This window comes from Bubalus bubalis, chromosome 3 (genome assembly GCF_019923935.1).
Source record: "Bubalus bubalis isolate 160015118507 breed Murrah chromosome 3, NDDB_SH_1, whole genome shotgun sequence".
Lineage (NCBI taxonomy): Eukaryota > Metazoa > Chordata > Mammalia > Artiodactyla > Bovidae > Bubalus > Bubalus bubalis.
In genome coordinates this window covers 166750010-166894188 of record NC_059159.1, presented here as the reverse complement: position 1 = coordinate 166894188, position 144179 = coordinate 166750010, and the positions used below count along the sequence as shown (strand labels likewise).

Sequence of the window (144179 nt, the reverse complement as noted above, 5' to 3'; positions counted from 1 at the left end):
ACTTCGGTTTTCAGGAGGCGAGAGTCCAATAAGTGGGGTGGGAAGAATGCTGACTTTAATATGAGCTGCAATTCCCTCTTTGTTAGCCATTTTTGTATTTCAAATTTTCAAGAAACTTTGGAGCACAAGGTTAACAAGGGTTACACAAGGGACTTGATTCTGATTTCAATGATAACCACCCTGAATCTCGCTAGTCTGTTTCTTTCTTTATTACTTCATTCACTCAACAAATATAATAGAAGTAGGAACAGAGGATATTATGGGAAGCACAGTACTCGCTGTAACGGAATTAGCAGAATTATTGGAATTATCAAGGTGGACTGCGTCAGGGATGGAGCATGATCAGAATGAAGGATCAGCACATGCTTAGTTACAAGGTCAAGGGGAAATTTTGCCGTTTAATAGAAGCAGAAGAAACTTATTCTGAGAAGTAAATAAAGTATATTTAAAAAGTGGCAAGTGGGTGAGGCTGGAGGGGAAAACAGGACTGAAATGTAAAAGATTTGTTTTACATTTAAAGGGGCTACGCCGCTGAGGAGTTCAGGTACGGGTTAGATAAGTACCGTTTTTGCTTTTAAGAAATATCCCACATGCTTCATTGTGGAAGATGAACTTCAGAATATTTACTTTCCATGAGAGAGGAAAGTGCCTTGGACACGGGCACTGTTGTCAAGATAGAAAGAAGAAAGCAGATATTTATAAAATTTCTACTGAGGGAAAGAGCCATTGTTTTGATAAGAAAAACTGAGGCCAGTGGAGAAAAGTTGTCTTGTCACACATAGACCTCATAAGAAGGATGTCATATGAAACCTCAGTACAGAGCAGAGGGTTTGGAGACAGATAAGAATTCAATCTCAGCTCAGCCATTTGCTAGATGTGTGACCTTGAATGAGTTACTGCAACTCTGTGTGCCCCCAGTTCCCTTAGGTGTAAAATTAAGATAATAATGTAGCAATTGATGTTTCATAGTGCTTCAAGAATTCAAAAGAACAAAGCATTTAAACCAGTAACTGGTGCATAGTAGGCACTCAGTAAATCATCACTATATCATCACCCTATCTCTTCCTTCTCTCAAACTCCCTTGGCCTCAGACGCGAGGGAGTCCATTGCTGACCTAAGTGGATGGGCTATTTTGAATACACTGTGTGATCCTTCTAGCCCACTGCTCCTGCCTCTTCCAGTGAGAAGCCTGGAGGTGCCAAGTTCTGCATGCAGGTAGGGCTCCCCTTGGGGTTTCCAGTGACTCTTTGCTTGCGTACCGATGGGGACAGAGTCTGGTGTTGCCTCCTTATGGTTTGCCTGGGCAAGATGACAGACACATCCGTTTCTCTTCGAAGCTGGTTTTAGCTTTGCCTTTAGACAGAGTGAAGACAGTACCCAAGATGGGGGTGGTGTCACCATCACCAAGGTGAAACATGTATCACTCTTCTAGGGAATGACCTTGGATGAAATGGAACTGTGCTGAGGCAAGGCGGGCGCATGGAAGCGGGGCTCTTCCACCCCGTGCCTTGTAGCCTAGCCCCCACGACACCGTGAGGTTTATTTAAGGATCATCCCTGACTTTCTGCCCTTGCAGTGCCTTGTGATAGAGGAAAAGAATGGATTTGGAGAATTTTAAGCCAGGGAAGACTCTAAGGCAGGGGTCCCCAAGCTCGGGAATCTAATGCCTGATGATCTGAGGTGGAGCTGATGTAATAATAATAGAAATAAAGTGCACATTAAATGTAATGCGTTTGAATCATCCTGAAATCATCCCCTACCACCCAGGGCCATGGAAAAACTTTTCTTCTGTGAAAATGGTCCCTGGCCAAAAAGGTGGGGAACTGCTGCTCTAAGGGACATGTCATTCAATGAGCCTCTTCTATTTTTAGAGGTGGGACCCAGCCCCAACAAAAGGAGCTCACTCAAACCCTTACATCAATTTCATGATAATAAAAATGAAATGAAGTGCCTTCTTGTTGAATAAATACAATTAACAGTAGCTGCTATACAGCAGCTTCTCAGAGCAATTCACCTGACTTTCCATTGTAGTGTGTTTCTTTCCTGCCTGGGTGTATATATATATGCACACATTTTTCACACCAGTAGCCTGGTGAGAAGGGCACAGCAACCCACTCCAGTATTCCTGCCTGGAGTATCCCATGGACAGAGGAGCCTGGCCAGCTACAGTCCATAGGGTCATAGAGCCGCACACAACTGAAGCAACTTAGCACACACACAGCCTGATGAATCTGTGGGAGGTGAGATTCACCCTTTCTCACAACTGGACTATACACAGTGCTAAACACAATTTGGCAAATTCTCAATAATTGGTTATTGATTGTTAATAATGGAAAATAGTTGCATCAATTAGAATGCTAGCTCTTGGGTCACACAAAGTCCACCTTAGATGAAAGTGTACTTGAGACTCTGCCTCTCAAACAGAACCACATTCATCACATTCATCACTTGATTCACATTATTTTATTTAAACTCCTTTGGGAGTTTAGAGAGTCTCCCAAGGTCTTACTTTGTGTAACCAAGTTACACAAAGGATTAGGCAGATAGAGAGGAAAACGTAGCCTTCATTACTGAAACAGCTGTTTAAGAAGGGGCAGTGGCATTCTTTCAGAATTAGACAGAGGTGTCCACCTGGTCAGAGAGGCCCTGGACATCCCCAGGCCTCTTGGGCATGAGCAGGGCCATAACAGCCTGGTTTATTGCATGACAGAAGGCAAACCAGATCATTGGTTCTCAGAAGACAGGAAGATTCCAAAGAGGAAAGGGACATTGCTGAGCTATGACTTCCTAGTTCTTCATCCCAGTTGGACAAGTGAGCGGTGGTGAGAACCCACAAGTGTTTGCTTATGGACCTCCTTCCATACGGAAACACACACCCTTCCTCCTAACAACATTCCCATCTATCAGAGGTAATTGCTATTGTTGTTGTTTTGGTCACTAAGTTGCGTCTGACTCTTTGCGACCCTTTGGACTGTAACCTGTCAGGTTCCTCTGTCCACGGGATTCTCCAGACAAGAATACTGGAGTGGATTTCCATGACCTTCTCCAGGGATCTTCTCAACCCAGGGATTGAACCCGTATCTTCTGCATTGACAGGCAGATTCTTAACCATCTGAGCCACCAGGGAAGCCTGAGGAAATAGGTGTGATTAATTTTCCCTTTTTACAAATGCGAAATCTGAGAGTCAGGGAGTAAGGGACTTACTCTAGGTCACACAGCAAGTAAACAAGCGGGCCAGGTTTGAAAACAGGACTATCAGCATGTCCCAAAGGTGTAGACGATACGCTATATTACATCACTGCCTATTTCTCAAAGGCAGTCATTCCAATTCCCTGTGTCAATTAAAAGAAGAAGCATTCTAAAGGATGCTGACTTATTAACTCACTACCTTGATCCATGAGGCTGTTTGGCTGGCATCTGAATGGAGACTGATGAGGGCAGGGTATTAGCAGGGCTCTGTTGCTTGAGGTACTGAGGGGTTTATCTTTGTAGCTGAAGAGAGGATGTATGCCTGTGTGCTAAGTTGCTTCAGTCATGTCTGACTCTGGAGGGCCATGTGGACTGTAGCCCGCCAGGCTCCTCTGTCCATGGGATTCTCCAGGCAAGAATACTGGAGTCAGTTGCCATGCCCTTCTCTATCGTATCTTCCTGACACAGGGATCAAACCTGCTTCACATGTGTCTCCTGCATTGGCAGGCGGGTCCTTTACCACTAGGGTCACCTGAGAAGCCTAGAGAACATAAATTGTGAGAGCAAGGAGCATGGCTGACAAGACTCCGCTGGAGAGGGTATGCTCTTACTGGGCTTTGCTGAACCAGATGATCCAGGTGAAGACTCCTCCATTTGGCTTCTCCCACTGGCCACTGACTCATGTGAAGAGTAAGATTCGTGCTTTGTGCAGAAGAAATAAGTAGAAAGCAATACCTTTTTGATTGCTTAAGAGTCAGGAGTTGCAACTAAACCAATCTGCCTGACTTTTTCAATACTTTTCTGAAAATATTCTCTGCCCAGCTGAAGGCAGGAACATAAGAATCTTTGTTCTCAGCTCATGTCAACCAGTGTTATATCTGATAGAGCACAACAGGATAGAGTTTTAGCCAGAAGGGGCACCTTCTGAACCTATGGCACCTCGTATCAAGAGACTCGTGGGGCCCTAAGGGACAGCATTTCGCTTTTCAGAGCCTCTTTTCCCTCTTGATTCTTACCTTAACCACTCACATCACAAACCATGTTTCCGAAAGAGAAGGTTGAAGTCTGGAGCTGAGTAGCACTACAAGCACAAATCTTGGAGGTTAGTAGACTTCCTGGCCATACCATTTACTGCTGGTTTGACCTTGGGTGGCCACCCAGCCTCTTGGAACCTCAGATTCGCAATATGGAAAACGTGGGTGATAATACTTGCCTTCTGCCTTCTTTTGGGGATAGATGAAAACAGTGCAAATAAAAACACTTTGCACATTGATTGACACATAAGAAATGCTTGCTCAGTGACGGCTGATTTCATTATTATGGTAACATTAGACACTATTATCACCATCTGATCCCAAGTAAATATGCGTTTATGGAGTAGTGTAAACAGAGATTTTACAAGAAGGAGGACCATAAAACTAATTTTTAAAAGTACTTTAGAGATATTGAAGATGACACCTCCCATTATATTATATATGATTTCTTCAGCGACAACCCGGAAAGGAACTGATTTCAGCCTTAAAACCAGCAAATAACTGTTTTCTCTTGAGAAGTGGTATTGAATCTTACGACAGATTGCACTTCTGTTTTCAGTGGTAGGAAGCTCATATTTAAAGTAGGACAATAAATTACCATTTATGTAAATATCCTTTCATTCAAGGGCTCATTATACCAAGGAGAACATTGTGGCCCCAAATGATTTATTTTATGTACTTGACACAATTGATCTTTTCCTCAAATTTGGGACTCTTTTGTTTCTTGAAAAACTACTCTTTTGAAAATCTGTTCCCTTTCTTCTCTTCTGGCTTATTGCACTTTGATGCCTCCCATATCCCACATTTTCAATGTGCTTTGTCTGTATCATCATATTTAAATCTCCAAGAAATGTTCTGAAGCATGATTTACTCTTATCTTCACTTTATAGAGAAGGAAACAAGTTTAGAGTGATTTGCCTTTACCTGATACACTAGTCACTCTCCCTTTCCTCCACATATGATGTACTTATATGACCATATTCATGACATTCTGCAGTCCATGGGGTCCCAAAGAGTTGGACATGAATTAGTGACTGGGCAAAAATAATATACACTTATATGTCAACAATAATTAATATCAACTGTCAACATTAACAAATTTGTTCCTATAGCTCTGAACTCTCTTTTGAAAACCAAAATATTACTTCCAAATGACTGTTCGATAACTCTACAAACCCTCTAAGTTCAATTAGTTGAGATAAAAACTTAGTACTCCTCATCGGGAAACCATTCCTTTTCCCAGAGACTCATGTTTGCCTATAAGAATTAAATAAATAAATAAACAAAATAAAAAATTTGAGCATCCACCACATCCCTGGCCCTATGCTGTGTGTTTTATCTTTTTTTGTTTTTTTAAGGCTTTTTTTGATGAGGACTGTTTTTAAAGTCTTTACAGAACATGTTATAATATTGCTCCTGTTTTATGTTTTGGTTTTTTGGATCCAAGGCATGTGGGATCTTAGTTCCCCAGCCAGGGATCAAACCTGAACCCCCTCCATTGAAAAGCAAAGTCTTAACTATTGGACAGCCAGGGAAGACCCCATGCTATGCATTTTAAAAGCATCATCTCATTTAATCTCCACAATAGTTTCATAAAGTAAGTTCACCATTCTCTATAGCTGAGGAGTGCGTCATTTGCTCAAGGCCACTCATCAAGCACCAGTTGTAGCCAGTCTGATTCTTAGACAAGACATTTAAACAACAGCCTTTCTTTAAGTCATGTGGGCTGGAAAACCTTATCTTTCAGTTTTCCTTCTTATTTCCTGACCATATCCAATTAGTCATACATTCCTGTAATTTGTAAACCAATGGTTCTCCAACTTGGGTACACACTGAAATCATCCAGGGAGCTTTATAACCTATTGTAAATCCCAGAAATTCTGATTCAATTGATTTGAGCTGTGTCTGGGTGTTTAATCACCCCAGGTGATATAGTAAACTGTTGATTTTAACACTCTAAGTATGTGTACCCAAATCATCATCATCTATCATTCCCACTGGAGAAGGAAATGACAACCCTCTCCAGTAGTCTTACCTAGAGAATCCTGTGGACAGAGGAGCCTGGAGGGCTGCTGTCCATAGGGTCGCACAGAGTCGGACATGACTGAAGCGACTTAGCATGCATGCATGTATTGGAGAAGGAAATGGCAACCCACTCCAGTATTCTTGGAGAACCCCAGGATGGAGGAGCCTGGTGGGCTGCTGTCCATGGGGTTGCACAGAGTCGGACACGACTAAAGCGACTTAGCAGCAGCCGCAGCATCATTCCCACTTCTCCTGCTCCAGCGTTGGTTTCATTGTGTCTTCCCATATTTTGCTAGGCCCCTTAGACTAGCATCCTGTCCCTATTTTTTTTTTTTTTCTTGTTCCAGATATTCTTCATGAGGCGTGTCACAGGGATCTCAACAAAGAACAGATCTGACAAGACCACTTTCCAGATTAAATCTGCCCATAGTTTCCTATTGCCCTAGGGAAAAGTCCCAGATCCACCTTCTCTTTGTTGTACCTGCTAAACTCTTTCCCAAATGGTTTGCCAGGTGGCTCAGTGGTAAATAACCGGCCTGCCAATGCAGGAGACATGGGCTAGATCCTTGGGTCAGGAAGATCCCCTGGAGGAGGAAATGTCAACCCACTTCAGTATTCCTGCCTGGGAAATCCCACGGACAGAGGAGCCTGGTGGTCCACAGTCCATGCGGTCATGAGAGAGTTGGACACAACTTAGGGACTCAAGAAAATGACAACAACAACAAGCTCTTTCCCACACTGACATTACTTTGCACCTGATGCAGCCCTGCTTGGAATACAAAGTCCTCCATATCCTGTAGGATTAAGTTTAGATGTCCTCTTTCTCTGAGGTCTTCATTGCTTGATTCCATCCTCATCAAATCAATTGCTCCCTCCCCTGTGCTTCTAAGGCACAAAGCACTTTTATTTTTGTGTCAGTGTCAGCTCTCCTAGATTGTAATCTCACCGAGGGCAGAAAATACTCTGTTCATCCTTCTCCCCTAAAGACACAGCGTAGTATAATAGAGTTGTTATAAGAATTAAATCATAGTAGCTATTGAAAAATAAACAAATACATTAATATAAGAACTTTTTTATTTTTTTAAATTTTCTTTCATTTCTTTTTCCCTTCCTTTAAATAGGATAGCCTCATCCCCAAGACAGATTTATAAAATTGTATCTCATGGTCAGGAACCAGAGAGAAGAACAACTGACTTCAGGGTGTCTATAAAAATTGTTATAGTGACCTTGAGAAAGTGAATTAGCCTTTTGACACTACAGTGTTCTATTCTGTAAAATGGAAACAATAATATAACAATTCTCAGGGTTGTAGGATAATTTAATGATAATGGATATAAGATATCAACTTAGTACTTGGCACATAGTAAGAACTCAGAGAAGCTTTTTTCCTTCTCCATGAAACCTTCCTTGCCCATGCTAAATCTCACTGATGCCTTCCTTTTCCTTACTCACTTGAATCTATTTACTTAATAAATATTAATTGAAGGTCCAGTATATTATACACACTTCTCTAAAGTGCTTCTTATATAACAGTGGAAAACCAGCAGAAAGCCGTGCCATCAAGGGACTTAGTTTCTAGTGTGGAGAGAGAGAAAGAGAAGAAAACAACAAAGCGAAATATATGGAATAAAAGATTATGATAAGCACCAACAAGGGAGGGGACATAAAATGCTGCTGGGGCAGGGTTATAATTTTCAGTAGAGTGGTCAACTACATCCTTTTTGAAAAAGCTACCTTGAGGTGAAGATCTGAAGAAGGTGGGGAAATCAGCCACACAGATGTCTGGGGGACAGAATTCCAGGGAAGCCAATGAGATCACAGGAGAGTAAGTGGGGGTGGGGGGTGGTGAGTAGGTGCTGAGTTCAGGGCGGGAACATGAGACCAGATGGAGGTGGACCCTGTCAATTATTTCAAGAACTTTGGATTTTCCTCTGAGTGAGATGAGAAGACTTTGGAGAGTCACAGACGGACAATTGATACATTTTTCGGGATCAACTTGGAAACCAAATGGAGACCAACCTTTCAGGGTAAAGGGAATGGGGAAGGAGACCACATAACCTCAGCAAGAGGAGGCTTGCATCAGACTGGTGACCATGGAGATGGTGAGGAGTAGCTGGATCCAGGATGTATTTTGAAGGTAACTAGGTATCCTGTAAGATTGGGTGCATGATATGAGTGAAATAGAAGGGTGTTTTGTTCTGAGCAATGGGAAAGAGGGAGTTGCCAGAGCTGAGACTGGGGAGTCCATCCCAGGACTGGGTTTGTTGGGGAAAGGAAAGGAGTTTAATTTTCAAAATAAGTCTGAGAGATGCAAGGAGATAAATCAAATACTCATTGTATTACCAATATGAAGAAACGATCCAGAATAAAAGGAAAAAAGAGCTGTCAGTATGCAGATTATATTGGAAGCAATGAGAGAGAATGAGATCACCCAAGGAGTGAATGGAGACAGCGTAAGGTGGTAGTCCGAGGACTGAGTTTTGAGAAACTCTAACATCAGGACATCAATCTAATGAGAAGATGTCAGCTGATAGTAAGAGATCTGTCAGTGAGGAGCCAGGAAAACCAGGACAGTGTGTGTGATGGCTTGTAAGTCAAGTGAAGGAAGCGTTTCTAGGAGGTTGTTGCTGCTGCTGCTAAGTCACTTCAGTCATGTCCGACTCTGTGTGACCCCACAGATGGCAGCCTATCAGCCTCCGCCGTCCATGGGATTCTCCAGGCAAGAACACTGGAGTGGGTTGCCATTTCCTTCTCCAGTTTGTAGGAGGAGGGGATGATAAAATATATGTTACTAATAGGTGATGAAGCTCAAAATGAGGGCTGATAACTGACTCTTTGGTATAGCCCTGTGGATGTCCATGATAACCTTGAGAAGAGCAATTTTGATGGAGAGGTAGAGATGAAAGCTTGATTAGAGGTGATGGGGGAAAATGGGTGGTGAGCCTACTCACTAGCTGTCAGGAGTTGTACAAATTACAGAGCTTCAAATTCTTCATCCCTCCCTGTCTTCTTCCCTTACTCCCCTCTTTGCTTCTTCCCTCTCCCTCCCTTTCTTTCTTTCTCCTTCCCTGCCTGCCTTCTTTCTTTCCTTGATCTATAAAGTCTATAAAGGGATCTGTATCTATAAAGGGATAATAATATCTATTTCATGAACATTTTATGATGTCTGGTATGTAAAGCGTGGTAAGGCGTGGCATGTCCTTCCTAAAAATAGTCCCTTCCTGCCCTTGTAGGATCCTATGTCTTGTTCCCTCAGTGTCTGGAACAAGAGCTGCACAAACAGGTGCCCATTAAATGCTCACTGATGGAGATGAGTTAGGTCTACAGGTCTCCTTCTGGCCCAAGAGCCTGGCTATTTCTTTGGATCAAACAGGAAAGCTTTCTTGTTAAAGGTGAGGATGGAATGCTGGAGTCCATCATTGGCTTTTCAGGAAAGGAGGCTTTTGGCTCGGAAGCCTATGGAGCTTCTGACTGTAAATAAGAATTGCAATTCTGCTTGGAAATGGGGATAGAAGGTCTGAGAATAAGTGCACTCCATCCAGGGCAGCCTCCTGCGGAAATGATTTCCGGAGCAGAGTGCCAAAGTGCTTTCGTAAATGACTCTGGCTCACCCCTTTCCCTATCTCCTGCCCTTGTGTATGCAACATTTATAAAAATAAACATTTGCAGGAGGCATTTGGGAGGACGCCAAGGTGGAGCACCCAGCAAAAGAAACAGATACACGAGAGAACTTAGAACTCCCAAGAAGAATGTTGGTTTTCAGAGGAAGGAACAGAAGGACCAAGGAGGGTGGGGGTAGGGGGGAGGAATGTGTCCAACTCTTCTCTCAGCTTCTCCTCTCTTTTACTACCTCATACCTTGCCCTCTTTTCCACTAGAATGCATGATTCTTGATGGAAATAGCCACATTTTACTCATTTTTGGTCTTGGCTTAGTAATCCAGAAAGGCACGTTTATCAAGCAACCACTGGATTCCAGGAACCCTGTTCCTACAATCATGTCTGCATTACATGTCCCGTAATTAAATAAGTATGCTTTCATCCTTATATGTTAGTACTGCATTTTTTTTCCACACAGGTTACCCAAAATGTCACCTCCTTATAGAAGTCCCTGCTTCTTCCTACATGCAGTATTTCTCTTCAGATACCCGTCACATAGCACTCTGTAATAGAAGCTCCCTGAAGGCAGGATCTCACTGCCGAGAACAGGGTCTGGTGTATAATAAATATTCAGTTAATATGAACATCTGATCAACACTCATTTCATGTCTGTCTCCATTGCTAGGCTGAATTTCCTGATGGAAGAGATAGTGTCATTTTCTACTTAATTTCTCCACTTTCTGGTAGTTAGAAAATACTTAGTAAATGCTAGGACTCCCCTGGTGGTGCAGTGGATAAAAATCCACCTGCCAATGCAGCAGACCCTGGTTCGATTCCTGGTCCAGGAAGATTCTACATGCTGTGAAGCAGCTAAGCCTGTATATCACAACGACGGAGCCTGCATGCTGCAACTGTTCAAGCCCGAGTGCCTGGAGTCTGTGCTCCACAACCAAAAAAAACAGCCATGACAATGAGAAGCCCACACACCGCAGTGAAGAGCAGCCCCACTCACTTCAGCTAGAGAAAGTCTGTGCAAAAGCATCAAAGACCCAGTGCAACCAAAAATAAATTTTAAAGAAACTGTAATAAAATAATAGGAACTTGAAAAGATTTTTTAAAAAGATTATACTCAGTAAATGTTAATGTGATAAACATATGACCAAAACTCTCATTTTTTCTTTTAAATTATTTTCTACTTTATTAAATAAAATATGTAATTTTATTAAATAAATGCATATTATATAAAATATGGGATAATGCTGAAAACAAATGATAAGTGTTTTCATCTTAAAATAATGGAGGTATGACCATCTTGCTCATTATTAGCAAAAATGCTTGCTGTTATATTCACTCATTCCAAGTGTTTATTAAGCACCTCCTGTGTGTTGACATCATGCAAATCGCTGTACAAAAGCTGGAGATCAAGCATATAGTCTTTATACTCAAATAAATCAAAGGCTAGTGCCAAGATAAGGGTACTAATGGGACTCATGGAAGAACATAGTCGAAGCCAGACTGGTGTCATCAGAGAAAAACCCCCAGAGGAAGGACCAGTAAAGCTAAAGAATAAGTTGAAATGCATCATGTATTCAAGGGATGAGTGGCCTGGGTTTGGGCAAAGGAGAGAGAATGAGGTGAGGAAGGTAGGGATAAGCTTGCCCAGGCAGAAGGAACAGTATCACAGCACATAAGGAATAGAGTGAAAGGACTCAGAAAAGTGATGGAAGATCAAAATAGTAAGAAAAAAAGTAGATGGCCAGTGGGCAGGGGCAGCTGGAGGAGAGAGAGAGCACACGGCTGAGGCAGGCATGACGAGGAGGGTCTTGTATTTAGGAATAGTTGAGGCTTCCTTTTGTGAGTGCCGAATCCTGCATTTTCTCACTGCTGGCTGTCATAAACACACAGAGGCATGCAGAAGAGAAGTAATCCACCGGAAAGCCCAGCTGGCTGACGTCTACAGAGTCTGCCCGAAGATCTGGACCTAAATCCCAAATCTGCACAAATCGCTCAAATCCAAATCACTGCACTAGGAATGGATATGAGATAACCTCTCTCACACTGATTATAATGAGCTGGTAATGGAGGCCTGGGGTCAGTGTTTTAGAAGGATCCTGTGTTTCCATCTGCCTCTATAGGAAAGGGAGCTGGGCTAGATTCAAGCTCTCTGCCTTGTGGGGGTGGCGGGGGTGAGAGGAGAACTCAATCCCACCTGTCATGTATCTGGCATTTCCTGTAACCACATTGTGCAACTCCTCACTTACACCACGGAGACCTCTATTTCTTGGTGAATTCTTTCTAAATGATTATGATTCTTCATTTACCCTTTTCCTTGTTTGAACGTTTCCTTACCATGACACATACCAGAGATTTTCCTAGAAGTCCAGAAAACTGCTAGCCAGGGTCAGTCTGACTGATGATTGTGAAATTCTCCAAATTCAAAAATGGTTCACGTGAGTCAGGCAAACCAGGAGGAACTCTTACTACGGCTCTCTTCTAATCCCCAGGTTTGTACACTGAAGGGAATCAGGAGGGTCCAAACACAGTATTTTAACAGTGATTACTATGTCCACAGGATTGCTTGTTCATCGCCATGGGAAATATTTTCATTAACAAAGCTTTAAATATGACGAAATAAATGGGATCCGTCAACCCTCCCATAGTAGGCTATTGGGTCTTCCGTGTAATGTACTCTTTGTATATTTCCTCATTTGTCATTTTGACAGCACATTTCATTTCATAGGTATTCAGTAACTATGTTTTGAGATGTGAAGGGATGAACTCATTGATGAAATAAATAGGTAATAAATGAAGGCATAAATAAATGACTCTTATCTAGTTCTAATTAAGCCTTTTGAGAAAAGGACTCAAGCATTTTTGTCTTCAAGCTTGTGTGGAGCTTATCATAGCATCTGACACATAATGGTTTCTCAGGAAATGTATGTATTATGGACTATATTTCATAAGTACAGAATACACATATGTATGTATACACACAAACACACACATACCTTATAGAGGCCACTGTAGCCCCTGTCACTCAGTAAGAATAGACAGAACAATGCATGTCCAATGCATGTTTTATATCATCATTTTCAGGACAAGTTTCTCCACAAGGGGCTCATGAACCATTTGCATCAGAATATATAAATTAAGTAGGAATAATTTTGGTCCCCAATCCAAGGTCAATCTTGGGCATGTTTCACAAGTTCTTAAGTGGTTCTGATGTACCCACATTAGAAACTTACCTTCTAAACCAAGGGATACTTGAGAGCAGGAACTAGGTTAATGCATCTTTGATTCTCTCAAATGCAATGCAACTTAAGGCCCAGGACAGACTAGGCTTTACTTTGGAAGGAGATTTCAGGGGCAAGTTCTAACTGGATGTCTTGACTGTCAAACTGGTGATGTTTTGCACCAAGCCAATAAAAAAACAGATGATCTTACAAGGGTCAAGTTGTGTATCATAGTTGCTTTCTCCAGCATGCTTCTGGAAGTTAAGAGGAGTGTCTCAGGCTTGTAGAACCATGGGTTCCATTATGCCCTACTATATGAGACTGGGTTTAAGGAGTATGCTAATGCTGTTGTGTGACTCAGTGGTAAAGAATCAAGCCACTGATGCAAGACAGATGCAGGACAAGTGGGTTCCATCCCTGGGTCGGGAAGACCCCCTGTAGTAGGGCATGTCAACCCACTCCCATGGAAATCCCATGGACAGAGGATCCTGGTGGGCTGCAGTCCATGGGGTCCCTAAGAGTTGGACGTGACTGAATGACTGGGCATGCAATACAACAGCTGTTGCTACTGCAAGTCTCTGAACTGAACAGCACCAACTAATGAACTGACTCTAATCCAACTCCTCAGACCCAGACTCTGGCAGAGGTTTCTATGTCCAGAAGTTTATTAGAAAGTGCTTTTGGAGATAAATCTATGGAGAGTGAAGGTGTTAGAACTGAACAGAACGAGGGACTGGGCTGTGATGTAGTTAAAGGCCTCAGTTGACCCCACCAGGGAACTCTGGAGCTAGGATGACCCTTCTGAGTCACTCCACTTGAGGCAAGTGGGCCAGGCCTTTGAACTCCACATGAAAGAATCACTGGATGTGGGCTCACCCTGCAACCTTGGAGGCTCCCTTCCATGCAGGACCACTGGTGGCTGGACAGCTGACAATGACTAGCAACCTCAACACCTGGGCACGTGAGTCCTTTAATTTTAATGGAGAATATCTGTCTGGCACACTACCACTTGCAACACACTAATTGTCTGTGACTAATGGCACCCCACTCCAGTACTCTTGCCTGGAGAATCCCATGGACGGAGGAGCCTGGTGGGCTGCAGTCCGTGGGGTCGCTAAGAGTCGGGCACAACTGAGCGACCTCACTTTCCCTTTTCACTTTCATGCATTGGAGAAGGAAATGGCAACCCACTCCAGTGTTCTTGCCTGGAGAATCCCAGGGATGGGGGAGCCTGGTGGGCTGCCGTCTATGGGGTTGCACAGAGTCGGACACGACTGAAGCGACTCAGCAGCAGCAGCACCTCTAGAGAATTCGTAGTTTGAAGATGGTGCAGTGTGTTGCTAGTTAGCCATAGGCTTTGGGGTCAGGGGTAACAAACCCGATGTCTCCTCTTTTTACTAGCTGTATGACCTGTGTAACAAGCTTAATTTTTCCAAACTTCAGGTTTTTCCTTGCAAAATGGTACATGACAATGCCTGGCTCCCAGTAAGTTATATGTACAAAGAAGCTCCTCTGCTTCCACTCTTTCTCCTTAAAAATTATTTGACATCAGTTTAACATTTATTTACTCCTCAAACGTGTTGTGTGATTTGACTCAGTATGTGTCTGTAAAATGTAAATGACTTGGGGGAAGGCACAATCGCATCCCCTGAGCCTGTTCTGAAAATCAATGACTTAAAAAAAAAAAGTTCATTTTAAAAGCATAATAAAAACTGCCTTATAGATATAATAAAAACATAATGGTTTCACATAATAATGGAAAGTAATTGAAGGAAACAATATAAAGTAAATTATTTCTTTGACAAATATCTGAGTGCCTACAGCCTGTGCCAAGCCTATCTTGTATGTATGGGATTCATTGATGAACAAAGTAGATGAAACTCTTCTCTTTCAGAGTATATCTTCTAAAAGGCAGTTATATATGTTTACATATATACTCAAATAAACAGATACACAAATGCCTTTATTTATTTACATACAGACAGGTAGTAGGTAGGTAGATTATTGTTGTTCAGTTGTTAGGTTGTGTCTGACTCTTGCGACCCCATGAGCTGTTCATGGATTTTCCAGGCAAGAATATTGGAGTGGGTTGCCCTTTCCTTCTAAGCCATAGTCTCTGGACTCCTGGCAAAACACTCTCTATCTCCACAAGATGAAACAGAAAGAACACAGGGAATTTGGGAATTTTTCCTATGTTCTGAGTGCAGCATTTTATTCTGGCTTGAGAACTGGGGAAAAATCATTCTTTCAGTCAAAGGGCTCATGAAATAGCTAGACAGATAGATACATGACAGATATGTTAGAAAGTTGTAAGTTCTATGAGGAAAACCAATAAAATTTTGAGGAAGAACGAAAGATTCATTTTAAAAAAAGATGGTCCGTGTGAGCTTCATTACGTCAACGAAAATGACCTTTCCATGAGAGTTGAAGGAGGTGTGGGAGCCACCCTAAGGGAAAGTTGTTTTAAATACAGACAGTAGCCAGTGCAAAGGTCCTGAGGTAGACACATGCCTGTTGTATGAGGTGCTGCAAGGAGTCAGATTGTGTGACACCTAGAGAAAATAATCACGGGGTGGCACCTTGACTGTCCTAGCCTACCTGACCCACAATGCAAGGCCTCCCCTACCAACCTGCCTCTGACTGCCTCTGCTCAGATGGAGGATCCCCATGCTATTGCACATCCCTCTTCACTTTCTTGCCCTCCACAAAGATCAGCAAATGACACACTTGCTGTGCCTCGTTGCTCAGTCATGTCTGACTCTTTGCGACCACATGAACTGTAGTCTGCCAGGCTGCTGTGTCTGGGGGATTCTCCAGGTAAGAATACTGGAGTGGGTTGCCATGCCCTCCTCCAGGGGATCTTCCCAACCCAGGGATTGAACCAGGTCTTCATATTGCGGGTGGATTCTTTACTGTCTGAGCCACTAGGGAAGCCCAATAATACTGAAGTGGGTAGCCTATCCCTTCTCCAGGGGATCTTCCTGACCCAGGAATTGAACCAGGGCCTCCTGCATTGCAGGTGGATTCTTTACCAGCTGAGCTGCCAGGGAGGCTGGCATTTTATTCTCTTTCTCTATAGAAATCACAATTAGTGGAATCAGCCTGGAAAAAATCACCAAGATAAAATAAAACACACACACACACACACACACACACACACACACACGCAATACAGACAAGCCTGGGACTGACATCCCAAATGAGCTTCTGGAAAAAATCACCAAGATAGAATAAACTCTCTCTCTCTCTCTCTCTCTCTGTCTGTCTAGGGTACAAACAAGTCTGGAACTGACACCCCAAATGAGTTCCACAAGAAAGCTCAGGACTAGACTAGGTCTTCAGCCTAGGTCCTGCCTCAGCCTAGCGATAGTAGTCATTGATAAGAGAAACTGATCTCTTATATTTCCATAACTTTAATGTTTCATCCTGGAATGGAATTTATAAAATAGAGAGACAAATACTACTTTATGGTACAAATATCACTGCCCCTCAGACTTCTTCCCCTGTGATCTTCACCCTACTTGGGTTGAAAATGTTAGTAGACGGACTCAAACACAGTGGTTTCTGCTCTTTGAATTCATACTCAAAATCCAACTTTAACATCATGAAAAGCTTTAGTGATGGATCTCAGAATCTTGTGGAGAAAACTGCTCAAGATTACAATCTTAACTCTCATATCTTCTGGGATCTCATTTCTGAGTATTTATGAGGAGGGGAAATTCTTCATCCTTTCCCTACATCCAGGAGGAGCTACATAATATCAGCCTTTGCACCAGAGTATCATCATCTAGACCTTTGATGATGTTTGGTACCTATAACCACATTCAGTTCTCTTGAAAGGTCTGGATGGTGTAAACATTCCTGATGAACTACTCAAGGCAGTGCTTTGCTCTGTCTGATTTTACCCAGTATCTCTAATAGCTTTGCCTCTGACACCAAATGACTGAAAAATTGGTCAAGACACACTTAAAAATCTCTCAAACTCTTTTCTTACTTGCAAAACAAGAGAGTCTTGTACCCATGACATGAAGACAAAGATTTAGTTCCTGGCTTTGCCTATTGTTTTTAACTTTAAAATATTCTTCCATTTTTATTGAGACATAATTGACATAGAGCACTGTATAAGGTGAAATATGTAGCATAAGGATTTGACTTGTAACTGGACTTTTATACCTTTGAGAATGATGCTGTTTTTTAAAATTTATTTTTAATTGGAAGATAATTGATTGATTACGTTGTGTTGATTTCTGCTGTACAACAACATGGATCAGCTATAAGTACACATGTATCTCCTCCCTCTTGAGCCTCCCTCTCACCCCTACCCCTGTCCCACTCCTCTAGATTACCACAGAGCACTGAGCTGGGCACCCTGTGCTATACAGCAGATCCCCACTAGCTATCTATTTTACATGTGGGAGTGTGCATATGTCAATTTGTCGTTGTGTACTCGCTGAAGTATGTCCAACACTTTTGTAACCCCATGAACTGCAGCCTGCCAGGATCCTCTATCTATGGGATTTGCCAGGCAAGAATACTGGAGTAAGTTGCCATTTCCTTCTCCAGGGGATCTTTCTGACCCAGGGATTGAACCTGCATCTCCTGCATTGGCAGGCGGATTCTTAACCACTGAGCAATCAGGGAAGCCTGTGTATGTCCATGCTACTTATTAATTCCATGACTTGAAGCAAGGCATTTGAACTTTCTATGCTGAAAGCTCCCCGTCTGAGTGAGCTACCTCACAAAATACCATGGCATTAAAGGAGTTTTGCAGAATAACTATGGAGTGATACAGAAATTAAAGAGGCATTAATATCTGTTGCCAGGGATCACTGAGGTATACTGTCTGCTGTGGAGTTCTAGGACATCTGGAGAGGTCACCTGCATCTTCCTAACTCATTAAGAAAAAGATAATTCAAAGGCACTCACACACACATTTTCTTATTCTGCTAATAGGATGGATGTTTTCTTTCATAGGATTAGCTCCTCTGAGGCCCAACTTTATGATCTTATGGCTATGAATGATCATCCCCCTTTTCACTAAGACAATCATTTTATGTTAATAATTGAGAACTCGGCCTCTGGGCCAAAAAGTTTCCAGACTTGTTCGCTCACTAGCTGCAAACTTGGGCAAATTTCTTCGCTTTTCTAAACCTAGATACTGTAGATTTATGTAACAGTAGGAATAATAAAGTACTTTTTAATAAATGTTGATTACATTTAATAAAATAATGCATATACTTGTTTTAGTTTGGTATCTGGCACATAGAAAGTGGTTAAGACTGATTATTACTAGTGTTGTTAATATTGCTTTATAACTATATACATCTGTGTTTCCCAGGTGGCAGAGTGGTAAAGAATCCACCCGCAAATGTAGGAGACACAAGAGATTCAGGTTCAATCCCTGGGTTGGGAAGATCCCCTGGAAAAGGAAATGGCAACACACTCCAGTATTCTTGGCTGGGAGACCCCATGGACAGAGGAGTCTGGAGGGCTACAGTCCATGGGCTTGCAAAGAGTCAGACATGACTGGGTGACCACACACACACACACACACACACACATACACAATCTATATATAAACATATGTATGTATGTGTATGTGTATATGTGTGTGTGTGTGTGTGTGTGTATATATATATATATATATATATATATATAAAACAATATTTTTAAAGTTAGGTGCTTGGAATCAGGCTGACAAGGAAAACGACTCCTTGGTAATTAAGGTTGTAACTTCAACATGACCATGACAGTGTCCATATTCATCTATACAGCCCATGGAATTCTCCAGGCCAGAAAACTGGAGTGGGTAGCTGTTCCCTTCTCCAGGGGATCTTCCCAAACCATGGATTGAACCCAGGTCTCCCACATTGCAGGTGGATTCTTTACCAGCTGAGTCACAAGGGAAGCCCTCTTTTCTTTTAGAGAAAGTCATTTCAATGCATTATTCTGCTCTGTGTGTTGAAAAGAGGATGGGGGTAAAGGATGACAGAGAACTGACCTAAAAGGTTTAACCGAGAGTCCACTGTAATTAAAGTACTGGGCTATGAATAGAATGGAGGTATTTGGACTCTAATACATACATAAAAGAGAGAGGACATTCACTTGGATGCTAAAAGAATTCTCTGCCAGCAACAGTATGCACATTGCTCCCTCCAATACTGCTAACAAAATGCATAGGTAGAAACCACCAGAAGCCTCTGGATCCACCTTGCTTTTTCTTGCTACTCCTAGTTCTCCATGCCCTAATTTCTGCCTTACGCTTTCCCCACCAAAGTTTAAGGCGGAAGAAAAAGAGCTTGAGATTTACACAGGTACTTGGTGGTGACTCAGAACCTCATGGAATTTATAGTCTTGCTGGCTTCTGTTTGAAACCCAGCTCTGTCATTTACATTAGCTGTGTGACCTTGAGAAGATTCTTAACATCTCAACATTGTTTTCCTCCAATCTGCTGTGGTGATTACAGGAGACCCCTGGAATTACTGTGTTTTGATTACTTACCAGACACCAGCTGAGATGAGAGGTATGGAGACATTTATACATGGAATCTAAACTGAGGAAATATCGTGGAGGTAAGAGCTATCTCTGTGAATCAACAGCAACACAAAGATCCCAAGCATTAAACACAGGACTGCAGAGCAGGACAGACAATTCAGAGCCCACCAGAAAGTCTGGTCTCCACCACTGCATCATCACTTTGCCTCCATCTGCCTTGGTTTCTAGACCCATAAAAGGTGGTGCTGGTTTACTCACAAAGTCATGTCCAACTCTTGCAATCCCGTGGACTGTAGCCTGCCAGGCTCCTTTGCTCATGGGATTCTCCAGGCAAGAATACTGGAATGGGTTGCCATTTCCTTCTCCAGGGCATCTTCCTGACCCAGGAATCGAACCCGGGTCTTCTGTATTGCAGGCAGATGATTTACCAACTGAGCTATGAGGGGAGGAATTAGAACATATCCACAGAAGAGGTGTGAGGAATAAATGAGATATGGATGTAAATCACACTGCGTTGGCTTTCCCATATGATTCATAAGTGCGAGTGTCTGTTGTTACTATAGCAGCAGTAGGAACAGCAGCATGGTCACGGTTGGTTGTTACCGAAGCCAGTGGGGCAGGACAAGGTGCACAGGTTTTCTAGACAATGAGAGCAATCTGAGCAAGTGTGTTTGGGCTGGAACTCCAAATGTGATGCAGGGAGTGGGCATTGAATGCACACTGACAGCATGTTATAAATGGGAGAGTCAGAAAGTAAATCCTGAGACTGGAGCCCCCCTCTGGGGTCCACCTGATACCCCTCCGCTGCACCAATAAGGACAAACCAAAGATAGAAGGTGCAGACTCTGATCCGCCTCAAGGAGACCCTTTTCCCTCCATCCCTGTAGTTAGGACTGCAGACGAATTCTCTCTCTGGAGTAGAAGTTCTAGCAAGCAGAAAAAGATGTGGGAAAACAAAGTTCAAAGAAAGCATCCTTGAATGCCCCGAGGAAGTTTCCACAGGTTTCCTCGTCCTGTGGTATGGGAGCTGATGGGGTGTAAGGTACAGTCTTCCTTTAAAACAACAGGGTGCGGTGGAATAGGATGCCAGGACACCAAAACAGAGCTCAGTAAGTTTCCTCAGTTCCTCCTTTAGTCTACATTTGGGGAAACTTGGGCTCAGGAAGGGGGCAATGTGGCTGACGTCTTAGCTCCAGAAGGCGGTAAGGACTAGAGCAGATGAGAATCCAGGGTGAGTGGCTCCAACCTGGAAGCTGTGTTCACCTATCACACTGTTGTTCCCCTGGTCCACGGAGCACAATACTGGAGGCTTACAGGAGAAGAATTAAAGGATGCCTTAGAAACTCAAGTCTCCCCAGTGTATAGACAGGGCTTCTGAGCCCCATAGAGAAAAGCCAGCCTGTCTCAGGTAACCACGGATGGATGGCTGAAGTAGAATTATAACTCTAGTCCCTGCACTCAGACAGTGCGCCTTCTTGTGTCCACTCTCACTTCTGCAGAAAGCCCAGAGGCTGGAGGGTCTTAGAAGAGGTCCCTGCTCCTCAGGGTTTTCTGCATGTAGACCAGGAGTCAGCCCATGAAGGTTTTAAGCTCCCTGTTTGTGGCTGGCCAGGCCCCAGGTTGGCTCCGTGTACCTCTCAAGTAGCAATTCCCATGAAATATCTCACAAAAAACTTAGTGGAAAGGAATGAGGTCTCTTACTCGATCTGTTTTAGGATTGTTGCTGGCCGTCCTATCTTGGCGGGTTCAACATCTCCCCCGGTCTCTTGGCTCTCATGCATCAGGTACAAGTGCAGAGCTTGGAGACCTGAAGGGCTCCAGAACACGGACCCCAGGGTGGACAATCATCCACAGGTTTTTTTTTTTTTCCCACCAAGAGCATATATCACCTGACTGCTCCTGGCCAGAGCTGCTGAGACAGACAAGCCATTCAGCTCCTTGGCCAGGTAGTAATGCAAGAACCACAACACAGCAGCATCTGGAAACATGTAATCAGAATTGGCACAATTGCAGGGTAAATGCAATGAAGTATATTAAATTATTTCTGCAACCGCAGCTCTGTCTTTAAAAGGGAAAAAAACATCACACGCAATGTTTCATATTTCAATTTTAAAAGAGGGAGGCTCGACTTATAGAGTCAAATACATAGTTCAGGGCAAAGCATGTAGTTTGGTTTGTAGTTTATTTTCATATGCTTATTTATTTATTTATGGTTAGCTGAGTTCCAAAAAGGAATTGAAGCAAAAGATTTGTAATTTTTTTTTTTCTTTTCCAAGTTAGGTCAGGCCAAAAGTTTTCTTTGAGAGGCTTATCACTATGTTGGAAATAGGGGAGACAGATAAAAGAAAGAGTGTGATCCTTATCCTCAAGGTCTCAGTCACATGAAATAAAGATGGAATAATCAAAATAATAATGTACAATGCTATGGTTTATCAAAATATTATCACATGCTGTAATTTAATAAAATCTTTCCAAACGAGACTGTGATTAAACAATTTTTCCTAGCCTATTTATAATTAAATTGATACTCAGAGGGGAAAGATGGTCAAATCAGGTTCACCTGGCTGGTAGCTGGTAGAGCCAAACTTGGTATTGAATCTGAAATCAAGTGTGGTCACTAAGAAAGAAGAGAGGAAGAAAAGCTGAACTGGTTTGGGAAGGCTTTCTGAAAGAAATGATATACAGACTGGGTATGAATACAAGTAAGAAGAGTTTGATATTAGTAGAACAGAGAAAGACACAGCAATTAATGAAGGAATTCCTAACCCTTCATAAAATGCATAACCCAGTTTATGCTGTATTCCATATCTACGCGGCTCTGAACGCCTCCTGAAATTGAGCCAGTTGCTTGCTTCCACACGCAGTGGCCCTGCTGAGGGCTCATAATATCCTTATGGTTACAAAGTCATTTTATCACCTCTCTCCAGGTGAGAGTCTGGTTTTGGCCATGATTTCCATTGGGTCCACCATATTTAGAGCCACGGGAGCTTAAGCTATGATAGGCCCCACAAAGCCTCTGTTTCCACAGACAGGCTGGGTAGTCCAACCCAGAGGTAATGGCCACAGGAAGGACTTTTCTCAGTGGAAGACAGCAGGTTGCCAGTGGATAAATGCCTTTTTCCCTTTTCCTTTTGACAGACTACTTTGCAATGTTCTGGTTTCCTGTAGAACCTCTCTGGAGACGTCCTAAGTGACCAAGCGGTTAGCTGCACTTCCTTGAGAAGCTGTGACCAACTTGTTAATATAATACCCTGTGACAACTTCCTCTTGAAATACCAACTTTGCTTATTTCTGAAATATCAAACTCTCCTGATGTTATTAATGCTCACATCTTCTCAGTCTCCTTTTCTAGGTTCTCCTTATTAGAATTTCTGAACATTGAAATGTCCAGCTTTTAGTCTTTGGAAATTTTCTCATCCAGACTCAATTAGTATTTTTTGGTGGCAGGGGGTTGGGGGGCAGTTATTTCTATTGCTGATGAGTCACAAACATATTTCTCCAATTCAGACCTGCTTTTAGACTTCAGACTTGTGTGTTCAGCCAACTGCCTGATCACTGTCTCCACGTGGATGCCCAATCAGTATCACACACTTAACGTGACTAAAACCAAACTGTCTTCTGTATATAAGCTCTGCAAGCAATCTCTCCTGCACTTTCCCCATCTCAGAAAATAACCGTTCCAGTCTGCTGACACTGGAGCCAGCTTTGACACCTTTTTTCTCCTGCAGCTCCCCTCCTTCCCTCCCCATCCATCCCCATGCCCATCCACTCCATGCATAGATACTGCATTATCCGTAGATAATGCAGTATCTCTGTGCGTCTTTTCCTTCTGCGGCTTTTATTCTGTAGAGTGATCCACCGTGCCATTTTCTCCTGCTAAATCACAGAAGCTTCCTAACCAGTCTCTCTGCTGCCACTTGGTCTCCCTATTTTCAACTCAGTGGATGAAGTGGTTCTTTTAGGATATAAATCATATGACATCTCTCCTTAGCTTAAAAAACATCTTAAATTTTCCATCCTACGCAGAGCAGAAGCCAGTCCTCAAAATGACCTACAAAGCTCTCTTTGATCAGCCTCCCCCAGACTTCCATATCTTTTTATTTTCTCTCTCTACGACAGTTCCCTTGGCCTCCTTGACTGTCCTCAAATTTGCCCCCCACTTGCTTTCATCTCAGGGTCTCTGCACTTGTCATTCCTCAACTAGAGGGAACATATCCTAGATATATGCTGGTTCACTTTCCCCCCTCCTCAGGGGTCTGCTCAAAAGACCTCTTCTCAACAAGGTCCATCGTGACCATCCCATTGAACATTGCCATAGAATCCTTTTATGCTTTCCCAGCTTTGTTCTTCTGTATAACACTTCTCCCATCCAACACGCTATATACTTTACTTAATTATGTGGTTTATTATCTGTTGTTGTTCAGTCACTACATTGTATCTGACTCTTTGCGACCTGCCAGGGACTATATTCACTCACTATATCCATCGACAGTAAGCATCATGAGTCCAGAGTCCACCCTGACCCTCATATTCCTAGCCATGTAACAGGAAGGTGCTTGATAGACGTTCGTGGGATAAGTGAGCACTTATTTACCCTGTGTGCTCTGTGATAACCCTCCCTTTGGGATCAGTGTTTCCCACGTGCTGAGGTCATGAAAAGGGTGTAGAAAACTGCCTTTGTGGTCATCATCTGTGGCTGAAAGCCTGGGCAGAAACTATGTCTCTTGTGTGTAGGAAAAGACAGCACATCCTCTGTAGTATGAGCACAACTCTCACCAAGGAGGGAACAAGACCATTACCAGGGGCATAGCCTGCAGACTCACTAGCGTAGGCCAGGCCTTCCCAAGTAGCTGCCATGGTGTGCTGGCTGCCATGGATTACAGAGTGCCACGTGTGCATGCAAAGCAAAGGAGCTACTGCTGCTGCTAAGTCATGTCAGTTGTGTCTGACTCTGTGCGACCCCATAGACGGCAGCCCACCAGGCTCCCCCGTCCCTGGGATTCTCCAGGCAAGAACACTGGAGTGAGTTGCCATTTCCTTCTCCAATGCATGAAAGTGAAAAGTGAAAGTGAAGTCGCCCAGTCGTGTCCAACTCTTCGCGACCCCATGGACTGCAGCCCACCAAGCTCCTCCGTCCATGGGAGTTTCCAGGCGAGAGCACTGGAGTGGGGTGCCAGTGCCTTCTCTGAAGGAAAGGAGCAGTAGGTGTGAAAGGCATTAAGTTTTCACTTGAGCCAAGTCTTCATGTGGCATTTCAATAAGCAACGATGGGATGGAAAGGAGGGTCATTCCACGTGAAAAAAAAATTAATGACGGGATTATTACCCTGAGAAGAGGGGACCTGGGAGGGATGGAGCCGGGAGGCTGTGGCTGAGCAGCGAGTTTCTCTTCAGGTTCTGAGGGCAGCGCTACGTGTGGGCTCCGGGATGGGCAAGGGGCTCATAGAGCTGAGGACTGGGCAATAGTCCCTGGGAAGATCACAATCCAAAATGAAGCACCTATGGCTCCTGTCAGCATCCCAGAGGCCTCTCTTCACTATGAGAAACACAGAAACAAAAAGAAATACACACACACACACACACACACACACATTTGGGGAAACATGTTTGAGAGAAGCAAACAATAAGGCTTATACACATGTGCTGTTTAGGTAAGAAGGGAAAAAACAAACTTTATTATTATCATTATTACTAATATTGAAATGACCATTCTTGGCTGTGTTGAGCAAGGGATTCTTATATAAATGGCCTTCAATAATTGATGATGCACATCTGAGCTTTCCTGCATCATATTAGTTTATAGAGACTTTCACTTATAATTCACTAATCACAACTCTCATCCCCTCACCCTTTAAAGGCTGGAAAAGTTAAGACAGTTTCCATAGGACAATTTACACCATAGAAGACACTGTGTGGCTCTGTTAGTGAATTGATGCATCAGCAGAAGCAAAGGACACAATAATTCATCAAAACACAGCCTCTGCCCTCAGCAGACAAAAGGACCTAGAACTAGAAGATCTGGATTTTGCACCTTAGCCCCGGTGATTTTTAGCTGTGTGAACTTAGGCACCCTGCGTGTGTACTGAGTCGCTTTAGTCGTGTCCTATTCTTTGCGACCCTATGGACTGTATCCCACCAGGCTTCTCTGTTGTGGGATTTTCCAGGTAAGAATACTGCAGTGGGTTGCCATGCCCCACTCCAGGGGATCTTTCTGACACAGGGATCAAACCTGTGTCTCTTAGGTCTCCTGCATTGGCAGGCAGGTTCTTTACCACTAGCACCACCTGGGAAGCCCTGCTAGTTGCTCAGTCATGTTTGCCTCTGTGATCCAGTGGACTGTAGCCCACCAGTTTCCTCTGCCCATGGAATTCTCCAGGCAAGGATATTGGAGTGGGTAGATATTCTCTTCCCCAGGGTATCTTCCCAACCCAGGGGTCAAACCCAGGCAGATTTCTTTACCATCTGAGCCACCAAGGGAAGCCCTTTGCTGCTGCTGCTGCTAAGTCGCTTCAGTCATGTCCAACTCTGTGCGACCCCATAGACAGCAGCCCACCAGGCTCCCCCGTCCCTGGGATTCTCCAGGCAAGAACACTGGAGTGGGTTGCCATTTCCTTCTCCAATGCATGAAAGTGAAAAGTGAAAGTGAAGTTGCTCAGTCGTGTCCGACTCTTAGCGACCCCATGGATGCAGCCTACCAGGCTCCTCTGCCCATGGAATTTTCCAGGCAAGAGTACTGGAGTGGGGTGCCATTGCCTTCTCCAAGGGAAGCCCTTTAGGGGACAATAAATGTTTCCATGGGCTTGATACAGCTGTCTTTAAAAAATAATTAATTATAAAAATTTCATACAGAAACAGACAAGAGAGTTATATCTATAACATAGAAAAAAAACTTGAAAAATCAATAAATCAGTTAAGATTGGCAAAGGTTATGATTAGCCAATTCACAGAAACGGAAATCTTAATAACCAATAATGGCCTAAAAATTAGGGAAGTATGCTCTACCTCACCAGTAATCAGGGCAAAATAAAACAAAAACAGAAACAAACATCTATAACAACATCAAAACCGACCACTTTACATTCATCAGCTCATCAAAAATTAAAAAGCTGGACATATTCTTTTGATAATTCAATAGATTCTAATCATTCTGAGTCCTGTGTATTTTAGTCACTTTAAAAAAACCTCAGAATCTTTTGTGGTAAAAGAGGTCAGGGGGCACTGTGATTTTGTTTACTTAAAGTTTTCCATTTATTTGCAAAGTCTTGCCCTTTACTTTGTAAATTATTCACTCCACAGCCAGCTCTGAGCACAGTCAAATTAAAAACTTTGCTTATCCCATGTTTGTTTACCGAGAAGGAGAAGGCTTCTTCTTTTTCCACCCTCCACCCCATCGATCACTCTGGATATTTGTAGGCTAATAAAAGCTAACTAGCATGTTTCCAGGTGCCTAGACCATGCATTGAGATAAAAATGAAACCTTTCATTAATAAACGACTGATTCTGTTCCTGTCTCTTCAATTTTCCATGTTTTAAGGTACCTTTAAAAGGACCATTTCCCCTGCATTATGAGGGACATTAGGCTCGGCGACCTTTTAGATTCTGTGCAATTTTATGACCCTATGACTCCACAGCTTTCCAAAGTCTGTTTTATTATTTTCAACATCGTATTTCATGAGAAGTTAGAGGACAAGGGTGCAGGGAGTGTTGGTAGACAGGGAGAGAAGGGTGGAGAAAGAAGAGGAGGTCAAGGGGTCCCAACTATGAGTTGGAACTCTGGAAAAGCAGGCTTGAGTCCCAGATGAAACCTACAGAGGGCTCAAATAGCAGCATGTCCTCTGCCAGAACACACATCTCAGTCTTTACACTAGCCTTGCAGCTTTGGGAGGTGGACCCATGTCACAGCCCTCAGATGCACATATAGCCTTTCTTCCAGAGCCCCCTGGGAATCTGTGTTAGAGGTCTCAACTCTCGTGTCCCAGAATGGAACATCCCCTGAAAGCCCTATCTTCCCAGTGTTGGAATTCATACCACCTGCATAGCCATTTCAGATTCTAGTGGGAAATAGGGGATGTGCAGCTAAAGCCAGAGTTTAATGAAATGGCTCTTCACATTTCTGGTTCATAATAATAGCTCAATAAATGGTAGTGATTTAAAAATACTGAGTGGTAGGTACGTCTATGAGGGCAAGACTTGTGTCTTACATTATCCTTCTCACTGTTATAAATTCTTAATATCTATTTATTGAATGGTTAAATGAATAAACAAAAGAATATGAATTATGGACTTGTCTCTGCCAATGAAGTCAACATGAAACTTAGAGACTAACTCTATCTGGGACTCCATTTAGAGAGATTTCCTCCTCCCTATAATAAAGGACATTACTGATCTCATGACTCCAGACCACAGTCCCATCACAGTGACCCCTTCTCCAGTAGTCCAAAGAATTCAGGCCTGATGTCTTAGTCTCATGGACAGAACCTTCTACAGGTCCTTCTGTTATATTTTCAATATGATTTCTCATTAACCTTCTATAAGACCAACCCATCTAATCACATCCTTCTTAATTTTCAATGTGTTTCTTGCAACAGTACTTCCCTTAAGGACTTTCTTCTCTTTTTTTCACCCAGCTGACTTTCTCCTTTTATTGAAGTTCCAGCATCAGTAACTTTGTTCAGGGAAAATTATTTACCATCCTCTCTCACCCTGCACATCTAAGGTAGGGGAGAAACTCCTCTACTGTGTTGGCAAAGATCCCTGAGCTTTCTGAGCATATACCCACAGAAAGCCATAAATCAAAAAGATACAAGCACCCCAATACTCGTTGGAACAGTATTTATAATAGCCAGGACATGGAAGCAACCCAAATGTCCACTAGTAGAGGAATGGATAAAGAAGATGTGGTGTGTCTTCTATATGTATTCCCTTCTCTGTCTCCAAAGATTTCCCAGTGCTTTTATCAAAATAGATACTCAATAAAGTTTTCAACTGAACTGTTATCTTCTGCATACCATTGGGAAGAAATTTCCAGCCATTATTTTATAATGAGTTCATATGAATCTTCACAAGAATTATTTTTTACAAAGGCTTGGAAGACACATATCAAATAAAAAAGACTTCACATATTGTCCAGCTGAAGAAATACACAGGGAATGTTTAAAAGTCTGGATGCTAAAAATAATCTCTCATTCCATGGTAAGCTGAAATGATATTGCAAAGAAAATGTCAATGCATTGAAGTGGAAAGCCAATAACACTTGACATAAATGTATTTTAAACCCAAGCTCTTGCCACTTAATTTAGGTCCCTGCCTTTTCTTGGAGGCAATACTATCCAGTAGAAGCAATACTGACTTCAGCATGGCACAAATTTTGTCTCACTTCCTGAGTGCATCTTTGTGTAACTCTGTGAACAGGTGAAATGTATTTATATTCTCTAAGCTCAGTTATCTCATCTGTATCATGGTCTAATTAGATGTAACACATGGGGTGTTCTCAATATTTTATGGAATTATGTAAGTAAATAATTTAGCATTGCATACTTCATATGAAATTCATACTGAATATGAAATTCAAAACCCACCCATCTTGAGTGGGTCTTGGGAGGATCTTGGGTGGGTCTTGGGAGGATCTTGGGTGGATCTTGGGAGGATCTTGGGGCAGGATGCATCTAAGTCCTTAGCTATGTCTATGAAAATGATATGCCCAATTACTGGCAATGATGACATTCAACATACATCCATTAAAATAATGAAATGGTGACATCAGCAGCGGTGGTGGCTCTGAGAGTAGTTTTCTTCAAAAAGAGGAAGAAGGAGGAGGAAGAGACGGAGGTGGATAAGAGGAGTAAGAGGATAATTGTTAAAGAAAGATGAAAAATGCAAGGAGTTTTTCAAGGAGCATAAAATGTGATACCCATGTTGTTGAGACAAAGTAAGTACTATGACTGGAAACTATTCCTAGTGTTTACAGCCTAGAAAAGTCCTAGTGGATTTTATCTGTACTAAAGGATACCATAACAACAACTGGGACGAGACTGCTTTCATCATGATTTAAAAGGCCTGTCAACATCTCTAAGGATGAAGTGCTCTACACTTGTGAATTTCTTGGAATTCCAACATGGCTATGGCTTTTCTTTCTGTGACCCAAGGTAGCGTAATTGCAAGAGTATCAACTGGATATCCTGATTTAGGTTCAAAAGTATGATTTTTTAAATAGTTCATGCAAGTTAAAAATAGCCAAGACTTGACTTCAGAGAATTATTCTTTCAAAAGTATTATTTCTTTAGAAAGTGCCACATGTTTGTTTTTTTCCATGTCATCACTGGCACAACCATTTTTGAAGGCTTCGTAATAACACTGTTTTTAAACTTTAGTCTCAGTGATGAGGCCCCTTCAGGAGAGAACAAAGGGTTCCTTACTTAAATCTTAAACTAAAGAGGACGAGGGAAATGTTTTGCTTGATATATGCTACCGATGAAGCTAATGGCACAGCAAACACTAGCTCTTAGAGGCAGTTAAGTTCGCTTGTGCGCTGGTTTTAGGACTGGGGAATATGCATGTCAACAATTTATGACTTTGTTTTGACTTGAGTATTTGGTTTAATAATTTCATCAGCTATTTTCTTTGTCTGCTTGATCTCTTCTAATTCATTTTGTGTTTCTTTCATATGTTATGACATTAAAAACCAACATGTCAAAATGGACTATAGTTCCTTAGGCACAAATTTTTCTTTTTTGTTTTTATTTTTCCTCTTGTTCCTGATTATATAAGGAATAAAGGCTTAATAGAAAAAATGTGAAAAATAAAGGAAAAATTATATTACATCTATATATCACCAACTGGAAGCATGCATACACAGCCATCCCTGCTATACACACACAATATTATAAGTCAATTGGTCTATTTCTTCCTAACTTTTAATCTGTGCATTTTTCCTCTTTATATACTCCTTATATAAATTTATATTCAGATTTTTTGTTTGCCTGTGTTGTATTGTTTTTTTCAACCTCAGATAAGGCATATAATTGAGTCAATATTACTTTTTATTTCATAGTAATTATAATTGATTCTTTTCCATACTTGCTTTATTTTACCTTATATTTTATTTTCCATTTATTTCCTCTCCTTCTCCTTCCCTTTCTTCCCCAAAACACACAAAATAGTGTATTTGATGTTTCCTTAGATATAGAGTCAATCTTGAAAAATATTTTATATGTATGCATTTTTCACTTACAGAAATAAAGTTATGAATTTCCTGCTTATTTTACTGTATTGCATTTCTTAATTTATTCAATAAATACTATGCTTTCAATAGCTAACCTCATTCCTCCAAGGGGATCTAATTTATTTCTTCTGACTATAACTCTACTCCATCATGAGTACCCTCTCCTTTTTAATTTATCCAATCTGCTTTTAATTGACATTTAAGTTAGTTCTACTTCCCCACAACCACAGACATTTTATGAATAAATTTGTCAATTGACCTCTGGAGAAGGGCATGGCAACCCAGTCCAGGATTCTTGCCTAGAGAATCCCATGGACAGAGGAACCTGCTGCTGCTAAGTCGCTTCAGTCGTGTCCGACTCTGTGCGACCCCATAGACGGCAGCCCACCAGGCTCCCCCGTCCCTGGGATTCTCCAGGCAAGAACACTGGAGTGGGTTGCCATTTCCTTCTCCAATGCATGAAAGTGAAAAGTGAAAGTGAAGTCGCTCAGTCGTGTCTGAGTCCTAGCATCCCCATGGACTGCAGCCTTCCAGGGTCTTCCATCCATGGGATTTTCCAGGCAAGAGTACTGGAGTGGGTTGCCATTGCCTTCTCCGATAGTTCTGCTAGTGTTGCTTTATTAATCTTGAGTCTATCTTAGGTGCATTTATCTTTACAAACATTGTAGCTGTTGGATATATTGTTCTTTCAAGTATGCTTTTATTGAACTCTTATACCCACTTTTATCTCAGATTATCTTTATTTATTATGAAACTGCTACCTCAGCCTCCTATGGTACACATCTTCCTCTTATACTTCTTTCTCTATCTTTGTGCACACTCTTTATATCCGTTTGTTTAAAATTTTTCTCTGAAAGATAACAAATTGGTGAATCTTGACATAAGAAACGCAATCAGAAAACTCTCTGACTTGTAAGCTATGAATTTAAACCATATACATTTAAAGTATCATCATTTTGCTGACACAATGCTATTTATTCTTGCAACTTTATTTTGTACTTTATATTTGCCATGCATTTTTTTCCTTTGCATTTCTCCTTTCAAACTATCCAATGGCCAGAGTAAATTCCATCTTGCTGTTTTTGAAAGTTACATATTCTATTGAATTTTTTTTCAGATAGTTAGAATCAATTTATTAAAATCTGTAATTATTTTCTTTTAATTTTGTCACCAATGCTTAAAATTTCAATGTATACATCTTCCTCTGATCAAGACACTTTAATCCATTCTTTTCTTTCTTGAACTTGCCCTCTCTACTCCCTCACTACATCATGTTGAGTTTTAGTCTGAATTCCTATATATTTCCCTTTTCTTCCATTTTTATTTGTGAGAGACATATCACTAAGATAAAAACTTTTGCTAAAGTAATTAATATTGTTTCCCAGTTCTTCTCCAGATAAATAATTATCTACTTGTTGTAATACATCCTATAAAAGTATATTCAAAGACATTATTTTTGCATTACAATTTCCGAGCTTTGTATACCTAAAACTAAGTTTATTTCATTTCTGCATTTGAATTTGATATACATATTTTTTTTATAAAACACTGCTAAATATTTCTCCACTCTCCTCTTGAATCTACTACTATATAAAGAATGTTGGTTTCAACCTGATTTCCTACTCCTTTGTAAGTCATATATTTTTAATCTAGAAATGCACATAATTCTCTCTTCTGAAGTTTTTTCTTGTGCTTTACTATGATGATTTATTTATTTGCTTCTCCTTTGTATTGATTTCTTTATCTACATTATTTAGCACTCAGAATTTTCTATATAAAATGCTTCCTTAAAAACTGGATTATTTATTTTCACGGAACTGAACAAATAGTTCCAAAATTTATATGGAATCACAGAAGACCCAGAGTTACCAAAGAAATTCTGAGCAAAAAGAACCAAGCAGGAAGAATAACCATCCCAGACTTCAGACAATACTATTAAGTTACAGTAATCAAAACAGCATGGTATTGGCACAAAAACAAACATATAGATCAATGGAACAAACGAGAGAACCCAAAAATAAACCCACACATCGATGGTCAATTAATCTTAAGCAAAAGAGGAAAGTATATACAATGGCGAAGAGATAGTCTCTTCAGCAAGTGGTGTTGGGAAAGCTGGGATAGCTGCATGTAAATCAATGAAGTTAGAACACACCCTTATGTCATACACAAAAATAAACTCAAGACTTAAAGACGTAACTATAAGATTTGACACCTTAAAACTCTTAGAAGAGAACATCGGCAGGACACTCTTTAGCATAAAGCATAACAATATTTTATTGGATCCATTTCCTAGTGTAATGGAAACAAAAACAAAAATAAAGAAATGAGACATAATTAAACTTTAAAAGCTTTTACACAGCTGCTGCTGCTAAGTCGCTTCAGTCGTGTCCAACTCTGTGCAACCCCACAGACGGCAGCCCACCAGGCTCCCCCGTCCCTGGGATTCTCCAGGTAAGAACACTGGAGTGGGTTGCCATTACCTTCTCCAATGCATGAAAGTGAAAGTGAAGTCACTCAGTCGTGTCTGACCCTCAGAGACCCCATGGACTGCAGCCTTCCAGGGTCCTCCATCCATGGGATTTTCCAGGCAAGAGTACGGCAGTGGGGTGCCATTGCCTTCTCCATTTTACACAGCAAAGGAAACCATAAAGAAAATGAATAGATAATCTATGGCATGTGAAAAATATTTGCAATGATGTGAACATAAAGGGGTTAATTTCCAAAAATATATAAACAGTTTATACAGTTCAATATTAAAAAAAAAAATCAAAAAGTGGAGAGAGAGATCAAGATGGCAGAGGAGTAGGTGGATGTGGAGTACATCTCTCTCCATGGATATATCAGGAATATACATTCAGACACAAGTACAAGCAGAACACCAGCTGAGAGCAGAAAGGAGTATCTGACCAGCAGAAAATATACAGAACCATACAAAATTCAGTAGGATGAAGGAACTAAGGGGAAAAACAGGTGCCTTAGTAGGACTGGACATGCCCTCACCAGGTGGGGGAACTGAAGCAGGGGTCTGATCCCTACCTTAAGGCAACTGAGTCAGAAGAGAAACATTTAAGGCTGAGAGTGAAACGCTGATCTGTGGCAGCCTAAATGGAATGAGAATCAGACAGTATGCCACAGCCATACATACCCTGGACAGGGATGCAGGTCCCCTAAAGGCACAATGGTTGGGAGCTGGAGTTTAGGGACTGTGGAGCAATCCCAGGGCAAGGGCTGCTGTTGACTGCAGAGAGATGGATCATGGGGATATGAGGGAGGAGATTGTGGTGGGAAATGCCTGTAGGAAATGCCTGTGGAAGAGAGCCGGGCAGCCATAGAAGCAAGGCAATACTGCTGAGTCATGCGTAGGGGGTGGCGTCATCACCACAGCCTCTCTCTCTCCATACACTAGCATTGGCAGCTGAACAGTAGAGAGGCTGTGGCCCATCAAATGCCTGACACACTGAATACAGAGTGGGACCCCACCCAGGGTGCCCCTTTAAGTGCCTGATGGGCCCATCTACAGAGTAGGACCCCAGTCAGGGGGGCCCTTCTATGTGCCTGACTCACCAAATAACAGAAAAGGACCCCAGGCAAGGGAGCCCTCTAAGTGCCTGAACGGGCAGAGCTACGGAGAAAAACTAGCCAAAGAGGGCTTCTGATCGCCAGCTGCAAGAGGCTTGGAAAAAGACTCTGAAAGGCAATGGCACCCCACTTCAGTACTTTTGCCTAGAAAATCCCATGGACGGAGGAGCCTGGTAGGCCGCAGTCCATGGGGTCGCTAGAATTGGACACGACTGAGCGACTTCACTTTCACTTTTCACTTTCATGCATTGGAGAAGGAAATGGCAACCTACTCCAGTGTTCTTGCCTGGAGAATCCCAGGGACGGAAAGCCTGGTGGGCTGCCATCTATGGGGTCGCACAGAGTCGGACACGACTGAAGCGACGCAGCAGCAGCAGCAGCAGCAGCAGCAGGGTCATGACTCCTGGGGCGGAGGCAGTCTGTGTCCTTGAACATTTTGCACTGCTAGGGTCCCCGAAAGCCAAGCAGCTGTGCCACCTTCACTCTCAACTCTGATGGGTGTGGAGTTGCCATAGGCAAAAAAATCGTGCATCTATGGATGCAGAGCCGCTTCGGTCCTGTCCAATTCTTTGTGGCCCTATAGACTATGGGCTGCGAGGTTTCTCTGTTAAGGGGATTCTCAAGGCAAGAATACTGGAGCGTATTGGCCAATACTGGTTGTCATACCCTTCTGCTGCTGCTGCTGCTGCTGCTAAGTCGCTTCAGTCGTGTCTACCAGGCTTCTCTGTCCATGGGATTCTCCAGGCAAGAACACTGGAGTAGGTTGCCATTTCCTTCTCCAATGCATGAAAGTGGAAAATGAAAGTGAAGTCGCTCAGTCGTGTCCGACTCTTAGCGACCCCATGGACTGCAGCCTACCAGGCTCCTCCGTCCATGGGATTGTCCAGGCAAGAGTACTGGAGTGGGGTGCCATTGCCTTCTCCACCATACCCTTTTAGAGCACTATATTTCCTGCTGCTCTACCCTCCAACTCCCCTGAGTACCTGGTGCTGCCAGAACCCCTGTGATCCAAACAGCTGCACCACCTCCACACCTGGCCCTCACAGGGGCAAACCCTAGTCTGTCAGGGCAGCCTCAGGAGCAATCCCCAGTGGATGACCCGCATGCAGAGGTAGAAATAAAACCAAAATTGAAACCCAGAGGCAGTGTGGTTAAGGAAGAAGACCCAAAACCTTCCCATCAGCTGCACAAGCTGCAGATTAAATCCACATGATCAACTAGCCAGACGCTGTGTCTATGGAATATATAAAAGGACATTGAGAGCTCCCACAAAAGAAAACCCACTAGTTCTGATAGCTGTGGACATTGGAGGCAAGAAACACAAAGAAGTAGGACCAGATTGGAATATAAGCTGCCCCCACAGCTGGTCCAGAGATCAGCACAGTGTTAGAGGGCCTCCTAGGGAGTGAGGTGGACTGTGACTCCCAGCGAGGGAAAGGACACTTACAGCAGTGAATCAAGAAAAAACATTTATTATTCATATGTTTTGACTTGTTTTGCAGATTCTTTTGGACTTTTTTCCTTTTTCCCCTCTTTTGTTGTGTTATCAATTCTATTAGTGATATGAAATCAAATTAAACTTTTAAGCTTTCTTTTCCTTTTCTCAATCACATTTTTAATTGTTGTTATAAACCTCTGGTTCTACGTTGGGCTCTTGCAGTTTTCTTTTTTCCTTTCCCCCCTCTCTTTTCTCTCTCTTTTTTTTTTTAATTTTAATTTTTAAACCTATTATTATTTTTTCTACATTTATTCCCTTGCTTGCTTCTCCTACTGTTCTTTTCCCCTTGCACTTAATCTTTAATGTATGTAAATCTTCTGTATCTACCTCTGTTTAACTTTGCATGTCTTTTATTTCTTTCTTTCCTGCCCTTCCTCTCAACATATTTGTTAGTTTAATTTTCATTGCTTCATTCCCCAATTAGCACCTTGCTTTAGTTTTGTTTTTCAGTTTGTGCTTTAGTTAGTTTTGTTCTTAACTAGTAGATATAATTTTTGGTTTCCTTTGTTTGCCAGGCCAATCTATTGTACTTTATTTTTGTTGGGCTCTTTGATTTTGCTTATGGGTGTATATCTATATGTGTATATTCAGTTACACTTTTTATTTTCATTATAAACCTCCACCTTTATGTTGGTCTTTTATAGTTCTGTGGAGTTTTCCTTTTTTTTTTTTTTTTTGTCTCTCTCTCTTTTTTAATTTTTTAAATCTATTATTATTTTTCATACATTTATTCATTTGTTTACTTTTCCTACTGTTCTTTTCCCCTTGTAATTAACCTTTAATGTATATAAATCTTTATCTACTTCTGTTTAACTTTGCATATCTATTCTCTCTTTCTTTTCTTTCTTTCCTTTCCTCTCAACATTTTGTTAGTTTTATTTTCATTGCTTTATTCCCCAATTGGCACCTTACTTTAGTTTTGTTTTCTAGTTCGTGCTTTAGTTAGTTTTGTTCTGGTAGATATAATTTTTGGTTTCCTTTGTTCACCAGGTCAGTCTATTTTACTTTATTTTGTTGGACTGTTTTGATTTTGCTCATGAGTGTATATGTATATGTGTATATTCAGTCACACTTTTTATTGTTGTTTTAAACCTCTTGGCTGTACATTGGGCTTTTGCGGTTCTGTGGAGTTTTCCTTTCCTTTTTTTTTTTTTCTCTTTCTTCTTCCTTTTTATTTTTTTTCTCTTTTTAATAATTTTAATTTTTAAACTTTAAGCCTATTATATTCTTTCTATATTTATTTCTTTGTTTGCCTTTCCTACTGTTATTTTCCCCTTGCAGTTAATCTTTATGGATATAAATCTTCTTCATCTACCTCTATTTAACTTTGCATATCTATTCCTTCTTTCTTTTCTTTCTTTCCTTTCTTCAACATATTTGTTAGTTTTGTTTTCATTGCTTTATTCCCCAATTGGTAACTTGCTTTAGTTTTGTTTTCTGATTTGTGCTTTAGTTAGTTTTGTTCTTGACTGGTAAATATAATTTTTGATTGCCTTTGTTTGCTGGGTCAGTCTACTCTACTGTACTTTATTTTAGTTGGAGTGTTTTGACATTGCTTATGTGTGTACAAGTATATGTGTATATTCCATTATTTTAATTATTATTTGCCTGATTTTGTAACTGCCATTTGTCTGGGATTCATCTTTGGTTTCTCATTTTTGACTATTTGTTTTAATCTCACTTAATGCCATAACAGACCACTTGTGGAATCTTTGTTCCTGGCCAGAGATCAAGCTCTGAGCCTTTGGAGTGGGATCACTGACTCCAAGGCCCTAGACTACCAGAGAACTAACCCTGCTGCTGCTGCTGCTTCACTTCAGTCATAGCCAACTCTGTGTGACCCCATAGATGGCAGCCCACCAGGCTCTCCCTGTCCCTGGGATTCTCCAGGCAAGAACACTGGAGTGGGTTGCCATTTCCTTCCCCAAGAACTAACCCTAGGGAGTATCAAATAGTGAGAACTCACACAAAGGAAAGCACTTGAATACAAGTCCCAGCAGCACCCAGCCACCAGTAGCACTTTGTGTAGGATGCCTCATCTAAATAACAAACAAAACAAAAATACAAACCAATCATCAGCAGACAGGATTACCACCTAGCTCAGCCTTGCCCATCAAAGGAAAAACAAACAAACAAACAAAAACTCAGCACAAATCTCACCCTATACAAAGCTTACATAAACCACTGGACCAACCTTAGGAGGGCAAAAGGAAGAAAGAATTCAACTTGGAAACATGGAAAAAGGAGACTTCAAACACAATAAATTTAAAAATATATATAATGAAAAGGCAGAGAAATACTACACAAATGAAGGAACAAACTAGAAACACAGAATTCCAAATAAATGAAGAGGAAATAGGCAAACTACCTGAAAAAGAATTCAGAATAATGATAGTAAAGGTGATCAAAAACCTTGAAAACAAAATGGAGAAAATGCAAGAATCAATGAACAAAGACCTAGAAGAATTAAAGAATAAACATACAGAGAAAAACAACACAATTGCTGAAATTAAAAATATTCTGGAAGGAATCAATAGCAGAATATCTGAAGCAGAAGAATGAATCAGTGAGCTGGAAGATAAAATGGTGGAAATAACTTCTGAAGAACAGAATAAAGTAAAAAGAATGAAAATAACTGAGGACAGTCTCAGAATTCTCTGGGACAATATCGAATGCATCAGCATTTGAAGTAAGGGGCCCCAGAAGAAGAAGAAAGGGTATGAGACACATATAGACTGAAAGTGAGAGGATGGAAAAAATATATCCCAAGCAAATGGGAAGCAAAAGAAAGCTGGAGTAGCAATCCTCATATCAGACAAAATAGACCTTAACATAAAGAAGATTACAATAGATAAGGAAGAACATTACATAATGATCAAGGGATCAATCCAAGAGGAAGACATAACAATTGTAAATATCTATGCACCCAACATAGAAGCACCTCAATACATAGGACTAACACTAACAGACATAAAAGGAGAAATTGACAGTAACACAATAAATAGTAGGAGACCTTAACACCCCACTCACACCAGTGGACAGATCATCAAAACAGAAAATTAATAAGTAAACAACACAAGTCTTAAATGATCCATTACATGAGATGGATCTCATTGATATCTTCAGGATATTCCATCCAAATGCAGAAGAATACACCTTCTTCTCAAGTGCACATGGAACATTCTCCAGGATGGAGCATATCTTGGGTCACAAATCAAACCTCAGTAAATTTAAGAAAATTGAAATAGTATCATGCATCTTCTCAGACCACAACACTATGAGACTATATATCTCACAGAGAAAAACTGTAAGAAACACAAATGCATGGAGATTAAACAATACGTTTCTAAATAACCAACAGGTTACTGAAGAAATCAAAAGGGAAATTAAAAAAAAAAAATGACAAAACACTCAAAACCCATGGGATGCAGTGAAAGCAGTTCTAAGAGGGAAGTTTAAAGCAATACAATCCTACCTCAAGAAACAAGAAAAACATCGAATAGGCAATGTAACTTTACACCTAACAACTGGAAAAAGAAGAACACCCCCCACCGCCACCACATTAGTAGAAGGAAAGAAATCATAAAGATATGAGCAGAAATAAGTGAAAAAGAATGAAAGAAACAATAGTAAAGATTAATAAAACTAAAAGCTCATTCTTTGAGAAGATAAACATAATTGACAAGCCTTTAGCCAGACTCATCAAGAAAAAAAGAGAGAAGAATCAAATCGCCAAAATTAGAAATGAAGGAGAGGTTATAACAGACAATGCAGAAATACAAAGGATTATAAGAGACTATTATGAACAGTTGTATGGCAATAAAATGGATAAACTGGAAGAAATGGACAGATTCTTAGAAAAGTTCAATCTTTCAAGACTGAAACAGGAAGAAATAGAAATTATGAACAACCCAATTGAAAGCACTGAAATTGAAGCTGTGATCAAAAATCTCCCAAATAACAAAACTGAAAGCATTACCTACCCCTAAGGTCAGGAAACAAGACAAGGGTGTCCACTTTCACCCCTATTATTTAATGTAATTCTGGAATTCCTAGCTACAGCAATCAGAGAAGAAAAGAAATAAAAGGAATCCAGATCAGAAAAGAAGAAGTAAAGCTCTCATTGTTTGCAGATTACATCATACTGTACATAGAAAACCCTAAAGATAATATCAGAAAATTACTAGATCTAATCAGTGAATTTAGCAAAGTTGCAGGATCCAAAGTCAAAACACAGAAATCACTTACATTTCTATATACTACCAATGAAAAATCAGAAAGAGAAATTAAAGAATCAATCCAATTCACCATTGCAACAAAAATTATTAAATATCTAGGAATAAACTTACCTAAGGAGACAAAAGAACTGTACATAGAAAATTATAAGACACTAATGAAAGAAGCCAAAGACAACATAAACAGATGGAGAGATAGTCCATGTTCCTGGGTAAGAAGAATAAATATTGTGAAAATGACTATACCACCAAATGCAATCTACAGATTCAATGCGATCCCTATCAAATTACCAATGACATTTTTCACAGAACTAGAACAAAAATTTCACAGTTCATATGGAAACACAGAAGACCCCAAATAGCCAAAGCAGTCTTGAGAAGGAAGAATGGAGCTGGAGGAATCAACCTTCCTGACGTCAGATTAAACCACAAAGCTACAGTCAACAAGACAGTATGCTACTGCCCAGAAACAGAAACATAGACCAATGGAACATGACAGAATGCCAAGAAGTAAACCCATGCAGCTATGGGCACCTTATTTTTGACAAAGTAGGCAAGAATATACAATGGGGCAAAGACAGCCTCTTCAATAAAAGGTGTTGGGTAAACTAGACAGCTACATGTAAAAGAATGAAATTAGAACACTTCCTAACACCATACACAAATATAAATTCAAAATGGATTAAAGACCTAAATGTAAGACCAGAAAGTATAAAAGCATAGGCAGAACACTCGATGACATAAATCAAAGCAAGATCCTCTATGACCCACCTCCTAGAGTAATGGAAATAAAAACAAAAGCAAACAAGTAGGACCTGATTAAAGTTAAAAGCTTTTGCACCACAAATGAAACTATAAGCAAGATGAAAAGACAACCCTCAGAACAGGATAAAATAACAGCAAATGAAACAAATGACAAAGGATTAATTTCCAAAATATACAAGCAGCTCATATAACTCAATGCCAGAAAAACAAACAACCCAATCAAAAAGTGGGAAAAAGAACTAAACAGATATTTTTCCAAAGACATACAGATGGCTAACAAACACATGGAAAGATGCTCAACATCTCTCATTATTAGGGAAATGCAAATCAAAACTACAATAAGATATCACCTCACAGCGGTCAGAATGGCCATCAGCAAAAATTCTACAAAGAATAGATGTTGGAGAGGATGTGGAGAAAAAGGAACGCTCTTGCACTGTTGGTGGGAATGTAAATTGATTCAGCTACTATGGAAGACGTTATGGAGATTCCTTAAAAAACCAGAAATATGACCACCATATGACCCAGCAACCCCACTTCTAGGCATATATCCTGAGGAAACCAAAATTTTAAAAGATACATGTATCCCATTGTTCATTACAGCACTATTTATAGAACATGGAGGCAATCTAGATGTCCACTGAGATGAATGGATAAAGAAGTTGTGGCACATATACATGATGAAATATTACTCAGCCATAAAAAAGGAATACATTTGAGTCACATTTCTAATGAGGTGGATGAACCTAGAACCTATTATACAGAGTGAAGTGAGTCAGAAAAAGAAAGATAAATATCATATTACTTTGTTAACAAAGGTCCAACTAGTCAAGGCTATGGTTTTTCCTGTGGTCATGTATGGATGTGAGAGTTGGACTATAAGGAAAGCTGAGCACCGAAGAATTGATGCTTTTGAACTGTGGTGTTGGAGAAGACTCTTGATAGTCCCTTGGACTGCAAGGAGATCCAACCAGTCCATCCTAAAGGAGATCAGTCCTGGGTGTTCACTGGAAGGATTAATGGTGAAGCTGAAACTCCAATACTTTGGCGACCTGATGCAAAGAGCTGACTCCTTTGAAAAGACCCTGATGCTGGGAAAGATTGAGGGCAGGAGGAGAAGGGGACAACAGAGGATGAGATGGTTGGATGGCATCACCGACTTAATGGACGTGAGTTTGGGTAAACACCAGGAGTTGGTGATGGACAGGGAGGCCTGGCGTGCTGAGGTTCTTCGGGTCACAAAGAGTTGGACATGACTGAGCGACTGAACTGAACTGAATACATATATATGGAATCTAGAAAAACGATACTGAAGAATTTACTTACAGGGTAGCAATGGAGAAACAGACATAGAGAATAGACTTATGGACATGGGGAGAGGGGAGGAGAGGGTGAGATGTATGGAAACAGTAACATGGAAACTTACATTACCATATGTAAAATAGATAGCCAACAGGAATTTGCTGTATGGCTCAAGAAACTCAAACAGGGGCTCTGTATCAACCTAGAGGAGTGGGATGGGGAGGGAGATGGGAGGGAAGTTCAAAAGGGAGGGCATATATGTATACCTATGGCTGATTCAGGTTGAGGTTTGACAGAAAACAAAATTCTGTAAAGCAATTATCCTTCAATAAAAAAAAAAAAGTGAAAAGAAAAAAGTGGGCAGAAGACCTAAATAAACATTTCCCCAGAGAAGACATACAGATGACCAACAAACACATGAAAAGATGCTTAACATCTCTAATTATCCATTCTGCCATTCACTCATCTTGAGAATTCTATTTCAGTTCTTTTATTTTGCCCACTTGATATCTCAATTTTTAAAAAGAATTTATTTTCTTGCTTTTGATTCTAATAGATTTTCTTTTTACTCTGGGTATCCCTTTTATGCATATGTCTATATTTCCAAGGACCATCAAGCTTCATGAAGGTATTTAACCACTTCTATTATACACCAGTGCCTGATAAATGTAAGAAATTCAAATAATATTAGCTAAATTTCTGAATGAAAGAAAAGATATATTACATTATTTATGTAACACTTCACATGCTTGGAGGAATCTTTAGCATTTTCAAATCATGTTTCTTAACCTCACAGAGTGCTCTAAAATTTATTCTACTAAAATTTTATTTGCTGATGCATCTGTGATACCTACAATAGTTCCTGACATATGGTAGCGGCTCAAAATATTTGTTGAGCGATATATGAATGAACAGAAGATAATTCCTTGAAATGGTTCCATTGTGTACTAGACTGAAAGGTGGCCCTGAAAAGGATATGCTTACTTCCTAGCCCTTGGAACCTGTGAATATTACCTTATGAGGTGGAAAAATGAATACTACAATATATCACAAAAGATGTAACTCAGATGTGGGAGTGGGACCATAAAGAAGGCTGAGCATCAAAGCATCAATATTTTCAAATTGTGGCACTGGAGAAGACTCCTGAGAGTCCCTTGATAGCAAGGAGATCAAACCAGTTAATCTTACAGGAAGTCAACACTGAATACTCATTGGAAGGACTGATACGGAAGCTCCAATATTTTGGCCACCTGATGTGAAGAGCCGACTCACTGGAAAAGCCTCTGATGCTGGGAAAGATTGAAGGCAAAAGAAAAAGCAGGTGACAGAGGATGAGATGTTTAGATAGCATCACTGACTCAATGGACATGAATTTGAGCAAACTCCGGGAGATAGGGGCAGACAGGGAAGCCTGGTATGCTGCAGTCCATGGAGTCACAAAAGAGTCGAACATGCCTCAGCAACTGAACAACAAGTTAAGGTTTGACAAAAGAGTAGCTTGTCCTGGATTATCTAGGTGGGCCCTAAATAAAGTGACAATATCCTTAATACGAGTAAGTCAGGGCGACAGTCAACAAAGACAAAGGAAGCAGCAATGGACCAGAAAGCATGATTGGAGTGATGTTGCCACACACCAGAGAATACCAATAGCCACCAGAATCTGGAGGAAGCAGAGAACGGACTCTCCCCTACAGGTTCCATAGGAAGCTGGCTCTGCTGATACATTGCTTTTAAACTTGTATATGCCAGAATTGTGCGAGAATAATTTCCTATTGCTGTGAGCCCTACCCTTGTGGTAATTTGCTGCAGCCACAGGACACTGATAATCATGGTAAAATGTTTGGGAAGTCAGTCCTTTATAAGATGCTCCCCTCTCTTTATCATTTTGAAATTTATAATGCACATTAATATACTTCAAGATCTCTAACATCCTGAGTATTTAAGTCAGTGTTTCCAAAACTTTAAAAGAACTGCTCTTCTTGCCTTCCTTCTTTCCTTATAACATTTACAGCCCAAGTGACTATGGTTTTGCAGAATTTACTTTGAAGAATGCTGAGTTACATATTCTTCACCCTAAGAATAGGTCAAAAACAGTCGCAAGTAGCCTAAGTGCATAAAACAGTGAACTCTCCCTCCCTCGCCAAGCCCTGTGCTCTGCCTGCCACGCCATCCACTCAGGTAAGGTGGGCTTTGCAGTCGGTCCACCTAGGGGAGAACGTTATCTCAGGTCTGCATTGGCTTTTCAAAACAGAGTGGTGGTCCAGAGGTCCAATCATCTTTCTCCAAGGCCCACCTACATTTCTCTTTATAGTATGAACCCTGTATATAAGTTTGACCTTTAAATTTTTTAGTTTACTTAGGTGGACAGAATATTACAGTATCAGGTTTTGCTTAAATAGTAAAAATTTATGTATATTACAAGATTGTTTTATCAAAAAGAATGTCAGTTATTAATAAAATAATCATTTGGGTTTAAAAAATAGTTGCAAAGTCATAACATTTTACTATTCTTCCTAAAACAACTGGTACACTGTTAGTGATACTTTAACCATTATTATGGAATTCATGCTTTCAATAGCAAAATGGACTTTGTAATATATACTACATAGCTTGAGACAAATGAATTTGTTAGGTGTAAAATTTGTTAGTCTGAAAATGTTAGAGTTCCATTATTGTTACCTGTCATTTCACAAACATTACTTATATTCTCTAGAGCATATAGGTCAGCACATTTCTTATATACTGCTCCAACAAACATTTATATTACTGCCATTTACCTAAAGACATCAGACTGTGACTCCATAAAGCACGAACTGAAAACTGCACTTGAATTGCATATCCATTAGAGTTCACAATAAATTAACAAGGGATAAGTATTTATGTAAGGACCAAGAATTCTAATCCCTAGTCTATTGCATTTTGGAAAGAAGGCATATTTTAATGTCAGAAAAGTAAAGGATGAAATGAAGCAGAGTCCATCAAACATCTCTTCAATCAGAATAATCACCCATTCATTTTTGTAACATTTTTTGGACAAATATTTATCGAGATGTCCTTCTACATGACAGGCGTTGTGTAAGGGGCTGGATTCATAAACAAAAAGTAGAGAATAATTTAAGAAAACATTGCTAGTTAATACCAAATAATTTTGGAAAAATCGAGGTTTAGACATACAGAGAAACTTGCCAAAAGTCACACAATGAGTTAACAGAATAACAGGCTTGAATTGCAATAATATTAATTTATTAATTCTACTGACATAACGCAGATATGATCAGTTTCTGGAAAAGATAAGAACAGATCTAAATGCTACCCTTGGTTTTTATCCAGTCATTTAAAAGGTATTGATGCTTTTTTATTGTCCAGTAAATGGCTTATCTTGGTGAACGTCTATGTACACATGAAAAGAATGTGTTTTCTGCTGTTGTTGGGTGGAGTTGTCTATAAATGCCAATTAGAATGATTGTTAATAGTGTTGCTTGAGTTTTCTATGCTCTTACTGATTTTCTGTCTACATGTTCTATCAGTTACTAAAAAAGGAATGTTATAGTCTCCAACATGGATTTGTATGCTTCTCCATTTTTATCTATTGATCTAGTGTACTTTAAAACTCTATTATTATATGAATGCACATTTAGGATTGTTAAGTCTTCTAGATTAACTGACTTGCCTGCCATGATGAAGCATCCTTCTTTATCTCTAGAATTTCCATTTTTCTAATGTCTATTTTGACTAATATTAACATAGCCATTTTGATTTTCTTATAGTCAGTGTTTGCTCTGTATATATTTCTATACATTTTATTTATACTTTTAACTTTTGTACTTTTACTTTTCAGCCTGTATGTTTTTTAAAAATAACTTAAAGTGTTACTTGCTAAAGAAACTCACAGGACTCGTAGTCAGCAATTTTGGTTGAATCTGACATGTTATAATGGATGATCTCTGATTTTTTATTGGAGTGTTTTTATCTTTAAATCATTCATGTTTAATGTAACTATTGATATGTTTGGGTTTAAGTCTATCATGTTGGAATCTAAGGTGCTCTTCACTTTTTTTTTCCTTTTCTGCCTTATCATGGAGCAAATGAGTAACTTTTAGGATTACCTTTCATCTCCAATATCGGCTACATCATATCACTCACTTTATTTTCTTTAGCCCTTGCTCTAATGTTTAACAGTATGCCCCTTAACCTTATTACAGTCACCGTCAAATAATTTTTACACGAATGCACAGTCTCTAGTATCCTTTTCCCTGCTTCATCTGCCTCAGTACTAGCTTTCCTTGAAAACTCAGTTCAGGTGTCACTTACTCCTTTCTCCTAAGTCAATATAGTTATTTCTCTTCCTCTGGTTATCCAAAGTTTCTGATATACTTGTAATTTTATTACGAGTATATATTATGAGTATATATATTACTCCATGATTTACTCCACTTGTAATATATTTATTACGAGTATATATTACTGAACATAATATTGTCCAGTATATATACTGGACAATAAATACTCAATATCTGTATAGATGATTACTTTCACATCTTTAAAACAAGAATACACCCACTTTTGGGGTCGTTCCAAGTACTGAGGCCCATATAAGATATTCCACTTACAATGGGTTAGCTATTATTATCATTCTATATTATTATAGACTCTGTGGGATGTACTGTAATTCTATTTACTGCCCTGTTTTCTTCTTGAGCTGGACTGCAGTCCACAACTTAATTTTGTTTTATCCTTAACACCAAAATGTGATGGGGTTCAGTACATCTCCACTTAGTAACTCAAGGAGAGGGTCATCCTTAGGAATCAAGAGATCCAGCCTTACAACTAACCTGCTATGGGATCCTAGGCAAATCATTCCCCTTTCTAGGAATGTTTGAATTTGATGATGGTTAAGGCCCCATCTAATTATATCATGCTATTGAATCCATCAAACTATACCAGATGAGATGCTTTGGTGATTTTCATATATTTTTTCAAAGAGTTTATTCCAATTCCAGGGTCTGATGCCATCCACACACAGACTTTCATACGTTTCTGACAAATCTGGGAGCCCTGCCTGCTGAGTGGAGTGAATGTTCCTTAAGCTGATAACTCTAATGGTCTCACCCCAACTATTTACCTGTCCAGCAATTCAACACTCATTGCTCCTACTGTTTCAGCAAAACCTGAGAGGGTTGTTTATGAGTCAGGGTGTCAAACTCACAGATAAACTGTCATCTGTAATTTTTACATGTACAAGCAACAAGTTGAGCTGATAGAATGAATAAAGTGCCCTTTCTCACTTATGTTGTGTCCCATCGCCAGCAATATGATGTGTTTTTCTTTTAATTAAGAACTTGCTTGAAGTAAACTATTGAGACAGTAACAGCCAACAGAAGGAGTTTTTTCCAGGGACAGAAGAACAAAAGATGGCAGTTGCCCCTTATGGAAAATTCCAAGAACTTGGATATGACATTTTGAATCAAGTGACAGGTGACTGACATCTGTCACCAAGTGGCTGGGAAGTTTATGATCACCTCTATGCCTCAATTAGCACATCTTGTACAGCGGAGATAATATCTACCTTGTATGATTCCTGGAAGTCTTAAATTAAATGTTTTCAAAAGTATTAAATATATTCAAAAGCGCTTGTTCAATTGTAAATTACCAACAAACATAAATTATAGTTAACTGAGGGAGTCAAACTTTGATTTGCATATTTAACATCTTTACAAACCACATAATCCCAATTTTTACTCAGGGGATATAGAATACATTGAAAATAATGTAAATTTTGTTTAAACATTTTAGATCTGACAAAGCTTTGGGAAGATCTTTTGTGAAGGGAAATTTTCACTGAGGAACAGAGGGAACTGGGTTCACCCTAATTGTTTACTCCACTGTGTTTTCTAGAACTTGAGGTGGGAAGGAGAGTTGTGTTGATTAAACACTGCCCCCCATGCACCACACACACACACACACACACACACTCACACACACACACACACACACACACACATACACACACACACACACTCACACACACACACACACTCACACACACTCACACACACACTCACACTCACACACACTCACACAGTACTGCACCCTTCAATTTTATACAGTTGTCCAATTTCTCCTACACATAAAGGGAAGAAAATCAAGGACAGCCATCTCAACCCCATATCGTGGTTGTGAGGAATAAATGAGCTGTGTTTATGTGACTAGAGCTTTGCTAATAGTAATGTCATGCACAACGGGGCCTGTCCTGGAGGCAGATATAGGACATGAAGTCTTATCGAAGCTCTGAGGTAAAAAATTCTGAGTTTAGCTACAGCCTCTGCTTCTCTGCCTGATCTTTCTTGCATTGATTGGCACTTACCTCCTACAGTCACATAGGTTCAGTCTCTGTGGGTATAAAGGGATATTCCCCCTTGCCTTGCAGGACTGTCACAAGGAGGAATCAAGAAGATGCCTGTAGCCTTGCCCTGCAACTGGCAGTATCTCCTACAAACTTACAGTAAAGAGTGGGTTCCGTTCGAGTTACAAGAAAAGCCCAGGGCCTCTGAATTAGCTGAGGAATTATTCTCCCCTCCACCAAAGCCTTGAAGAGCCAGCAGCAGGATTCTGCCACCAAAGATAGCCCGTCATGAAGCAGGAGCATTCACACCGTCTCTAGGGCGCTGCATTTCTCAGTCTAACCATCTCACAAGTGCAATCAGCGCAAAAAGAAACAAACATCGTTGCAAAGGTAAGTTCCTCTACAAGAAGAATCCAGCATGTTGGTCCATCCTGGGCTGAGGGCAAGCACCGTTTCCTCCCTGAGTCCCAGCTGTGTCAATTCATACAAAAGAAAAGGATAAAAGAAGCAAATTTTCTGCTCCCACTACTGAGCCATCCCTAACTTACCAAAAAGAAAAGGATGCAGACAAAAGGAAGGATGTAACTAGCCTCTCCTCTGGGAACAGAGCTCTTTAATATTCATATGGGTCACACTCATTGGCAATAAATGCAGACACCCATTTTAATGAAATATTAGGAACAGAGTAAGAACATCCAGAAATTTGACCATACAAATGATGTGCTAAGAGCTCCATGTCTGTTATATGGGCCATCTTCTGTCCCATCCATGGAAAACTACTTTAAGCCTCTTGCTTTTTGTTTCTGTTTTCTGTGTTTACAGATACATGATACCTTTGTTTTGTACGATGAGCTCTTCAAAGACACAGGCCAGATGTCCCTCATCTCCCTGCTGCCCTGCTTAGCACAGGAAACGGCACAAAACGTTGCGTGGGGGCTTTCACAGGGGACCACGCAGTGCTGGCCATCAGGCTTCAGAAAGGACCTGGGGACCCTGAAGTTAGATGGATTTGTGCCTGGAAACAGTGTCATGTGAAGAACGAGTGAAAGAATGGAAAATACTCTAAACTAGGAGAGCAGAAGGTGGGGTGGGGATGACAGGCAGCATGGGGACCCAGTCAGCAAAACTCCCTGCAGTCTGGAGAGACCTAACCTAGAGTGTAGTCCAAAGAAGGAAGGATGCTGTACTCACATCTATAAATGGACCATTTAATTTAGTACCCTTTCCAACCTGGGTGAGTTTTCACACTATGAGATTTTTACCTGTAGGGATTATTAAATTTTGGATTAGAAAATCTGATCTACTCTTGAACATCACCAGTTCTTGTCTCCCCTTTAACATCACTCTAAGACATGCAGGGTCCCAAGCAGGATCCTTTGGTTTACATGAGCATTAAAATACACAACAGCAACAAAGCTTCCTCTGGGTATATGATATGTTTTTTCATTTTTCCTCCTGAGAATCACTGATCTTTTTCCTCTGATGGAAGAGAATTTTTCTAAAACAGCATGATGGCATTTCTTTTTCCCTCAAGTCCCAACCTCAGAGCTTTCCAAAGAATACACATTCCAGATTCAGTCATCAGGGACCCCTCATTGGACAGCCAATGTTTTGGTGAAAAGGAACCCAAGCAGAAGCAGTGGGGGAGAAGTTTCAATTGCTAACAAGTTTCATGAGAGGAGGGCTTTTGATGATCTAGAACTATAGCATAGCATATTCAGCTTTGAGCAAATTTTAGACACAGGGAACCTGAGACCGAAAGAAAAAATGATTTTCTCAAGGTGCCTCAAAGAGTGAGAGAATGAGGGGTCATCCCCATGTAACATATCAGAAGTGATGCTGCAGGTCTTGTCCAGGGGAATGGACTCTGCCATTGGACTTCAGAGACTACCTTGCTTCCCCAAGAATCAGAAACAAAGCTTGGACCCCAAATTCTGGGGAGAAACCAAAATTGGATAAAGGAGGAAGAAATTCAAAACATCCCTGTTCAAACCCCTTAAGTCAGGGTGCAAGGCAACAGCAAATCCACAAGAGCAGGGCACCTCCTCACTGCCAAGCCCAAGGCCAGGCTCCCGGCAGGTGCACAGCCCAGCCTGCGGATCTGGGAGGGTCTCAGTAACCATGTGTTAACTGAATCGATGAGAGATCAAGGGGAAAGCAAATGTTGCCCCATTCACTTCTAGAAATCTTGTCTGAAGATGAAAAAGCCATAAAGAGGAGAGAACCTAACACGTATTAGGGACCATAAATCAATACTCTGAACGCTGGTTCCAGGATCTTAAATGTGGCAAGTGAAGCCCTTGAGGCATTTATGCTCTAATTTCTTGTACCCACTCGAATCGAGGAAGTTATTTATTCATTTAGAAATCACATGGATGTATTTTACACTTCACTAAATTGAAGGGACACATTTCATTATCTCGGTACCTAACACTGGGTCAAGCATCTCCCTGCCTGAGCAGTTTTGGGAGACTTCTGTTCTGTGCTGTAACTCTCCAAGCAGGTTACACCTCGTCTCTGAGCCTCAGCGTGACCATCTGTAGAATGAGCAGATGGGGACAGATGTTCTCTTGACTCCCAGGTGTGGAGCGCCGGAGCCTCACCTGGAGCAGGAAGGTTTGTGGCTTCACTTGAATCTGCAATGCCACCTTGTGGTTCTCAACAAGGACGGCACTGGGGACAAGCAGGCGGCTGCGTGATGGTCTCAACACAGCAGCCGGGCCAGCAGACGGCCAGGGGCAGGGAGTGCTTATCCTCCACCCCCGCCCCCCCAAGGAGAGGGGAGCCAATGAATGGGCAATCGGGGTTTTCTTTCAAGTCCAAGTCTCAGGGACCTTGGAAGCCTCATCCAGCTTAGAAACACTAAGAGTATCCTCTTGTAACATAGTCTGGGGTGCCCTGGAGGCTTGGAAAACGTGTCCACCCCATCACTCCACACATACATGCCCTTCTGTATGTCTGCAGGATGATGACAGATGGGATGAGGCCTGGACAAGACACTGGAGACAGCAATGGAAAGGAAATGAGCCAGTTTTCCAGGCCAAAGTCCTCTCGCTCAGGCTATGGGGAAAGGATGTCATTGTTTCCAGGGTCTAGGAGGTCTGAACATTCTCAAGCTTCTGATGCTATTTTTTTTTTTTTCTTAAAAGCACTTTTTCTCCCCCTCATGGATACAATCTAACATGGAATTGGGTGAGTGGCCAAGGAGACCAGACTCCTCCTCCCGCCCTCCCCAACCTCACCCTTCTCCAAGGAGCTGCGTGAACTGGACGGGGTGGAGCCCACTGCCCCCAGCTTCCGCTCTGCTGGTCCCATCATCTCTCCTTAGTCCAATAAGTACACTTCTCCTTCTCATGCAGACCAAAGACTTGCTCCTGTTTACCACTGCACTGCCCCTCCTGAATAGGAGACGGAAGGGAGTCCATAGAGCAAATCCCTGGCCTCAGCCACACACCAGTCAACCCTAAAGCTATGATACCCTAGTTCCAGACGCCAAGCTGTGGGTTAGAATGTACTGCATACGAAACTCTCAGTTGAGTGAACTCAAGCATATTGGCTTGTGGGTGGCAAAGAGACTACCCCTGCAGGAAGAGAACACCAGTTTAAAACTATCTGGTCCTTAAAAACATCAAGAACTCTGAACGTTCATTCTTCAGAATGGGAGGTGATACTGCACAGCAAAACAGAAACCATGATAACAAAAAACTAGTTAAACCACGAAAAACTCCACTTGGCACTGAGCTAAACATTTAACACGCATTACTTTATTGAATCCCCATATTACAATTATGAGGTAACTAGTTTTATCATTCTCATTTTTATAGTGAAAAAAAAAAAAAAAGACTTAGTAAAGAGAAAGTAACTCATAGCTTCCCAGCTTGGATGTGTGTCACCAGGATTTGAACTGCTCTCTCGTCTAACTCCAGGTCTTGGGCTCTGACAATGCCCAGAACAGCGTGAGGTGGGGACTACTAAGGCTTCTGTCCTGGTTCTCACTCTTCACCTTGAGAGCTTGGACCAATACTCAGTCTCTCCAGCCTCTGGTTTCTTTGGATCTAGAAAACAGATGATGCAACAATATCAGATGAAAGACAAGACTCTGAACCATATCATGCTGTCAAGTTCTTCCTACAATCTAGCATCCAGTGTGATACACTGGTGGAGTCTGAAGCTGAGGTATGTAAGCCAGCACATTACAAGGGGGAATTCAGGTCATCAACTTGTTCTGAAATCTGTTAAATATTTGAATTCAAAAAGCAGACCCTCCGCTTCATCCTGGCTCCCATCTCCCTGTCCTGTCTTGTTCTAGGTCCGTTGCCTGCCTAAACTCAGTGGACAAGAGAGACTATGACTCTTGGTTTAAGCCAAATCCAAGGTTTGATATGTTGGTGATCAGACTGCAGGCATTGTCGAGGATAACCTCATTGCCAAGCTGCCTCTTGTATTGTTTATTATTATTATTATTATTAAAGGTGTAGGTGTCTCAAACCCTGTTTTCTGATCTGGGTAGCTTATGAGCAACTCAGGCCAAGTTTATAATATTTTAGAAAATATTATGACCCAGATTTCAGAAGACCTGAAATCTAAATTGAGTGATTTTATATAAACTTAGGAATCTTTCTGGGTTTCAACTTCTCCATTCACGGGGGTTTAGAGTAAACTTTGCAATTTTCTATGTCCCTGAAAAACTGACCATTTCATTCCGATTGGTTAAGCACTAGTTGTCTACCCTTACTCTTAATCTACATTCGGGTAGTGTTTTTTAATACCTTTGTCCCACATATAAGCATTTAATTGACTCGTGCATCTGTGTTTTTTAAAGCTCCCCAGGAGATTCTAATGAGCAGTCAAGATTGAGAACCACTGAACTAAAGGGTACATTTTAAAACATATTTTCTTTCTCATATAAGACATAGAGAAGTTACAAAGAAAACTGCCCAAAGCTTAAAAAAAAAAAAAAATAAGTGATATGTTCAAAACCAAACCTAGGACTGTCTAACTCCAAATCAAGGTTTTTTTCCATTGTACCCACCATGGTATAGTAGTTAAAACATCCAATCTTTCCTTAAAATACTCAAAATCCTTTAAAAACTGCTCAGCAGTATAAACAATGTGCAGCTTGTAAAAATAGTTCTGCTCTGACTTTTTCTCATTTTTCTAGCTCCCAGCAGAAACAGAGATCCTATTTCCTAAGTCAGTCCTTCTAATCTCTTAGGTCTCATGACTGCTTGACGGTGCTCAAAGTAAAGAGGGAAACTACAGCTAGGTAGGCGGAGAAAGAAAAGGCCTGCTGAATTTCCAGCAGGTGCCTGATTCTTATACACAACTAAGAAAACAAGAGCACCTTTTAGATTCGCTAATCAGTTAAAAAGCCCAGATTATCACCCTCCAAAGAAAGAGAAATGGCTCGGAAGTCAGTTTCTGCAGACAGCTGCAGGTTTCAGCAACTCTGTTCTTGGCATCGGGTTCCAGATCCATCCGTCAAGTCACACTAGCCCATTTGCAAATGCTATCTGGCTTCATAAGAACTCTCTTATTCATCCCATTTATTAAGTAATAGAAAGAGTTATAGTCATTAGTGAATATAAGAGTTATTTTCATTCAGGGGTTCAAACGAGCCTCTTTGGCTTGAACATGGAAGAGGAACCCTGGCTGACTTCTCCCTGTGCCCAGCAATTGTGCCAGAAGGTAGCGCGTGGTGGTCAGTCCTTTCTAGATTAGCTCAGCACTTAAGCTAATTAAACTTTACTCCTTCAGATTTGTTTGCTGAGTGTCAAATGTATGTCTGGCCCTGTACTAGAACGCTGTGAGTTTGGTCCAGGTGCTTCATGCATGAGCTTCTTTTTCCTCATCATTGAGATGGGCCTAATAATGTCTATATTACAATGATGTAAGTGATATAAGAAATATTAAAGCTTTGTCAAATGTAAAACAACTTTTGCTGTTTCTTTCACCTATAGCTTTTCTGTGCCTAGAATTATATTTAAGGTGGAGTCATTTCTACGCAATGGACACTTGCCTATCTACTGCAATTTTGAGTTTCCTGACTCACAAGGGGGACTTAAGTTTCCCCTTTGCCATTTTGATTGATGTTGCCCTGATACAGGTATTAAACTTCTATTTTTTAATCCAGTCCCTCAAAACCTCTGTTCATTTCTTCTTCTCCTTATGTTAATTCTGAGTGCAACATTAATGAATCTTAGGGATATAAATCTTTCCAAGGAAGTGGTTTGTATTCACATGGAATTACAGATTCTAGACTCGGGTGACTCTTTAGCGTAACCTGATCTAATTTTCCACCTCATCTGGAAGAAACTTGGACTATCTAGCCGGAGAAATAGACCACTGGAATTGTTTGTGTGTATTTCAAATTTTGATAGGGAAGAGAAATCACACCTCTTGTCTGAGATGATTGAAAACTAAACAGCAAATTGCAATGATTACAACTATAATACATAATAAGCATGGGCTGTTTGCAAATTCATTGGGTCCTTTGTCTCTGCATACTTAAGTGATAGTTATTGTAAACTATTGAATTCCGCTGGGCATGTTACATGCTGGGCTGAGTTGATTTAGCTGTAACTCACAGTGTTCAATAAACCTGTCTTTGGTTTGGTCATCCAGATACAGGTACACTTTCTACTCTTCCCCACCCTTTCCTGTGCCCCATGTGTCTTACCTCTTTGGGCTTCCTTGCCTTCTAGCTTTAGGTTACATTCATCCAGATTAGAGGGAGAGAGCAGCATAAAATCAGGAAGTTGGTTCCTCCCTTCTTAACAGCTTTGTCGTAGGCTGGCTGTGTCCTCTGGACGATGGCACAGCTCCTTTCTGGCGCCTTCCCCTGTGGTGTGAGCATCTGTGTCTCATGGACCCCAGAAGCGCTCTGTCCTCCCTTCGTTCAGTTCTAGGTGTGATGTAGGTGCCCTGCTGGCATAGGACCCAGAGCACTGTGCTAAATCTTGGCTTTCCCCTCTACCCCACCCACACCTCTGTCAATACTTTATCATATTCTCCTCAAATAACCCATCTTTCTTTCTACCAGGACTCTGACAAAATGGGATAAAAATAATGGCAGAAATCAACACAAAGTTGTAAAGCAATTATCCTCCAATTAAAGATAAATAAAATTTATAGAAAAGGTGAGAACATAGAATCTAAGATATTTTGGTGTTTTCTCTAAACCCCGTAGATGACAGCTGAGACCTGAAGAAGCAAAGTGACACAGGAAATTGATGGCAGGATCAGGATTAACAATTTATATTCTGTGAACCAAGATCAGACATCACAAACCTCTGCCCCAAAGCCTCTCTGAATAAGAAAGAGGAGTTTGTTGAAAAGTAATCCATTTCCAACCTGGGAAACACTATGCATGCTGGGTCATCGAGGTTAACACCCTCAGTTATAAATCATGTTGTCAGCATGCACCCTTGATGTGATGTGATGAGAATGGCCCTTCATCTCTGAGGTCCTCCTCTCCCATACCCCAAACCCCAGTTCAGCCCTGAGAAAAACATCAGACAAATCCACACGGAGGGACATTCCATAAAATGCCTGAGTGGTATTCCTCAAAACTGTCAAGGTCATCATAAACAAGGAAAGTCTGAAAAATCGTCTCAGGACAGAGTCATCTAGAGAGACTTGCCAACTAAACATGATGTGGTATCCTGGATGGAATTCTCAAACAGGAAAAGGATATTAAAGAAAACTGATGAAATCTAAATAAAGGGAAGAATTTAATTAATAGTCAGGTACCAACTAAGTTTCTTACTTGTGACAAATGCATCCTAGTAACAAAATATGTCAATAGGAGAAAATAGACAATGATATACACCAGCTCTCTGTATTATCTTTTATTTTTTCCTATAAATCTAAAACTATTTTGTTTAAGTTACCACTGTTTTCTGAAATAGGACCTTGGTATGAAGTTCCTGAATATCTTATCTCCCCAACAAATTAATAAAAGACTATGCAGGGGAAAAAAGTCAATTTCAAAGTTTAAATAGGAAAAATAGTTTAGAGCACAAATTCTAAATAACAATTCTAACTAAGAAACTTTTATGAGACACAAAAGAATACAAAAACTTTCTAAAGCACAAATCTTTACCAACCATGGATCTAAAATAATGTTACTTGTAATTAGTTTTCACTGTTCAAGAGTATCATTGTTTTGTTTGTTTGTAAACTGAAGACAGAATTGGCAAGGGTGGGGGTGGGGTCGACTGGGAATGATGGAGAATAAAACACATCCAAATGCAGATAGCATATATGTATCTCAGTCTACAAAGCTCAAATATGTTTTTATCTATACTTAGAATTCTCAGAATTGAGGGTTTCTATTCTTTAAACCAAAATCTAATAACTATAACCTTCTGGTGTTTGAAAGGAGAGAAAAAAAATCATTTTAATGTTTGTTTTTAAAAGCTATCAAGTATCCTATAGAAAATCACATTTGGTGAATTAAATCTAGAGATTCAGCTTTTCCTTAAATTACACCTGGGATTTAAAAAAGATCAAGGGGAGACTGTTTGGCCAAATACACTGGGGATTATATAGAATCTGAAATGAAACAAATGCCAAATTCTTCAAGATGCAGACACAGCTCTGAAACTTGTCTGAGTTTCCTGATTGACCCTGTGACGTTTTTTAATGGTGATTACTGACTTCATATCTGTTATTCTCCTATGTACTTATAGTAGTATTTGTTCTACTATATGTGTTTCCTTTGTTTTTCTTCTGTTTCCTGCCTTCATTTGGATTGATGAAATTCTGTCTATTCTCTTTAATTTCCTCTAATAATTTTGAAGGTGTATATGTGTGAAAGTACATATATACTATATGTATGCATACATATTGATTTTTAAACAAAAATAAAAGCCAAATTTTTCATTTTCACCAAGAACTTCATTGAACAGTATATTCACTATTTTGTTCCAACATTCTGCCATTTTTCAGGCAACTCCATAATTCTATCTTCACAAAACTTTTTATCTTTTTGCACAAAGAACTATTCCAAGTGCCTTTTACAGCCTTCGAGAGAACTGAAAATTTTTTTCCACTAAGAGAATTTTGTAATGACCAAAATAAATAGAAATTCAAAGGTACAACATCTGGTGAATATGGTGGATGAATCTGAACTTCCCAACCAGGCTATCACAGGTTTTGCCTGGTCATCAAAGAGACACATGGCCTTATGCTGATGGAAGATTATGCATTTTCTGTTGACTAACTCTGGACACTTTTCATCGAGTGCTACTTTCAGTCAAATTGGAAGCAGTAGTTGTTGGAACTCATTGTTTGGTTTTTCTGGAAGCAGTTCTTACTAGAGGACTCCTTTCCACTCCCACCATGTACAAAACATCAACTTCTTGGGATGAAGATCGGACTTTGGTGCAGTTGGTGGTGGTTCACTTCACTTGCCCAGTGATCTCTTTTGTTTCATGTTATTGTACAGTATCCACTTTTTATCTCCTGTCACAATATGTTTTAAAAATGGAATATTTGCATTGTTTCAGTAGAGAACTGCATGTGGAAATATGGTCAAGAAGGTTTTTGTTTCATTTAATTTATGTGGAGTCAACACATCAGACATAACCAGTTCAGTTCAGTTGCTCAGTCATGTCTGACTCTTTGTGACCCCATGAATCACAGCATGCCAGGCCTCCCTGTCCATCACCAACTCACGGAGTTCACTCAGACTGACGTCCATCAAGTCAGTGATGCCATCCAGCCATCTCATCCTCTGTCGTCCCCTTCTCCTCCTGCCCCCAATCCCTCCCAGCATCAGAGTCTTTTCCAGTGAGTCAACTCTTCGCATGAGGTGGCCAAAGTACTGGAGTTTCAGCTTTAGCATCATTCCTTCCAAAGAAATCCCAGGGCTGATCTCCTTCAGAATGGACTGGTTGGATTTCCTTGCAGTCCAAGGGACTCTCAAGAGTCTTCTCCAACACCACAGTTCAAAAGCATCAATTCTTCGGCACTCAGCCTTCTTCACCGTCCAACTCTCACATCCATACATGACCACTGGAAAAACCATAGCCTTGACTAGATGGACCTTTGTTGGCAAAGGAATGTCTCTGCTTTTCAATATGCTACCTGGGTTAGTCATAACTTTCTTTCCAAGAAGTAAGCGTCTTTTAATTTCATGGCTGCAATCACCATCTGCAGTGATTTTGGAGCCCAAAAATATAAAGTCTGACACTGTTTCCACTGTTTCCCCATCTATTTGCCATGAAGTGATGGGACCAGATGCCATGATCTTCGTTTTCTGAATGTTGAACTTTAAGCCAACTTTTTCACTCTCCACTTTCATCAAGAGGCTTTTTAGTTCCTCTTCACTTTCTGCCATAAGGGTGATGTCATCTGCGTAACTGAGGTTATTGATATTTCTCCCTGCAATCTTGATTCCAGCTTGTGCTTCCTCCAGCCCAGCATTTCTCATGATGTACTCTGCATAGAAGTTAAATAAGCAAGGTGACAATATACAGCCTTGATGTATTCCTTTTCCTTTTTGGAACCAGTCTGTTGTTCATGTCCAGTTCTAACTGTTGCTTCCTGACCTGCATATAGGTTTCTCAAAAGGCAGGTCAGGTGGTCTGGTATTCCCATTTCTTTCAGAATTTTCCACAGTTTATTGTGATCCACACAGTCAAAGGCTTTGGCATAGTCAATAAAGCAGAAATAGATGTTTTTTCTGGAACTCTCTTGCTTTTTCCATGATCCAGTGGATGTGGGCAATTTGATTTCTGCTTCCTTTGCCTTTTCTAAAACCAGCTTGAACATCTGGAAATTCACGGTTCATGTATTGCTGAAGCCTGGCTTGGAGAATTTTGAGCATAACCAAGCCTGGTGCAAATGATTCTGAGTGCTTGATTTGGATATTTTTAGTATGTCTTCTATCTCCCACATGGTATACTGTTGATTTTTCTCAACTAATGTCTCAATTTTATTGCTATCATGTTCAACTGGTCTACCCAACTGTGGAGCATCATCCAACAAGAAATCACTCACAAGAAACTTCACAAAATGCTTTGGACAAATTCAATCAGTCACAGCACCTTTTCTATACACTGCAAAAATCTTTTGTGTTTCACTTGCATTTTTACCTTTCTTGAAATAATAAAGCATACTATGACAAAAATATTGCTTTTTCTCATCCATCTTCAATATTAAAATGGCTATATAGAAATCCACCAACTGTGTTAATGTTTTTGAATGCATGCTGACATCATAGCTATCACAATATAATCTAAAAAAAATCACTTTGAATGAAGTTAAAAATAACTAAATGCTACTAGAACCATCTTATGGGAAAAATGAACAAACCTTTTGGCAAATCCAGTACTATCTGTACAGCAGATTTATTTTTTATAATTTACTTTTAAAATTTAAGATGCATATATAGCACTAGTCTTATCAGTGTTTCTTTAAACTTTCACCAATGATTCAAAGAACCTAGAACATTTTACTTTGTTTATCAGCTCAGTCATGTCTGACTCTTTGTGACCCCATGAATAACAGCACACCAGGCCTCCCTGTCCATCACCAACTCCCGGAGTTCACTCAAGTTCATCTCCATTGAGTTGGTGCTGCCATCCAACCATCTCATCCTCTGTCGTCCCCTTCTCCTCCTGCCCTCAATCTTTCCCAGCATCAGAATCTTTTCAAATGAGTCAGCTCTTCGTATCAGGTGGCCAAACTATTGGAGTTTCAGCCTCAATATCAGTCCTTCCAATGAACACCCAGGACTGATCTCCTTTAGGATGGACTGGTTGGATCTCCTTGCAGTCCAAGGGACTCTCAAGAGTCTTCTCCAACACCACAGTTGAAAAGCATCAATTCTTTGGTGCTCAGCTTTGTTTATAGTCCATCTCTCACATCTATACATGACTACTGGAAAAACCATAACCTTGATGAGATGGACCTTTGTTGGCAAAGTAATGTCTCTGCTTTACAATATGCTGTCTAGGTTGGTCATAACTTTCCTTCCAAGGAGTAAGCGTCTTTTAATTTCATGGCTGCAATAACCATCTGCAGTGATTTTGGAGCCCAGAAAAATAAGTCTGACACTGTTTCCACTGTTTCCGCATCTATTTGCCACAAAGTGATGGGACCAGATGCCATGATCTTCGTTTTTTGAATGTTGAACTTTAAGCCAACTTTTTCACTCTCCTCTTTCACTTTCATCAAGAGGCTTTTTAGTTCCTCTTCACTTTCTGCCATAAGGGTGGTGTCATCTGTATATCTGAGGTTATTGGTATTTCTCCCAATCTTGATTCCAGCTTGTGCTTCTTCCAGCCCAGTGTTTGTCATGATGTACTCTGCATAGAAGTTAAATAAGCAGGGTGACAATATACAGCCTTGATGTACTCCTTTTCCTATTTGGAACCAGTCTGTTGTTCATGTCCAGTTCTAACTGTTGCTTCCTGACCTGCATATAGGTTTCTCAAGAGGCAGGTCAGGTGCTCTGATATTCCCATCTCTTTCAGAATTTTCCACAGTTTATTGTGATGCACACAGTCAAAGGCTTTGGCATAGCCAATAAAACAGAAATAGATGTTTTTCTGGAACTCTCTTGCTTTTTCGATGATCCAGCAGATGTTTTCAATTTGATCTCTGGTTCCTCTGCCTTTTCTAAAACCAGCTTGAACATCTGAAATTTCACGGTTCACGTATTGCTGAAGCCTGGCTTGGAGAATTTTGAACATTACTTTACTAGCGTGTGAGATGAGTGCAATTGTGTGGTAATGTGATCATTCTTTTTGCCTTTCTTTGGGATTGGAATGAAAACTGACCTTTTCCAGTCCTGTGGCCACTGCTAAGTTTTCCAAATTTGCTGGCATATTGAGTACAGCACTTTCACAGCATCGTCTTTTACAATTTGAAATAACTCACCTGGAATTCCATCATCTCCACTAGTTTTGTTCGTAGTGATCTTCCTAAGGCCCACTTGACTTCACATTCCAAGATGTTTGGCTCTAGGTGAGTGATCCCACCATTGTGATTATCTGGGTTGTGAAGATTGTTTTTCTGAACAGTCCTCTGTGTATTCTTGCCACCTCCTAATATCTTCTGCTTCTGTTAGGTCCATACAATTTCTGTCCTTTATTGAGCCCATCTTTGCATGAAATGTTCCCTTGGTATCTCTAATTTTCTTGAAGAGATGTCTAACCTTTGCCATTCTATTGTTTTCCTCTATTTCTGTGCACTGATCACTGAGGAAGGCTTTCTTACCTCTCCTTTGTATTCGTTGGAACTCTGCATTCAAATGGGAATATCTTTCACCCTCATCTTTCATATTATTGTTTTGGAATACTTTGTTTTCACCTTATTTCTCATTACTTCAAATTAGTTAATATTATTTGTTTGTTTATTTAGATTTACCAATGTATCAAGTAATTATTATTTCATGTGCATTTCTAATTCCTTCTACATACAATTTGCTGCTTTCTGAAACAGAACCTTTAGCAGCATTTTTCTTGTTATGTTTTGTAAGCCTTCAGTATTTACTGAAATTATATTCAATTTATTACCAATCTTGAATAACATTGAGGTCTTATAGAATAATTGGCTTAAAATTATTATTGTTTGGAATGTTGTGTATTATTTAATTCTAGCCTCTATTGTTGGTGCTAATTCTACCAAACATTTAGCTTCTGTTTTTGATATTATTTTTCCCTTTGTTTGCTTTATAAGATTTTTACTGTGTCTATGGTTTTTAAGTGTATGTTTATTATGATTTTTCCTCTTTCAGTTCAGTTCAGTCACTCAGTTGTGTCCGACTCTTTGCAATCCCATGAATCGCAGCACACTAGGCCTCCCTGTCCATCACCAACTCACGGAGTTCACTCAGACTCACATCCATCGAGTCAATGATGCCATCCAGCCATCTTATCCTCTGTCATCCCCTTTTCCTCCTGCCCCCAATCTTTCTCAGCATCAGAGTCTTTTCCAATGAGTCAACTCTTCACATGAGGTGGCCAAAGTACTGGAATTTCAGCTTTAGCATCATTCCTTCCAAAGAAATCCCAGGGCTGATCTCCTTCAGAATGGACTGGTTGGATCTCCTTGCAGTCCAAGGGACTCTCAAGAGTCTTCTCCAACACCACAGTTCAAAAGCATCAAAAGAGTCAAAAGACTCTCAAGAGTCTTCTCCAACACCACAGCTCAAAAGCATCAATTCTTCGACTCTCAGCCTTCTTCACAGTCCAACTCTCACATCCATACATAACCACTGGAAAAACCACAGCCTTGACTAGATGGACCTTTGTTGGCAAAGTAATGTCTCTGCTTTTCAATATGCTATCTAGGTTGGTCATAACTTTCCTTCCAAGGAGTAAGCGTCTTTTAATTTCATGGCTGCAGTCACCATCTGCAGTGATTTTGGAGCCCCCAAAATAAAGTCTGACACTGTTTCCACTGTTTCCCCATCTATTTGCCATGAAGTGATGGGACCAGATGCCATGATCTTCGTTTTCTGAATGTTGAGCTTTAACTCTCTCCAGTTCTGAAAAGTTCACAGCTATTATCTCTTTAATTTTCACTCTTTAGGCACTTAGCATCTCTCTTCTCTTTCAGGGATTTCTATTCATTCATTAATTCATCCTTTCAGCAAATATTTCTAGAGTACTTTCTATGTGCCACATACTGCTTCAGAATATTAGTAATATATCCCCAGTATGAAATATTGAAACTTCTAAGTTTCTAGTCCAAACTCTTCACCTCTTTTTTCTTTACTCATATCTGTTTATTGTTGCTACACTTCCATCTCAGTAACGTGATCTTTTTTTAATCTTCTAGGTCTTTACTTCTCTCTCCAGCTACGGCTAATCTGTTGGGCCCAGACATTGACATTTGTTAAAAGTTAAAATTATATACATATTTTTCTTGTACAATATCCATTTTTAAATTCTAATTATTCATTTTGATAAGTTCTTGTTCTATTTTAATTTGTTTCCATCCATGTTCTCTTTAATCATTTAAAATGTATTTATTTGATAGCCTCTTTTTTATGTTCTGTAATTTCAGTGTCTTGGGGTATTAATTTTATGCTTTGTTGTTTCTGTTGATCTCCCACGTAGTAGATCATTTCCTCCAGTAATTTGTATTTTTGGATTATGTATTTATTTTTCGTGGTGGTCTTTCCGCCACAGTCTATCCCCTCTGTCAATGGGAGGCACATGTCCTCTAGGTTTTGGAAGCATCTTCACAGCGTGGTTTCTTTTATTTGCTTCTGCCAAAACCATGAGGTTTATGGTCTTAAGAGTGCTTTTTTGCATTATTTCCCTCCTTGTGATCCCTGTTCCATGTGAATAGCATATATTCTGACCCAAATGCATGCATGGCACATGCTGGGTTTTCCAAATTCTCATTGTAGATGCATTTGCTTTTCCCTCTGTGAGCACAGGCAGAAGATGAGCTCTCCTGCCACTTTACTTGACTTACAGTAAGATCTTTGTCCCCTAATTACATAGATTGAGCATTGTTTCAGGGCCCCTACTTTATGTGTAGCACAGAAGGTTCCCCCCTGGGGAAGGGCATGGTAACCCACTCCAGTATTCTTGCCTGGAGAATCCCATGGACAGAGGAGCCTGGTGGGCTACAGTCCATGGGGTTGCAAAGAGTCAGACACGACTGAAGCGACTTAGCAGCAGCACAGAAGGTTCCCAGTTTCCTGCAGCTGTAACTCTATACTTCCCATTTCCACAGAGAATTCAACTCCTACCTTATCTGTTCCCTTTCTAAGCCACCATTACCATTAACTTGATACCAGAAGCGTTTGGCTTAGATCTACCCTAGTTCTTATCCTTTAGAATTCATCTGTTTCAATCCCAGCTACAGATTGGTATATTGCTGTTGTTGTTATAATTAATGCAGTATCGCTATGTGTTCAGAGTAACTGTGGGTCTCTGAAGGCTCTGATAGGATACTGCATGATACTGCAAGAGGTGTGAAGTCAGACCATGATATTGCAAGAAGTGTGAAGTCAGACCAGATGGGGAAAGAACAAAACAAAACAAAACACTAAGTTTTGTCTTTAGCATTCTCATCACAGAGCCAAGAGACCTGGCTTACTGTTGGTTATTCCATTATAGAATGGATGAATATCCACATGCTTTATTTTACTTACCTCCCCCACAACTTACATTTACTGATGCTTTATATTTCTGCCTTTGTCACCACATTTCATCCATTTTTCTTTTCAAATGGATGCTCCTTAAGTCAAAACTTCATAAAATTACAATGCATACTATTACATCTTTAAAGCAGTGCTCACATCTCTGTAACATGCTGTGTATTAATGTATAATACTGCTCAGAAATATATACAATACAATAAGAAATCCCATTGCTCAGTTCCAGGATGGCACTTGAAAAGTTTAGGAGAGTAAATTTCCAGAAGACATAGCTTATTTGATGTGTAATTTTTTTAAAATGGAGATAACTGCATTGCCCAATGTAGTAGCCATTATTTGAACATCAAAAAGCTACTAAGACTGAGGAATTACATTTTTAGGTTGTAATTAACTTTAATGAAACAATGGATGTTCAATTCAATTACTGAAAATGTATCTTTCCAGTACATTTGAAGAACTTTGATTTGTGACTCTCCCAACTGTGAATTGGATGAAATATATAGATCAGCTATTTCTGATTATAGCTTAGAGTTCAATCAGTATGTGCTATAAACAACTGTCTCTGAGAAGTTTTCCAGGATAAAGACTTTCAGAGCTAAAACCTGGACAGTCTCAGAGAAACCAAATGGGTTGGTTACCTTCAGTTCAGTTCAGTTGCTCAGTCGTGTCCAGCTCTTTGCGACCCCATGAATCACAGCACACCAGGCCTCCCTGTCCATCACCAACTCCCGGAATTTACCCAAACTCATGTCCATCAAGTCAGTGATGCCATCTAGCCATCTCATCCTCTGTTGTCCCCTTCTCCTCCTGCCCCCAATCCCCCCGAGCATCAGGGTCTTTTCCAATGAGTCAACTCTTTGCATGAGGTGGCCAAAGTACTGGAGTTTCAGCTTTAGCATCAGTCCTTCCAATGAACACCCAGGACTGATCTCCTTTAGGATGGACTGGTTGGATCTCCTTGCAGTCCAAGGGACTCTCAAGAGTCTTCTCCAACACCACAATTCAAAAGCATCAATTCTTCAGCGTTCAGCCTTCTTCACAGTTCAACTCTCACATTCATACATGACCACTGGAAAAACCATAGCCTTGATGAGACGGATCTTTGTTGGCAAAGTAATATCTCTGCTTTTCAATATGCTATCTAGGTTGATCATAACTTTACTTCCAAGGAGTGCTGCTGCTGCTATGTCACTTCAGTCGTGTCTGACTCTGTGCGACCCCATAGGCAGCAGCCCACCAGGCTTCCCTGTCCCTGGGATTCTCCAGGCAAGAACACTGGAGTGGGTTGCCATTTCCTTCTCCATCCAAGGGGTAAGCGTCTTTTAATTTCATGGCTGCAGTCACCATCTGCAGTGATTTTGTACCCCAGAAAAATAAAGTCTGACACTGTTTCCACTGTTTCCCCATCTATTTGCCATGAAGTGATGAGACCAGATGCCATGATCTTCGTTTTCTGAATGTTGAGCTTTAAGCCAACTTTTTCACTCTCCTCTTTCACTTTCATCAAGAGGCTTTTTAGTTCCTCTTCACTTTCTGCCATAAGGGTGGTGTCATCTGCATATCTGAGGTTATTGATATTTCTCCCAGCAATCTTGATTCCAGCTTGTGCTTCTTCCAGCCCAGTGTTTCTCATGATGTACTCTGAATAGAAGTTAAATAAGCAGGGTGACAATATACAGCCTTAACGTACTCCTTTTCCTATTTGGAACCAGTCTGTTGTTTCATGTCTAGTTCTAACTGTTGCTTCCTGACCTGCATACAGATTTCTCAAGAGGCAGATCAGGTGGTCCGGTATTTCCATCTCTTTCAGAATTGTCCACAGTTTATTGTGATCCACACAGTCAAAGGCTTTGGCATAGTCAATAAAGCAGAAATAGATGTTTTTCTGGAACTCTCTTGCTTTTTCCATGATCCAGTGGATATTGGCAGTTTAATGTCTGGTTCCTCTGCCTTTTCTAAAACCAGCTTGAATATCAGGAAGTTCACGGTTCACATATTGCTGAAGCCTGGCTTGGAGAATTTTGAGCAGTACTTTACTAGGGGGAAAAAAAAAATTGCAAACCATGTGACCCACAAGAGAGTAATATGCAAAACTTACAAATAGCTTATGTAGTTCAGATAAAAAAAAAAAAAAGCCCAATCAAAAATGGGCAGAAGACATAAATAGACATTTCTCCAAAGAAGACATACAGATGGCCAACAGGCACAGGAAAAGATGCTCAACATTGCTAATAATTAGAGAACTACAAATCAAAACTACAATAAGATATCACTTCACAGAAGTCAGAAAGACCATCATCAAAATGTTTACAAACAATAAGTGCTGGACAGGAGTCAGGTGGAAGTGTAAATTGGTAAATCCACTATGGATAATAGTATGGAGCTTCCTTACAAAACTAAAATTAGAACTATCATACGATCCGGCATTCCCACTCCTAAGCATGTATCTAGAGAAAACCCTAATTTAAAAAGATACATGCTCCTCAGTGTTCATTGCAGCCAAGATGAAGAAACCTAAATCTTCCTCAATACATGCATGGATAAAAAAGATACGATACACATATGCAATGGAATATTACTTAGCCATTAAAAAGAATGAAATAGTGTCATTTGTACCAACATGGATGGCCTGGAGATTATCATACTAAGTGAAGTAAGTCAGATGGAGAAAGGCAAATATATGATATCACTTATATGTATCTAAAATGGATATAAATTAACTTATTTTGAAAACAGAAACAGACTCACTGACTTAGAAAATGAACTAATGGTTACCAGGAGAAGAGAGCTGGAGTCAGGGAGGATAGATTGGGAGTGTGAGATTGACATGTACTCATGGCTATATTTAAAATAGATAATGAATAAGGACCTACTGTATAGCACAGGGAACTCTGCAATAACTTAAATGGGAAAAGAATTTGAAAAAGAATAGAAACAAATGTACAACTGAATCATACTGCTATACTCCTGAAACTAACCTAACACTGACAACTAGCTATACTCCAATACACAATAAAAATTAAATAAAATTATTATCTAAATAAATGAGTCTGACTTTGATAGAAAAAATAGCTATGAAGATATTCTTTTAAATTTTTAGGGTATTTTACTCTTAAATTACAACTTTCATATAATTCATTCCCATTGTGCAAATAAGAAAACTTTGGCTCACAGAAATAAAATAACATACGCATCATCAGTCACCCAATAGTTTGGATATTACTTATAATATTTATGAGATATCACACAAAAGAAATGTACATTTGGGTATAACCTATATAACTATACATTGAGATATGGATATAAATGGCCCCTCCTTCTCTAACTGTAGCTAATCAATGATTAAGAAATTCAGAGCTCTAGGGGATCTTTTACCTCTTCTACATCTACATAAAGGGCAGGATTCATTCTTCTATTGAAATTTAAGAGATAAAAGAGTATAGTAGCCTAGGGGGTTGATTTTGACAGCATAGACTGGGTATTTCTGTCAGTAGTTCAGTTCAGTTCAGTCACTCAGTCGTGTCCAACTCTTTGTGACCCCATGAACCGCAGCACGCCAGGCGTCCCTGTCCATCACAAACTCCTGGAGTTCACCCAGACTCAAGTCCGTCGAGTCAGTGATGCCATCCAGCCATCTCATCCTCTGTCGTCCCCTTCTCCTCCTGCCCCCAATCACTCCCAGCATCAGAGGCTTTTCCAATGAGTCAACTCTTCGCATGAGGTGGCCAAAGTACTGGAGTTTCAGCATCAGCATCATTCCTTCCAAAGAAATCCCAGGGCTGATCTCCTTCAGAATGGACTGGTTGGATTTCCTTGCAGTCCAAGGGACTCTCAAGAATCTTCTCCAACACTACAGTTCAAAAGCATCAATTCTTCGGCGCTCAGCCTTCTTCACAGTCCAACTCTCACATCCATACATGACCACTGGAAAAACCATAGCCTTGACTAGACGAACCTTTGTTGGCAAAGTAATGTCTCTGCTTTTCAATATGCTATCTAGGTTGGTCATACCTTTCCTTCCAAGGAGTAGGCGTCTTTTAATTTCATGGCTGCAGTCACCATCTGCGGTGATTTTGGAGCCCCCAAAATAAAGTCTGACACTGTTTCCACTGTTTCCCCATCTATTTCCTATGAAGCAATGGGACCAGATGCCATGATCTTCGTTTTCTGAATGTTGAGTTTTAAGCCAACTTTTTCACTCTCCTCTTTGACCTTCATCAAGAGGCTTTTTAGTTCCTCTTCACTTTCTGCCATAAGGGTGGTGTCATCTGCATATCTGAGGTTATTGATATTTCTCCTGGCAATCTTGATTCCAGCTTGTGCTTCTTCCAGCCCAGTGTTTCTCATGATGTACTCTGCATAGAAGTTAAATAAACAGGGTGACAATACACAGCCTTGATGTACTTCTTTTCGTATTTGGAACCAGTCTGTTGTTCCATGTCCAGTTCTAACTGTTGCTTCCTGACCTGCATACAGATTTCTCAAGAGGCAGGTCAGGTGGTCTGGTATGCCCATCTCTTTCAGAATTGTCCACAGTTTAAATCCACACAGCCAAAGGCTTTGGCAGAGTCAATAAAGCCGAAATAGATGTTTTTCTGGAACTCTCTTGCTTTTTCCATGATCCAGCGGATGTTGGCGATTTGATTTCTGGTTCCTCTGCCTTTTCTAAAACCAGCTTGAACATCTGGAAGTTCACGGTTCACGTATTGCTGAAGCCTGGCTTGGAGAATTTTGAGCATTACTTTACTAGCGTGTGAGATGAGTACAATTGTGCGGTAGTTTGAGCATTCTTTGGTATTGCCGTTCTTTGGGATTGGAATGAAAACAGATGTTTTCCAGTCCTGTGGCCACTGCTGAGTTTTCCAAATTTGCTGGCATATTGAGTGCAGCACTTTCACAGCATCATCTTTCAGGATTTGAAAGAGCTCAACTGGAACTCCATCACCTCCACTAGCTTTATTTGTAGTGATGCTTTCCAAGGCCCACTTGACTTCACATTCCAGGATGTCTGGCTCTAGGTCAGTGATCACACCATCATGATTATCTGGGTCATGAAGATCTTTTTTGTACAGTTCTTCTATGTATTCTTGTCACCTCTTCTTATATCTTCTGCTTCTGTTAGGTCTATACAATTTCTGTCCTTCATTGAGCCCATCTTTGCATGAAATGTTCCCTTGGTATCTCTAATGTTCTTGAAGAGATCGCTAGTCTTTCCCATTTTGTTGTTTTCCTCTATTCCTTTGCATTGGTCACTGAGGAAGGCTTTCTTATCTCTTCTTGCTATTCTTTGGAACTCTGCATTCAGATGCCTATATCTTTCCTTTTCTCCTTTGCTTTTTGCTTCTCTTCTTTTCACAGCTATTTGTAAGGCCTCCCCAGACAGCCATTTTGCTTTTTTGCATTTCTTTTCCATGGGGATGGTCTTAATCCTTGTCTCCTGTACAATGTCATGAACCTCAGTCCATAGTCCATCAGGCACTCTATCTATCAGATCTAGTCCCTTAAATCTATTTCTCACTTCCACTGTATAATCATAAGGGATTTGATTTAGGTCGTACCTGAATGGTCTAGTGGTTTTCCCTACTTTCTTCAATTTAAGCCTGAATTTGGCAGTAAGGAGTTCATGAACTGAGCCACGTCAGCTCTTGGTCTCATTTTTGTTGACCGTATAGAGCTTCTCCATCTTTGGCTGCAAAGAATATAATCAAGCTGATTTCAGTGTTGACCATCTGGTGATGTCCATGTATAGAGTCTTCTCTTGTGTTGTTGAGTGCATTTTCTTGGCAAAACTCTATTAGTTTTTGCTTTGCTTCATTCTGTATTCCAAGGTCAAATTTGCCTGTTACTCCAGGTGTTTCTTGACTTCCTACTTTTGCATTCCAGTCCCCTATAATGAGAAAGACATCTTTTTTGGGTGTTAGTTCTAAAAGGTCTTGTAGGTCTTCATAGAACCGTTCAGCTTCTTCAGCATTACTGGTTGGGGCATAGACTTAGATTACTGTGATACTGAATGGTTTGCCTTGGAAACAAACAGAGATCATTCTGTCGTTTTTGAGATTGCATCCAAGTACTGCATTTTGAACTCTTTTGTTGACCATGATGGCTACTCCGTTTCTTCTAAGGGATTCCTGCCCTCAGTAATAGATACAATGGTCATCTGAGTTAAATTCACCCATTCCAGTCCATTTTAGTTTGCTGATTTCTAGAATGTCGATGTTCACTCTTGCCATCTCTTGTTTGACCACTTCCAATTTGGCTTGATTCATGAACCTGACATTCCAGGTTCCTATGCAGTATTGCTCTTTACCACATTGGACCTTGCTTCTATCACCAGTCACATCCACAATTGGGTATTGTTTTTGCTTTGGCTCCATCCCTTCATTCTTTCTGGAGTTATTTCTCCACTGATCTCCAGCAGCATATTGGGTACCTACTGACCTGGGGAGTTCCTCTTTCAGTATCCTATCATTTTGCCTTTTCATACTGTTCATGGGGTTCTCAAGGCAAGAATACTGAAGTGGTATGCCATTCCCTTCTCCAGTGGACCACATTCTGTCAGACCTCTCCACCATGACCCGCCTGTCTTGAGTGGCCCCACACGGCCTGGCTTAGTTTCATTGAGTTAGACAAGGCTGTAGTCCTAGTGTGATTAGATTGACTAGTTTTCTGTGAGTATGGTTTCAGCGTGTCTGCCCTCTGATGCTCTCTTGCAACACCTACCATCTTACTTGGGTTTCTCTTACCTTGGATGGTAATATTATCTTGTCAATATTTACCAGGGAATAATATGTACTTCCTTTTGATCATGCTTACCTCCACCACCCCAGCTATGCTTCACTGTTTAGATTCTCTTGGGGATAATTATTTGAAACAGAACAGAGTTAATTCAGTCAATGCTTATCTTGACCCCACTCACACAGCTGAACTGAGACTCAGCATTAGACACTAATTCTTATATTCTCAGGAAAAACAGAATGAAATGCTCCATTTGCTAAAGATGTCCACACTGATTAATCTCCTTTCCTGTTGTGGTTAGGTCTGGAGAAAAACATACAGCCATATTTGCACAATTGTGTATGAATTATCCTACTCCTCAGTGAGTGCATATATACACAAAGATTTCATTCAGCTGAGATTAATACTGTCCAGACTGATAGCAGAAAAATTTCAATTACCCGTATAGGGCAACTGCGTTCTTCAAGGGGCAACAGAAAGACCTATATTCTTCATTTGACTCCACTCCAAGTAAAGGACAGTTTTGTGGAATCTTGTGGCTGATGAAGAGAGTTGACAGTTATTAATTCCCAATGATTTAATAAACTCATTTACATCATTCAATAACTGAACAAAAAGCAAATTAGGTATTATGTGTCTCACAGAACTATTGAGGAAATTTCGGCTCAGAAAGTATATTAAAAAGCAGAGACACTACTTTACCATCAAATGTTCATATGGTCAAAGCTGTGGTTTTTCCAGTAGTCATGTACAAATGTTAGAGTTGGACAATAAAGAAGGCTGAGCCCCAAAGAATTGATGCTTTTGAATTGTGTTGCTGGAGAAGACTCTTGAGAGTCCCTTGGACTGCAAGATCAAACCAGAAAATCCTAAAGGAAATCAACCCTGAATATTCATTGGAAGGACTGATGCTGAAGCTGAAGCTCCAATACTTTGGCTACCTGATGCAAAGAGCTAACTCACAGGAAAAGATCCAGATGCTGGGGAAGATTGAGGGCAGGAGCAGAAGGGGATGACAGAGGATGAGATGGATGGAATGGCATCACTGACTCAAAGGGCATGAGTTTGAGCAAACACTAGGAGATGGTGAAGGACAAGGAAGCCTGAGGTGCTGCAGTCCATGCTGTTGCAAAGAGTTGGACATGACTTAGCAACTGAACAATAATGAGTTAAACCAAGACTTGAGTGCAGATCAAACTCCAAAATATTTATACTACATCTCAATGCCAATATGTTTTTTCTAAACCCATGTATTCTTTTAAGGAAGGGAATAGGGTCTGGAGAAATGAACATATGCAGTCTCTGCCTTAGAGTAAATATTCAATAAACAGGGCACTGTAATGTTGTAAAAGAACTTCAAATTTTGGGGGTGCATGTATTTATTAAGCATGCCTGGGGCTTCTATTTCCTACAGCACATAGCAGGCAGAAAACGGTCATCTCTCAGTGCTTTCGGGAGTACTTAGGTTCCTCAGGATTAGAATACAAGCAAACAAGCCAAACAAATACAAAATGCTGAAAAGGTGTTTTTATTTTATCCAAGATGTGCAATGCAAGGGAGAAGTTAAGTGGCTAGAATTCAGTGATTCATGTTCATGTTAATATTCTAGAAATTTGCTGAGAATGTTCTTCCTTTTTAGAGAATCCTGTGCTCAGATCATACTAAAGTCTGCAAATAAGAGGGAGAAATTTGTGAAGTTCTCATTTTCAAATCGAGCCTGGGAAATGGCTTGACCCAGTGTGTGGAAGCCAGCGAATGTGATCATGTTGGAGTCAGAGACTAGGAGAGGAAGATGTCTGAGGCTTTCATTTTCCACATGGGTTCTTCTGCCTGGATCAGGGAGTTACTGAATTCAACCAAGAGTAGGAGCAATGAAAACCTAGACCACAGAAAGACCATTGCTGCAGAGCTACTCCCTGTAGCACCACTGCCGCTGGCATCGCCTTTAAACCGCATCAACGGCCCCCAGTGCAGCGTTCACACCAATAACCATGTAAACACAACAAAAAAGGCAGGTAAATGAGGTTAGTGAAAACTGCTATAAAGAAAGTATAATAAGTTGATGTGGTAGTCATCTGGGATGGGGTAAATGTTGTTTTAGTGAGGGGTCTTGGGCAAAGCTCTCTTGGTAGTTGATACTTCGTCTTGAACCATTACAAGGAAATTCATCTCCCAGATTTCACAGCTAGCTCATTACAAGGAGCTAGCTGTGAAATCTGGGAGATGAATTTTCTAATGGAGCCTTAACATATACAAAATCCCTGAGTTGGATGTAAGCATAATGTATGTGAGATACAGAAATACGAGTGTTGCAACAAAGGGAGAAGATGAAAAAAGGTTAGTACTGAAAAGGTAGGTTATGGTGAGGTCATAGGTTTTCCTCCAATTCCATTGGGCTTTGTTGGAGGGATTTAAATGAAGAAGATATAGGATATGGCTTATACTTTTTAAAAAGATTGCTAAACAGAAAATGCAGTAAATTATTGCAAGGGGGAAATGGAAGGGCAGTGTCCATGGCCAATAGGAAAATAAAAACAACAACAATACTTATTTAGGAGACTTGGTCTATTCTGGTCAAGGCAGTAGGCAACTGAAGAGTGAATGATTCATAGGACTTCAACTTCAGTCCAAGTATAATATGTCAAATGAGCCTTAGGATTCTATTACCTTTCTTTACATGCTATGAAACATTTGTATCATGACATATTTGTGCCTTGAATCCAGCAATGAATCTACATGGGACTGTAATATGCACATACTAATGTCCATGCACATGGAAAGCAGGAGAGTAATATATGGAGTGAAACACAAAGGGAACATTGTAGCCACTTTAAAAAAATTGGGATATAATCGCTTTACAACGTTGTTAGTTTCTGCTGTACAACAGAGCAAGGAGCTGAGCTCCCTGCGCTATATAGCAGGTTCCCACCAGCTATTTTACACATGGTAGTGTATTTATACCAAACCGAATCTCCCAGTTTGCCCATCCTTCCCTCACTCCCATGTCCACATGTCCAATCTCTCCATCTGCATTTCTATTCCTGCCCGGGAAATAGGTTCACCTGTGCCATGTTTTTAGATTCCACGTATATACATTAATATACAATATTTGTTTTTCTCTTTGACTTTGTACAGCACAGAAAACTATAAACGAGATGCAAAGCAATCCTCAGAATGAGAGAAAATATTTGCATATGAAGCAATGGACAAAGGATTAATCTCCAAAATACATAAACAGTCTGTGGAGCTCAAAATAAAAACAAACAAACAATCCAATCAAAAAAAGAGGGTGGAAGAACTCAATAGACATATTTCCAAAGAAGACATACAGATGGCCAACAGGCTCACGAAAAGATGCTCAACATCACTAATTATTAGAGAAATGCAAATCAAAACTGCAGTGAGGTATTGCCTTACAGGAGTCAGAAGGGCCATTATCAAAAAATCTACGAACAATAAATGCTGGAGAGGATGTGGAAATGAGCCGCTTCTTTTTTGTCTTGAAAGAGCTTTAGAAGGAACTGTGTCAGTGCGGGGTAGGGTGAGGTCTTAGAGAGCTACAATAAAAAGCAGGCAACATGGGAGCACTGTGAGGAAAGGGCAACAAAGAAAAGCAAGGAGGTTGGGGAGAGGAAAAGAGGAAAGAATCAAAATGTATGTGACAGAGGACATGATGGAGACTTAGAGCAATAGATTTAAGAATACCCATCTAATCTTAAAATAACACACCTCACAGGAACCCTGGATGTCTGAGTTTGGAATACTACTAACAAGGGCCACTATTTTCTGTGAATTTTTTTTTTTAATATGAAAGACATTGTGTTAAATGTTTTTTATGCCAGATGGGGAAACTGAGATTTTGAGAGGTAATCCAACAAGTCCAAATCACCGCAGCTATTAATTTTAATTTTCCAACACAAAATTTCAATCCAGATCTGTCCAATCCCAAACCACTCTTCTCACTGTGAATTAGATGTGCCTATTCTTGAACCGTACATGAATGGCATTCTATAGCATGAAACCTTTCATGCCTGGCTCACTTGCTCAATATTTCCATGGCTTTGCATGTTCTTTTTCATCACTATATAATATTCTACTTTATAACACATTTTAGGGTCGATGGACACTTGGGCTCTTCCAAGTTGTATTATCACAAGTCATGCTTCTATGAACTTTCCCGTTCGAATCTTTTGGTGTATATGCTCACTTTTTTCTGTTGGTACACACTTAGCAGTGGAATTGCTGGATCATAGGGTTTATGGACACGACTGAGCGACTTCCCTTTCACTTTTCACTTTCATGCATTGGAGAAGGAGATGGAAACCCACTCCAGTGTTCTGGCCTGGAGAATCCCAGGGATGGCGGAGCCTTGTGGGCTGCCGTCTATGGGGTTGCACAGAGTCGGACACGACTGAAGCGACTTAGCAGCAGCAGTAGCAGCAGGGTATACGTATAATCAGCTGTAGGAGATACTGCCAAAGGAAGTTTCCTAACAGCATACAAAATCCCCTCATTTCTACAAGTGATAGAACAAGTGAGGTCCTTTGAGAGGAGGGACTTACCAAAACAGCGAGCTGAGCCCAAGTTGCCAACCTTCTAAAACTTGGTGCTCCTTGTGGCACCAGGGCTCACTCCCTTTTCCTGTGCTGAACCATTCCAATAAAAACTGGTTAGTTCATTTCTATCATTGCTCTTCTACCTAAATGTTTTCTTTGCTCTTCTTTAAAAATTCAGGATAAAATTCTCTAAGTAGAATTAATTTAAAAACAACAAAAACAGTGCAACCATTTGTGGAAAGGCTCTCTAATGGAAAACCCAGACAGTTATTGCCATAGATCTTCAGTGTACCTTTGACTCAGCTGGGATTCCTTAGCAAGTTTTGTTATAAAGATGAGTCATTGGCTTTTGACCACACTTGACAATAAGTATCCTTGTATTAAAGAAGGAGCAGCATCATTTCCCCAAAATCCTATTTCTACCCCCACTCATTTTTTTTCTGAACACCATGAATTCTGTACTCACCTCAATGTGAAAGATACAGCCAATTCCACTCACTGCCACACAAGCCAAGACTTTTACAAGCGTATTACAGTATAATAAACATATAGAGTTCAAAGTCTTCCGAAAGGAACAAAACAGAGTGGACGACTTCGTTGCCCAGTATTTTCTTCATTACAGAGAAAACTATCCTATGTGTAAGGTCCTAAGTGTGGGTGTGCACAGGCTTTCATTTTAGAAACTGTTCTGAGAGTTATTCACTATGAAAAACCCATAAAAAGCATGTTGATTTTATGGACAAGTAGGTAGAGACAAGTTTTTATGGGATCCCCACCCCTGCTCAAATATCTGACATTTTAATTTTCCTTTCACTGAAAAGTCTATGTTTATTTACAGTCACCAATGAAACCCTTGTTCACCCTTCTCTCTGAATCTGATGTTCCCTGTGATCGGTAATGTCCCTTTTATATCTGATATCTTCTATAAAAGTAACTGTTACCTGGGAAAGTGGATCTAACACTACCTTTATCTGATCGTTTCAGTCTTTCATTCAACAAATAATTGCTGAGTAATTACTATGTGCCAAAGCCCTAGATGCAGTGTTATACCAGAATCAGCTTTGTAAGTTTACTTTGAAGGAGAACCTTGTGTGATGAAGGCTTATTTTTCAGTGATAGTACAGTGAGTGGCTTTGGAAATGTCCCCTACGATTTGGAAATGTCCTCTCACGATTGTATTGAGACAACATTTTAGATAACTTCCAGACTCAGTAATAGCAAGGGCCAGACTCAGGGATTGGCATTATCTGCTAAGAGAAGTGAGTGGATGGAAGTATGTGTTTGCATCATTGTCTGGATTCTTGCAAAGAAGGCCTCAAAAGATCACAGCAGATGAAGAGAGAAAAGCCATGTGTGGATAGTTTAGCAACCAAGGATCAGACTGCATGAGTCCAGGAATCCAGACACATGTCTCAGCATGTGAAGGTACCGGGTGGTTCTCAAAGGAATTTGGGGCATGCTTACCATCACTTTCATTGCATTCTCATCCTTTAACTCTCAAAGAAAAAATGTCAGTGAATGCTTTACTGAATATGTGATTCTCCAGGCAAGAATATTGAAGTGGGGAGCCATTCCCTTCTCCAGGGGATCTTCCCAACCCAAGAATCAAACCCAGGTCTCCTGCATTGCAGACAGATTCTTTAGTGTTTGAGCCACCAGGGAAACCCTTACTGAGATTAGCATATTGCAAAGTAGATATGTGTCAGATTAAAGAAAAAGGGATCTAAATGTTTGTCTGTGAGCCCTTGGAGAAGTCACACCTCCCCTCCCTGAAATCAATTTTGCTAAAAGAGGGACTAGAACTTGAGGCGCTCTAAAGACATTTGGGGAAAGTTGCCTGCTGCTTTAACAAAGTCTGCTAAATGATTGGAATGGGGACTTGAGACACACCTTGAGAGCAAGCAAAGTTTCCTCTTTCCAGGAGATGGTCTGTAGAAGTTCTCATGGGCCCCTTCGGGTGGAGCGGCTGGCCCTGCTAAGCAGATGGACCCAGCCTGCAGTCAGGGGTTGGTGAGTCATTTGCGACACACGTTAGTCATTCAGGTGCATTTGCATTGGACTCTGCAGCTGGGAACAGGCCCCAGTCTCCGAGTTTGTTTATTTCCATGGACGATGGATGTCCCAGAGCTTGTTGTGAAATAAGAAATTTATAAATTGTTATGTTCCACTGCTGACAGCCTTCTCCCTTCTCTTGATGATCAGCAGCCTCTCAGACAGTTCCCTTGTTCCATTCTAGAGGAAGGGGATTTGTTGCACTGAGCACTGACCAGGCTGTCCTGCCCTGGACTGGGAGCTTAATATTGATATCAGTTATCTAGTTGTATCTTCATAGCACCCCTGTAGATAGGTATAATTGTTCTCATCTTGGAGATGTTAGAAGAGAGGCCAAGAAAGTGTAAGAGGATTGGCAAAATTGGACAGTGAGAAAGTCTGGAGCTAAGATTCAAACCCAGAACTGTCTTTTCCAAACCAATGTTTTTTATCCTAGATTATACAGCGTTTGTCCCAGAAAAGATCACCCATTCACACCTCATTTCATTTTGGTTCATTTTGGTTCTCAATATTCCCTCCTGAGATTGAGAAGCAATATGAACTTACATTCGAAGGCTGGAGAATTGCAAAGAAAATTAACATTCACCTTTTCTTTTCATTGTTTCATTTTTTGTGGAGAGAAATCACTGCTATTTATGTTTGTAACATGGGACTCGGAGAAGGCAATGGCACCCCACTCCAGTACTCTTGCCTGGAAAATCCCATGGATGGAGGACCCTGGTAGGCTGTAGTCCATGGGGTCGCTAAGAGTCAGACACGACTGAGAGACTTCCCTTTCACTTTTCACTTTCATGCATTGGAGAAGGAAATGGCAACCCATTCCAGTGTTCTTACCTGGAGAATCTCAGGGACGGGGAAGCTTGGTGGGCTGCCGTCTATGGGGTTGCGCAGAGTCAGACACGACTGAAGGGACTTAGCAGCAGCAGCAGCAACATGGGACTGAAAATACAATAGGACTTCAAAAAAGTTTATAGAACTGAACTAAATTAATTTTTTGTCCATCAAGAAGATTATCTTAAAATTTCTGTTGGTGTCCATTACTGGGATAAATTTGAATTATGGTAATGTACGGAAGCAAGGATATGCTTGGATGATAATTCAAGGAATGAAAATATGGTATAAGAAATACAAAGTAATCATATCATTGTATATAATTTTTTTTTAAGAATCAACAATCTCACATTTCCAATTTTTATAGGAAATAATTACAGAAATCTTGAGCTACTATGTGAATATTATATATTCAACAGAAGACTTGCTCTCCAGATTACTGATGATCATGACTTCTAGACTCCTTACCAGCTCAAAGAAATGATGATTTTTTTTCCCCAAACAACTATCTGCAATTATCCCAAGATAGCTAGATCTAGTATCTATGTATGTATTGATCTTTTTACCTATTATCCATCTACTTAACATGGAAGATGTTTACAAATTTTTTCATCAAAGGTATCTACAATCAATGGTTTTTTAGACCATGAATGAAAAAAAAGAGAGAAAAGTACAATTTGAGAACAGGCAGTACTAGAACAAGGTTATGTGTATTTGGAAACATGGACTGCAACTCTGTGGCAGAAAAGTGCTACTGAGGAGGGCCATGAAGGGAAACAGATGTCTCCATGGATTTGGCTCCCATGAACTCAAAAGAAGTGAGCTCTGAGGCAAAGCATCAGAAACACTTGCCTTCTGAAAAAATGCCAACTTCATAAAAAGTCTTAATATCAAGCTGTGTTCATCCTCCACACTTCTTAATTTAGCTATTCTAGGTTTTTTGCATTTTCCTTTCAATTTTAGAAGCAGTTTAATTTCTTAAAAAAAAAATGATGCTAGTGTTTTATGTATTGCTTTGCATCTATAGGTTAGTTTTGGAAGAATTAACATCCTAAGAACAATGAGCTAAAAAACTTGAAGGGCATCCTCTGCATATAGTAAAGAACCTGACTGTCAATGCAGGAGACTCAGGGTATGATCCCTGGGTCAGGAAGATCCTCTGGAGAAGGAAATGGCAATCCACTTCAGTATTCTTTGCCTGGAAAATTTCATGGACAGAGGAGTCTGGTGGGCTACAATCCATGGGGTCACAAAGAGTAGGACGGGAATGAGCACGCACCCACATGGTTTGCATATGTTTAGAGCGCTCTCTATGCAGACAATTCTTCTGTTATTGGAAATTCTAAGCCCCTTGGTCTTCCAGGATTCTGAGTTCCATCTCAACTCAGGGAGTCTTCTTGGCTCAGATTGTGTTCCATTTTCTTTTTGCTAGGTCTGGAAACTCTCTCAAGGCAGCAAGCTGTCACATCTATACAGCTCACATTATTTGCTTCCTGTCTCTGAAGGGCCACTGTCCTTCATTACCTGATGTCTTCAAAACCATCGGTTCATAATTTTGCTTGCTTTTAGTTTTAATGGAGTAAGCTCAACATGATCACTGTTGCTTCTTCTTGTGGGAAATCAAAGTCATTTAATTATGCTGAATATTTTAATTAAATTTCATGAGTTAGTGTTAGTCGCTCAGTCATGTCTGACTCTGTGACTCTTATGGACTGTAGCCGGCCAGGCTCCTCTGTCCATGGGATTCTCCAGGCAAGTATACTAGAGTGGGTAGCTATTCCCTTCTCCAGGAGATCTTTCCAACCCAGGAATCAAACCCAAGTCTCCCACATTGCAGGCAGATTCTTTACCATCTGAGTCACCAGGGGAGCCCCCAAATTTAATTAAATAGTATACAAATATTTATTGTTACACTTATATCTACCACCTCCAATGCCATCTATTCCTTTGTATAGAGGCAAATTTCCCTTTGGTATTATTTTCTGTCTTCTTAAAGTATTTTTAAAGACATTACTTTTAGAGGTAATTGACTAGAGATAAATAATTTCAGCTTTCTTTTGTAAAATGTTTAATTTTGCTTTAAAATTTTAAATATTTTTGTTGATTATAAAATTCCTGATTGAACACTGACCTTTTTTTTCTGTCCTTGTTCAGTACTTAATAATGTTACTTTGCTGTGTTCTGAGTTTTACTTTTCCTAAGAAACTGTCAGTGGTATACTAGTCTTTGACACTCTGTGCAAAATGTTTTTTTTTTTTTCTTTCCCTCCTAAGATTTCTTTAACACTGGTTTAAGAAATTTGATAATATGCTTTGGTGTAGTTTTCTTCATATTTCTTCTGCTAGGGTTTTGTTGTCCTTCCCAGATATGTGGGTTTATAGTTCTCATCAAGTGTGGATAAAGTTCAGTCATCATTTCTTCAAATACATTTTCTGTTCTTTCTCCTTGCCTTTGGGAACTCCAATTATACATATATAGATTATGGTGGTATCTGTCATGTTTATGCATGGAAAGTTACTCCATTTGCAACTATTAAGTGTCATGTGAGGAGCAACTTTGAAACTATTCACAAGTTCTGTTTCTCATCATCCCCTAACTTTAGTATCCATGGATGCACACAGTAATTATTACAACAGATTTTGCCAAAAGGTAATTTTCTATTTATGTCATTCCTTTTACATTTATTAAGTGTAATTCTATAAGATTTAGAGAATAGTAACTCTGTCCCTCAAAGACACTTACATACTAAACTCCAGACCCTGTAAGTTATAATGTTACATGAAAAGGAAGAAATAAGAGTGTAGATAGAATTATAGTTGCTAATCAGCTGATTTTAAAATAATATTATCCTGAATTATCTATAGTTGGTCCAATGTAATCAAATAGGTCCTTTGAATGGGAGGCAGGAGTTTAGCGTCAGGATGATGTAATGTGAGAAAGATTCTACTAGCCATTTTTGACTTTAATGATATTCAGAGTGAGGGAAAGTGGTAGTCCCCCAAAGGATGCTGGAAGTCTGTGGAACATGGAAAAGACAAGAAAATATCGTCCCACAGAGCCCATGTAAAGGAATGCATTCTTGTCAACAACTCGGTGTTAGCCCACTGAAACCCATTTCAGACTTCCGACCTCTAGAATTAAACATTTTTTAAATTTTAAACTAATTTTTTGCATTATAATCTTTTAAAATTTTAATTCTTTTTACAGTGGCAATAGAAAACTAATGAATTCTACCATAAGGAAGCAAGGCCCCTTTTCTCCATTTATTTATCAACTCACTCATTCATTCATTCACTCTTTTGCTGCCTGAGTCATACCAGATTTGGTCACTGGAAACTTCTTCAAATTGACTCCATGTCCTTCTACATCTCCATCACTTGATGAAAGTATGTTCTTCCCCCACAGTCTCGCACTTTCAGCCCAATGTTATACTGATCTCTGTGAATCAGATTTTATATACTTAATTGCTTCTCAGGATTACATGTGACATTGATACTGCCTGAAAAATAATGTAGTCCAAAAAAGGAAAGATATTAGAAGCCAAATAAATTCTCACATCTTTAAAAGCCTGATTAAAGGTCTTCACAGTCACTTATGTCTAATGTTTGGAATTGACATAAAAGGTAATTATAAGAGATCTTCAAATGTCCTTACTTCACAATTGGAATTGACATTTTAACATAATTTTGTCTCACAATGCCTTCGTGTCACCTTATTTATATCTTTATTTATCCTGAAAGGAAATCAAAATACTAGTGTCCAACACTGATAAAAATGCATTGTAGTCAAAGCTTGAACTTTGAAAACTAATGAATCAGTCATTATTACCCATAAACCTAAAGGTATTTTTGCCTAGCTAAAATATACCTTTAAAAAATTCAGTTAAATACACATCTCCCTCGACTTAGGATGTGATTACATCCTAGTAAACCTATCATAAGTTGAAAATATTTAAGTCAAAATGCGTTTAGTACACACAATCTACTAAATATCAAAAGTTAAACTAACCTATCTTAAATGTGTTCAGAACACATATGTTAGCCTACAGTTGGCAGAAATTATCTAACAAAATGTCTGTTTCATAAGAAAGTGTTGAATCTCATGTAATTTTTCAAATGCTGCCCTGAAAGTGAAAAGCAGAATGATTGTACAGGTCCAGAATGGTGATATTGGTTGTTCATTCTCATGATCCGGTGGCTGACTGAGAGGCGTGGCTACTGCCACTGCCCAAATCACAAGAGAACATATTCCTAAGCCTAGGAAAAGGTCAAATTTAAAATTCCAAGTACAGTTTCTACTGAATACATGCCACTTTTACACCATTCTAAAGCCAAAAAGTCTTGAGTCAAACCACCTTGAGTGGTTTGAGTGGTTAAGTCACGGACATTCTGTATGTATTGACTAATTTATTAATGAGTTGACAAGGAGCTAAAATATTAGAAGTGACTAAAAATTGAAAAGGAACTCATACAGTTCATTTCTATAATTAAAATGTATGTAAATGAGACTGATATTTGATTTACAAATGGATTCTCAGAAATACAGGTGTTGCACAGAACAAGACTTACTTGCAAATGAGAGAAAAATACTGATACTTCACATCTATGGTGAATTGAAATTTCTGTAATCTGCATTCATTAGTTTTTATGTTGTTATTCTTTAGCCATCTAGTCATGTCTGACTCCTTACACCACCATGGACTGCAGTACACCAGGATTCCCTGTCCTTCACCATCACCTGGAGCTTGTTCAAACTCATGTCCATTGAGTCGGTGATGCCATCCAGCCATCTCATCCTCTGTCGTCTCTTCTCCTCCTGCCCTCAATCTTTCCCAGCATGAGGGTCTTTTCCAACGAGTTGGTTCTCCATATCAGGTTGCCAAAGTATTGGAGCTTCAGCTTCAGTTCTTCCAATGAATATTCAGGGTTGATTTCCTTTAGGATTGACTGATTTGATCACCTTGCAGTCCAAGGGACTCTCAAGAGCCTTCTCCAACACCACAGTTCAAAAGCATCAATTCTTCAGCACACAGCCTTCTTTACGGTCTATATCTCACATCCATGCATGATCACTGGAAAAACCATAGCTTTAACTAGATGGACTTTCGTAGGCAAAATGATGTCTCTGCTTTTTAATACACTGACTAGGTTTGTCATAGCTTTTCTTCCAAGAAGCAAGCATCTTTTAATTTCATGCCTGCAGTAATTTTGGAATTCAAGAAAATAAAATCCGTCACTGTTTCCACTCTTCCCCCATCTATTTGACATGAAGTGATGGGACTAGATGCCATAACCTTAGTTTTTTGAATATTGAGTTTTAAGCCAGCTTTTTTACTCTTCTCTTTCACTCTCATCATTAACTTTTTTCGTTCTTCTTCGCTTTCTGCCATTAGGATGATGTCATCTGCATGATCTCAAAAAACTAAGATCATGGCATCTGGTCCCATCACTTCATGGCAAATAAATGGGAAAACAATGGAAACAGTGACAGAGTTTCTTTTTTTTTTTTTTTAATTTTATTTTATTTTTAAACTTTACATAACTGTATTAGATTTGCCAAATATCAAAATGAATCCGCCACAGGTATACATGTGTTCCCCATCCTGAACCCTCCTCCCTCCTCCCTCCCCATTCCATCCCTCTGGGTCGTCCCAGTGCACCAGCCCCAAGCATCCAGTATCGTGCATCGAACCTGGACTGGCAACTCATTTCATACATGATGTTACACATGTTTCAATGCCATTCTCCCAAATCTTCCCACCCTCTCCCTCTCCCACAGAGTCCATAAGACTGTTCTATACATCAGTGTCTCTTTTCTTAGGCTCCAAAATCACAGCAGATGGTGACTGCAGCCATGAAACTATAAGACGCTTGCTCCTTGGAAGAAAGGCTATGATTAACCTAGACAGCATATTAAAAAGCAGAGACATTACTTTTCCAACAAAGGTCCACCTAGTCAAAGATATGGTTTTTCCAGTAGTCATGTATGTATGTGAGAGTTGGACCATAAATAAAGCTGAGCACCAAAGAATTGATGCTTTTGAACTGTGGTACTGGAGAAGACTCTTGAGAGTCCCTTGGACTGCAAGGAGATCAAATCAGTCAGTCCAAAAGGAAATTAACCCCAAGTATTCATTGGAAGGACTGTTGCTGAAGCTCCAATACTTTGGCCACCTGATCCAAAGAGCTGACACATCAGAAAACGAGATGTTGGAGGACAGGGAAGCATGGTGTGCTGCAGGTCATGGGGGAGAGGTGGACACGATGGAGAAACTGAACAACAACATCTGAATATCTGAGGTTCTTGATATTTATCCCAGCAATCTTGATTCCAGCTTAGGATTCATCCAGCCTGGTATTTCGCATGATGTACTCTGCATAAAAGTTAAATAAGCAGAGTGATAATGTACAGCCTTGACATAAGCTTTCCCAATTATGAACCAGTCTGTTGTTCCATGTCCAGTTCTAACTGTTGCTTCTTGATCTGCATACAGGTTTCTCAGGAGACAGATAAGGTAGTCTGGTATTCCCATCTCTTTAAGAATTTTCCAGTTTGTTGTGATCCACACGTTCAAAGGCTATAGTGTAGTCAATAAAGCAGAAGTAGACTTTTTTTTTTTTTTTGGATTTCCTTGCTTTCTCTATGATCCACCAAATGTTGGCAATTTCATTTCTGGTTCCTCTGCCTTGTCTAAATCTAGCTTGTACATTTGGAAGTTCTCAGTTCATGTACTGCTAGCTTAAAGGATTTTAAGCATTACCTTGCTAGCATGTGCAATGAGCTCAATTGTAGCTTGAACATCATTTGGCATTGCCCTTCTTTGGGATTGGAATGAAAACTGACATTTTCAGTCCTGTGGCCACTTCCGAGTTTTCTAAATTTCCAAGTTTTTATGCATTTAAGTTATAATATGTAGGTTATTAGCATGTAATTAGTTGACCATTCCTTTGGAATTATAAGAAGTCATCCAGATTTTCCTAATTTTTAGCTCAAAATTCTAACTCATTAGGATTTAGGTATTTAATAAGTGGTGACAATGTTGACCTATAGAGAAATGTCCTAAGGCAAAGGACTGAGAGTTTCTTGGATAAGAAAACAAAAGACAGAGAGTAGGTCCTTGAAGAAGATAATAAAGAAGAGCAAGGCTGACTTACTCAGGAAAGAATTACTCTAGCAGGTAGAATCCTAATTGGATGATAACAAATTTAGCTTCATTCCAGCTAAACGGTGGCAGCAAGGGGTCAGGGAGGGGGAGATACCATAGGATTCATAAGGAGACAGCTTGCAAGGTGGGTCTAGGTTCTCTGTGGCCAAGAAGGGCAGGAGCTTGGCATGCCACATGGAAAATCAATCTAGAGCAAAAGCGTAGATAGAAATTTGGGGCAATAAATTCAGTCTGACAAGAGTAAAATAAGAATAGGAATGATGGGAAGTTGAAATTGTGAATTGAAGCCAGACAGTGACACATGTTGAATGACATCCTCAGGGGATGGGGAGCAGCTTTGCTGCTTGCCTTCCTGGCATCTACTGAACCTTTCATTGCATCCAAATGGTTCACACTGTTTGGCCAGGGGTTGGTGCTGATTTCCCTAAACAGACTGTAGCCACTCTACATACCTTCCTACAACGTTCAGCTCAGAGGTTGCTTTAAACTCAAATCTAAGGAAATCAGCTTATGACATCTCTTTAAAGCCAGTGATTGTTTCAGAGGTGGGTCCACAGCTTAAGATGGAGCGATAGGAAGAAATCCTTGATTTGACTTGTGCGGGATGGTGATGTGGATTTAGGATACCTCTGACTGCTTTAAACATGTTGCTAAATAATAGAAGTCAGTTAGAGAACAAAACTGACATTTGGACAAGAACCAAGTGAGAGACAGAGCTAAAATTCTATTCAAATTGTGCCCAAACCCCAAATCACCTCTGGATTTTTCTGGTAAGTGAAGTAATCTATTCTCATTATTCTTTTAATTGGATAGGTCTGTTATTGTTCCTTGCAATGAAAGGTGTCCTAATAGACTTGTTATTCAGAAAACAGAACATCTGTGAAGGTTTCCACACAAGATTATACAGTGATCAGCGTGACATTACAGGAAGAATGTTCTGATATCCCAGTGAAAGCTGCACTGAAATAGGCAAGTTTGAAAGAGAAAAGGGAGAGGCCACACTGGGGATGACACCACACTAGTTTGGGTGAGAGATGAATCTTTAAGTATGGCAGTGTGAATATGGAAATGCAGAGAAACTGAGAAACATCACCAAAGTTAAATAGAAATGCCTCTTCAATGTTGACAGCTAAGTGAGAAATTTCATTTTACCTATAATTTATGTTCTGCTCATTTCCTCTTATACATGGTGGAGCATGCTAACATGAATTTCCAGCTGAACTCTATGTAGAAATTGTGCTTTACGTGGTCCTGGCATGGAACAGATAATACCCAGGACTCCATTATTTGAAATTACCCATCATCCAGTTGTTGGGGCCTTACCATGGTGGGGTGCTAACTACAGGTGAGAGAGGGTAATGAAAAGAAAAGAAAAAAAAAGATGGAGAAGGAAGGAGAGAAGATGGACAGAGAGAGGATCCAGGGTTCAGGGCTTCCAGAAAGGAGATGTTGATCCCAGATCACTTGACTCGAGGGATTAACAATAACGAAAACAAAACAAAACAGGAAAAGACAATGAGGGCAAAGTGAAGATGAAATAAAAAATAAATACATAATAAAAATAACAATGGTAATAACATGACCTCATGTTTATCAAGGTCATTTATCATGACCTCATATTTACCATGTCTCAGCTGGTGTGTAAACAATTTACATGTTCTAACTTATTCAACCTTTACATACACCCTATGATCTAATAATGACTAATAATGACAGTCAGTCTTAGAAAGGTTAAGTAATCTGCTCAAAATCAAACAGTCTGAAGAGCTGGAGCTGGTGATGAACACAAATATGTCAGACCATACTGCTGTAGGAACCAGGTTTTTAAAAAATACCATCCAGCTCCTTACCTTGCTGGGGACTTCCCAGGTGGCTCAGTGGTAAAGAATCCTGCCAATTCAGGAGACACAAGAGACACAGTTTCAGTCCCTGTGTTGGGAAGATCCCTGGGCATGGGAAATGACAACCCAGTCAAGTGCTCTTGCTTGGAGAATCCCATGGACGGAGGAGCCCAGTGGGCTGCAGTTCGTGGGGTCACAGAGAGTCAGGGCTGAGTGCATGCAGCAGGGCCTTGCCTCTCTATGTGAATCTCTCATCAAGTGAGATTCCAATTCCAACCTGAGGCTTTTTTTCTCCCTGGTGCTAACCTCCTCCACCCATTCCTCTTTCCTTAACTTGAATATCACTTCTCTTGGCATAATTTCCATGACTTTCTACAACCATATAGCACCCCCTCTTGTGGAGTCCCCGCTTCCACCCGCAGGACGGTACTAACTGCCACTCTATCTGCTTCCTGAGTTAGACTGTGGCCTCTGTGAGGGGAGGCTTGCCTGTTTGCTCACTGACTGGAACACCATAGATATTCAATGGTTGTGTCAAGTGAATGAATGAGGTCAGAAGGGCATGAGTGGAGGACAGAATACTCCATGTAATAAGCAATACATGTGTATGTTTCTGTGGAAGGCCTGTTTTCAAAAATAAGATCTGAACAATGGCAAGAACGTGCTTGGGCTGTTTTTTCCAGCATCCTGAAATCTAGCTGGGAGAGCGGGATTTCTGCATTGGGCAGTAAGGTATGTTTATCTTTATGATTCCCACACCTCCTTTCAAAAGGCTGGATTTAACATGGAGATTTCAACTTCAAATGGTCTCCAGAGATTTTGCTGTTGACGAGAACAAGACTTTTTTTGGTAAAAGGTAGTGAATGAAAGCAAGAAATGGTCAAGAAGAGAACAGGCCAGACGACTCAGTCTCCTTCCACAGGCACTCAAGTAATTAAAATAAAAACAATTACTCATATACATAGAGCAGGTCAGCACATTTTTTCACAGAACAAGGGAAATGCACAACTCCTAAGAGGCAGTGATATAAATATTTCAGCTGATAGTACGTCCAGGACCAAGAAGGTAAAATAAACTAGATTTAAACAAACAATTTGACACAGAACTGCAAAAAGGCATTGTGAAATTCTGCAAAATTGCAGATCCGATTTCCCTGGAATATACTTTGGCCTAGCAAAACCTTGACAATTATTCATGTTGGAGGACTAAGCAGAAATGCAGACAACGGGAAAACAAACACTCAATCATCAGGTTTCAGAATGTTGCAGTGTCCAGAAAATGCCTATGTTTGCCTCTTTTTCTCTGAAACCTAGAGCTGGCCTACTGATTCTTATGTTCGTGCTAGGTCAATTCAGTCAAGTCCTATTCTTTGCGACCCTATGAACTTTAGCCAGCCAGGCTCTTCTAACCAAGGGGATTCTCCAGGCAAGAATACTGGAATGGGTTGCCATGCCCTCTTCCAAGAGATCTTCCCAACCCAGGGATCAAAGCCATATCTCTTGTGTCTCATGCATTGGGAGGCAGATTCTTTACCACTGGTGCCACCTAGGAAGCCCTCTTGATCCCTATGGTGAAGACATGAAGTGAAGTTGCTCAGTCGCATCTGACTCTGCGACCGCATGGACTGTAGCTTACCAGGCTTCTCCATCCATGGGATTTTCCAGGCAAGAATACTGGAGTGGGTTGCCATTTCCTACTCCAGGAGATCTTCCTGACACAGGGATTGAACCCAGATCTCCCACATTGTAGGCAGACGCTTTACCATCTGAGCCATCAGGGAAGTGATCCCTATGGTGGTGGTGGTTTAGTTGCTAAGTCATGTCCAAGTCTTTGTGAACCTGTGGACTGTAGCCTGCCAGGCTGCTCTGTCCATGGTATTCTTCAGGCAAGAATACTGTAGTGGCTTGCCATTTTCTTCTCCAGGGGATCTTCCTGACCCACGAATCGAACGCAGGTCTCCTACACTGCAGGCAGATTCTTTACCAATTCAGCTACAAGGGAAGCCCTTGGTACCTGAAGTGAAACTGTTCATCACTCAGTTGTGTCCGACACTTTGAGACCCCAAGGATTGTAGCCTCTGTTCATGGAGTTCTCCAAGGAAGAATACTGGAATGGGTTGCTATTCCCTTCTCCAGGGGATTTTTCCAACCCAGGCATCAAACCCTGGTCTCCTGCACTGCAAGCAGATTCTTTACCATCTGAGTCATTTGATCCCCATATCTCCCAATATATACCTTGCCACTAACAATAAATAAGGATTCATAGCACTAAGGCTGTAAGGACTCCCTGGCACAAGAAATTTTCTGCCCTGCTATTGCTAAGAATAGAATCTGTGTACTCTTGAACCTCATACTGAGCTAGCATTCTGATTTTCCTTGTTGAGAAGTTGCTATGTGCCTGGTCCACAGCCACTTGAAGATTTAACAAAAACTTTAATGAGACTCTGAGTTGTGAAGTCATGTTCTTCCCTGTCTACTGGTCAAACTTTCAGCTTATCAAGCTGAAATTGCAGATCTGACTCACACCACTGCATTCCATCCATCTATGACCACCCAGTGTCTCCAGGACAAAGTACAGATCTCTGAGCCTATACAGGAAGTTCTCATGCTTCTATCCCTGCTTAAGTCTTTAAGCTCATTTCCCAGAACTGCGTGGAGATACACAGCCAGCTGGATTGCTGTATACCTGTATCACTGTTGTGACTAATTCCCACCAGTCACACCAGCTCTAATACCAGTCTACACTATTAAGCCTTGTCCATCTGGCCAAATTCTGTCCTTTAGTCTGAGCTCAAGAATTATCTTTTTTTCTGAAACTTTACTCTGCAGGCAGACCTTGGAACTCCTCTGTAGATACCCAACTTCAGTTTGCTCAAACCTCCATTGATCAGTGAAGATATTGTATTAATCCTTTTTACATACAAATCAATATCTTTTCCAAGGGTATGCTTCCTAGGCAAAGGCTGTGTATTATTCTTCACTGTGGTCCCAGGGCTCAGATCTCGCTTAATTGCAAAATCAGCGCTCAGCAAATAGTTATTGGCATCAGAGGCTGGAAGTCCTGCTTTACTTTTCTGATAATTGCAATTTTTGTTCAGTTTCCCATCACTCATTGAGTGTTTCTTGAGCTTCTACCATGCCAGGTACTAAGGAGATAGTGGTGAATAAAAATAGACAAGGCCCCTATTTTTGTGAAGTATAATGGCTGGAGGAGAAGTCAAAAATGGTTCCAATGACACCAGTGATGAACATATGATTGAAAATAAAGCCCTAAAGGAAAGGGGGTTTATTGCAGCACTGTGAGTGGAGGTTCAGTGGAGGTTCCATGGATGGAATGATGATTTTGCTTGGAGAGAAGCAATGATTAGTAATTTGGTATAGGGGTGGGGAGAGGGAGATTATCTCAAGGAAAGTAGGTAGTGGTTTTAGACGTTTTATAATGAGAGGGAGGGGAGCATGTACATTTGAATGAACATGTACCTGAAAAGGAAAGATCTAGACCAACAGTTCTCAAGCAGGGGAATTCCCCCATCCCCAGGGACATTAGGCAAGCTGGAGAGATTTTTGGCTGTGAATAACTGGCAGTGAGTACCATCTAGTGGGTAGAGACCAGGGATGCTATTAAATATTCTACACTAGCCCCCAAAGAATCATCCAGTCCAACAAGTCAATAGTACCAAAGCTGAGACCCTCTAATGTAGTGGAAACTGGTATCAAATAAGGCTGAAGAGACAGACGTGTGAAGATCATGAAGGTCTCTGTAGTCCATGGGAAATAGTTTGGTCAGGAAGAATAAGGAAGAAGGAAAGAGTTAGTAGCTCAGTTGTGTCCAATTCTTTGCGAGGCCATAGATTGTAGCCTGCCAGACTCCTCATGTCCATGGAATTCTCCAGACAAGGTATTGGAGTGGATTGTCATTCCCTTCTCCAGGATATCTTCTTGACCCAGGGATTGAACCGAGGTCTCCTGCATTGAAGGCATGTTCTTTATCAGCTGAGGCACCAGGGAAGCCCATAAAGAATAAGAGGGAGCCAATAAAGAATTGAGCATGGAGAGATGGCATCCCTTGTTTTTCCCTTCATTAAAATCATCCAGGCTTCAGTATGAGGGCATGTTGGATGTCTGGATAATCTTGGATTAGAGAGAAATAAGAACAAATGGTAGAGAACAGTTAAGAGAATTTTTGAGTATCCAGGCAGGAGAAAATGATTTGGACCAGCTTTGCCTTCCCTATTCCTGTCACCATCCATTCCAGGGCTGCTGTTAAGCATTGTCCACTACTCCTCTACCTCAATATTTCTTTTATTTATTTTTATTTCTTGTTTTTCTGTCTCATGTCATCCCCAAGAGTAACATCTGGTTTAAAAGGCTTAACTAGATATTACAGAATATCTTAGAGCTGGAAAAAGATCTTTGAAGTCAAATGAATTTTAGCCTGATGCTTAAATGCTTTGAATGCTGACTACATGGGAACCTTCATATTCCTCAAAACTGTTCTGTCATGGTGGAGGAGTAAACTTTACACCACGTTCTTGACAGTCCGTGGTTTCCGGGAAGCGGAGGGAATGTGTTCATGCATTTATGTGGTTCATAAGATGCCACCCAGGTGCCTTTCCATCTTTCAGTGATTCTGTGCTGCAACTCGGAGCGCAGGCTCTGACTTGCAGCTCTCTTAACGTATCATCCTGCTTCATAGCTCTGTAGTTTGCATATGCTTTTCCTCTGCCAGGAATGCCCTCGTTCTACTAACCAGCTCTGCTTGGTTAACCACAAAACATCCTCCACAATGATACTTTGGCATGACTTACTCTGAAGAGCTTTATCAGAAACTTTTGTTAATCAACCCCTAACACTGTTCATTGCACCTACTTATCAACGCAGAATGTGATTCCTTAAAAGTAGAACTTCACTTTTTCCGTATTTATCTCTGGTTCTCAGTGCCATAGGCATAGGCTCAGTCATCTGAGAACAATTTTCAGGGTTGGTATAGATTTAAGAAAGGGTCCTTCTTCTTGTGTTCCTTCAACTCAAGAAATTCCCCCTAATTCTGCCTCTTATTCTTTGCTCGTGACCACAAGGACTGAGCTGTCCTCGCTAGGGTCTCAGCAGCCTTTGTTTGCCCCATGAAACTTCATGCTCTACATGGTCACTCTTTTTTGGAGGACGTGCCATCTAGTACTCAGCCCTCAGTTTCCCTTTGCTGTATCACCTGTTCCCAAGACCCCTATACGAGGCCCGGCATCACCTGTCATTTGCCAAGGAGGGAAATCTAGAGAAGAAACTAGCATAGTTGTTAGGACAAAGTAGGTTATCTATACATATTTGTAGACCTAAGCTGAAATCTCACTTATAGTCTTTGAAAACACATCAAACCTTGGGTTTTTCTGTATCCTCTGTGCTTCTCTATCTAGACATTTATTTGCTTTTCAGTCACCTAGGACTATTTCTCATGAATTTCTCAGATTAAATTTTTCCAGGGAATGCAAGCCTGCTAAAAAAAAAAGTAAAATATTATAGCTAAGAAAATGGGGGGAGGGGAGAAAATGGGCAAAATGCTGCTGAAAGTTTATTGAACTCAAACTTAGTTGAAATTCTGGATCCTTTGGTTATGTGCAAAGTGTTTTATGGAAAATCAATTTACCTCTATGGGCTTCAATTTTTCACCTGTAAATTGAAGGATGACCATAGCTGATAGGTTCTTAACTAACATATGGGGTTGAAAGTATCAGCAAATACAATGAATTTTTTACATGTCTTTATGAACAGTGATATGTTTGCTTGTTCTATCTGCAGGAGATGTTGCTGCTGCTGCTAAGTCGCTTCAGTCGTGTCCAACTCTGCGTGACCCCATACACGGCAGCCTACCAGGCTCCCCCATCCCTGGGATTCTCCAGGCAAGAACTCTGGAGTGGGTTGCCATTTCCTTCTCCAATGCAAGAAAGAAAAAGTGAAAGTGAAGTCGCTCAGTCATGTCTGACTCTTTGTGACCCCATGGACTGCAGCCTACAAGGCTCCTCCATCCATGGGATTTTCCAGGCAAGAGTATTGAAGTGGGGTACCATTGCCTTCTCTGAGAAGGTTCATAGGTAAAGTTAATTAAAAGAAGGGTCTCAATAGAAACAGTCAGAGAAGGCAATGGCAACCCACTCCAGTACTCTTGCCTGGAAAATCCCATGGATGGAGGAGACTGGTAGGCTGCAGTCCATGGGGTCGCTAAGAGTTGGTCGCTAAGAGTTGGTCGCTAAGAGTGACTTCACTTTCACTTTTCACTTTCATGTATTGGAGAAGGCAATGGCAACCCACTCCAGTGTTCTTGCCTGGAGAATCCCAGGTACGGGGGAACCTTATGGGCTGCTGTCTCTGGGGTTGCACAGAGTCGGACACGACTGAAGCGACTTAGCAGCAGCAGCAATAGAAACAGTAAATTAATTAAACAGCAATAGATAAGTTATAAGACTGCTTATTCTATTATACTCTATAGTTACATTAACCTATTGAGTGCTAATTCAGAAAAATCTAGCACTCTGGAGGCAGTGTACACCGACTAGAAGATTTCAAAGCTGTATGGGCAAGGTCACTTTGGGATCTTCAATTATACAATTTGAACTAAAAGTCATATTCAGTGCCTAAAATATTCTATATTTTTGCTCCTATCAATTTATATCACCCAACCATAGTTTTGCCATGTGTCCCTAGCATTTGCTACAGGGATGAGAGATCAACCATTAACTCAGTAACAGAATGAACAAATCAAAATAAGAACCCTTCTTACAACAATAATCCCACATAAGCTTGGAACAGTCCCCATTCTCGGAACAGCCTTAAAGATGAAGTGAGTCACCTCCTTTTAGAACGAGGGGATTGAGTCTGGAGAAAGACAGGCTCCAGGTCACGCAGAGCAGCAGCACTGGAGCAGCCTGTCTCCGCCACCACAGCACTGTGAAATCCAACAAATCAGTGCCCTTCTCTGCATCGTACTCCGTCATACCCAGTAATATCTATCAGAAAGGGAAACATGTAACATCTTTTTAGGATTCATTGTGTCATAGGCAGAAGAAGAGACAAATTTATAAAAGCATTCCCCTCCTGTCCTTTCTTCTAGTTATATGCTCTGGGACATCTTGGAGTGCAAAGTCAAGTGGGCCTTAGGAAGCATCACTATAAACAAAGCTAGTGGGGGTGATGGAATTTCAGCTGATAGTTAAAATCCTGAAAGATGATGCTGTGAAAGTGCTGTACTCAACATGTCAGCAAATTTGGAAAACTCAGCAGTGGCCACAGGACTGGAAAAGGTCAGTTTTCATCCCAATCCCAAAGAAGAGCAATGCCAAAGAATATTCAAAGTACTGCACAATTGCACTCACTTCACATGCTAGCAAAATAATGCTCAAATTTCCCAAGCTGGGCTTCAACAATATGTGAACTGAGAAATTCCAGAGGCTCAAGCTGGATTTAGAAAAGACAGAGGAACCAGAGATCAAATTGCCAATATCCACTGGATCATAGGAAAAGCAAGAGAATTCCAGAAAAATATCTACTTCTGCTTTATTGACTATGCAAAGTCTTTGTGTGGATCACAACAAACTGTGGAAAATTCTTCAAGAGATAGGAATACCAGATCACCTTATCTGTCTCCTGAGAAATCTGTATGCAGATAAAGAAGAAATAGTTAGAACCAGATATGGAACAACAGACTGGTTCCAAATCAGGAAAGGAGTAAGTCAAGGCTGTATATTGTCACCCTGCTTATTTAACTTATATGCAGAGTACATCATGCAAAATGCTGGGCTGGATGAAGCACAAGCTTGAATCCAGATTGCCAGGAGAAATATCAATAATCTCAGATATGCAGATGACACCACCCTTATGGCAGAAAGTGAAGAGGAACTAAAGAGCCTCTTGAAAGTGAAAGAGGAGAGTGAAAAATCTGGCTTAAAAATGCAACATTCAAAAACAAAGATCATGGCATCCAGTCCCATCACTTCATGGCAAATATATGGGGAAACAATTTAAACTGTAACAGATTTTATTTTCTTGGGCTCCCAAATCACTGCAGATGGTGATTGCAGCTGTGAAATTAGATGCTTGCTCCTTGGAAGAAAAGTTTTGACCAATCTAGACAGCATATTAAAAAGCATAGACATTACTTTGCTGACATGTCCATCTAGTCAAAGCCATGGTTTTTCCAGTAGTCATGTATGGATGTGAGAGTTGGACTATGAAGAAAGCTGAACGCCAGAGAATTGATGCTTTTGAACTGTCGTGTTGGAGAAGACTCTTGAGAGTCCCTTGGACTTCAAGGAGATCAAACCAGTCAACCCAAAAGGAAATCAGTCCTGAATATTCATTGGAGGGACTGATGCTGAGTCTGAAACTCCAATACCTTGGCCACTTGATGAGAAGAGCTGACTCATTGGAAAAGACCCTGATGCTGGGAAGGATTGAAGGCAGGAGCAGAAATGGATGACAGAGGACAGGATGGCTGGATGGCATCACTGACTCAATGGAAGTGAGTTTGAGCAAGCTCAGGAGATGGTGAAGAACAGGGAAGCCTGGTGAGTTGCAGTCCATGAGGTCGCAAAGAATCAGACAGGACTGAGGGACTGAACAAAAACAACAAGATGAGAAGCTTCCATTTACCGCTTTGAAGTTCAGTTTTTCTTGCTCATAAATGGGGAATGGCTGTAGACACCTCCCATGGTGTTGGAAAGCTCATTTAGGGCAATGTCAAGTTTTTCTACAGACTTTCCAGGTGATGCTAGTGGTAAAGAACTGGCCTGCCAATGCAGGGGATGTAAGAGCCACGCGTTTGCTGCCTGGATCAGGAAGATCCCCTGGAGGAGGTCATGGCAACCCACTCCAATATTCTTGCCTGGAAAATCCCATAGACAGAGGAGTCTGGCAGGCTACAGTCCATAGGGAGTCAAAGAGAGAGTTGGTGATGGACAGGGAGGCCTGGTGTACTGCAGCTCATAGGGTCGCAAAGAGTCGGACACGACGGAGCAACTGAACTGAAAGCCACTTAGCACACGTGCACTCAGGTCGTTTTATAGATTACTTTTCAATTCTCAGTAGAACATCTGACACACAAGTGCTGAGTAATTCTGGTTACTTGGTTTGTCCATCCTCACTGTCCAGTTGCCTAAAGGAACAAAATTCAACACCAGAATGCCACAGAAAGGATATACACTCATGACACTTTTTTAGGAAAAGGGAATCAAAATTATCCTCTATTTAAGGTACCCTATGTTCCTACCATTACGTTCATATCGCCACTTACGTACAGACAACACTGAACGCACAGCATAGCATTTCTTGCACTCATGTAGCTTAGAAATTCTACCCTCAGATCGCCTTTTCTTCCTGATCCTTCCGGTTTTATTACTGTCCTTGAGAACTGCTTATCCCACAGCCATATCAACTATTCCTCCTCATATTCTTGGAACTTTCACCTCTTTTTCCTCATTTCCTATTTGGCTTGCATGTTCTACATCGGACCTGAATGAGTCTCCAGTTCAGAGAATTTCTCAGGTCATTAGTCCCAGTTCGTGAAGGGTTTCCCACCTAATCTAGTTTTTGAGAATATACATTAATCTTACAGAGAGATGAGCCCAAGTAGCTCCCATTAGACTCAGAAAGCGAGTAGGGAATTGAGGGAAAACCCTTGAATGACATGCCTTTTCTAGGCCTGACCCCAGTGACTATCCAGTTAAAGTCCTTTCTGGTCATGTGATTGGAAACATTGGGAGTCAATTTCTCCCCAGGTATTAAAATGTACACATTAGAGTTGATCAATAGTAAAACCACCACATCATGGTTGTATTTTTAATAGTGAAATTCATAATGGATGAGCAATAGTGAGTAAAAGATCTTCTGCACCTTTTAAAGAAGCTGAAAATATTACTCAGTTCCAAAATATAAAAGCACATGATTTTTTTAAAATACTTTGGTTGAACATGGCCCAATTTCTCTATTTTGATTCATCCTTTTCATTTTTTTTTATCGTTGTTCATTAATTTGCTCACTAAAATAAAATTGGAGGAAGGGAAGACATCCATTTAAATAGTGTACCAGACCACAGGTGTTTGCAAATAACTTATAGCTTGTCTCCAAGGAGGACAGAATTAGTAGATAAAGAAAGACATGCACACAAATGAATAAAGACAGTAAAATAAGCATAACAAGAGACATATGGGCAGGATACACAAATAGCATCAATGAGGAGGTGGCCCTTTCCTGGAGCAGGCAGTAAGGAGTGCTAGCACTAAGTCTCTCCAGTCCTGTCCGACTCTTTGCAACCCCATGGACTGTAACCCACCAGGCTCTTCTGCCCATGGGATTCTCTAGGCAGGAATACCGGATGGGGTTGCCATTTCCTCCTCCAGGGGATCTTCCCAACCCAGGGATCAAACCCAGGCTTCTTATGTCTCCTGCATCGGCAGGCGGGTTCATTATCACTAGCCCCCACTGGGAAGCCCAGACAGTAAGAAAGGGGCTCTTAGTTAGCTGACTTGATGGGCTTTATGAAAAAGCAATAATCAAACGATGGAGAAAATTCTGTTGGAGAAGCCACTTGAGACATCACTGGGAAACATGGAATGTTAGGGAGTTTAGACTTGATCTTCTAGGGAACAGGCAGCTATTGGAAAATATTAAACAGGAAAGAAGACATTCATAATGCTTACTTTAAAAAAAATAGTGGGAAACGCAGACTGGTGAGAAAGATCTGCTGTATGTGCTATGCTCAGTTGTGTCCGACTCTGTGACCCCATGGACTGTACTCTGCCAGCCTCCTCTGTTCATGGCATTTTCCAGGCAAGAATACTGGAGTGGACTCTGTCATTTCCTCCTCCAGGGAGTAAGATCAAGGAGGCAACAAAAATAGTGCAAGAGTGGTAGCAACAGCTTAGGTCAGGTCTTTGGCACTCCTTTGCCCTCATAATTAAGTCCCAGATCCTTCGCATGGATTGCCCGTTGTATGATCTAGTCTCTGCCTGTCTTCCTAGCCTCATTTACCCATGGTTTCCTGATTCCCACTCCCATTGCCCTGTACACTATGATTCAACCACAGTGATCTGCTCTTTTGTTTCACTTCCACGTCATTGAAAATGCAGTTTCCTTTGCCAAAAGCCACTACCACCACCACCACCTCCCACACACAACGGCCTGCCAAACTCCTGGGGAAAAAACAAGTGGAAAGTGAGAGTCGCTTCGTGGTGTCCGACTCTTTGCGACCCCTTGGACTATATTTCACCAGGCTCCTCTGTCCATGGAATTCTCCAGACAAGAATACTGCAGTGGGTAGCCATCCCCTTCTTCAGGGGATCTTTCCGACCCAGGGATTGAATCCGGGTCTCCTGCATTGCAGTTTACCGTCTGGGTTGCCAGGGAAGCCCCTACTTATGTTCAAAGCACAGTTGGAAGTTCTTGTCTTGTGTGCCATCTTCCTCATCACTCCCACCCCTCAAATGCCCAATTTATTCCACATCCTCTCTCTCTAGACCCTTTGCATCTACTCAGTCACAATGCATGCTGCTCTTATTTCTGTTAAAAATATACATTTTGCCAAAAACTATGCCAGTGGCTAGGGATACATCAATGAACAGCACCATCAAAGTTGTGATCATCATAGAACTCACTCTTGCTAGGGGTCAGGACAGCCTACCCCAAGATATACCACACTGGCATATTATTTTGCATTGAAGTCACAGCTGGTGTGGGGCAACATGTTTCTTTAATAAAACAGCAGCAGCAGCAACAATACTCTGACCCTCTTCTTTCCCCTGAAAGCAGGAAATAAATCTTCCATGTTGAAGCTACCCTCCCTACACTAACATCCTTATCACCAGAGATAGGGAATTCAAGGCTAAGAAACCTGTATAACAAACTTTGTTACGCCTTTATTAGTTTGCAACCCAAAGCACAAAACCCTATGTTTTGTTAAATCTTCACAAATAATTGTTAAGATAATTTATATGAATAGTCTGCTTTGGTCACTTTGTAGGTCCTATTTCTATGTCACCTCCATACATACAAATTAAACTAGCTTTTTTCTGTTGATCTGTCTTGTGTCAATTTAATTAATCCAGCCAAAGAACCAAGAAGGGCAGAGAAGAAATTTACCCCTCCTGACACTCCTTAGCAATAAAAACAAATATTAAACAATCACCAGTTGTATGTTATTAAGAAAAAAATATTTTGTGTTTTGAAAATATAGTTCTTGACTTTAACCAAGTCAATGGTCATTTGTGTTGGACTATAATATAATTATAATCAGAGAAGAGTGAGTTAGGGTAAACATTCTTTTTTTGACATAGATCAATTACCAGAGCTCAGGACTACACAGCCTCTACCAAGGTCATGATCGATACCACTCATTTGAGGCAGGAGCAAGAACCTTGTGAACCTGTGATATTTTGATTGATAAGAAATAGATATATCTGGCCTTATACCTTTTATTGGTCCAGAATCCTAAAACCCTTAGACTTTCCTGTGTTAAGAGCCATCAAGGTTTATTTTGTTATGTTAATGACTTTCCAAAATACCTCAGGTAAACTGAGGAAGGGTCCTGGTTGCCAGGAAAACCAACCCAAGTTAGAGGGTTGAACCTTTAGTACCTTCTACCCCTCAGTCTCTAAGGAGAAGGAAGAGACTGGAGGTTGAATCAATCACCAATGGCCAAGGAGCTAATCAATCATGCCTCTGTAATCCAACATTCATCAAAAACCAAAAGACAAGGTTCAGAGAGCTTGGGAGTTGGACAATGCATACACCTTCAAGGCGACTGAAGCTCCTGCACGGGGGGCCCTCCTGGACCCCACACTGTGTATGTCTTCATCTAGCTTTTACTCTGTAACCTTTACTCATCTCCTTTAATAAACTGGAAAACATATGTGTCTCCTGGAGTTCTGTGAGTTGCTCTAGTAAATTTAATCTAATGGAAACTCCCACCTACAGCTCACGTGTCAGAAGCACAGGTGGTAAACTGGGCTTGCAGCTGGCGTCTGTAGTGAGTGCCTGTTGGGGGAGGCAGTCTTGTGGGACTGAGCCCCTAACTTGTGGAATCTGAAGCTATCACCAGGTAAATAATGTCAGAACTGAATTAAGTTTTAGGACACCCAGATGGTGTTACAGAGAATTGCTTGGTGTGGGAAAAGTTTCCACTCATTTAGTGATGAGCAATGTCAGGAGTGAACTGCTTTATATGAGTAGTAGGGACTCACAGGATGGTAATTCACAGCAGTGAATTACTGTGAATTACTACGTAGGGTTTTCCCTACATAGCAATGAAAGGCCTGAGGTTTTCCTTTTCTAGGGCCTTAAAACTAGGTTGAAATTTCTGGGATGACTGAGGCCTGATGTAAAGAAACAGGATTTTGATCCTGTCTGGCCTGATTGGCACCTAGAGGCAGATAAAAATGTTATCCCTGTGTATGAACGAAGGACCTATAGCTGCAGAATGGACTGTCCAAAGTACTCATAGGTGGAGATCTTGAAAAGAGAAAGTCAAAGGGACTAATTCAAAGCTTGAGAGGGAGTCCTGGGTGCACTGCCAATTTCGGCCTATGCCTCTAGCAGAGAGGAGACTTGTACGAAGATATTGTGTGTGTGCGTGTGTGTGTTAAATTAATGAATAAATGAATTAAAGGATGAGTGAACAAAAATGCATGACTTAGAGATTCAAAGACTGAGAAAACTAAATTGGATTATTTGTAGTAATATGGATGGACCTAGAGTCTGTCATACAGAGTGAAGTCAGAAAAAGAAAAACAGTTCCATATATTAACACATATACTGAGCGACTGAACTGATGGAACTTAGAAAAATGGTACTGATGAACCTATTGGCAGGGCAGGGCTAGAGACACAGACGTTGAGAATGGACTTGCAGACACAGCAAGGGAAGGAGAGGGTGGGATAAACTGGGAGAGTAGCATGGACATCTGTACGACACTGCCATGCGGAAAAATAGCCAGTGGGAAGCTGCTGCTTAGCTCAGTGCTCTGTGACGACCTAGAGGGGTGGGATGGGCAGGTGGTGAGAGGCAGGCTCAAGAGGGAGAGGATATACATATACATATAATTGATTCACATTGTTGTACAGTAGAAAGTAACACAACATTGCAAATCAGTTACACTCCAATTAAAAAAAAACAATGTAAGTGAATATGTAAATGATTAAGAGACTGAGAGAGTCTTGAATGAGTTAATGACTAAGTTGATAAATTGTAAGAAAATTGATAAAGGAATATGTGAATGAATAAATATGAACAAGGAGGAGAAGTGGATATGAAAATGAATGTGATTGACCAAAGGAATATGTACAAGAACATATTTAAGTCAATGTTTCCACTAGAAAAAAATTCATTTTGTAGGAATTAGTGCTCAGAAGGGTTTGATTTACCTGCCTGAATCACAGTCATAAATTCTGAACTATACTCTGACCTCAAGAAAAGTTTAGTTCTGTCTGAGGTTTGACTCTTCTTTATCTTCTGAGATAGGGATTTGAGGGATCTTCAGCAAGATGGCCTGGGCTTATTAGCAAAACCTCTTTTCCTATCCAGTTCTCCTGAAATGAGAAAAATAGCAGGAACTGTGAGCTAGCTGGTCTTACCAGGTGAGACCACGTGGGCTGCCTCCTATGAAGTATGAGACTCACAAACATTAGTTAGGAAATATATCAAGGTCTGTTGTTTAAAGCTTAAGAAATCTATTTTTTTTTTTTCCATTGTGAAGAGTAATGTCTTATTCAAATGAATGTATACTTTTTTTTTTTTTCTCTTCTCAAATTCTGCCAGAGATTGAGATATAAACCAAGCATCTCATTCTCAGTTTGTATTGATAAGTCTTACTGCCAAGGGGATTTTGGTATTCTCATATCAGATAGTGACTATCACACGTGGCCTTCAAGTCTTCCACATTTTTATAATATCTCTTGGTATTTGTAATAAAAACCCACCTACTGAGTCAGTATGCTTGGAAGTATAATCTTGAGTCCTGCATTTGAGAACTACTAACGTAGGTGGATATCTCTGGCAAGTTTTAACTCGAAGATTTACGTTGTTTATATTCTTAAGAACTGGTCCTCAGTGAAGAGGGCTTGGAGGCTCCACTGTACAGAATTCCTGCAAAGGGAGGTCTGTCTGTCAGTATGCTGTCTTCCATGACTGGCTCTTGAATGGATCAAGTTCTTCTCAGTAGGTTTCCATTGATAACGAAGCATACTTTTGTCTTACACTGGCCTGAGAATCTTTTTCTCCTGTTTTGGTAGATTTTTTTTTGGGGGGGGCATGGTTTTTCTTTATTTTGTAGATTTAAACATGTGCTCTAATCAATCTCCTTTTCTAGTGTTTTAGTGGTTATGCTAATAATTACAAACAACACAAAGCCCTCAGTTAACACCTATTTTCATTCCAATGATGAACAGTACAATGGACTTCAAAATACTTTTGCTCTTCCCACTCCTCCCCAATATGTGTTATTGTTGCTGGTATTTAAGTTGCATCAATGGATGGTTTTTGCTTTTTAAACTCAAATTAAACACTATTGTTTTTCAGATACTCAGTGTTTGTTTGGACAAGCTCAAACATTTGCTGTTCCTTTACATTATGAACCTTATTACTGGATTTATTTTTTTCCCATATGTACATCCTTTCCAAGTTTATTTTATGAGAATTTATTCATAATCTATTCATTGTTTATATAAAAATGTCTTTATTTCAGCCAGATTCTTAAAGGATGGTTTTGCTGGAAATACAACTTAACCAACCAAATTTTTTTAGCACTTTGAAAATATTTTTTCTATTTTCTTCAATGACTTTGACCATAGTTGATTTCTATTTCTTGTCATTGTAATTTCAGTACCAGCATCCATACATTTATTTTTACTTGAATTAAAAAATTTGATTGCAACAGCCAATCACATTGGAAAAAATACTTAAGATTTTATTAACATAAAGTCTCTGACCTGGCATGCTTTCTTTGTAAACTGGAGTTACTAATGTGCTTTTGATAGAGTTATGAGAATTAGATGAGTTAATATGCATATAATGTGGGCCTTTAGTAGTTCCTCAACAAATTGTATTTACTATTAATAGAGAAACTTGCATATTTCATTGTAATTAGTTCATAGTGTTTCTGCAAGGGTAAGTTCACACAAGGTGTTTAATAAGCACTTGATTTAATATTCAAGGAATCCCAAATTGATACTAAAATATAAGCAATTCCAACTCTGAAGGGGTTAGACATTCCAGATACTCTGACGTAGGGTAACAGGACAGGCAAGAATGATCCATACAATGCTCACTGCAATGTTAAAACTTGAGTAAAACATCTGTCAGCTATTGGCTAACTTTTAGCATGAAAAATTACCCAGGAGTCCTCCCCAAAACACTACAGAAATGCATCAGGTTGTATGGCAAATATTAGATAAAATAAACAAACTGGTATTTTTTCTGAAGCCTTTTTTGTACTTTCCTAAATCCCAACATGCTTTTATTGTTTTTAAATGTAGCAAGTATAATTCCCCTCGGCTTTGGAGGATAATGATGCAATGCTAGTGATTAATACCATAATTATGGCTTAAGTTTCTACAATTTCTTATCCCCTATAGGTTTCAAAAATCTTGGCTTGCTATTATCTACAGATATTCTGACTACCACATACTTCAAAGACCTATAAAGTTTCTGAAAAACAGCTGCTAATAACTGGGCTTTAATGGGGGCCAGAAAGAGAAGAGTCTACTTCACTGAAGTGCAACTGGAGACTGGAATTTTGGAAACAGTATATAACTCCCTTTGGACTCCTGGCCCAAGGCTCAAGTTTCAAGGACCTACTGAATAGCACAGGGAACTCTGCTCAATGTTATGCGGAAGCTTGGATGGGAGGGAGTTTGGAGAATGGATATATGTATGGCTGAGTCTCTTTGCTGTTTACCTGAGACTATCACAACATGGTTAACTGGCTATACTCCAATACAAAATGTTTAAATAAAAAGAATAATTCTCTGTGTATTATAAAACATGGAATGATGTACATTTAAGAGTTAGAAATAATGTCATTCCAATTCCTACTCTCACAAATGATGAAACAAAGACTTACTGAAGGAGATGGGCTTATGATAAATTAGCAGTGCTGGGAGGTGGAGTCTAGGTAGTCCTATTGTCTTTCTGGTTAGGGCTCTTGATTTGCTAGACTCCACAGAGAGGTCTTACTGACCCTGGTACAAGGGATTAGATAAGCCAATTAGTCAGTTTACCTTGACAGGTGCTAGCAATTTGCATCAACAATAATACAAGTCCTGGGAATCAGATTAATTGAACACAAGCTCTGCCTTCAAGGATTGGAATAACAACAGCTGAAATGTACCAAGGGTTTATTATATGCTGAGCAGAATTTTTTAAAAGTATTTATTTTTGTTTATTTATTTGGCTGTGCCAGGTTGTAGTCGTAGCATGCAGAATCTAGCTCCCTGACCAGGAATCGAACCTGGGTCCCCTGTTTTGGGAGCACGGAGTCTTAGCCACTGGACCACCAAGGAAATGCCCTGAGCAGACTTTCAATGCATTATTTACACACATAGACACTTGTATATGTATATATCCATTTAATCTCTACAACTACCCTGCAAAGGTGATGCACATACATACTGAGCACTCAATGCACATTTCCAGAATTAAAAATATTGCAGTGTTTCAATCACTCTTTCTTCTTTTGAGAAATCCGTAGACTCACAGACACTTGTAAGAAATAATGCAGACTGATCCCGTGTGCTGTTTACCTAGTCTCCCACAATGGTAGTATCTTGCAATATCACAATCCAGAAATTGACAGTGATACATTGTGTTACCAGCAAAGCCCATTCACAATTCCCGGCAAAATAAAAATAGATCCCAGGTAATAAAATTAAATCTAACTTTTTTTTTCCTTTTCCTTTGTGCTTCGTCTAGTTTCATTTGCTCATAGGATGCTGCATGCAGTGGCCTCCGCCCTGTGCTTGGACCAGTTAATGAGCACGAGGGGCGGAGGCCGGCCCATGCGGTGAGGGCGAGTGCTGAAGCATTGTGCGTGGAGTGCAACTCAAGACAGCAGCCGCAGGCCTTGCGCAGAAAGGCTCTGTGGTCCTGAGAGCAGCAAAAGCTGCCTCGAGGCGAGAACTCCGCCCCTCCCCACTCAGGAGACTCTTACAGGCTGATCCTAATAAAGCTGATCCCTATAAAGCAGCTCCTCCTGCACCCTATCACGGAGAGCATGGACTCTATTGCGGGAGCTGGCACCTGAGTTCAATCAAAGAACTTTGTTTTTGAACCAAACTCCATCTCACTCTACTGGCGCAAGCAACACCTGCCGGAGGACGTTTGATGGGAGCCAACTCAAAAGGGTAACAGTGTGTGTGTGTTTAGATGTGTATAATTTTATCACAAGTGTAGGTTTGCATATATACCACCACAGTCAAACAGCAATTTGATCACCACGTGTTCCTTCTATAGCTATTTTCCCCCCATTATATTATCTTGTAGTAAACACATTTACCTCTCTTCCTCCAACACCATCTTCATCCCTAATCCCTGGAAATCCCCTCATCTCTTTACATTTACCATTTGAGAATATTGTATACATGGAATCATACAGTATATAGCCTGTTGGGATTTGTTTTTTGCTGTGTGTGTGTGTTTTCTTTTGCTTGTTTGATTTTTACTTCAAGATTTACCAAAGTTGTATCAACAATTATATTTGTTTTCATTGCTGAGTCATATTCCATAGTATGGATGTACCACAGCTGTTAAGAATAACTATGTACTTTTTTTTTCAATGGGAACATAACTCTTCATTCTCAAGGGTAAATGCCCAAAGGTACAGTTGCTGGGTCATATGATAACTGCGTATTTACTTTAATAAGACACTGCCAAATAGTTTTCCAGAATGGCTGTGTCATTTTAGACTTTCACCAGCGGTATATGAGTGATTGGTTTCTCCACATTCTCAGCAGCATATAACACTTATTATACTGGTTTTGATAATGTAACTGGGACACAGGGTGGTCAAGTAACCCCAGTTATTCACTCAAAAAGTATTTTTTGAGCCAAATACCACTCTATGTGCTAAGGATACAACAGTAAATAAAACAAAACTCTCTGTCCCTGTGGAAGAGATGTTCCAGTGAAAAAGATAAGCAATGTATAAACGAAAGCCAAATAGTAAAAAACCACGGAATGTTACACAGTGACAAGCTCTAAGGGCAATAACCAAGTAGGGAAAGGTGAATGGGGCATTTTGGGTAGCTTTTAAATTTTAAAAAGGGTTGGCCGTGCAGGTGACTTTCTAGTAAAGATCAGAGGAAGTAAGGGGACCAGGTTTCTGGGCATTTCAAGACAGCACACTGGAGACAGAGGGAACAGAAAGTAGAGTAGCCCCCTGGCTCTTATTCACAGGGGGATATGGTCCAAGACCTCCAGTGGGTGCCTGAAATCTCAGATAGCAACAAACCCTAAATATATCATTTCCTTCTATGCATACATACCTATGGTAAAGTTTAATTTATAAATTAAGCACAGTAACAGATTAACAACAATAACTAGTAATAAAATAGAACACCTGTAGCAGTACACTGTGATAAAAGCTATGTGAATGTGGTCTCTCTTTCAAAACACAGCACTCACCCTTCTGGTGATGATGAGATGAGATAAAAAGCCTCGGTGATGAGCTGAGATGAATGATATGGGCTGCTATTGACCTTCTGATGATAATGTCAGGAGAATCAGCTGCTTCAGGCGGTTTCTTTTCTCTTCTTCACAATTTCACAAATGGAAGGTCTGCCTTAATGGTAGAGCTTAGCAACCTCAGCATATGATGTTTTTCTCTCCTTATTAAGTCAAGAACTTTCATCTTTTCACCTAATGGAAGCACTCTGTGGCTCCTCTTTGGCAAATCTGAATTGCCAGCATCACTCCTCTTGCACTTTGGGACACTACCAAGCCAAAGAAAGGTTCCTTGAACACAAGCACGGTGATACCATGGGAGTCCATCTGATAACTGAGAGGGCTACTAAGTAACTAAGGTACGGGGGTTGCTGAGGAAAAGGAGGAGTCATGTCACTGGTAGAACCTCGTGAGATTTCAACACGCCACTCAGAACATCCATGAAATTAAAAATTAGGAATGGTTTATTTCTGGAATTTTCCATTTAATGTTTTCAAAGCGTGGTAACTGAAACCAAGGAACGTGAAACTTCAGAGAAGGGGGACCTACTCTACACAGCCCCAGTACTGGAGCCACCTTGGTGAGTTTGAGGTACCTTAAGGAGTTTCTGGAGGCTGGACTGAGGGGATGCAGTGTGGGAGGTAACAGGTGGACAGATCAGGTAGGGCGATGCTCATTTTGGGACCGACACTGGATTTTACTGAGAGTCACCAGTGGGGTTTGAGCAGAGGAATGACTTCATATGACTATGTACTTTCTAAATGTCTTTTTATTTATTTGTATGTGCTGTGTCTTCGTTGCAGCCTGTGGGATCTACTTCCCTGACCAGGGATCTGACCTAAGCCCTTTGCATTGAGAGCACTGAGTCTTAGCCACTGGACTTCCCAGGAAGCCCATGAGTGTGTTTTTACAGGATCATGGTTCTGTCTTTACCCAAGATTCTATAACCAAGGACCTGAAGAGGCTAGAATGCCTCAGGTTATAGTAGAGAAAAAAAAATAGCATTTTATAACAATACCACTCGGCAGGGGACACTGTGGAGATTTTATGAACCAGGAGAGACTAGAAAGGGACCATCTCTACCTGTGAGGAGAGGATGCTGCTCTTTGTCTCCCATCTGCCTGCTCATCAGCTTCCAGGTGAGGGCCAAAAACAGCTGGTGATAATCACTACTCCTCTCTCCCCTTCACCCTTATCCTGTTTCCCACTTCTCTCTGCTTCTCTCTCTCCTCTTCTCTTCTATCCTTCCTCCAAGTCTTTTCTTTAAAAAAATGGAGTTTAGGGCAATCTGTAAATCTGTAAAGGAAACTTTCTTATTGCCCTTCTTCTTCTGATTACTTCATTAAAAGTTTAACATGTATTAACTAGTAGCTTCTCCTACTGTCAACATTAGAAGCTCAGAGGATACTTCATTAAGCTTCATTTTTCTCCCTTAGTTGTTAACTATAAAAATCCCTTTGCAACTTACTCAGAGCCTACTACACCATGAAATGGATCAATGAATAATTAATCAATTAATAATCACTACCCCACTTGAGGTGTACTGAAGATCAAAGGAAAGAGCACATGTGAAAATAGTGCTAGATGATTACATGTAAAATGATACCTTCTCAATATTTCAATAATAGTGTACAGTAATTTCAAACTTAAACAGAAAAGTTGCAAAGAACATTATGAAGAAGATCTGTATCCTTTTCACATAGTGTTGATTTGCTAGGGGTACTAAAACAAAGTACCACAGACTGGATGGCTTATACAATAGAAGTTTACTGTCTCAGCTCTGGAGAGTCAAAGATCAAGTCTAAAATCTGAAACCAAAGTGTATCCAGGGTAAATTCCTTCTGAGGGCTTGTGAAAGAAGGATCTGTTCCAAGTCTCTCTCTCCTTGGCTTACAGATGGTGGTCTCCTTTTGTCTCTTTACACTTCTTCCTTCTGTGTGTCTATCTGTGTCCAGATTTCCTCTTCTTGTAAAGACATCAGTCATATTGATGTAAGGCCCACCCTAATGACCTCCCTTTAATTTCATTATCTCTTTAAAGACCTTATCTTGAAATAAGGTCACATTCTGAGGTTCTGGGGCATAGGACGTCAACATGTGAATTTAGAAAGGGGAACATCATTCAACCCATGGATTCTCCTCATTTGCTCTCTCTTCTCTCCTCATACCCATTGTCATTAGTCTTTCTGAACCATCTGAAAGCAATAGCAGGTATAACCCCCTCCCGTGACTCCTTAATTCTCCAGTACGTATGCTGCTGCTGCTGCTAAGTCACTTCAGTGTGTCTGACTCTGTGCAACCCCATAGATGTCAGCCCACCAGGCTCCCCCGTCCCTGGGATTCTCCAGGCAAGAACACTGGAGTGGGTTGCCATTTCCTTCTCCAATGCATGAAAGTGAAAAGTGAAAGTGAAGTCGCTCAGTCAGGTCCCACTCTTCGAGACCACATGGACTGCAGCCTACCAGGCTCCTCCGTCCGTGGGATTTTCCAGGCAAGAGTGCTGGAGTGGGGTGCCATTGCCTTCTCCCCTCCAGTATGTATACCACCCAGGCAAAGACAGACTCTTGCATTGCCACACAACAACTCTCCAAATCAGAAAATCGATCTTGACACAGCCCTACCATCCAATCTATTATCCATACCCCATGCAAATTTCGCCACAGTCTCAACAGTATCCAATTTGTTCTCCTGGCCAAGGAGCTTCTTCAGAAATTCGTTGTTTTAGTTAACAGCTCTCATTACTCTCCTTCAGCCTGGAACAGTGGTTTGGACTTTCTCTGTCCTTTTTCTAACAGTTTTTAAGAGCACAATCTGTTCAATTTGTAGGACAAACCTCAACCAGAGTCCGTTATTTCCTTACAACCTAACATGGGCCATGCTTTCTTGACAGAAGCAGCAGAGACCTTGCATCTTCTCAATGACTCATGTCAGGAGACACATGATATTGACTGGTCCCGCCAGTGGTCACAACGTGCATCACCTGGTCATAGTGCTAACTACCAGATTGCCCTACAGTGAGGTCACCGTTTTCCCTCTGTAGTTGATGAGTCTTCGAGGGGTAGGTATTCAGAAATTACTCTGGCATCTTGTTTTCCAGAACCCCACCCACTGCCTTAGCATCCATTGATAGAAAGTGAAAGTGTTAGTCACTTGTGTCCAACTCTTTGTGATCCCATGGACTGTAGCCAGCCAGACTCCTCTGTCCATGGAGCTCTCCAGGCAAGAATACTGGAGTGGGTAGCCATTCCCTTCTCCAGGGGATGGATCTTCCTGACCCAGGGATCGAACTTGGGTCTCCTACATTGCAGGGAGACTCTTTACCATCTGAGACAAATAACTTCTGCCTAAATCAATCCAGCCAAGTAGTGATTTTTCTATTTCCATTATTCCTTCTACATGTATCAGTTGGCATCTTTCTCAAGGAATTCCCTTGTGGCTCAGCTGGTGAAGAATCTGTTGGCAATGCGGGAGACCTGGGCTCAGTCCCTGGGTTGGGAAGATCCCCTGGAGAAGGAAAAGGCTACCCACTCCAGTATTCTGGCCTGGAGAATTCCATGGGATCGCAAAGAGTCGGACATGACTGAGCAACTTTCACTTTCAGTTTTTCTCAAGGAATAAATGTCCCCTCACCCTGTTTATTTATATTTTTGTTTATATCAAGTATGGGCTCATGAACACCAGTTGCTTTCATGAGTTGTTATATGTCACTATCACTATTTATTTTGATGCTTAAATTGTCCCATCTTTGGTCCTTGGGAGCAACTACTAGCTGATTCCTATATCTTTTTGACATGCCTTGTATTCTTTCAACCTTTCCTTCATGGCAAACCAAGATAACCTACAATCATCACTTTTCCTTTCTTAGTTCTGGAAACATCATCATTCCTTCTTGTGAAGTAAGATATTTAGAAGCCAAGATCATCTGGGTATTCAGTGTGTTCATCATTATTTTTCTGGCATTGCTCAATGAACTCTTGATTGACAGAGGTAGGGAAATATATATGCATGTCATTATATGTATGACTATATATATACACATGCGTGTATGTGTGTGTATCTATACACATAAGTATACACATGTGTGCATGCTGTCATTTCAGTCATGTCTGACTCTTTACAACCCTATGGACAGTAGCCCACCAGGCTTCTCTATCCATGGCAAGATAGAGATGGGATTCTCCAGGCAAGAATACTGGAGTGGGTTACCATTTCCTCTTCCAGGGGATCTTCCCAACCTGGGGAAAGCTGTGTCCCTTGTGTTGCAGGTGGGTTCTTTAGCACTGAGCCACCAGGGAAGCCCATACACATGCATACATATATGCTTAAATACGTATATGCATACCTACATGAGTTCATGGCAATCCTCTGGGTGTTTCTGAATACCCACAAATTTCATGTCGCTCTTTCCACCAAAGAGAAAATGCATGTCCCCTTCATTTGAGTCTGGGTTAACCTCTGACTCGTATGTAATTCCATGGTTATGGCAGAAATGATGTTATGTGATTTCTGAGGCCAGTGCAGAAAAGACCATGCAGGTTCTGCCTTGTTCACCAGAATGCTTGCACAGGAGCCCTGGGCTAGCATGGGAGAAGCTCAGCCACCCTGGGGGCCCCAGATGACTCCAGCCCACTGTGCCCAGGCCACCCCCTGAGGAGGCCCCAGACACCAGGGAGCCAGGCTGTTCTGTGCCCTCTTGTGTTTGCCTGGATTCCTGACCCACAGGACCTGCGAATAGAAAACGTGATTGCTATATGCAACTCAATTTCAGGAAGGTTTGGCATGTAACTAGAACAACTTCTAATTCTAATACCTCAGGCTTCTTTCTAGATTTCACCCTATTTATGTTTCTAAATCATTTTTTCAACATTGAGAAAACTGGATGTCATTTTCAAAATATTTACTCGTTTGCTCAGTCATTTGCTTCATGTAAGCAATCTCCCCACCATCCTGGTTTCATCTTCACCTGCCCCCATCTGCTCCCTTGGCCACTAGGTATCCTCCTGCACTCCCCCACTGCACACACACACACTCACATGATCACCTCTGAGCAGCCGTGCTCTGCGGATGATGCCACGACCACATGTCTCCGAAACTCTACTTCCTCAACTGCAGGGCATGCATTTGCTTCTGTGAAGAAGACGGAAGAGAAGAAGGAAAGGAAGAGGGTAGAAGGAAGAGACATTCTGTTGTTATTCTGATTATATCACTGCTGTAATAGCATAGCAGTTGGGAAGTTACAGCTATGCAGACATTGGTACAGCTGTGGTGTGGTCTCCAGCATATAAAGGACACTTGACTGTAAACCTTGGCATGAATGAGTTTCTCCTCGCATTTCTCTAACAGTGTCCTCTCTCTGACTTTCAGCTCCTTGCTTATCCAGGGGTCTGCTTTGCTTTTGACTTGCATGCTGTCTCATTTGAACTGCCTTTCATTGTCACTATGGTTTATAGTTTTCCAGGCTAGCTTCATCCTGAGGGCAGATAAGGTTGGTAAGGAGAGAGTAGTGTTCTCTTCTCGACCACCCTCAGGAATGCCTGAACAAGACTCTACAAGGGACTGGGGATTGCAAAACAGTGGGTGAGAGTGGGAGCCAGAGGAATCCTTCTGATTACGCACAAAATGACCCTGTTTTTACAACCTCAAGAGCAGCTCATGTAATACACATGCACTTTGAAATTGAGAGTATTGTTTATCAAGTATGTAGTCTTTCTTTTCATGCTGAGTAGGCTGAATTAGAATCCTGGTTTGCTCTTGTTCAGTTCAGTTCAGTCACTCAGTCATGTCAGACTCTTTGCGACCCCATGGACTGCAGCACACCAGGCCTCCCTGTCCATCACCAACTCTGAGTTTACTCAAACCCATATCCATTGAGTCGGTGATGCCATCCAACCATCTCATCCTCTGTTGTCCCCTTCTCCCGCCTTCAATCTTTCCCAGCATCGGGGTCTTTTCAAATGAGTCAGTTCTTTGCATCAGGAGGCCAAAGTATTGGAGTTTCAGCCTCAACATGAGTCCTTCCAATGCATATTCAGGACTGATTTGCTTTAGGATGGACTCGTTGGATCTCCTTGCTGTCCAAGGGACTCTCAAGAGACTTCTCCAACATCACAGTTCAAAAGCATCAATTCTTCGGTGCTCAGCTTACTTTAAAGTCCAACTCTCACATCCATACGTGACTACTGGAAAAACCATACCTTTGACTAGATGGACCTTTGTTGACAAAGTAATGTCTCTGTTTTTTAATATGCTGTCTATGTTGGTCAAAAGTTTTCTTCCAAGGAGTAAGTGTCTTTTAATTTCATGGCTGCAGTTACCATCTGCAGTGATTTTGGAGCCCCAAAAGATAAAGTCAGCCACTGTTGCATTGATTCCCCATCTATTTGCCATGAAGTGATGGGACCAGATGCCATGATCTTAGTTTTCTGAATGTTGAGTGTTAAGCTAACTTTTTCACTCTCCTCTTTAACTTTCATCAAGATGCTCTCTAGTTCTTCTTCACTTTCTGCCATAAGGTTGGTGTCATCTGCATATCTGAGGCTATTGATATTTCTCCCAGCAATCTGGATTCCAGCTTGTGCTTCATCCAGCCCAGCATTTCTCGTGATGTACTCTGCATATAAGTTAAATAAGCACGGTAACAATATACAGCCTTGACATACTCCTTTCCCGATTTGGAACCAGTCTGATGTTCCATGTCCAGTTCTAGCTATTGCTTCTTGGCTTGCATACACTTTCTCAGGAGGCAGGTCAGGTGATCTGGTATTCCAATCTCTTTAAGAATTTTCCATAGTTTGTTGTGATCCATACAGTCAAAGGCTTTGGCATAGTCAATAAAGTAGAAACAGATATTTTTCTGGAACTCTTGCTTTTTCGATGATCCAACAAATGTTGGCAATTTGATCTCTGGTTCCTCTGCTTTTTCTAAAACCAGCTTGAACATCTAAAAGTTCATGGTTCACATACTGTTGAAGCCTGGCTTGGATAATTTTGAGCATCATTTTGCTAGTGTGTGAGATGAGTACAATTGTGTAGTAGTTTGAGCATTCTTTGGCATTGCCTTTCTTTGGGATTGGAATGAAAACTGACCTTTTCCAGTCCTGTGGCCACTGCTGAGTTTTCCACATTTGCTGAGATATTGAGTGCAGCACTTTCACAGCATTATCTTTTAGGATTTTAACTATCTCAGCTGGTATTCTATCACCTCCACTAGCTTTGTTTGTAATGACACTTCCTAAGGCCCACTTGACTTTGCATTCCAGGGTGTCTGGCTCTAGGTGAGTGATCACACTATTGTGATTATCTGGGCCATGATTATCTGGGTTGCTCTTGTAGTCTTTGTCAAATCATTTCCTTCTGTAGCCTTGTGTTCTTTTTTGACAGAATAAGGCTACTACTTCTTATGTTACAGAACTGGTAACTAGAAAATTACCGAAGCATTCTTATATTTTCTAGTAGTTTCTTTAAAAAAGAGGTGTCTCATTAAACTACTTTTTTGATCACTTGATTCCTCTAGGCTCTGTGTTGTGTGGATTCTTAGTTTGTGTTCATGAGTATTTCCCACTGAGTGTTGAGACCAGAAATATAGGCTCTATCCTTGACTTCGGAATAAGTTGAGTTCTTGGTGTTTGTCTTTGCATAAGACCCTTCCCAACGGAGACCCTGAGCTTCCCACATTTATATTATGAGAAGAGACCATCTTTGGGTCCCGAGTCTGAATTCCTATTAGAAATGTCTGATAAAATTGAAAAAAAAAATACAGATTCCTCTCATATTGCCTAGACTTAATGAATCAGAATATGCACAGTCAGGGCTCGCTTGCTTGTTTTATTCAAGAGCTCTGATGTGATTTATGATGCAACCCCCATCTAGCTAACCCCCCCAGATGATCGAGAGAATCATCTTACAGAAATGACATGACATGGTAACTGAGGGTTCCATTTAGGGGACAGGTGGGCACAGGTTCAAATACCAACACCCCCTTCCCTATATACTTAGCTAAGTGACTTTGGACAAGTCATTTAAGCATCTTCCAGCCTTGTTTGTAGTGTAGAGATAAGGATACTATGATCTGTGTATAATCTCTGGGTGAGCTGAGAGTCCCCCAACAAAAATACACACATGTACACTTGGATTTGATCAAATTACTTCCAACTCCCAAATAGCCTGTGCAAGTCCAAGTCCTGCCCAAGGTTTATAGGAGTCCCTGGGAGATACTTAGTTTCTCTTGATATGATGGTCTACCTACCTCTTCCCCTTACTGCACTGATTTAGGCATCAGTTTTTCTTCCAGTCTATGTAACTGTAATAACACAGTCACTCACATTAGCATGCATAAGTTTAGTAGACTTTATTGAAACATTTGTGGGCTTCCCTGGATGGCTGTACACAGACCTGCAAGAATTTCCCTGCTTCTCTGTTTCTCTCTCTCTTTTGTTCCCACTCACCCCCTTCATCTTGCAGTGCCTAAAAGCAGGGTATTGGCTGCTTTTCTTCGGTTTTAATACCAAACATGCATATCCAAAGCCATCAAGTTTTCAGGAGAACAAAGCTCTTTCTATCTGACAGGCTTCCCCCTGCTTTGAACACAGCTGTGGTTTGGGGATAGCAAGCAGACGCTGTTGGTTTGCTGTCTGTCTTTGTTTCTCTTCTTGCTTCACATGTAAAGCACTTCGCACAGTTCTGGCATCTGTGGGTCTCTGATCATGTGTGACACAGCCACACAGATGCAGCCCAGCCACTCCCGCCTTCTGGGGATGTTGCTGTCCCCACACCCACACATCCAAGCCACATTTCTTCTTCTTGGGAATCAGCTGGTATCCACTGCTTTCCGCACATCCAACTTAGTATGTAAATACAAGCATTGTTGGAGAATGATATCTGAGCATGAGGGGTTCAAAAACCCAAAATCTGACTCTAATACAATGATTACTAACACTGATTACCAACATTAATTGATTGCCAATCAGGCACCTTCTGTAAAATTTCTGTCATCCTTTCAAGTATCTGTTTGCTTTTTTTTTTTCTTTGCATGTAAGGAAACTGAGGCTCATGGAAATTAATGACTGAGTCAGAATTTGAATTCAGGGCGCATTGCTACAAAATCTTGTCTTGCTTCACTGCATCAGATTCTCTTCTAAATAATTCATATAGAGGTCTGATCTTTGTTACATTGCAAAGATGTTAACTGATCTAAAAGAAAGATCATCCGTGCACACAGAGATCTAATAATGAAATAATTTTAATTTAATGATGATGGGGTTTCTTTGTTCTTCAATAGTTAAATAAAGTGAACTTTTATCTGTAACTTCATAGAGCATCCACTTATCTGAAACACAGGTGATTTAAAAAAGAAAATAACAAATGATTTCTTTTTTCCCTATATCTTAGTGACTTAACCATATAATAGAACTGATCAACTCTGTGTTTGTCAGAAAAATGGTGGGAAAATGGTACCTTGGGCAAAATATAGTTGATTCACATATTTGAGGTCTTATGACTCCAGGAGGTAGACATGAATATTTGTGGCAATTCCTATTTTAACAATTTGTGTGTGTGTGTGTGTGTGCATGCGTGCACTGTAAGAACTTATTATTTATCCAGTTTTAAAATTTTTGTTGGAATATAGTTGCTTTACAGTGCTGTGGTAGTTTCTGCTATACAGCAAAATAAATCAGCCCCATGTGTACACACAGCCCCTCCTTTCTGGACTTCCCTCCCATCTAGGTAACCACAGGGCACTGAGTGGGATTCCCTGTGCTGTGCAGTAGGTTGTCATTAGCTCTCTATTTTATACATGGCAGTGTACATATGTCAATCCCAATCTCCCATTTCATCCCATCTCCCCCTTCTACCCTCGGTATTCATACATATGTTTTCTATGCCTGTGTCTCTATTTCTGCTTTGCAAATAGGCTCATCTGTACATTTTTAGATTCCACATATATACATTGATATATGATATATGTTTTTCTCTTTCTGGCTTACTTCACTCTATGTGACAGTCTCTAAGTCCATCCATGTCTCTGCACATGGCACAATATTGTCCCTTTTTATGCCTGAGTAATAATCCATTGTATCTATGCGCCACAGAAACTCATGAAGACTATTAGCATTGCACCAAAATATCTTGCTTATTAATTCAATTTAGAAAACTAACATGTACTGAGGTGAATAAAATGGTTTCAATATTTAGAAAATACATATCAGGAAGATTTATACAACTGACATTCATATCTTATTTTACAGTCTATAAAATACCCAATTATTAACTCATTCCCTCCCCAGAGCAAGAGAAGTCTTATGACCATGATATGATGGATGAATGGATGAGAGGACTTAGGCTCAGAGAACTATGCAGGGTTGCTCAGAATGACAAAGTTGGTGGAGGGCATACCCAGGAATTAACCTGAAGTCTTCTGCCATTAAATTTTACATTCTCGTCATTACGTCATCTGAGAGGGAAGCAGATAAGTGTAAGATTTGGCTATGGTATTGGAGAAAACTCTTGAGAGTCCCTTGGACTGCAAGGGGATCCAACCAGTCCATCCTGAAGGAGATCAGTCTTCAATATCCATTGGAAGGACTGATGCTGAAGATGAAACTCCAATACTCTTGCCACCTGATGCGAAGAGCTGACTCATTTGAAAAGACCCTGATGCTCAGAAAGATTGAAGGCAGGAGGAGAAAGGGACAACAGAGGATGAGATGGTTGGTTGGCATCACTGACTCAATGAGTTTGAGTAAACTCCGGGAGTTGGTGATGGACAGGGAGGCCTGGCGTGCTACAGTCCATGGCGTTGGAAAGAGTTGGACATGACTGAGTGACTGAACTGAACTGATACAATTTTTCATAGGCTAAAGCTCAGATTAATCAATAGCAAAAAAAAAATCAATAGTTCAATCATTCATTCAATTGCTATGTATTTAATTCTCCTAATGTGCGAGGCAAATGGCAGGCATATCCAGGAATGCACAAGACATAAGGTCCCAACCTGCATGGAGCTTGCAGACAAAAAGGGAAGGGGAACACTGAGTGAGCATATGATCTGCTCAATGGCAGATCCTTTGGAAAGAGTAGACAATTAATTTTTAGATCTATGGCAATGTGTTCCTTTGTTTTTGTCAGTAAATTCCAGGATAAGAGGCAGACGTAACCCCAAGGTGCCCTGAGCAAGTGTCTGTAGTAATAGAACAGACGTCAGTGAAATGCTGCCGTCAGACTTCTTTCTCCCAGCCCAGTGGTCTCCATGGTCTTATGTCTGACAATGCATCTTTTATTGAAACACACCACATGCTAACTTACCCATGGTTAACCAGAGATTTGTGTAACAAAGACACTTGACTGTTTTATTTACTTCCTTTAGTCAAAGAAAAGAAACTTATTGGAAACTCTGCAGCCAACAGTCTTTAGAGACGTTGAGAAATCTATTTCCCCATTTCTGAAAACTTCAACGTTCAATGCAGATGAGGTTTTTTGGTTTCAAGTTTTTTTTTAATTGAAGTATTTTTGATGTACAATAACTTTATACTAGTTTGAGATGTACAGCTTGGTGGTTTAGCATTTTTACAGATTTTATTCCTTTAAAAGTTTTATAAGATGATGGCTATGACCCGCTGTACTCTAGTACGTCCTTGCTGCTTACCTATTTTATAGAGAGTAGTTTGTTGTTCCTCTTAATTGCACGCTCCTAACTTGGCCCTCCTCGCTTCCCTCTCCCTTCTGGTAACCACTAGATGGTTTTCTATGTACTGGGAGTCTGTTTCTGTTTTGTTATATACCTTCATTTGCATTATTTTTTAGATTTCACATTAAAGTGTTATCATGGAGTATTTGTCTTTGACCTATTTTAGTAAGCATAATATTCTTAGTAGGTCTGTCCATGTTGCTGTAAATGGCAGCATTTCATTTTTATATAATGGAGTAATATTCCATTATAAATCTCCTTTATCCATTTTTCTGCTGGTGGGTACTTGGGTTGCTTGCATATCTTGACTGCTGTAAAGCATGCTGCTGTGAACATTGGGATGCAGATATCCTTTTGAATTAATGTTTTTGTTTTACCTGGATTTATACCCAGGAGTGGAATTGCTGGACCATATGGTAATTCTGGGTTTCCCTGGTGGCTCAAATGGTAAAGAATCTGCCTGCAATGCAGGAGACCCAGGTTCAATTCCTGGGTTGGGAAGATCCCCTGGAGAAGGAAATGGCAACCCATTCCAGTATTCTTGCTTGGAGAGCTCCATGGACAGAGGAGCCTGGCAGGATTTTTTTTTTTTTTGAGGAGCCTCCATGCTGTTTTTCATAATGGTTGTACCGATTTATCAAATATTTAATTTATTAATGATTATGTATTAAAACACTTTTTAGGTTTTTGATGTATGAAACAGTATATGTAAGTTTTATGTATGCTATAAAGCATGATAATATAACCAACACTTTGAACTTAGCATCCAGTTCAAGGACAAGAACATGACCTTTGATTCATGTCTACCTATGTGTTCCTCCCCATCCACATGACTGTTTTGTTATTTGTATGGAAATATTTTATAAAAGTCAAATACTATTCTCTGACTTTTAGCAAAAAGTAGCAATCCTTTCCCCTTTTCATCACTGAGTCTCACTTCCTGAAGACACAATTTCAACATTTTCAAAATATTTCTTTGGGTATTTGCTTCCATTTTCTAAATTATGCAATATCTATTTTTAGTCTTAACTTCAGACGTTATCTATTGATCAGCTATGATAATCTGGCTACTGCCTTTCCTTTGTACCAACATGCAGCATACACATTTTCCTTCCCTTAACTTTTCAAGATAGTTCTACCACGATTTTAATTAAATAAACATTTTAGTGTTTATATTATTAGACTGTGAAAATGTTTTCAGAGCTGAGCCATGAAATATAGCAAAATTACTTCCTTTATTTGTATAAATTTTCTTTTTTGGGTTAACAACTGTCTTAATAATCCATTTGTTCAGGAAGTTCTTTTAAGCCTTCAAATATCGACCAGAACAATGAAACTTTATTTCTGTTAAAGAAAAGACTATCTGCATATCTATGTATCAGTCATCTATATGGGTGTGTGTGTATGTGTGAATGTACATGCTGCTGCTGCTGAGTCACTTCAGTCATGTTCCAAACGTACATAGGTAAGTTAATATATCTGTTTTTTGTCTCCTTAAAGGTCTTCCTCCTGGAGCCCACCAACATAACTCGAACTTCTCTCCAGGCTTTTTAAACAGCTTAGATATTCCCTTTATCATTATCCTGGGTTCTTTTATCTTCAGTATAGAAGCTATGATTTTTTGAATCCCAATCTTCTCTTGTTTATATTTTGGTGCCTTATTTTATTGGGGCATCTGGGCTTCCTGTGTAATTTTTTAGCCCTCACACATTTCAGCCAGTCCTTATTTTACTTTTACATTTGAATATGAGTCTAGAAATTTAGATGTTAGAAATTCTTTACAATTTTAAGAACATTTTTACATTTTGAGAACTGTGGTAGCGTTTTGAGGCCCCAAACATTGTATGTGAACCTGATTTCTTCTATTCTCCAAAAATTTTATGTTCTTCCCAACATCCTCAGTGTTCCTAATCTTTACCATGTTGTGCCTTGATTTATATAATTATTTCACATTCATATGCATAATTATTTCTTCCCCTCCACCATTATATATTATATATACATATATAATATATATGTAAAACTGAATCACTTTGCTGTACAGTAGAAATTAACACAAGATTGTAAAATCAACTACACTTCAATAAAATAAATTTTAAAACAAATAATAAAGAAATCTATTTGAATAACAATGATAAAAAGCAATATATCTCTAGCTTTAGAATGCAGAATTAACTATAGTATGGCAAGAGTAGAAGTTAGAAGTTCAGAGAAAAGGGTGCTATTGACCCCCAAGAAAAAAAATGTAGCATGTTTATCGTGTATGAGAGAAAAATGGATTAATTTTAGAAGTGTTAGGTAGAAACAATTCAAAGGGAATTGTTGATGGATTAGATCTGAGATAAGACAGAAAAAAATGAGGATTACTGTTGATTCATTCATTCATTTCCCTTAAAGTCTGAGTGCAAGTTACTTTTAAAAGGGAATATATGTAGTAAAGCATATTGAGACAGGAGAATATCAATAATTTCAATTTAGACATACGTGTAGGTCATTCAAGTTGAAATTTCTTGTAAGAATTGGATGTACTTTTGAGCCAGCAGTTCTTCTATATTGCAGGTGAACCTAAAATGATAAGCATAACAGGGTGAAATTGGATCCACAAGAGTAGATGAGATGACTCAAAAAGAGTATGACTATTGATAAGGAATATGAGCCTGGACTTCTTCTCTGAGAAAAAGCAGCATTTAGAAGACAGCTAGAGGAAGAGAAACCTCTAGGGGAGTTTGAGACAAAGTCACTAGAGAAGCAGGAAGAAACCAAGTCAACCGAGCTGTAACGATGGAAAAGAAATAGCGTTTAAAAAAAAAAAGAAAAGAAATAGCGTTTAAAAAAAAAAAAAAAGAAATAGCGTTTTGCAAGAGGAAAGGTATGGTTGATTAAATAAAGAATCAAAAGGTGCCCAAAGATTCAGCAACTAGGAGCTCACTGATGATCTTGTTGAAAAAGTTTCAAGGAAAAAGGGGGAGATGCCTAATTGAAGAGGTTTGGAAAGCGAGAAGTGGAGATAAGTAGACTGCTAGTGTAGACAAGATTTTCAAGAAGCTTGGCTAAGGAGAGAGAAAAGTAAACTGGAAGATATGCAGGTAGGAAAGGAGGAGGAGAAAGAGTTGCTCTAGACTGCTTGTAGGGAGAGAACTGAACATGTTAAAAATGTTGAAAAAATCCACTGGGGAGGGAAACGTAGAGAATGAGATAGGGATAGGTACAAAAAAGGAATTTGAGAAGTCAAGTGTTATATAGCACAGATGTAGAGACTTTCTTTTCTTTTCCTCTCTTTCTTTATTTCTTGAGATGAACAGAACAAAGATGGGGAGATGGGTACACATAAAACTAAACGTACAGGTTAGGTTGCAAACAATTGAGGACACTTATTTCTAATGTTTTTATAACGTTGGTTAAAAGGAAGTGAAATAAACTTCTACAAGTAGGGTGGCAGGCAAAATGTAGAAATTTTGCAATAATTATTGTGAAGAAAAGGAAAAGAAAATGAAAACATTACTGAAATTGACTAGAACAGTGAAGGGTTAACCATAAATTAACAGTCATAATTTCATAATGACATCACATGTCTAATGTTGGCATGTGACATCACAAGAAAAATGTTGGTTTTGCAGCCACAAAGAGCTGGATCTGAATTCTGTTCAAAAGTATGACAGTAAGTAAATTAATTAAATTTCTTGAGTCTCATCTTATCATCTGTACAATGGGGTAATTTTATCTACTTTGCAGATTTATACATTAACAGTCCTCAGCACAGAGTGGCTATTACTTTTTATTAATATATTCTTTCTTTTGATGAATATCCATGATGTATTCCAAGTTAAAAAAAATATTCTCCAAAAATTACTAAGGACATTTACTTTTTTCTATATAAGTATAAAAAGTAGTCCTGATAGTGTTTTGCAGAGATATTAACTCCTTATTATGTTACTGTTTACTGAGGCAAACTAGATTTAGTGATCAAATATATTTAGGAAATGTTTCTTCACATTTACATTACAGTATAGAAATGGGTTTCTTTACTGTGAGACTTACTGTCTGTAACATACGCATGTGTATTATGAGTGTTCACAAGAAACACGTGATGTGTGACGGCATCCATGGCCAGTGGTAAAGAATCTGCCTTCAGTGCAGGAGACACAGGAGACTTGGATTTGATCCCTGGGTTGGGAGGATACCCTGGAGTAGGAAATGGAAACCCACTCCAGTATACTTTCATGAAAAATCCCACGGACAGAGGAGCCTTGCAGACCACCGTCTAAAGGGTTGGAAAGAGTCGGACATGACTGAGCAGCAAAGCACAGCACATTCTTTTGGAGAGGCAGCACAAAGGACCCATGTTCTGTAGAAATCTTTAGTAAAGATTTCTTCTGGCCAGAGGCCTCTTTTAAGATGATAGACAAGATTATCAAAACCTAGTTAATGGTAGAAAAGAGAGATCTATACTCCCATTGTTGCAGCATTATTTACAATAACCATGACAGAGAAACAATTGAATTGTCTGCTGATAAGTGAATGGATAAAGTAACTGTGAGTTAAAAACATTCATCCATAGAAAAGCAAGTCCTAATAAGTGTGATAACGTGGATGAACCTAGAGGACATTATGTTAAGTTAAATAAGTCAGATATGAAAGATAAATACTGTATGATCTCACTTGTATGTGGAATCTAAAAAAAAAAAAAGGTTGAAGTCATAGAAACACAGAGGAGAACGGTAGTTCCAGGTGGTGGGAAAAATGGAAAGAAGTTGGTCACTGAGTACAGACTTCCAGTTTTAAAATAAATTTGTTCTGGACTTCCTTGGCACTCCAAGGAGTCCATGCTTTCACTGCAGGTGGCCCAGGTTCAATCCCTGGTCAGGGAATAAAGACCCAGCATAACAACAACAACAACAAAAGATGAATGAGTTCTGGAGATGTAATGTACAGCATAGTGACTATAGCTAATAATAATGTGTTGCATACTTGAAATCTGTAAAAAAGTACATCTTTAGTGTTCCCATTCCATAAAATAAAAAGACAATTAATTGAGATGATGGATATGTTCATTAGCTTGTGGTAGTCATTCATAATGTATAGGTTTATCAAAACATCTTGTTGTGCACCTTAAATTCACACAATTTTTGTCAATTTTGCCTCAATAAAGCGGGGGGGGGGCAAATAAATGGTTGCATGCTCATTCATATCATTGAGAATCTGGGAATCAGTAATTTCTAAATTTGTTTGTTGACATGTTTATTCTTTCTCATCTGTCTCGTGCATACATTTAGCAGAGTATTGATGCTGGCTTACATTGCCCTACAAGAGGCCATTGCTAAATTTTCAGGAATCTTGTGAGTCAGCTGATGTCCTGTTGATGTTTTGAAAATGACCATGGTGGGAGCATTTACACCACAGAAATTGGCAAACAGGACAGATCCCAGCTTCCTCTTCAGAGAGCCTGTTGTCAAGCATGTAGCAGCATGCCATGGACGCTGAGTTCAGATAGTGCAATATTAAAATGAACTTGACATGTTTTCCCACACTTGAGGGTCTTCCCTTCTGGAGAGGGGAAAACAAGAGATGTACCCAATAAATATAAAATGTCATGGAAAGTGATTCTTAATCCTTAGAACAAACAACGGCGGTGGAAAACTAGCTGTGTGTTGGCCATCGCTGGAAGTGCTCCTCATTTGTTGCTGTTGTTTAGTCCCTGAGTCACGTCCAGTTCCTTCAGCCCTGTGGACTGTAGCCCTCGGGGCCCCTCTGGCTCTGGCATTACCCAGGCAACAATACTGAAGTGGATTGCCATTTTCTTCTCCAGGGGATCTTCCTGACCCAGGGACCAAACCCACATCTCCTGCACTGGCATGCAGATTCTTTACCTCTGAGCCACCAGGGGAGTCCCTGTTCCTAATTTACTTTCTGTCAAATTCTCAAAACAAACTTGGTGAAGTAGATCGTGTTATTATCCTTGTGTTGTTAATAAAGAAGGTGGCGTAGAAAGCATAAATATATATATATATATATATTTTAGAAATTACGTAGTTAGTAGGTGGCAGAGTCAGAAGTCTAACTCTGGGTCTCATCTGGTACCCAAGCCACCAGCACGGTGTCAGGTCCCATCTTCCAGGCACTTAAAGGGGTCAGCTAAAGCAGCGGGGCATGCTGAGGTGGGGAAGAGGGAGGAACACAGCAGCGTTCTGCAAATCCTTCATCTCTGCTCGCAATGCGGGGACACAGCCCCTTCTCCCCACCTGCACTCCCTGCGTGAGGTGAGAGGAGTGAGCTGACGTGAGCCCTGTCATTAGAGGTCTACACTCCAATTGTCCTTCTCCCTGGCCAGCGGCCAGATCCCCGGCACTAGTCCATGTCGTTTTTCTCTGAGGTATGCACAAAGTAGAGGTTACTCGTGTCACATCTGTTCTTGCTTTGTGGATCCTTTCAGAAAAAAAACAAAATCCCCGACTTTATTTTCCAAGAGAGACCCTTTAAAAGGGGCCGGATGCAGGGGTGGCCAGGAGGGAAACCTGTGCACGTCCTTAAAAGTGATCTTTCCAGCTTTAGCATTCATAAAGCATACCTTGGCATTTGTGTTCAGACTCTAATGACTCCCCCTGACCTCTGTTCTCAGGTTTAGAATTTCAAAAACGTCACAAAGTTACATTCCTTCTCTGCAAAGGAAATCAGACCTGCATGTCTGTATTACACACCCAGATGCAAAATCTTCACCGAGGACTGCCTTTTCTATGCGTTCTCACCAGAACAGCTTCCCACTTTAAAGCAGCCTTGTGTTTTTGAGTCCTGGCATTTTCGGCAAAAGCCTTTCTTCTGGTTAGGGACCATGTTTGAAATGAGTAGTTGTTTTTTTTTTTTTTTTCATGGAGACATTTCTTTGATTCTTCCATATCATCTTATATTTTCTCTCTTTGAAAATACTCAAGGTACACAGCTGGAGGTGGTTATAGGCAAATTCTATGACTGAGAATCAATTCATAATTGAAAGTAAACTAAAAAAAAAAATGTGGATAATTTTCCGGGCAAGGCCCACAGGACTCCTTGAAATGGGGCAACCTGTCTGGCCATAGGGCTGATTTCTGAAAACCTGATTTCCTTTCCTTCTCTCTTAGGGTGGATTAGTAGTAATTCAGTTAGTAGTAGGTTGACATGTAAAGAACTCATGGCAATGTAGAGCAAGGTCCTTTATCCTCCGAGGGACAGGGAGCCACTGAAGTGCCGGGGGAGGAGAGTGCCATATGACCTCTGTTTTCTGTTTTTAAACAGTTCGCTTTATTTATTTATGTATTTTTGGCTGTGCTGGGTCTTCGTTGCGGCTTAAGGACCTACTCTAGTTGTGAGCAGGGCTACCCTTTTTGCCGTGTGTGGGCTTCTCACTGCCATGGCTTCTCTTGTCTCCAAGCCTGGGCTCCAGAGCACACAGGTTTCAGAAGTTGTGGTTTGTGGGCTCCAGAAGCAAGGGCTTTAGTTGTTGTGGGGCAAGGGCTTAGTCACCCCACAGCATGTGGAATCTTACCAGACCAGGGATTGAACCTGTGTCCCATGCACTGGAAGGTGAATTCTTAACCTCTGGACCACCGGGGAAGTCCTGACCTTTGTTTTCATGAGGCCGCTTCTGATAACTCTGGAGTGAGTGTGAGGAGACCCTGAAAGGAGGGATCAGAGAGAAGCTGAGGAAATAAGACATCACTCACTTTCACAGCCAGATGAACTGGGAGTGAAGACAGGTCTTCCTTCCAGTCGATCTTGACTGCCCTACTGGAAACAATCTCGACTCTGAACTTACTGTGAAGGTGATGGAACATCCCTGCCTCATTGCCCTGGGTAGCCAGATCTCTCTCTCTTTTTTTAAATTCAAATGTATTTACTTTTAATCTGAGGATCACTGCTTTACAATGTCGTGTTGCTTTCTGCCACACATCAGCGTGAATCAGCGGAAGACATACACATGTCCCCTTCTTCTTGAGTCCCCTCCCACCTCCCACCACCCCACCCTGTGGGTCGTCACAGAGCTCTGGATTTCTGCTCCCCGTGTCATACAGTGAATTTCCACTGGTTATCTGGTTTTGCATCTGGTAACATCTATGTTTCCATGCCGCTGTCTCAATTTGTCCCACCCTCTCCTTCCCCCGCTGCATCCACAGGTAGGTTCTCTATGTCTCCATTGCTTCCCTGTGCCATCTTTCTAGATTCCATATGTGTGTGCTATATATGATATGACATTTGTTTTTCTCCTCTGACTTACTTCACTGTGTATAATATGCTCGAGGGTCATCTACCTTATTAGAACTGAGTCAAATGCATTTCATTTTATGGCTGAGTAGTATTCCATTTAGTTCTATTTTTAATGCACTGATGTCTTATCTTACCAACTATCTATTGAAGTTCTTTGTGGGCAGGAAACATGCTTTGCAATTATATATGTCCTCTTCTTTAGACCATTGCTTTCTACTCAGGAAATATTTTTAGAGCTTCTGTTTATTTATTTTTAACATTTTTTGTTTAATGTGGACCATTTTTAAGTCTTCATTGAATCTGTTACGGCATTTGTTCTGTTTTATGTTTTGGTTTTTTGCCCATGAGGCATATGGGATCTTAGTTTTCCCATCAGGGATCAAACCCACACTTCCTTTACTGGAAGCAAAGTCTTAACCACTGGACTTCCAGGCAAGTCCCTGGATCTATTTTTGACAAATAAAATTTGTACATATTTAAGGTATACAGTGTGATGTTTTGATGTATGTGTGCATGGTAAAATGATTACCACAAAGAAATTACCATAGCCTTTACCCCCCATAGCCACCATTTTTGGTGGTGGGAAATGGGAAGAACACTTGTGATTTACTCTCTTAGCAAATTTCAAATATACACGGTTATCAGTTGTAGTCACCAGGCTGTACATTAGAATGTACTCATCTTGTAACTGAAAATTTGTACCCTTTGATTAATATCTCCTCTTCCCCCCACCCGCTAGACTCTGGTATTCACTGTTCTACTCTGCTATGAGTTCGACTTTTTTCTTTTTTTTAGATTCTACATTTAAGTAAGATAAGTATTATTTTATTTAGCATTTACTGGTAATTCTCTTGTCCTCTCTCTTTCTCCTTCCCCCTTTCTCACTCTGTGAACAATTTGCATAGAAGGTACTTGATGATTCGTTATCAACATATCTCTGAGGTCTTCATTTCCATTTATTTGTTCAGACAGCTCCGTTCAATGGAGATGAAATGTCTGAGTTTCTATTTCTACTTTTGTGACCTCTCTTACAGGATTCATGGCAAATCATTAACCAATTTGTGCCCCAGCATTCTTGTCTGCTAAATACAATGATTAAGTTAAATATAGAGCTTAAATAAGAGCTTAAAACAATGCCTGGCATGTATAATTTGCTTTCCCTTCCCAAATTTTCCTGCAACCTTTCAGTCTGTCTCATGCCAATCACTTCATCACCCTTTGCCCTTTTGTCTTTTGGTAGCTGTCATCCTTACTTTCTTACATGGAAACAAAATTAATCAATACAAAGCAATTTAATTTTAAGCAAGATATGTTTGGTTGGGAAGGGATGATGTTTTGGCTAATTGTACCATCTGATTTTGACAGTTGATTAAAATATAGTGCCATGTCGTCATTTTCTGAACCAATTACTTAGACACGTTTGTATCCTGCGGCAATTTGAAAACAAGTTGATCTTCACAAAGTAGGATATGGTTTACCCAAAAAGAGGACAATTGGAAAGAGAGTTACGGAGTGCCATTCATCATGTATTCCTCCGTCAGAGTAACCCAGAGAATGTCTGCACGGGTTCATTTATTGAGTGTCCATTTATCAAATACCTTTGAGGCTCCTGACTCAGAAGTGGGTGCCACAGGTGACTTTAAGATGAAAGGTAGAGTCTTTAATCCAACGGTTTCCATCCAGTAAAGAAGACAGCTGCATGAAAGCCAAATGACAATGTAGTGGAAGGGTTTTCTGCTGTGGACACAGGATGCTCTGAGAACACAAGATAGAAAATATGACACCAAGGAAGTTTTCCAGTGGGTGTGATGAGAATATGAATGGAGGAAATAAAACCTCCTGCAGGGTCAGCACTGAGAGGACCCTTACAGGCTTGTGGCCCCAGCTGTCCTGCTGAAGACCAAAGGCAACCAAAGGCTAGAGAAATACCCAAGAATTACCCAAAGAAATACCCAGGAATTACCCAAGAAATACCCAAAAAAGAAATACCCAAGAATTACCCAACAAATATCCAAGAAATACCCTAAAAATGCAAGAGATTTGTATTTTTGTACAAATCTTGTGACACCTTCCAGGAAGCTGGAATGAGGAGGATCTTCTCAATTAACACCTATGTCTGTGGGGTGTGGGCAGGTGTTACAGGTCGGGTTCTCTGGGCAGACACTGAGGTGGAGTTTAGAACACAAGGTGCTTCTTGGGGATCGATGCCTGTGAAAGGAGGATGAAGGTGTGAAGTGTGGGACTGAGAGAGGAGAAGTCTCCACCAGGCCAGAGAGGAGCTTGTCCGAGTGTCTCACATTAGACCAAAACCGGAAGACGAAATACTCGCCTGGCTCAGTCTCTGGGTGTAGATTCTCCCAGGAGGGTGCACTTCCCATGAGGCAGTTCTCTGCAGTCAAGATGGGTTTGGGGTTGCTAGCAGTAGCGTGCTCTCTGCCAGAGCCGTCAACGGTCCCTGGGTAGCCTGACCTTCCTTAGCAGGGGACCAGGAGAGCACATCTCTATGCCTACTAGAACTGAACTGGACTCACTCAAGTAATATTTACTGAAGACTTACTATGTGCCAGACAGTGTGTCTAGCCATTTTACATACAATATCTCATTCAAGTCTCCCAGCCTTTTGTGGGAAAGGGTCATTATGCCATCTGTAAGTTCACAAATGAGTGGGCTAGCCTCTTCCTAGCTATGAAAATGTCAGTAGCAAAACCACCTTTCAGGTGAGCCTCCCAAGGAATCTGGGGCATATACTAACATCATCTGTTTCTGAAATCAGCAACAGATATTACAGCAACCCTGTATCTCAGGAAAGAGCTGAGATGGAATCAGGTTGTGGTTTTGTTTAAGACAAACTATCAAATCTGAGTCAAAGGGGCAAATGTCCCTGTCAATTCCATTTTCTCCCTGAGGAGTTTACAGTGATCACCAAGGAAACACATCATTTTTATTATGCAAATATAAGCTCCAACTTTGGGAAGAGACCCCTACAAAGGGCCACCCTAATCCCTCCATCCGGTTCAGGAGTCTTGACTATAATATTCTAGACGAGAGACCCCTCTAGGTCATCACAGAGCACTGAGCTGAGCTCCCCATGCTACACAGCAGGTTCCCACTAGCTATCTGTTTTACACATGGTGGTGTATATATGTCACTCTCTCAATTCATCCCATCCTCGTCTTCCCCTACACCCTCTCCCTGCCCCACCCCATGTCCGCTCTTCCATTCTCTATGTCTGTGTCTCTATTCCTGCCCTGCATTGACTATTTCTGCATTGAATAAAACTGGACAGTCATAGCCTCGTAGCATAGCCACTCCTGATCATGGTTCTGCTACTCTATGGAGTCACACAGAAGAAAATCAACTTCCCTTCCATTTGGCTGTCTTTGAAGGTAAGTGAGAGCAGCTTTCATGCAAACTTCTTTCCCCCAGTTGCTAACCCTGACTCTGGCCCTAACTCTGACCTTCATTTACTCACTCAACCCTCTCAGGTTTCCTTCTTCATTCCTATGATGGATATAAGTATATTCACCTAATAGGATTGTGGGCTTCAATAAAACTGTGCCTATACATGGTACTGCTGCTTCAGTCGTGTCCGACTCTGTGCGACCCCATAGACGGCAGCCCATCAGGCTCCCCCATCCTTGGGATTCTCCAGGCAAGAACACTGGAGTGGGTTGCCATTTCCTTCTCCAATGTGTGAAAGTGAAAAGTGAAAGTGAAGTCGCTCAGTCATGTCCAACTCCCAGCAGCCCCATGGACTGCAGCCCACCAGGCTCCTGCATCCATGGGATTTTCCAGGCAAGAGCACTGGAGTGGGGTGCCATTGCCTTCTCCAATACATGTTAAGCACTCAATAAACAAAAGTCGCTCTCATCACTATCGTTAGTTTTACATTTGTGCTTAGCAGCTCAGTCATGTCCAACTCTTTGCAACCCCATGGACTGCAGCCCCCCAGACTCCTCTGTTCATGGGGATTCTCCAGGCCAGAATACTGCAATGGATTGCCATGCCCTTCTCCAGAGGATCTTCCCAACCCAGTGAATGAACCCAGGTCTCCAGCATGGTGGGCACATTCTTTACTGTCTGAGCCACCAAGTAAGCAAGTCTTACATTTATACTCATGGTAATCCTGATGTTAAGTGAATTAGATAGCATGATACTTTAATTTATATGAACACAATTCTTCAGTTACAAAGATCATTATTTCATTCGTGGCTTTTTTTTATTTTTTAATGGAATCTGTGGTGGATCTAGCTATGGTGCTCCATCTCTGTGTACATAAGATTGCTTATGGGGTTACAAGAACCCCCTGTATTCTATTGCTTTCTAATTGACATATTTAAATGCATTGGATAATTTGAATTCATATCCCTGTGTAGAGTGGAAGGAAAACGAGACTTGGAGTGATGACCTCCTGCAAAGTCACACTCATGCACATGTCAGGGCCAGTACTTAAATTTAGCAGTGTTCTTTCTTGTATACTGGGCTTCCCTGGTGGCTCAGCTGGTAAAGAATCTGCCTGCAATGCTGGAGACCTGGGTTTGATCCCTGGGTTGGGAAGGTGCCATGGAGAAGGGAACAGCTACCCACTCCAGTATTATGGCCTGGAGAATTCCATGGACAGAGGAGCCTGGTGAGCTACAGTCAATGGGGTCACAAAGAGTCAGATATGGCTGAGCACCTTTCACTTTTCTTATACACCAGGGACACTTCATAATAAATGGGTTGTGGTCTTCTTGGAAAATCTTATGGATGCCCTCCCTAGTGCTAGAGGAACTCACACACACACACACACAGTCATTCTTGTTTAGTTGCAGAAGATATATACACCCTAAAATGAAAATTCCTCACTCAAAGACACTGTGATTGATAGCCTTAGTAATTCTGAAATCAAGCTAGTAGGGAATCATTCCTGTGATCTGTCTCCTGGGTAGTCAGAGTAGAACTGGTGAAGAAAAGACTAAATGAGTGGTGAATCCATTGTAAGATAGTCAGTGAAACGTGGATGAAAATTTCACATCTCTTCTATATTAGGAGAGGCTAATATTCTTGGAATAAAGAATGAAATCATGGACACTCAGAACAGAGCTCCTAATTTTAAGACTAATGCATGTTCTATTAGCTGCATATGTCAGAACACTCTGATTCATAACTCTGTGAGGCCCAGAGCGATCTGTCCCAGGGGATAGCAGAAATAGAAAAGAAAAAAAAAGATGCTTTGTGATGTCTTTGGCCAGGCCTAGACACATGGAAATATTTATTTCATATGACCTGCAGTTATTTTAACTATCTTATTTTCTTCATATAAACCCACTAGAATTATCTAAATCAAAGGCATTTTTTCCTCTTTCTCAAACTATGATAAGAACTTCTCAGTTCTAGCTGTCTCTTTTCCTCCCTGTCTCCAGATCTTCCCACTCTCGTATGTATCTTCCAATTAAGTCTTGCCCAAATTCAGGACTTCTGACACAGTTCCAGTCTTTGGAACTGGTTAAAAACACAGGTTCCTATGCTAGGGGGGGAAATGGGAGGAAGGGATAGTTAGGGAGTTTGAGATAGACATAAACACTCCAGTATATTTAAAATCGATAAATGGCTCACTGGTCCCAGTGCACCAGTCCTGAGCATCCTGCATCCTGCATTGAACCTGGGCTGGCGATTTGTTTCATATATGATATTATACATGTTTCAATGCCATTCTCCCAAATCATCCCACCCTCTCCCTCTCCCATAGAGTCCAAAAGACTGTTCTATACATCTGTGTCTCTTTTGCTGTCTCGCATACAGGGTTATTGTTACCATCTTGATGTATGGCAAAACCAATACAATATTGTAAAGTAATTAGCCTCCAATTAAAATAAATAAATGTATATAGAAAATGAAAAAAAAATTAAAAAAATAAAATGGATAATCAACCAGTCCTACTGTATGGCACGGGGAACTCTGCTCAATGTTATTTGGCAGCCTGGATGAGACAGCAGTTGAGGGATTCATGTATATATATGACAGTTCCTTTGCTATCCACCTGAAACAATCACAATGTTGTTAATTGGCTCTACTTCAAAAAAAATTAAAAGTTTTTTTTTTTAAGAAAACAAACCTTAAAAATACAGGTTCCTCACCATCAAAACCCAGCTTAACATAAAGTTTGGCATTGAGTCCAGGCTTCTACATTTATAATGAGTGGCTTCACAGTTTCTGTGGCTTAGTCATGTTTGAGAATCTTCTCTAAGATATACCAGTTAGCTCTGCGCAGCTCTCTAACCTAGAATATAACATGCTAGCTGTCCACAGTAGCTCTTTTGCACCATGAAAATCTCAGCACGACTATCTAGGCTTTCATGAGTTTCCACAAGAAGTCCTACTACAGCCAGCATTTTTCATTTCTTAGATATTTTACTGAAGATTTATGAGGTTCTGAGAAAGAGAAATGTAGTATGGCAACAGCTTTTCACTTGGAACAAACCCATTAGATATATCTCCTTCCCCAAGGGTCTCCTCACCCCAGCCCTATCTAGGTCACACCCATCTCTTGAGGCTAACTTTCCTGCCAAGCAGTGCCAAGCTTTTCTCTGGTCTTCCTCTCTCCTTAATTGTGCAGTGAAAGTGAAAGTCTCTCAGTCGTGTCTGACTCTTTGTGACCTCATGGACTATGCAGTCCATGGAATTCTCCAGGCCAGAATACTGAAGTGGGTAGCCTTTCTCTTTTCCAGGGGATCTTCCCAAACCAGGGATCAAACCCAGGTCTCCCACATTGCAGGTGGATTCTTTACCAGCTGAGCCACAAGGGAAGCCCATAATCATGCAGAGTAGACTCCTTTTTCCTTATGATACCTGGAGTCAACCAGAGATGACTCCCCACTATAAAGGGCATCTTTTAAAAAAGAAGGGGTCTCCCTTCCCAAAAGCAATTCATGTATCAATTGTCCTGAGGACACAAATCTCTCCAACTCATTACAAGGCTACTGTAGTTATACCCTTCCCCTGCCTTCCACCTCCCATTGGCCCACCATACATAAATGGTTGACTCTTACCTGTGCCTGTATGCCTGCATTTATCTAGAGAGTTAAAAATGAAAATACTGATGCCTGGCCTTCAATATGGACCATTCATGAAATTTCTGAAGATGAGGCCCCAGTGAAGATAATTTTTAAATGTTCCCCAGGTGATTTTTATGTACAGCCAGGGTTGATAACTACTACTTTAAAAACTCCAGAGACCTGAACTGGCCTGGGTTTCCTTTCATAATCCAGCCTTAACTTTCCCTTCTAGTTTTATATCCTTCATGCTGCTTCATCACATTTTATGCATCAGTCAAGACTCTGGAAGGTCTCCTACTTGGACTTTCAAGTGTCAATTAAAACGCTTCCATTAGGCCACCCCAACCCCCACTATGAGGAAGCAATCTCCTCTTCTGACCCCTCCAGCTCTTTGATTTTATTTATGCCACACTCGTCACAAGCCTGTTCTATCTCATATTAAATCTTTCATATTCGTGCACCTTCCTCTCCATTAGCTCATCAGCATTCTTTATTATAAGGCATTAAAATTAGCATTTTTCTATTCTCGTTGCTATATTAATACAACCTGAATTTGATGAATAGTCTTTATTAGTGGGAAATTCAAACACCCACCACGCTACATTTACAAGACTTAGTTTCCTGTGCCTCACAAGAGACAGCAAAATTAGGTGTAAAAATGGTGAAACCCAAAATAGGTGACTTCAAAACTGACAGAGATCTTTACACTTTAGAGCTGAAAGAACCTTGCTGCTGCTGCTGTTAAGTTGCTTCAGTCGTGTCCGACCCCATAGACGGCAGCCCACCAGGCTTCCCCATCCCTGGGATTCTCCAGGCAAGAACACTGGAGTAGGTTGCCATTTCCTTCTCCAATGCATGGAAGTGAAAAGTGAAAGTGAAGTCACTCAGTTGTGTCAGACTCTTCACAACCCCATGGACTGCAGCCTACCAGGCTCCTCCGTCCATGGGATTTTCCAGGCAAGAGTACCAGAGTGGGTTGCCATTGCCTTCTCCAAAAGGACCTTAGAGATCACTTGTTTTTATAACTTTACACAGATCAATACAACAAAAATCAGTGAGGGGAAGGAAATTCTTAAGCTCACGCAGGCAGTTAGCAGAGAGCTGGGATGAGACTCCAGGCGACCCTGGTAAACACCATGGTACTCTCTCTACTTTACCAGGTCAAATCATTTCCATTAAAAACATTCATAGACAGAGTTACTTCACAACCCAAGAAATTTTACTCTGAAAGCAACTAGATGACTTCATACTCTGCCAGAGATGGTGAAGAAAAGTCAGTTTTGAGACCAGGAACAGCCACAGGTTCTCTGTCCCTCTTATAAGCATCATTGAGCATCCCAATGTACTTTGCATAAAATCTTGCCATTGCTAACAGCTTAATTCATCACAAACACATCTGAATGCATTAAGTAAACATGAGTCAAAACTCCAGCTTAAGTGTGTGCTTTGGAACCTTTCCTCGGAACTCAGATGGGTTTTCACGGGTTGTTATCCAGGAACGTGATTTAGCATAAAGAAAATGAGAATAATTAGAGTTCTCTATGTCCCAAGCATGATGCTACATGCTCTAAGGAAAACCAAGGTATTTATGTCATGATAAGTGCCATCTTAAAACTTCTAATATAATTTGGTGAAGACCAATAGAAATATTTAATTGCTCTAAAAAAAGGCCAGCTGACAAGTAAAAGAATAAATTACCTATGGATGCATAGTGAAGAAAAATATTTGCTATTTAAAGCCAAAATTGTCTTCTGATGAGAGTTATTGTTTAGTCACTAAGTTATGTTTGACTCTTGCAGTCCCATGGACTGTAACTCACCACACTCCTCTGTCCATGGGATTTTTCAGGCAAGAATACTGGAGTGGTTTGCCATCTCCTCTCTAGGGAATCTTCCCGACCCAGGGATCAAACCCACGTCTCCTGTATTGGTAGGAGGGCTCGTTACCACTGAGCTACCAGGGAAGCCCTCTCAAGAGAGTAGACTCTGCCAAATGAGGGATGTTTCAGTTGTTCTGAGCACCTTACTGAGTATAGTTATACTAAAAAGTTCTGGAGCTGAATTCAGGGATAAGAACTATGAAGAACCAAATCAGTTTTTGTAGAGAGAAACATTCTTATCTAGAGCTCTTTACTTCACAATTTCTGTCTTTTGGGAGCCTTATCGGAAGTCCTAGAACCTGCTTTATTTTCCCTCTATTTGATTGCCATATGAACCCAGAGGAGAAACGTGGTGGAGCCATTAGTTCAGACTGTAAATAAAACAACAGCATTTGAGATGGAGATTGCTCTGTGTTATAAATTCAATGCACCAAATTAGTGCTTAAATTATCCTAGGATTCCCTAGGTGCACTCACGAAGTGTCTTACCAAGGAAGGGTTTTCTTTCTTACATGTCATTTGTCCTTCTTGATGGATGTTGGGTTTATGATGCATTATATGTTATGATCTCTCAGTATAAGTCTTTGCCTCACACACTGGCCTTTAGTCATGACTGAAAGCACTATGGAAATTGTTTTTTTCCCTACCATTATCGTTTATCTTTTCCTTTACTGCCCTAAAGAGGTGCTAACATGACTCTTAGCAATGCAGGGCAGTTTTTCTTATCTGGGCCTGGGTTTTAGCATGCTAATGTAGGATATTAGGGTGAGGCTAAATTATCCCATTTCTTTAAAAACTGACACATAAAAGGTATTTCACATGGCAGCACCAACCAGATCCTATCTGACCAACCCCCACCTTCCCAGTGATATTTATGGAGAAACAGGGCTATTGTTGGCTGGTTGCAGAGAGAAAAGTGTCTTTGTCTTATAACTGATATCCCAAAATTCTATAAACATCATGCTCTCTAGAGACCTATATTTTAGATCCAAATGAGCTCATGTTTTGTACACAAATTTTAGGGATGCTGCAAGAGGATTTGGAGTTCTGGATAAAAGGCAGGCTTCCGAACATCAAATATTCAAGACTGGATGTTTGATTTTCTGTGTCTTTATGAAAGCAACTTCAAATACCAGGATTTGAATCAGATATCTCAGAAGGCTATGTTCAATACCTTGAAATGAAACAGAACAGTGTATTCTGCATTGAAAATATCCACAGCCCAAGAAACTTTACTCAAAAAACAACTAGATGGCATCATTCTCTGCCTTGGGTGGCTGAGGAAAAGTCAATTTTGATGTGAGAAACAGCCACAAGTTCTTTGTCCCTGTTATAACCATCACCAAGCATCCCAATACATTCTGCAGGAAATCCTGCCATTGATAAGCCTAATGTATCACAAACACATCCGAATGGTTTAAGTAAACATGAGTCAAAACTCCACCTTAACTCCAGTTTACGTAAGAATTACCCAAAGAAATAATTGAAACCCAGATTTTTGGACCCCCTACCAAAAAGATTCTGATTCAGTGGGTCTGAGGTGAGGCCCAAGAATTTATTGTTCTTGGAAATCCTTAGATTATGCAGATGTGCCAATTCACATATACAAATAATGGCACAGACTATTTAAGTTTGGTGACAAAATATAAGATGACCCTTCTTTTTCAAATACATATTATTTATTTTCATAATCTTCAGCATATGTAGAACCTTTTTACAAGGGTTGCCTTCTTTAGTTGCTCAAATTAGTCAAGTATATACAAGCCTCTAGGATTTTGCAACTGTTTTGTATAGAAACTCTTTATCTGTTGTGGCTCATTTTTCAAGCCTTAGTTTAAAGGACATTGCTCTTGAAAAACCTGTCTTCACGTCTTTGTATTGCTGAGTTCCCTCTATTGCATTACTATAGCATCCTACTGCTGCTGCTGCTAAGTCACTTCAGTCGTGTCTGACTCTGTGTGACCCCATAGATGGCAGCCCACTAGGCTCCTCCGTCCATGAGATTTTCCAGGCAAGAGTACTGGAGTGGGTTGCCATTGCCACTTTATCTATTATTACCCACTACCCTTTCATACTGTTCATTTAATTGGATGTCTAGCCACTTACATGGAAATCTTCACAGACTTCGAGACTTTTTCTAGCACTCTTATGATTATGTCTTCAAAACCAAGCAATGGGATTACCCCACGATTGTTTCACTATAATTACCTGTTAATTGCTTAAAAGATCTCAAAATTCTATTCAAGGGATAGGAGAATACCTGATGAAGTTCTGGAAAAGAAATAGAACATTGTAAGGACAGAGCCTGCACAACCCTTCAGAGATTATCTGGTTCAACTTTTCCATTGTGTTGCTGGGAAACTGAGACCTAGAAGAAAAAAAATAAGACTGGTCCAACAGGTTTAAACTAGTGTTCACTCATTTCTTATGTCTTCTCACTAGTCAGAACTTTATAAAATGTGTACATCCTTAAAGAGAAGAAAAGAATTCCCTGTCCAACTAGAAACTGCATTAAATCCAAGTGACAGAGATGTAACTGGGAAACACTTGGACTTTGCAGAATACAGTTTGGAAACGCTGGCTTTGGCTATTCTCTCTGGATACTTAGTTCCTCTACCAGCCAGGCTACCACATGGTGTCCAGATAGTGTCTTCAGCAATGAGGTTCTCTTCAAACCGTAACTTTCCCATACAAGTTAACACGTGTATTCTCAGATTTCTCCACCTCAAGAGTATGAATTGACGGCACATTGCTCTTATGACTTGAAACTTCCTAGCTTGTTGCTCTTTCAAATATCAAGATCTCAATTACTCTTCCTTTCTCCCAAATCCCATGTCATTTCTGTGTCATTGATGGAGTCTCAAAAGCAGAATGTCACTGGAGACTTGCATGTGCGCAGTTTATTGAGGGGTGCTCTCAGAAACACCTGTAAAGAACAGAGGGAGCAGGACCAGATAGAGAAGAAGTCAACTGTAACTTGATAACACGAGAAAGAACTGAAACTCAGCCCTCTGAAAGTGGTCAGAAACAGAGAGACAATCACCTCCCATAGTATCACCTTCTGTTTTTACTTATTAACCAAATGTTCACAAGATTGGCTGAAATGATGCTGCTTTGGGGTAGATTCCTATCAGTGTGGTTCTGGGAATAAAGGTGTCAAGAATAAAATATATTGAGTACTATATTGTAGGTCATACATGCACTTTATTTATCAACATAGCTTTATGGGGTTGATTTTATAAGATAGATATGAGATAAATACCTCTTATTAGGTAAAAATAAAAAAATGAGATTAACAAAGGTCGGAAATGTTTTGAGAATCTCATGCATCTATTGTACCAAGCATAGTAACTAAAAATTTGAACCTAAATTTGTCTCATAGCATAAAAGCCCATGGTTTTAACTGAAATCAGTGGCCAAAATGGTGAAGAGACTTGAAACCATTCTGTGTGGGAAACAGAAAAAGAACCAGGGAGTGGTTAACAAGAAGTTCAAGCTTCTGAGAGAAAGAGAGTTATGATCAACATCTTGAAATCTTTGCAAGACTATCGTCTGCATAGACAGAGCCCATTGAGAAGAACCAGGCTTGCAGCAAGTCAATTGGAGCCAAATGTTAGGACTGACATTCTGACGACTGGAATTGTTGAAAGCTGTGGCAGGGATGCCTGTGGGAGCAGTAGTCGTGTAATTATTAAGCCCTTGTTTTCATGCACAGGAAACTGGACTGGGAACATATTATGATTATCTGCTTGATAAACTTACGGTTTGATGAGAGCCTCATTGCTGTAGATACTATCTGGACACTGCATGGTAGCCTGGCTGGTAGGGGAACTAAGAATCCAGTGAGAACAGCCCAAGCCAGCATTTCCAAACTGTATTCTGCAAAGTCCAAGTGTTTCCCAGTATGTCAATAGGTGGCCTGGAGGAAAATGGCTCTGCAGTCAAATGAGTTAGGGAAACAATTAAAATCAAATGTATTTATATGTAGAATTTTTAAAAAATGGTACAGACAAACCTAATTGCAGGACAGGCATAAAGATGCAGAAGTAGGTAGCAGACATGTGGACACAGGAGGGGGAAGGGAAGAGGGGGGTGAATTGGTGGAGTAGCATCGATGCATATACACTGCTAGGTGTCACACAGACAGAGGTTGGGAAGTTGTTACATAGCACAGGGAGACCAACTCCAGGCTCTGTGATGACCTGAGGGGTGGGTGGGGTGGGAGGGAGGTTCAAGAGGGAGGGGATATATGTATACAAGTAGCTGATGCTCTTTGTTGTATAGCAGAAACTAACAAAGCATTGTAAAGCGATTATACTCCAATTATACTGTAATATAAACAAAACAAAAATCTTTTATGCTGGACTTTTCAGAACTTTGCACAAAGACATTATGGATCTCTAATATAGTAGGCACTGATTCATAAACTTACTTGTTCAGGAAACTCCCTTTCCCTGGAAGCCTACTAATATCCAGTTGGGGTAATGGTGGTGAAATGATGACCTCTGAAGTTCTGTCTCATCCTGGAATTCTGCAATTCCTCAAGCACCAAATGAGTCAAGCAACTTAGAATTTAGTACTAATCTTGGAACAAAGTCACTGTGTCTTATTAAACAATTTCCTTCCTGTTTCTGAGCCTCAGCTTAGTGTCTCTGGCTGGAAAAAAAAAATGCTGAGTTCTCACCTCCAATATTTTGCAGTTTTATGGAGGCTTCAGGGCATCAAGGAGGAGTTTCACCATTGACAGTTCTCCAGGGCCTTCCTTTTTCTAATGCCAGTGAATTTCTAACCTGGTGGCTCTGAGTGAGTGAGTAGTGTTTCCTGGTTCCTATTCTGCTGGAGAGCAGCTTGGGGACAGAAAGCCAAAAGGACCTCCCATTCTGAAGGTTTCCAAATTGGTTTTGCAGACCTCAGCAATTCAGAGTGTTTGAGGACACTGCAGAGATGTGCAGTTCTGCGGTTGACCCCTCTCAAACAGTACATAATTCTGAAAAACTTGGAGCTCCTCCATAAAGCCATATTTCAGTTGCACATTTTAGGCATGAGATTTCAGCCAAAAGCCATAATATAACACTGCCGAGGATCTTTTTCTTTTCTTGCAAAAATATGCATTTGGACAAAACTTAGGAACCTAAAATTACAGGAATCGAATGTACCTTCTGTGTTAACCAAAGTGCTGCAAATCAAATGATAAATCACAGAAATGTACAGATTCTTTAGCCCAAAGTCCTATCTAAGACTTGGATCTTCCCTATATCTCTGTGAGGTCATTGCTTGACTTACTGATCATACTTATTTTGAAAACATGCAGTTTCTGAAGCTGACCTATCAAAGTCATACATCTTACCATTAGGAAGGCCTCTCTTCTCTTAAAAGTATGTCTTCTGTTTTTCCCATCTGTATTCCCTGCTCACCATTCTGAGGATCCAAGGGAAGAAAAATCTCATTGTCAGTCTCTAAAGTGACACTGAGTATTAAAGGTGAAAAAGATGATCTACCATGTATAAAAATATAAACAACCTGTTTCTTCATTGGAAATAACATGAACAAGCAAAATAAAGCAAAGTCTTCAAATTCAGAAAGTCCTGCAGTTATAGTAAAACCAACCATGAAATGAAAAGATTCTTGCTCTTTGGAAGGAAAGCTATATCAAACCCAGACAATGTATTAAGAAGCAGAAACATCACTTTGCCAACAAAGGCCCATATAGTCAAAGCTATGGTTTTTCCAGTAGCCATGTACTGATGTGGGAGTTGGGCCATAAAGAAGTCTGAGCACCAGAGAATTGATCCTTTAGAATTATGGTGCTAGAAAAGGCTTTTGAGAGTCCCTTGGACTGCAAGGAGATCAAACCAGTCAATCCTAAAGGAGATCAACCCTGAATCTTCATTAGAAAGACTGATGCTGAAGTTGAAGCTCCAATTCTTTGGCCACCTGATGTGAAGAGCCAAATCATTGGAAAAAGACCCTGATGCTGAGAAAGATTGAAGGCAGAAGGAAAAGAGGAAGGCAGAGGATGAGATGGCTGCATGGCATCACTGACTCAATGGCCATGAGTTTGAGGAAACTCAAACTTCCACTACCTGGAAGATAGTGAAGGACAGGGAAGCCTGGTGTGTGGCAGTCCATGGGTCACAAAAAGTCAGACAACTGAGCAACTGAACAACAGCAACAACAAGGTCTTCTACTGGCACATTAGTGACCTTGAACTCTCTGTTTAATGTCCATGAGGCCCAGCTTCTTCATTTTTAATTAACGGACAATAATGACTATATCACAGGATCATCATGAGGATGAATGAGAAGAAGTACATGAAGCCTTTGCTATGGTGAGCCATCTTCTTCTCACTCTGCAATGGCTTTTCTTCTCTCTTTACAAACCTGAGAGGATATAACATGACTTCATGCCCCTTTATCGTACAGGGCTTCTGCTTGTCTCCCAGGAAGCTCAGGCATCTGGAAGGAAAAATAGTTCCAAGTAAATTGCAAAGCTGGAATCTCATCACCATGACTTTGGCCATAACACTTCTATTAAATGACACCACTCTATGATATTAAAGCATCTCATTTCTCTTTGAGCATTGTCATGCAGACCAAAGAAAGAAGACCTTGACTGTTTTTCGGTACAATGTTAATATATGTGACAGTGCACTGGAGGAAGTCAAAGCAGGCAGCGTGCTTGGACAATAACTAATTTCCTTAAGGATTATTTCATTATGCACTCAGTGTTTTGAAATACCAATAGCTGCAGATGCAGTATGATTACACTGTTTTTTCATTTCAATTATTCTTTAGGAAGGGTGATCATTTTTCATTATGGAGGAAAAACTTGTATGGTCTGGACTGAGATAACAGAACAAAACAACAAAACACCATCTCTCTGTGAGGTCTGACGTCAGATTTAATCACGCTGAAGCGATGGAGCTTGCTGAACCAGGATGCAGGGACCTGGGTCTGGCCCTGCTCTGCTTTAAATTGACATGTGGCTCTGGGAAGCCAAAGTTTAGCCTTTTGTGACCCTCTGTGTCTCGCATTTGATCATTAAGGGGTAGGGCCAGGTGATGTTTAGAGAAAATTTTACCTTTTCTCATTTCTAGTGTTTATAATCGGAGAAGGCAATGGCACCCCACTCCAGTACTCTTGCCTGGAAAATCCCATGGACGGAGGAGCCTGGGAGGCTGCAATCTATGGGGTTGCTACGAATTGGACACAACCGAGCCACTTCAATTTCACTTTCACTTTCATGCATTGGAGGAGGAAATGGCAACCCACCCCAGTGTTCTTGCTTGGAGAATCTGAGGGATGGGGGAGCCTGGTGGGCTGACATCTATGGGGTCGCACAGAGCCGGACACAACTGAAGCAACTTAGCAGCAGCAGCAGCAGCAACAGTGTTTATAATAGGAAAGAACCAAATCAAAGGAATTACATTCAATGGCTGATCCAAGAAGCTTCCTATACAAGGGAGCCAAAAACACCCATCCAATCTAGAGAGACACAGAGACTGCATGTGTGGGCTAGATGCCAGAGAGGCACTTGTTACCTGTTTCTAATCTGAGAGAGGACAAAGCAACTTGCCCAGGATCTTTGCAAAACGAATTACCCTCCAGTCAAGATCCAGAAGGTCTGTCTCTTGCCTCCCAGGATAGATGTCTCTGTTCTATCCCTCTGCCCCAGGAAACCACTCAGATAAGGTCTCCTGCATGTCTCATCTGTCTACACTTCTGCACTGGTTGGAAGTCAAGAGTTAGAAAATGCAGGTATGGCATTCATATCGTGTTTCAGTTGCTATGCTGAAACCAAAAACGATGCTTTGAAATTTAGC

The 144179-nt window shown here is 40.6% G+C and overlaps 3 long non-coding RNA genes across 9 annotated transcripts; 1 reads left to right on the top strand and 2 right to left on the bottom strand.

Annotated features, from left to right (window-relative positions):
* Window positions 1–52263: 52263 nt before the first annotated feature.
* LOC123332966 lies at window positions 52264–107885 on the bottom strand. 4 transcript variants are annotated; one of them, XR_006550187.2, is made up of 3 exons: window positions 107487–107885; window positions 82143–82324; window positions 52264–52574 (listed from the first exon to the last, which is right to left on the bottom strand). It is a non-coding gene; the product is annotated as an uncharacterized LOC123332966 (long non-coding RNA). The 4 variants fall into 4 exon arrangements; XR_006550186.2 differs by lacking the exon at window positions 107487–107885 and adding an exon at window positions 85980–87845; XR_006550188.2 differs by lacking the exons at window positions 52264–52574; window positions 107487–107885 and adding exons at window positions 78875–78933; window positions 85980–87849.
* On the bottom strand, window positions 101479–103103 carry LOC123332967. The gene is made up of 2 exons (XR_006550189.2): window positions 102233–103103; window positions 101479–101842 (listed from the first exon to the last, which is right to left on the bottom strand). It is a non-coding gene; the product is annotated as an uncharacterized LOC123332967 (long non-coding RNA).
* Window positions 106071–121006, top strand: LOC123332965. Of its 4 annotated transcripts, XR_006550184.2 has the most exons (5): window positions 106071–106207; window positions 108025–108105; window positions 108554–108664; window positions 110415–110582; window positions 117808–118128. It is a non-coding gene; the product is annotated as an uncharacterized LOC123332965 (long non-coding RNA). The 4 variants fall into 4 exon arrangements; XR_006550183.2 differs by lacking the exons at window positions 108554–108664; window positions 117808–118128 and adding an exon at window positions 120708–121006; XR_006550181.2 differs by lacking the exon at window positions 108554–108664.
* The last annotated feature ends 23173 nt before the right edge of the window (window positions 121007–144179 follow it).